The following is a 143,424-nucleotide window of genomic DNA, read 5'->3' on the forward strand; positions in this document are numbered from 1 at the left end:
AGGAAACGCAGCATTTTTTGTGCCAAGTCATTCAGTTAAAAAGGCAATGCCACCAAAATACTGTGGAAATATTTGAAAAGTCTGAAGATTAAATCTCATTCTGCCATTTGGGGAGGTAGAAATTTCTGTACCAACCAACGATCCAGATATTTACGGCTCTTGACCTAACACCAAGTATCGAATGGTTCTGAGTCGAGTGGACATGGTTTTCAGCATTTTTACTAATAAAAATCTAAGGAGTGTTGCATCCATTTCAGTTCAGCTTCCCTGAGTCAATACTTTCTGTCGCCAAATTTTTGTTGCACTAAGAATGTTTTTTTGATTTGTCTACCAGCACATCTAAAGACTGAGATATTTGCCTGTTGTAGTTTATACTGGCACTACATGCAGGCTTTCGTAAAGGTTTTGTCCTTTCTCGACGACTGCCTGCAGAATATTTCACTGAGAATTTCTATGACAGACCAACAAGTGGAAGAAAAATATTAAATTGGTGCTGATGTTCATTAAAACTAAACTGTTGCTGCAAATTATACTAAAACAAATAAAACTAGACTGTGGAGTATTTTGACCATGTGTTCTTTTCCTATCACTTGACAATGATATGCAACTATGTGTTGTTGTTGTAACCAATAGTGCAAAAAGTGGATATGCAGCAGTATATGCAACCCATAGGGGTGCTTTACTAGAGGGGGTGCCAAAATATGGCGTTAAAAATAATTTCTATTGGAGAGCTGTATAAGTGGATATCTGGAGCCGGTTCTTCTCTCATTTAAATTGGGTTGTGGTCTGATGACTGGGAGCTAAAGATGAAGAGGCAGAAAAGAATGTGGTCAGGGCAGAAAACAAAAAACAGAGGAGGAACAAGGATAAAGACGTTTTATGATGAGAAAAGCTTCTCAGAGTGGTTGTCAATAGTTATTTCAGTCTGTCAAGAAAACGTGTGTAAATATTGAAGTTAGCTTAAGTTGCTATAATGACAGGTCACTGTCGTCTTGTTGTCGTTACAGGTGTATAGTGATGTTATAACGCGTCCGCTCAAACCTCAGAAAGTAAATCTTCGCCCCTGGTTGTAATAAAATGATGACGTTCAATGACAATGGAGAGTTTCAAAAGGCCTGTGAAACAAATATGTCTATCCTTTTTGCTTAGTTGAAATTCTCGTGGAAACGCCGTTTTCTCGGACTCTGTGGGGTGGGACGGTTTTACTGTGTGTGCTTCAAGTTGAGGGAAAAGAAAAATTCTCCAACATTCTGTCATTTCCCGGCAGCAGAGCCCAAAGTGGCGGACTCTCTTGTCTCGCGCGTCCCGCCTGTCAGCCGCCTCGCGGATGTCTCTTGCTGTTATTCTCCCCTCTCTCATCCTGCTGCCGTTTCTTTGCTGCGTCATGAATAATTTGTGCCCGCGCCTTGTTGCTTGATGACAGCTGTGCAGTTGGTTTGCAGTCTGTTTTTCAGATCAGGTGAATAATGAATAAGGCCGCGCAACAAAAGAGCTGCTGTGTCCTATATGAGCGTCCCGGCTTCTCCTCTTGTGTCGCAGCTCGGTTGGCGTGTCAGTCAGTCAGTCAGTCAGTCAGTCAGTCAGTCAGCCAACTTGCAGGGTGGAGGGGGAGGAAGGATTGCTACAGGCAGGCAAACAGAAAAAAAAAAAAAAAAGTCTGTTTGATGCAGCAACTTTTTCCTACAGAAAACATAAACAAAGGCTGTAAAAACGGGTCGGTTGTGTATCTGCTGCCTCATCTGTCTTTCTGTGGTTAATCAGTGCTGCTGCTCTGCAGCCCGCTGCCAGTAATCCTGCACCTCTGTCGGGTTTATCTCAATCTGGAGCCTGTCAGACCTGTGTGAAATCTGCTGAACGGAGCATGAGCAGCAAATACGGCGTTATTATTACAGTACACACAGCAGGCGCGCTCACCCTCAGGGGAAATAATCCCATTTACTCTCTGTGTCTCCCCTCACAATAAGAACAACATCAATCACTAAGTGTTTTCTAGGTATTAACATCAACACTTGTCAGCTGCCTGGAAGTCATTCTTTTTCTTTCTTTTTTTCTTTTTTTTAAATCAAGGACGTATTTGTCCGTCATTATTTTTGCTCCACTGTGTAAATTTACGAGACAAAAAAAGTCGAACAGCAGCTTGTTTAAGGTGTTATTTTAAAGAAATACTTTTTATTTTTGAAGTTTTCAGTACTAAAAAAAAACATCATGTGAATGAAAACACAGTTGGGTTTTCAGGGGAATGACGTTTAAAAAAAAAAAAAAAAAGCGCACTGAAAAAAACAAAGAAAAACTTTTTAATTTTGTTTGGTTTGATTGATGACATCACTAGAGGCACAAGAATCAAGCTGGTGGTGGAGAACACCAGCTGCCAGAAGACTGTCTAAGGAGGAATTTTTCCTGGAACTGACCCAATTTCATGAATTTATTTATTGATCCACATCAGTATTTTTTCTTTTCATTTTATCCCCCACAGCATGCTAATTTTGAATACCCAGTAGGCTACTCAAAAAACAACAGAAATATGTACAAACACCAGATTTAGGAACTCCAGTAGGCTGCCTTATATGACGTCACCAGCGGAAGGTGCAAGTGAAAACTTGCATTTTTTTTTTTTTTTTGGCTCTAGTGGCCTTTATTTGAAAGTTTGACAGGAAGCAGGGTAATCAGAGAGGGGGAAGACATGCGGCAAACGTCGCCAGGCCGGGAATCGAACCTACGACCACCGCTACAAGGACTAAGGCCTCAACGTGGGTCATGCTTTGCCCCTGCGCCACCACAGCACCCCGAAAACTTGCATTATTGAAGGTTGGTGAGAGATATTGATAATTATGGAAGCCCATTGCTGCCATGAATTAAAAAAGATAAAAGGAGATAAAAGATAAAATTCACATTTTGCTGACCTTATTACGAGAATAAAAGTCATAATTTCGACTTTCAATCATAATCTTGAGATAAAAAGTCATATTGTTTTACTCAGAAGGCTTAGTGCAGCATCGCATGACTTCGAATTTCATAATTATGATATTCTATCTCAAAATTATGAAATATTTTCTCATAGTTACGACATAGGAAGTCAAAATTGTGACTTAGAAAATCAAAACTATGACCTTCTCACTCATAATTATTACTTTGAATACCTTAAATATGGCTTAGAAAGTTGAAATCATGACTTTTTATCTCAAAATTGACTGAATCCCATAATTAATACTTTCTACCTCAAAATTACGACTTTTTAGCTCATAATTATGATATAGAAAATCAAAACTATGACTTTCTAACTCTCAATTTTTATTTTGAATATCATAACAATAGTATAGAAAGATGTAACTCTTTCATCTTTCTGTAGTATGGCTTTTTAGCTCAAAATTGACTTTGTATTTCACAATTTTTACTTTGAATCTCATTTTTATGACTTTTTATTTCATAACTAGGACTTTGAACGTTGAAATGCTGACTTCCTGTTGTTTTTTTGTCTTCATTGTGGAAATGGGCGTCCACAGAAATGAAAGCAATAAAGCAAAAGTGGATGGATAAACCACTACGAAAGTGAGCTAAATGTATTTTCTAGAAAAGGCTTTAGGTACCATTTGTTTTAGTCTTTTTGCAACAGACTCACCCAATATAACCTGTAAAAATGTCCCTTTGTTTAACAAAGGGCTGAACTGAATCAAATTTATCAAATGAAACCTCCCCTCTATCATTCATGTTTCATTCCAGATTAATAATAGATCATCCAAAACCACCAGAACTCTGACCCTGATCTTTCTAATTGCAGTGCTGTGTCTGTCAGGAGAAGTTACTCCACTCACGTCTCTCCATGCTACATGTGTGATCCTGGACGATGCGACGCCTGTGTTTCTAGGTGTGCTTATCCGAACCCCTCAGACTCCACTGTTCTGATGACTCGGCCTCTCCCATCGATCCGGACGTCTCTATTCATATTTGATATGCCTTGAGGTGCAGGGTGAAGTGGTGGAGGGGGGGCATTAAAGAAGAAACCCCCCCACCGCCCCGTCTATGCCCTCGGAGGAAATCTGGTCAGCCTAATGGCTTGTTTAAGGAGTTTGTCTTGAAACGGTTTTTCTCTGAGATTTCACTGCAGGATCTCCATCCTCAGCGGGAGAAAGCAGAAACGGTCATAGCAACAGTGGTTAGGCAGAGTAATGAGAGGTACACATCTCAGCTGCTCTTCCTGCCTTTCGTCGATACATCATAGCTCACTTATTTAAAGCGTGTGTGGCCAGCCGGTGGCTTGCTAAAAGTACTAAACGGTGAACCTGGAAACTCCCTTTCAGAACTTCCTGGAGTCCGTCTGTCGTGTTTGTCTTTTCTTACAGCTGAGACTCAACGCTGAGCCGTTCTGTCTTATCCAGAGCTGATCGATGTGATGTGATGTCAGCAGCAGCGGCGTGCTCCGAGCTCCAGCAAACCCCGACACCGACTTCTGCCCATCCTCCTTCGGTCGGCTCGACTGCTGAAATATTCAGTATTTTCGCAGGCCTGAATCTTGTACGATTTAGGGTTGAGGAAGTGAGGCGTTAAAAAAAGAAATCCTTGTGAGTCACTGATTTCAATCAATGTCGAGGAAGGAAGACGTCGCCTCTCTCTTTGGTTTCTCTCTGCTTCATACAGTCCGAGGTGTTCGTCCACCAGTAACACACCACTAACTCACCATGCATTAGATTAGTTCTGTTTCCCGGGTGGAAAAACGTTTCATGTCTAAAAAACAAGACCTGGAAGCAAAAACGTTTGAGTTTGTCTCTGATTTTCTCTCTTCTGCTCTCTTTTCTGCTTACATGCTGACACAATTCTGGCTGGATTTTTATCTACTGCTCTTTCTGTCCGAAAAGCTGATTTTTAAAGTTTTTAAAGTAATGTTTGTGGTCGTTCTGGAGCCGGCCCACTTCATCCACGTTTAAGGAGCGTTTGTTTGTGTCAAACTTTCAGATGTCTAGTCGGCATTTTGAGGTCAAGTCAAAGAATCTGGGTGTAGTCTTCATTATTTCATCAACCTTTTGCATGGAAACACTGAGGCAAAGGAGTCCCTCATCATGATATAGCCACCACCATGCTTAACAGTTGGCAGAATGTAGGATTAAAAGTCTCAGCTTGACTCTTCTAGATGTTCTTGTCGTTGAGGTCAAACAGTTCCATTTTGTCTCATCTGACCATAAAACTTTTACCCAGAAGGCTTTTGGTTTGTTCACACCACCTAGAAGACGCCTGTGTTTCTTTTTGGTGTTGTAAAAACTCACTTTACTGCATTCCAGCATCTTCCTAGTCAACGATCAGGTCGGGGGGGGGTTGTTCTTAAACATCCTGGCATATTCCCTTTGACCTTAGGGTGACAGGTCAGATCAGACTGTTGAAACCTTGACAGTTTCCTCACAGAACGACGGTCCCAAATACACCAGAATGGTTCGTTTACCATCAGAAGCTTCAGGTGAATACTGCCCACCGGTCTCAGTCAGCCATGCAGGATGTTACTACTTCTTACTAAGTGTTTTAGCTCCAACAGACACATCATGGCAATCATTCTGTTTGTTTTGCTGTCTAATCTTTCAATTGTGCCAGATTAAATCTGGCGTGTTGCTTTGTGGAAACAATCCCACTGTCGCCAAGCCTCCCCACCCCCTGAAAGAAAGAAAGAAAGAAAAAAACCCAGTGATGAGGGTAAAAAGTATTTGGTTAACGGTTAGATCTGCTCAGGCTGTTGAAGGTGCAAACACAAGGCTGCAGTGGTCAAAACAAACAGGAACCTCTGGGCTTCAGTCCCAATCACAGCACTGAGACCCTTTCATCACACGGCACGTCAGGTCGCACTTTTGCTTTTCAGCTGGACTTCAGTAACTTATGGTCATAATAAATCTGGACCTTTAAAGATCTGCTGGTGTTGCATTAACCTTCCGGATCTCTCAGGTCTTCTGGTTCTGGTTCTGCCAGAACCAATCACGGAGAAGCAGCATTCAGCTTCTAAGCGCCACAGATCTGGAACAAACTTCCAGAAAACAGCAAAATCAGCCGAAACACCGAGTTCCTTCAAATCCAAACTAAAAACCCAGCTGGTTAGAACTGTTGACCCATAATAAATGGAACATTGACCAACATATTTCATGTGTAATGATGATTTTAACAAAATGTGTTTATGAGAATTTATTTTTTACTGCTGTAAATGTGCTGCACAAATAAACTGATTGATTGATTGAGTTGACAGAAGTCCAGTAATAAACTGGACGATGGGACTGAAGGACATGTGATCGGACTGACTGGATTATTTATTTCGTACGTGTTTTATGTCTCGTCGATTTCATTTATAGCGATAATAATCCTCAAGTAGAATTTTATCTATGTTTATTTTAACAATAAAATCATCATTTCTTCTGACAGAAAAGCAGAGCCGATCCCTGCAGCTGGCAGAGAGAGAGAGAAACAGAAAAAGAGAGAAAGAAAGAGAGAGAGTGTCTGTTTTGCCCTCATCTCTGCCAGATGAAAACAACAACACCTCCAGTCTTTGCAGAAAGAGCAGATCTTTATCAGGTGCGTTTATTGTCCGTTTAACAGAGTTATTTAAATCATGCTTTATCTGAACACATCTGCCATTTTTCTCTCTCATTTTTCCTCCACAGCTCACAGCTTATCTCTGGCTTTAAAAAAGAAATTAAAGGGGAGGAGATGAAGGGGTGGGGCAGAGGGGGATCTAAAAAGAAAAGGAGGAAGGATGCTGTCATTAGTGTTGCTCGTGTTTTTTTCACTGCACCTATAAATAATATATAATAAAAAAAATAAAAAACAAGTCGATGGGATCCAAATTGTCTTGAATTTTCAGTTCATTAAAAATGGAAGAAAGTATGTGTTGAGAAAAGGAAAAAAAAAAACAAACAAAAAAAACAAACAGTTGTTTTCCTCCTCCGGTGGCTCCAGCTCTGTCTCCTTCCCTCCCGGAGTGAAGGCCGGACCGCAGCTCGGTCTTCTGTCTCACTTCAGTCCGTGCTGTGTCTCTTTGTGCCTCCTCAGGTCCACCTTCCTCTGGAAGCCTTTCCCGCACAGGTCGCAGCCGAACGGTTTGTATCCGGTGTGTTTCCTGCTGTGCGTGATCAGGTTGGAGCTCTGGCTGAACGCTTTCCCGCAAACCTGGCATTTGTGCGGCTTCTCGCCTGGAGAGAGAGAGAGGAAGAGAGAGAGAAGCAAAATCAGTTGATTTATTTATTTATTTATTTATTTCAAATCAAGCCGGGTTGTAGGTGCAATTATTTTTGCCAGGGGTTGGGATGCCGGGAGGCTCCGACTGTCTCTGGATGGCGCAACAAAACTTAAATATGTAAGCAATGGTTTTAACAAATTACAAGTTGTGAGAAAAAAAAAGTAAGTAAGTAAGTAAATAAATATACTGGAACAATTAAACCTCCTACTGACCGACCTCAGCGGGTTGAACAGTATTGGCGCTAACCGGGCGTTTTGACGCACTTTGATGAAACTCACCCGTGTGGATGAATGTGTGTTTCTTCATGTCGGACTTCTGGTGGAACCTCTTCCCGCAGTACTGACACGGGTAGGGCCGCGTGTCCGAGTGGATGAGCAGATGCGTGGATAGCGTGGAGGAGCGCTTGAAGCTTTTGCCGCAAATTTTGCAGTCGAAGCTTCTCTCCTGAAAGGCGCGCAAGAAAACAAAAAACGAGATTGATGTGTTTTGTTTTTTCCTTCAGTGTGTGCATCCACCCTGACTGAGAAGAGAAGACGCTGCAGGATGTGGTTTCACCGGGGTTTTACCTGAGAGTGCACGGCTTTGTGCTGCTCCAGGCTCACGGCGTGGCCGAACGTTTTGCCGCAAATGTCGCACGCAAAAGGCCTCGTGCCGCTGTGCGATCTGCGGACGTGGACCTCCAGGCCGTGCGGGGTAGAGAACACCTGATCAACAGAGATGAAGATGAAGATGAAGAAGGCAGCAAAAGGAGACGATCGTGATTTACTCTGAATGCGCTTCAACAGGAGCCTCACCTTCCCGCACTTGACGCACTTGTACGCGCCGTTCAGAATGAGGCTGGAGCAGAGCAGGTCGGGCCGGGCCTTCCCATCGGCCGCCTTCCCGTGCAGGCCAACTTCAGGGAACAGCAGCGCGGCAGCCTGCCTCCGGTAGTCTCCGTAAGGCTCCTCCGCCAGGGCCCGCTCTGCAAACACGGCCGGGTGGCAGCTCCGGTCCGCGTAGAGCGCCATCACCGCCGGGCTGGCGTCCACCTCCAGGCCGGGATGGAGGCTCCGCTGCGCCACGGGCCGCCGCACCTCCAGCTCCGGCCCCGGGTAGCTGCTCCAGGCGTACGGCCGGAAAGGGACGGTGAAGGGCTGGGTTTCACCCACCAGGGGAGAAAGCGATTTTTCGGAGTCAACTGGAGGATGACAGAGGAAGTTTTAATGAAGCCAGTGGCGTGACTGTACGGGAGCCCAGCAGGGCCTCAGAGATAGAACCAACTGCTGCTGACAGCTCTGGGCATGAACTTTATATCAATAAGTAAAATTTATTATTATGCATTAACAGTCGATAAACCTACACACAATGTTTGATCGGATAAAAAAAAAACATCATATGGTGATTTTTAAAATGAAAAATAAAATGAAGACATTTTTGAAAGTTTCGCCGTTGACAGCAGTCGTGTTGGATCTTACGGTGTGTTTTAGGTGTCACTTGTTTTCTTTTGGAACAATAATAAGTTAAATAAATGTATGTGTGTGTACTTGTGAATTCATCCTTTTTAGGAGAATGTCTGGCATATTAAGGAACCTTCTGAACACTGATGGGCCTCATGGGGCCCAAACAAATGTGGTAGACCCCCTTGTTCAGGGTTGGGGTTAGAATTAAGGCATGAATAATGTTTTGGTTAGATGTAGACTGATAATGGTTAAGGTTAGGGGAAAATGTTAACCACAAAAATGAATGGAAGTCAATACAAAGTTTTAATATGGGTAGCAGTATAAGCGTGTGTGTGTGTGAGGGGGGGGGGGGGGGTGTTATGTCTGTACCAGGCGACGCGGATGGGGACGGAGGCCGCCAGAAGTCCTCATAGTCCGCGGAGCGAGCGCACAAACTGTCGGCGCAGCTCAGCGGAGACCTGGGGGAGAAGTCCGCAGCTTCGCCCGGGTGGGAGGCCGGAGACAGGCCGTAGCTGTCCGCCGAAAGGTCGGCGTCCTCCTCCGGGAGCTTATCGGTATCTGAGATGGGGGAGGCGAAGCGAAGCTTTTACCCAGTGAAGCTTAAAGCTGAAGCTTCAGATTACAATCTGGAAATGTCCTTTATAACCAGGAGGCACTTTTAACAAGAACTAGTCCTGTTCAGGTTATCAATGAAACATTTACTCTTTCAATAACATTGACTAAAATCGATTAAATCATATTTTACTTACATTTTAAAATCTTTTCAGAATGTTTGATTGTTTCACAAATTTTAAAAATTCAGCATGTCAAAGCCCTTTATGAAACAACTCAGATCCAATTAAAGGGAATATACATATCCACAAAATCCTTTACGCAGATCCTAATTTTAAAGCAAACTGTCCAATTTGACTGTAGCTACATTATGATCCAATAATCTGTCGTTTTCATTCAAATCCTACCTGAACAGATGTGCGCCAGTATCGTGTCCAGCCTGCTGTAATCATCCTCCAAAGTCCGCGGTCGGTGGTAGCTGTGCGCCTTCTTACTCTTCACCAGGAAGGAGCGAGGCATCTTTAGTGTATGTGTGTGTTGTGTGGTGTGTGCGCGCGCGTGTGTGTGTGTTTGCAGGGGTTGATGGGGAGGAAGAAGAGAGAGCGAGGGTTAATGACGGGGATCCAGCTGCTGAGCAGAAGGAGGAGACCTGGCGGCTGGCGTCCTGTTTACAGATTTGATCTGAGCCGCTGACATCCCGAGCGTTTTAAGAGACTTTCACATGACAACGGAGCATGCGCGCAGGCGTCCATCCCGTCCGCCAGGTGTCGGCTCGGACAGGTGTCACCGAGGCTGACCGCCCGCTGAGCGGCGGCAGGTAGACAGCAGAGAGCCGCAGCGGGGGGGCCCCCGCGTCTCTTCCGCTTGTTTTTCCACTCAACTCAGAGTTTTTAACTGAGCGTTTCACCTCCGTCCCGCTTTCGTGACGGAAAAAAACAGTCCCGAATGAGCAGAAGATGATGACTAGATTTAAAAGTTAGGACTTGTTTTTGCTTTCTTTTTTTCCTTTTTTTTTTTCCCAGGTTCATCCGAGTCGCCGCCGCGTCCTCATGGATCAGTCCATCAGAGCCGGAGGAGCGATGACGCTGCAGCCTCTCACTGACTCAATCAGAGAAGCAGGGGAGAGGTGGAGGCAGGGGCCAGAGGAAACGCGGAGGCGCACCCCGCGGTGTGGAGCTTCAATTAGAACATAAAGAGGTGGGGGGAAAAAAAAATCAAAAATCAAAATTTTCCTCCATGATAACTCATGTAAATTACACAGAGTGTGCGAGACGATTTGAGAAACCTTATCGGGGTGTGAAGAGCGCCATAGTGCCGCTCTGCTGATCAGCTGTCTGTTATATGACGCAGTTTCATGTGGCACTGCGGCTGTTAGCGCCGGACACAGATCATGACGCACAGATTAGCAAATCAGTGGTGAGCCAGACTGTCAGGCGCGGGGCTGCTGGAGGTGATGCTGGAAGAAGAAACGTTCTGCTTTTATGCGGATCAACACGGATTAAATCAGAATAAATTAGAAAAAAAATAAATAACAATATAAAGAAAGAGAGAAAGAAAGCAGGATTTCTTTCTTGCATCCCGTCAATCTGATCGCGTTTACGGTGATCGACTTCACCAACAAAACGAAGGACAGGAAATCGAACCGCACCGATTAGAGCAGCTGCCGCTGCAGGGCCCCGCTGGCTGGGGCCGATAGGAGGACGGTACCAACTTGTGCAAGTGAAGGTGCCAAGATGGGGACAGGACATGGAACACCAAATCAAATATTCAAAACAGAATATCAAAGTCTGCGCCGCTTCTTGGGTAAACGGCGCTCAGTTCTGCGCCAGGTCATTATTGTTTTCCGCACAAACGGAATAAAGCAGCGCGGCGTTTCGAACAGCCTGTGCTGCGTTTCCATCCCATCCAAAACAAACTGGAAAAACTCTACATGATTATTTTTTTAATGCGTTTTCATAAATACGATATTTTGTTAATAACAAACTTCAGAGACTCCATGTCAGCACGACCACTTCATTTGTTGAACATGTCCAGTGAAATTGTGAAACAATAAAATTCTGTTTAATCTGTTTTTACTGATTTTTTTTTTATTTTTAGAAAACATCTCTGCTGTTATTGCACATCTGTTTGTCTGCACTGATATTGTTAAATAATCAGATTTCTTTTTTAATGTTTCATACAGTTGCACATTATGTAACATTTGAAAAAAGTCATCGTACTCACATCCTTTGGATCGTGATATTGCTATTTCCAATACTTGGACAGAATTTTAAGTAATAGTTTTGTACAATATATTATTTTATTACTCTTATTTTTACCTTTGCTTTGTATGTTTTTTTTGTTTGGTTGGTTTTTACTCTTTTGGAACGTTGTTGTGTGAACCTGTTTATCTGATGCTGCTGTTGCACCTGAATTTCTCCTCTGAGGAACAATAAAGGTAATAATTACTGTTCTATTCTAAACCCGGTGGTAACTTCAGCCTATAGTGTTTTTATTCATTTTATGTATTTTTATATATTTTTTTTACAGTTCGTACTCCTGGGAGGAAACAATGCTGGAGCACAATGGGTTTTTTTTGTTTTTTTTTTTCTGGAGCTTGTGCCGCCCTCTGATTGAATAACGCCCTGAGTCGGAGCCATATTTGCCCATATGAATCTCCACAACTTTATTTCCTCTTTCAGCCCGGGGGGGGGATTTGCTGAAACTTGTTCTTGCTCGATTTACTTTCATCACGTGACTGTCTAACGGGATGGAGGGTCTCCCCTGCCACCTCCCCCTTAGAAAAACAAACCGTTCGGTTCAGAAAATGAGATAAAACTTATCTAATGCAATAAAATGTACATAAACACGCTAGTATGGATACGATAATTATTTTAAATGGCGCGAATTTCCACGTTCCGAATAATTTGCTTTCCCTGCTAAACCATTATGTCCGTTGTAATTTCTGTCCATCTTCAAATCTTTTCGTCATCCTTAAATTCAGCTTTCAAGCCACTTAAATGTGAAAAAGCACCAAATGATTCATCCCCTCCCACTCTGCGCAGTCTGCGATTTTAATGCGTTTCAGTAAACGTCAAGAATCAACCGCAAGAAAAACAATAATAAAAACGCATTCAGGAGACTGACTGATTTCCCTTTCATTTTTCAGCTCTAAATTAAAACGTGAATTCATGTCAAATTAATTGAACATGTCATAAACTGGAATCGCGCTCAAAGCCTCAACTTCGCGTTTCTCTCCATATTTTGAAATGATCAAACGAATCACCCTCCAAGCAAAAGGTATCATCAGAAAAGGGTTTAGAAAAAAGCAAACAAACAAACATTAGTAATAACCATACAGACCTGGGTTATGATTCGGTGCCTGAGGAGAGCTGCTCTTAAAATGTGGTTTTGTGCATGAAAAAACGAGAAGCCGAGGCTCGGCTTTTGGAAACCGCGACAAATCACTTCCTGAAAGAAGAGAATCTTAGCGAGAATCTTGAGAGGAAAAGACGCTTTTGAGTTTCAGAGAAAAAAAATGTGTGTGTGAGATCAGTCAGCTGAAGATTTAAATAAAAAAAATATATATATAAAGAAAAAATCTATTGCAACCATTAAAACACACACCAGAGCGCAGAGTTTATGAAACTTTTATTACGAAATCATTCCTTTCTCTCACCAGTACAACGATCTCAGAGTGCTTCATAGTGTTGCCATGTGTTCTTACACTGCAAAGTGCCACGATGTGCTCCTCTCCCGGTAACAATCAACCAATCAACGGGAGATTCTGCTGAAGCAGACCTAACGTTGGGATCCGATCGGACTCCCGGATGTGCGGCCTGAAGTTCGTGTCTGGTTCCCAAATCCAGCTGCTGGCTTTGGGCGGGCCTGGCAGCCCAACGCCTCCGGTCTGCGGGTCTCGCCTCGTCTCCGCTTCTGTGCAAACGTGTTAAATCATCACAGGCCAGATTTGACTCGAACGCAGATGCGCCTCGTGCAGTCAGGAGGAATACTCTGACCCCGGCGTCCTTCTCAGAACGTAACGATGCGTGATGACTGAATCACCCTCTGACAAGAATCCATCTTCCTTTTCCTCAAATCATATACATACAAAATATTATATATATATATATATATATATATATATATATATATATAGTCCCTTCTTTATTATTTGTACAACATATCTAAACATCAGATATGCAATATTAATACATGGTTTTCAAGTTCAAAACGAATAAGGAAAAAAAAAAAAAAACATTTACATATGTACATATGGTTTGCTGAGCGCCTGGTGCAGGATGTAAGCTAAAGGCCTTGATTGGATCAGTGTTGGTTGATAGAAGCAGCTTTGATACCAGGCTCTGACCAACACCATCCAAGCTATACACACACGCACACGCCCACACACACACACACACACACACAAGTAGAGTTCCGCCCCTGCATGATGGAAATAACGGTATCGACGGCTTCAACGGAAGTCGTTTATAAAATCCTTTAAAAGTATAAAACATGCTGGATGAAGTGTGGAGTTTGGGATAAATGTTCTATTGCACAGTCTGTCTTTCTGTGTTGTACCTACAGGAGGGCGACCCCCAGGCCCCCGGCCCCCCAACCCTCCACCTTGTAGAGTTTGATTCTGTTTGATTCTCTGCTGAGGTTCAGATTGACCCCGGCTTTGTCAGTGGTGCCCAGGAACAAACAAACAAAAATAATAATAAACAAAAAACAGTGGCATGATTCATAAGATATGAAATGACAGATTTGCTTTTTGAAATTCAGAACTCTGGATCCGGGCCCTGCGCTCACACCGTGGTGGACTTGATCTGAGCCACGGAGAGCCGCAGGGCGTCACCGTCTTCGCCGTCCTCCTCGTCGCTGTCTGTGTCCTCCAGCTTGGCCCGCAGCCTGATGCGCCCGCCACCCCTCGGCTGGAGGCTCTGCAGGTCGGGGTCCTTGGCTCCGTCGTCGTCAGAGGACTGGTAGGACTCCTCGACTCCCATGTAGTGATTGACGATGTGGATGCCATCAAAGCTGGGCTGGCTGACCAAGCCCTTCTGTCCTTTCAAGCAGCAAATCTGGTAGAAGATCAACAGACAAAGGTTAATGGGTTTAGAGACGCTAAGGACTGGATCAACATATACATAGAAGCAGAAATACTGACATGGTGACCTTCAACAACTTGATGGATGAAACACTTAAAGGGACAGTATTATTTATTTTACAGTGCTATTTTATAGCACAATTCAGTAACTGTTCATTTTAGTTGTTCTAAAAATGCTTTATACATCAAATATGACTTAAAAGAAAATTGACTTTTTAATGGAAACTGGGCCTCTGTCTCCTGCTCTTTCTGAAACTCCGCCCTCAGGAAGCCATCACAACATGGCTCCTCTATTAACCCTTTAAAGTTTTTACCAGCACTGAGAAGAAGCTCCTATAATGAGCTCAGCAGTTCCACCAGGTGTTGGCTAATTGTTGCCAGCTAGTTTGAAGGAGCTGCATGGGGGAGGTGCAGAGGAGGAGCTTCATCCTCAAAGGCGGAGCTAGGCTCACCTTGGTGTTTTGCACAGCTGAATGGTTGCCATGGAGATTAAAGGATTTCAAACATGTATGAAAGAAAGCAGTACTCCAGATTTTGATGAGGGAATAACATAAAGTAAATCTCAAAAAAGGATATTTTGCAATTTACATAATACTGGCCCTTTAAAAAAAAAAAGAAAAAGGATAACCTGAATCAGTTCTGTCTCCATGCCAACGGAACCGATTCAGACTGAGTTCAGATCTGACTTTATATGGAATCAGTACAGTGTGGGTCAGATGCTCACATTCGCTCTTTTGAATGAATGCAATATTAATTAATAAAGATAATTATTTTAGTCATTCTTCAGGCAGTGTTTTCTGATGACACAACAAATGACTTCAGTAATTCATAAAACCAAGAACAGGATGCTAAGGTTTGACTTTATTGTTGATTTTCCAACATCTACACAGTGAAAACACGCAAATATGGATCAACCACACACTGAATTCAATTATATTTAATCTATTATTGCATTATTTTAAACACAGAAACTAAACAATTAGTCATGCAAGACTTCTGCTTATTAAGTTCAGTTTTCTTGTTACAATTCAGCACAGCAATAAATTCTACTAAATAAACTTTGTGGACATTTTGTCTTTGTTCTGTTGGAAGCAATACCAGCATAAACAGTTTTTATTACTGTCATTTCAATGGAAATATTAAGAGTTATTAATTACTTTGAAAGGAGAGCTAATTAATTCTGATCACAACTGCATATAGACTTTTATTTTTTCCATCATTTTACTCAACAAATGTAAAATGTAATATGGATGCAAAACATAGAAACTCCTAAAACAAATCACAGTAACTGGGTGAACTCTGCCAGGAGACAGAACTTTATTAATGTGAGACAAATGGCTGAGGGAGATGGCCCATCATGCTTGGTTTTGGTTTGTAAGTTTAGAGAAGCAGCTCTAAACTATTATAAATAAATATAATGAAATATATTAAATGACATTCATGTGTTTTGTTCACACATAAAACACAGAAAGGAGCGTGTGCAGAATTCATCAGACTTCAGGGCTCCAGACACTCTGAGTTGCTGAAGCATTCTGGACCGTCTCCAACTCCCAACAATAAACAGCTTCACAGCGACTCGGGGAGATGAAGGTCAGCTGTGGGTCACATGACAAAGCCACTGAAACCACTCACCTCGGCCAGCCTGCCATGCAACAGACAGACATGTAGGAGAAAAGATGCGTTCAGAGCACTGCAGGCCAAAGGCAGCACAGAAAACGAGCCTACGTCAGCAGCAGCTGCTGTGGCGCGCAGAGGAAGTTGTGATGTGGTTGACTACAGTCAAAATTTCCAGAATTAAGATGCAGGTTTTTAATTAAATTAAAAAAAAAAAAAGAAAGAGAGGGGAGGAAGGTAGTGGGGCTTGTTTCTGACACGATGTACTTTCAGATTTGTTCAACGCAGATGTGAAAGTTGACGGGATTCCTAGTAGGTCGCTGCTAGGAAAGCAAGACGAGGGTGGGAGGGGAAATGACTCGCTTTTCTCAGCTCAGTCACCTCAGTCTAGAAGAAACACTAGACTGAGCAGAGAATACACACAGACTGCAGATGGACTGAGGAGAAAAGAAAGCATTTTCACTTTTTCACATGGAAGATGAATTCATCAGCAGTGACGTCTTATGCAAATTTACAATTCATGGTTATAACGTCTACAACTTTTCACTTTTGTTGAGTGCTGCAGCCACAAACCTCAGTGCGTTTCACAGAGATTTAACATAATGCCTTGGATACAGCAGTTCATGACGGCTGCATGGTTGTCAAAAAAGTTTCAAGAATAATAATCTGAACCAGTAAATAAAATCATCTGCCTTCAGAAAAACCACCTCATTCATAAATATCTAACCAAAACATGGCTGATTAATGACATTAATCAGAGAAGCAGCCAAGTCTTCCGGAGAAGTTGTTGAGATCTACAATACAAGTTTGAACGGCCTAGTCCAAGGACAGACCCGAAGCCAATTGAGGATAAGTGGGAAGACTTGAAAATGAATGTTGACAGATGTTCTCTAGGTGATATGACTGAACTTGAGCTGCTCTGTAAAGAAGACAGTGGCAAAATATTGACAGGGTTTAGAGTGGAGTTAGGCCCCGTTTCCACGGAGACGGATATCAGAGAAATCCAGCTGATCGTTTCCACGCCTACAGCGATCGGGATCTGCCACACCGGCACGTTTTGAAGCCAGGTCCCAAAACGTCGCAGGAGGCAGGATGTGATGTGTTCCACCGGTAGAAAAACACAACGTTGGATAACGTTGGATAACGTTGGATAACGTTGGTACTGTTGTTAGAGCTACTTAACGTGCTCAGTTTGAAAAGCTGAACTGTTATAAAAATATGTTTTTTACATATTTCTTGAAACTGTCACTATTGTGACAATATGGTATGAGACACATAACATTATATAAAAAATAAAAAAAATCAAGCTCCTCTCCCTTTTCCCTATGTTCCTGCTGTCGATCACCCTCGTGTATACACACCCTGCCCTTGCTCTCTGTTACTCTACAGGTTCTCCTTGTCAGCACAGCCTGCCATAAATGCTAAGGCTAGTTACCATGGTCACTGATGACGGCAGATAAACAGTTTCCTGGAACATTGAGATGTTTCTCTGCCATTAGCACTTTTAGCAGCGTGATAACAAGCATGACTGACAGCGCTGAGACCCTCTGGCTCTGATTGGTTGTTTTTGATTTCTACAGACAGCAATAGTAGCTCTGAGAGGAAGTCGATCTTTTCAGATCATCTGTCTCTCATCTCTCTCTGGCAGTTTGAACAAATATGTGATAAACATATTTTTGTAAAAGTTGTTTACTGCAGCTTTAACACAATTTCTGACAAGGAAAATATACATGTGTGTTACGTGAGCACTGGGCTGAGCCAGAAACATATTCATGTTTCCTAAATGAGGTGGAAGCTAAGCATGAAAAATACATGCACATTTCAACAATATGCTACAATCACAGCACCATCAAGCGGCCTGGCATGACAGCTACAGCTGACTGGTCTAAACATGAAATCTTTCCCAAATTAACATCTGAAAATACAGGCAGACATGGCTTTTGACGTGCCTCAAACCTTCCACTGTCAATAGAAAGACGCTTCTCAAACATTCTCACTAAAGGGGCTGAATTTGGAGTATTTTATATGTTGTTTTTAATTCCAATTCAGAATAATGCACCGTTTTTACTGCGTCTGTCACAAACATCTCAGTAACACACTTCAGGGCAAATGTGAATAAGGTCCAGAGGTATGAATACTTTTGCAAGGCATTATAAATGAGCATCAGAACCTTAACATTCTGGTAAGTGCTGCGTTCGTTCTAGTGCTTCAGAGTGAACGTGGAAACTTGCGGGGCAGGTCTGTGTCTGTCAGAGGTGCGCAGTGCGGATCCCGCACAGGAAGTCTCTGGGTGTTGTTAACACTTCTACTAATCTGTAAACCAGCTCACAGAAAAATGGAAAGAAACGTGAAGTGCTACATCAAAGGGCTGGCATCAACACCCCACCTGATCATTAACCCCAACCATGAACACAGCCTAGCTAAAAACCACTTGATGAGGGCTGCATGTGGTGCTTGTGAGAAGCAGCCTTACCTCTTGTTTCAGCTCAGATATCTGGTCTTTGAGGTCTCTGATGTACTGGCTGGAGTCCGTGTGGTTCAGCTGCCCTTGGACCTTCCCTTCTTCTTTCTGTTGCAAGAGGAGATGTTACACTAACGACAGATCAAAGTGAAGTATTCTGGGTAAAAACAACCACTTGAAGAAATGAAGAGTCTCTGCACAGGGCCTGACTGGCACAGAGGGAGATTCTACATCAGCCTGTGATGATAACACAAGTTGCTGGACAATAAATTGTCTCATCGGTAAACGATAATATTGTCGTTTTGTGACCATTTTCCAGTTGATAACAGGATAATAATGTGTGATACTGCAGTCAACTCCACTAACACAAATACTGCATCTGAAAAACATCCATTAAAACTTAAGTTTGCCCTCTCAAGGACGAACATTGTTTGTTGAAGGAGTATATGAATAAATGTGAAAACATGATTAAGTGCAGTTACTGTGTTCAGTTTAGTGATACAAATCACATAAATGTGACTGGTGTCCTAAAGAAGTGTATTATAAATGGATGTTTTTCAAATGTAGTATTTGTGTTTGTGGGGTTGACTGCTGTCATACAGTCACAGGCAGAGAGCTACATGAAAAATAAGAAATAGTTCATATTGTCACTGCTACCATTATCACAGTAGTACCACAAAATATTGTGATAAGACTATAAGTCCATATCGCCCACAGCGACTTAAAACTGGAACTGGAAGACACATTAAAACTCAACCACCTAAAACAATAAATAGAGATGAAATTAAAAGCACACAAAACTAAAACCAAACAAAAGTGCCCATTCAAAAAATATCAATCATCAGAATGGAAATGATTGAGCCGACTTGAATTTATCATGCAGTTAATTGCTTAATCTCTGATTGCGACAGGTTTAATTCTGCATGCTTGACTAACATTCTGAGGAATAAAGAAGTGCAGGCTTGTGTGGAGGGTAACCAAAGTCACAGATGTCTGGGGGAAAACGGTAAACGCTGCCATTTGAGCTTGATTTCCTCCCGAGGCCCTGGGGATGAGGCCGAGTGTCGGCCCCGACGGTTAAACAGAGCATGTGATGTTTACCTTCCTCACTAAGACACCTGCAGCCAACGGGGGCCAATCCGCTTCAAACCTCAACATTCAGTGCACTTTTAGTTTGAAAGCAAATTCAAATTCAAAAATACTTTATTGATCCCAAGGGAAATTAAATTTTGTTGCAACTCATAGTAATTCAAATTCTTCTAACAGTTATTGTAGATAGTGATGGCTGTTGGTAGGAAAGATCTCTTGTAGCAGCTCTGAGTTAAAATATTAAAGAGAGCTGGGGCGCTGAGGCCGGCCAACACCCCGAAATACAGACAGGATTCTCTGCTCCTGTGGTGACTTAGTGCTCAGGTCTGCAGGTCCCAGTAGGCTCTCTTTTGTCTAAACAAGTGAGTTTTGTTCCAAGATTCAGTTGTTTTTGAGGTTTAGTGGCTCCAAAACACTGCAACAAAAACGGCAGGCGGTTAATGAGACTTCCTCCTGTTCAGCTGTGTGCATCAGCAGGTGTGGGGCCGAGGCCGGGCGTCTCCAAAAACACTCTCCTCCCGTCCTCCCATTTCAAGACTCCAGCATAAACCGTGCGCCACGTCGCTTCTGAAATGAACTTCGTTTCGGCTGGCTTGCAGCCCTGGACTGAACTAAACATCCTGTCAACATCACATCCTGCGTGAAGACAGAAATATCTACCAAATAACTAAATCACAACTTAGAATTTCTTCTGAAATCCCGTCTAATTTCATTCGGGCGTTTCCTATCAGCTCGCTGTGGACGACGGGTGTTTAGGTTATTCTGAATGTGCACAAAAACATTTTAGAGGGAATGTGTGAAACTGCGCAGTGTGTGGGGCTGAAATGCATCGCTGTTTTTGTTTAGCTGAGAGTGAACTTTCCGTCCTCGATCCGCAGTCCAACTTAGAACAATAATAGCTGCAGGATCGGTGCAGATGCATTCGGCGCATCAGCAAAACATCTTAAGACATTGCTGCACAAATCTCTGAGCATGTCATAGAAACCTCAAAATAAACCATGCATGCCACCTTTGGTAGAGCCTCTGCTTCAAGATGAGAAACCACTTCCTATCAGACCAGAAGACAGTGAGGCTTGTGGCGTGCAGAGGCCATGGCTGACGGAGAGAAGGAGGTTGTTCGACTTTAAACTGAAATCAGGCATCCAAGTTTCATTGACCACCATCCACCATCTCTGTCTGTTTGGAGTTGTTCCTGCAGGACCGTTTGGACTGAACAAACCCTCCCTCTGATCATAACCCTTCACGTGAAAACCGAACCGTCACCAATGAGCAAAACCTTTCCTGATAAGGAAGCAAACTTCTTTTTTTTTTTTGTCTCAATTCCCTTTAGATTAAAACCATTATCGCTCCCCACAACTTAAAGAGCAGGTAACCAAACCACAGACCAAAAAGCCAAAAGTGCCACACTGATTTAAATCCCTGCTGAGTACAGAGGGGAAAAAAAACACTAAACCAACAAGTATCATCTGATTTCTAGTTTCTGTTTATAAAATAGAGAAGGACCGAGGTGTAAATAAAGTTAAAAGGCTTGTTCGTGTTATTGACACACTCCGCTAAGAGTTCATTACGTAGATTCTGCAAAGTATGAGGGCGGGAGTGAGTTTTCTGTGTTGGGTGTTTGTGCTCCATCACTTAGTAACCAAACCTCAGACCACACAGTGTGATTGTGTGTTCGCCTGAGGAGAAGATGAGGGGGAGGCTTTCTTTTGTCAAAGTCACACTTATAAATAGCTTGTATTTCTAGCTTAAAATATAAAAACAGCTAAGCACAAGCATGCATGCACACCTGGATTTTTTTTTTTTTTTTTAAAAAAAGCTCTTCTTCGTCAGTTGTTTTCATCTTATCACATAATCAAAGTGGTGTGAAACTCAATAGGTATTTTAAAAAGTACCACTAACTCTAGCCTCTAGCCGGAAAGATAGCCTGAAATAAATGCTAGGTAGCGCTAGCTGAAAGGCTCAAACGATTGGTGGACCAACCATTTGTAAAAGAACTTTTCAAAGACGTGAAAAACTGTCTGCAACCTTCTGTTTTTGCTTCAGTCACAGTTTTTGCCAAACAATTTCAAGAGTACACAAAAATAATCGAAGTGAATGCAAAATGCGGTTTTAAAAAGAGGACTCATTCAAATGTATTTATTTATAAGATTTATTTTAAGAAAAGCTAAGGTGCTGTGGCAGCGCAGGGGGTAGAGCATGACCCATATAAGGAGGCCTTAGTCCTCGATGCGGCCGTCGCAGAATCGATTCCTGGCCTGGTGACCGTTGCTGCATGTCTTCCCTCTCTCTCATTTCCCACTTTCCTGTCCAACTAATATTAAATAAAGGCTGCCTGAGCCAAAAAACAAGAGGGGGGGTGGGGGGAGGCTACCAATTGCCTGCCTAATAAGATCAGGAATTAATTGTGATCAATCACATTTCCTGAAACTCACATTTTGATGTAAAGTCACATCTAAATGCCATTACTGTCTCACATCTAAAATGAAGAAATTACTGAGACACTGCCTGACATACAGGCCTTTTTCTGGTTTGCTCTGCATCCCCGAAACCAGAACCAAACATGGAGAAGCAGCATTCTGTTTTTATGCTCCACTAATCTGGAACACACTTCCAGAAAACTGCAAAACAGCTGAAACACTGAGTTCCTTTAAATCAAGGCTAAAACCACACCTGTTTAGAGTTGACTTTGATTAAAAACAACCGAAACATTGATCAAAATAGTTTATGTACATTTGATTATTGATTTTGATGATGACATTTGACAAAATGTATACCGTTTCTTAAACAGGTATGTTGTGTTTTTATCATGTGAAGCACTTTGAACTGTCTTGTTGCTAAAATTGTGCTATGAATAAACCTGACTGACAACATAAAGTTGGATAAAGATCACCCTCACTACAGTTTAACACGGTGGTGGTTGTGTGATGGACCGGGTTTATTTGCTGCACTGTAGCAGAAAAAATCCTCCAAGATAAAGTCTGACCATCAGGTTATGTATGACCTTAAGCTAATGAACACTTGGGGTGTGCAACAAGGCAGGGATCTGAAGCACAAACAAATCTGATTCTGAATGGCTAAAGTAAAAAGTCCAAACTTTAATATGAATAAAATGAATGAAATTTGCCTTAAATAGGCCATTAATATTTGAAAATCCTCTAATTTGGCTGTATTGAAACATTTCTACACAGAAAAGGGCCTCAGCCTTTTCATAGCTTTGTAAAAGACTCATTGATAGATAATGTAAACATTGACGTTAAAGTTGGCAAAACCAGGTTTTTGTTTTGGGGTCACACTGGGTCAGGCTGGTTCAGCATTTCATTAAAAGCTGTTTGATGACCTTGAGAATTGAAATATTTATGAATAAGCAATGAAATGACTCCAACTACAAACATAATTCATTAAAGCGTGCCTATAGATAATAGGAAAACGTCACCAAAAACATTTCAACACAATTTCCACAAAAACATGACCAGCACATGTTGCCATGTAGAAACAGGAAGAATTATCTAGCAGCAGTGCTGCTGCAGTTCTCCTCAGTGCTGCGATGACGTAACAGGCTTTCAGAAAAACAACTTATCAGAAGCTTCACGCTTCTCAAAGAGCAAACTGGAGCAACAATTTAGAAGAAAGGAAGGTGATCGGATGAAGTTAATGTGGTCACAAAGAACAGAACTGAAACCAAAACTAGACTCATGTCTGCAACACAACACACTCCAAAGCTACCACTGACTGCCACACTGCAAACTTTTACAAAAGATGGGAAGTAAATAAAACAAACTGAAGCAATCTTAAATACCTCCATCAATAGATTAATCTCTTAAAAAAGTGAGAAAAACGCTCTAGTACGAGAAAATTGCACTAAAAGTGAAAGCTCATGAAGAAAAGGGAGCCGCCACTTAAAAGTTACTTACATTCAGACATGGTTATTCAGAAAGGTTTGATAAACCGCATAACCAAAGAGTTGAGTTCAAAAGCTGAATATTTATCAGCTATAAGGGAAGCCAAAAGGTTCAGATATGTGGAAGCACTCAAGAGATCATTTTCATTTAAATATTGATTTTCTGAAAAAACATGAAGCTATCTTCTCAGGACCAATTGCACATCTATCTCACATTCTTCACATTCGTCCGGCACACTTTATGTCAACTAAAAGGAAGTACTAGACTCCAACTGTGTGAAAGGACTTGCAACTTTAAAAAAAGTATTGTGTACTGCTGATCCCAAATACATAACTCAATATATTGCAGATGTTGCATTCAGATAGCAGAATACATAGGATTCATTCTAGAACAGTGTAACTCACTCATATTTATTTAGCATTTTAATTCTTCGTTTCTCCTCTCATAAACAGAAATTTCTATAAATATAGTTACTTTTTTAAAAATTTACCTCCAAACTGGGTCATAAGAGCTGATGCTAAGAGGGTGAACCCGGGTTTGGACCCAGGCCGGTCTGAGCTCTTCCATTGCAAAAAGGCATTTTGTTGGAAATCTGAGCCGAAGCCCAAATCACTGGTTGCATATGAATACCACCAGAACTTTCACAGGAAGCAGGAGTCAGTAAAATAATGAGAAAAGTTGTTCAAGTGCCAAAGGCCACAGAGAGATTTTCACAAAAACCTGAAAAAGGAAGGTAGAATATTTTTTTTTTCTACAAAAAAAAAACAAACAAAGCTCTAAGCACATTTACTGCGCAAGACTCCACTGTTGAAGGAAAAGTCTGATGAAGTGTTTTTATAAAAAATTACTGAATAACTTTGAACACTGGGAGAACATGCTATGGTGTGATTAAGCCAGAGCTGAACTCTTTGGATGTCAATGAAGACGCACCATGTTTGGAGAAAGAATGGTTCTGCACAAACAGCAGGACCGGACTGAAGTTTCCAGGTAGGAAAGTCATCGTGTGGGCTGACCGACGGATGGAGAAATGTTCTTGATAACACTCTGAAGACAAAGTGAATGTGCGTTTTCCAAACACACGAGGAAACTCTTGACTGATTCAAGAGAAAGAAAGTAAAACTCAGCTCTCACCTGGTTTTTATCCAACTGAAAATGAATGGAAAGAACTAAAGGTCAGAGTGCGCAAAAAAAAAAGAAAAAGAAATCCTCCATATTTGTAGGCGGTTTATATGGAAACACCTGAGCAGGGCATGTGACAAATGGCTTTCTTTATTATTATTAAATTAATTCCATAGTGTTTCATACTTATTTCTTATGCCTTTTTTATATTTACCAATAACTTCATTTGTAAAGTAATTTGCTTTAATTTCTTTGCAACTGTGGATTACATGTATTGTTAGGAATATGTGGTGTGTAATTTTATGTCAAAGACATTATTAGAAATATTTAAACTGACAAAAATGTACTTATGCACCCAGTGTACAGGTGAAAATATGAAACAGCATCAGCCTTATATTCAGGCAATCGGCCAGCAGCAGAAAATCCTGTAGTGGTTGACTTTTACTTTTAAGTCAGGAAATTGTGTTCTTTCAGCCAGCTGGTCGACAGTATGCAGCAACAGTAGTTGGATTATTAGGTCTTTGGATTTATTTTCTACCAGAAAACAGTGCTACCTAATGCTAACTAAGGTCACAAACATGCCTGTGATCAATACTAACTGGAAGAAAAGCACCACGTCTTCTGGAATTACATCTACTGTTTCTCAACAGAGATCATTTCCATTGATAAAAAATGTTGACTCAACAAGTTTAGCAAGTTGTCAAATTACTAAAATCCTTCATAATTTCAAGCACACAAGGAGGCTACATGTGGGCTAAATGCCAAGAAAAGCAGCGACAGACGCTTACTCATTTGTGACTAACCAAAAAGAACCTTCTGGTGAACTTGGGGAAAAATATTATGTATCCTTTCTGTTTGCAAAGAACTCCCAGTGAGGCCATGTCGCCTAAAATGCACACCGAACATTACAGAAAATCACAAACTATAAGAGTTTGAATCAAACTGTTGAAGTGAACCCGTGCAGATGTAATGCTGCAAGACTCGTGAGGATGCTCTATAGAGGTGAGCCTTTGAAGGCCTGACGGTGGAGAAGTCAGAGCAGAAAGCTGCGACAGAAATACACACAGCCCAGTGCATTTTAAGAACACAGAAAATAACCAACTTCCTCTCACTACAACTTGTTTACACATAATTTGCTGCCACGCTCCACAAACGTAACGCAACAAAATCGCTGTGGGTTGTAAAATGCTGAGTCCGCAAACACGTTGAAGCTTAATTAGATTTGAACTTTAGATCCCTGTATTTCTGTTCATGGCTTCTGGACGGAGTGGTGGTCACAACAGATGTGTGTTGACGTGTTTGTTATGGTCAGTCTTGTTGTTATGTAGCATCTCACACATGTTTGGGGATAAATACTGGGTCCTTCTCACCTGCCTTTTGACATTTGTTTATAAAGGACACAGTTTTAAGTGTGTTCACTTCAGTTAAATATAGTTTTATCTTGAGAATGATAGAGTTTTAACCCTAACCCTTACCCAGTAAAAGAATAGTGTAAAAATACGTTTTGGGACATATCTATGCACGCCCTTTATAAACTAACATTTTGACATGTTATAATCAAACTTCAATCTGTTTTATTAGGATTTTATGTGAGAGAAACCGAAGGATACGCCGATATGAAAATCTGAGCTCGTATCAATATCCTATATTAATTAGGGATGAGCTGATCCACTCTTTTCACTTCCGATACAGATATCTGAGGTTTAGTATCGGCCGATACCAAACAGCTGAATCAAATTAAAATGTTTCCTTTTTTAAACACAGACATAAATGTTCTGACTAACAAATTTATTTGATAACTTTGCACCAGCACATATATACATATATATATATATATACATATATATTTATATATGTATATACACACCAATGGATTCAGAATCTTAGCGAAGCATGGAAAAACAACATAAGTTGAATCTATTCAGTCAGTGTGTCTGATCCATAAGGTCAGATCTATTCAGTTTAATTCTATACTTTGTGCTCTGAGCACCATCATGCTTTATTATTTATTTTTCCTATTTAATTTTATTTTAGAGTTCCTTATTACACGTTCTGAACCATTTGAAAAGAAGGTTTGCTGCAGTTTATTTTTACATGGTTAACCAATGTAGTCAAACTACTGTTTTTATCAGTTTAAGTTTCTTTATAATTTACTTTACATTGGCTGTTATGCTCTAAATTGCTGTCACTGATACCTTTCAATATTGGTACTGATACAGATAATATCAGATTGGTGAATCTCTAATATGAATGCTGCTGTTATGGCTGAAAACTTATATTAACTGATATTATATATGTGATATTTGACTATTCTCTCGACATCTTGGGGGGAAAACAGACCACAATGACTTCACCACTGCTTCTCTGCTTCAGTTAAATTCCCCACAATCCTTTGCTGCGCCACCATCAGTCACATGACCAAACATGCTCCACCGTCCCTCCAGAAACAAACAGCAGCAAGATGGAAATAAATATCCGTTGTTAATATTTGCCCAGTTTTTTTTTTAATGGGACCGAGGTTAAAAAATGACGATACCGAAGTTGGTGCCAATATATCGTCCGTTTTTCAGATCTTTATTGTAAAATATTTATGAAGCCATGAATCTGTTCTTTCCACTATCCAATCAGATGCTAATTTATTTTAGTGTGTCAAAGAAATTTCATATAAACTACATTGAAGCTTTGTGGTTACTTCGTGACTCAAACTGAAAAACCTTCAAGGAGTGTGAAAACTTTTGTGACACTCTGTGTGGGACCCATTAGTTGGTAAAGTGTCCCCTGGACGTGTTTCGGCTGAAACTAGGTGAAAGCTTATCAGACGATGTGTTAACTGTGTATCTATGGTAACAAAGAACAAACGCCAGATCAGGTAAAAATTTCCAGACGAATATAAAATTCTAACACTTTTAACTCCCTCTCCCACCCCAATCAGATCTTTGTGTATTTCAAATCAAAGAATAAGTAAAAAAACCACAGCATCAAATATCTGTCATATTAAGAAATAGCTACGTGCTTACTTCACTTCCTCTTTTGAATTAAAATAAACTACAAATTTGCTTTGACGCCCATATATTTCACGATGAGAGAAATTTCCCTCTGTGGCTGAGAATGATGAGATATGTGTGATGTGGCTTGTGAGGGAGTTGAGGAAATCCAATGCTTGCTGCAGAGCTGGGACTTTACCTGAATCTCCAGCTCAGAGATCTGTTGCTGGAGCTCTGCCATGGCAGCGATGTTGTCAGCTTCTCTCAACCTCACAGCCATTACTTCTTCCTTACTCTGCAAAAAAAAATGAAAAAAAGACATCAGCTCTTCAGTTTAAACACTCCTTTTTTGACCAAGTTCACAAGTTGAAATTCACAGCTTGCACCACAACTGAGCTGTGGTGGCTCGTCCCTGCAGAGGTGGTGCTAAAACGCTACAGCAGGCTCTTTGTACCTTGCATTCAATCTCAGCTTGCCTCCGCTTGATCTCTTGTAGCTGCACATGCAGATCCTTGTTCTGGGTGGTCAGCGTCTGCACGCGCTCCTGCAGACAGCGGCTCTCCTGTTCGGCCCGTCGCAGCTGATTGCTGTGAATCTGATTCTGGAGAAGCAGCAGGAAAAAGTTTTTTATAGATAAATGTACGGCCTGTGGTTTTGGATCAAACAGGCAAAAATGCAGGTGAAGTAGAAAGCTGCTGCCCTCTTAAGGCGAAAGTATAGCATTACAACCTGTGGCTTTTGAAAATGTCCTGTAACACGGTTGCTTTTAGTTATTACACTTAGCTTAGATTATATGAAAAAAAGAGTAGAAAAGAAAGATAAAAAGCTTGATTACAGAACAATGTGAGCGCTGACCTGAGTCTCCATCTCCAGCAGCCTCTGTCGAGTTTCTCTCAGCTCTGCCTGGACCTCGGCTTCTCTCAGCCTCACGCTCATCAGCTCGTCCTGCAGCTCACTCAGCGTGTTCTTCTTGGGGCTGTCCTTCCAGCGACTCGCGGTGCGTGCCAGGTGGCGCTGAGGAGACGGCTCACAATCAGACTCTTTCAGCAACACCAAGGCAGGGTTCCTACACAAAATGAACTACTCCTCCAGACCTATGCTTCCGGAGTTCTTTGTTCATTTCTGTCCACATACTTTAAACAGGAAATAAGAGTAGGAAAGTGGGAGGCAAAAAGCGGCTGGAAAGTGGGTGGTGTTGGGAATAACATCTGGGAATTTTTTTTTTTCCCAAACAACATCATAATTATCCAGACCTGGAAAGGTGTTCAATCTCAGACTGTCCCAGAGTGCACAGGAACCCTTCCTTAAACTAAGCACATTTGCCTGTGGAACATAGCTTACATTTCCATCCATCAATCACTCACTTGATAAATTTGCAGCTTTTTGAATTTTGGACATTGTAAAGTCTCGGTGTGATTTATGCCCAGCTATCCTGCTGCTCACCTGCCAGTGTTCTTCCAGGTCTCTGACTTGCTGTCTCAGCTCCTTCAGTCCAGTCAGAGCCTCTGCTTCCCTCAGCTTCACCCCGATCAGCTCCTCTTGGAGTCGCGCCACGTTAGTGTCATCTGGTAGTGACGAGTTCCTCTGCAGAAAGGTTGTTCAACATACAGATGAAACTAGGGTTTGTGAGCCGTGTAATAAATAAGTTTGTGTGCACCTGCAGCAGCTGACCTTCTCCATATCGAGGATCTTGTCTTGCATTTCTTTGAGCGCACACTGGGACTCGGCCTCCTTCAGCCGGGCCTGGACCAGCTCCTTCTCCAGCTGCAGGACGGACTCCTCTGAAAACCGAGGCGGTCCCTTCTGCAACCGACACAGAATGACAGTCAGAACGCACAGGGACATTCATGCTCACACATGAAACATCATCATTCACTGCCCCCAAAAAGAAACAGTCTACTGAACAGTCAGTAATATCCATCTCCATACTCTCAAGGCCTCTTCAGTGTTTCTCCTCTCACATCACATCATTAATTCATGTCCATTCATTGTTAAACAAGGCAGCAAATTATGTAAAACAGTGTAGCGCGTCACATTACCATGTGGAATCCAAACATGAATAATTAACAAAGTTAGCCCACCAGATATGCACAGAGAGGAATCTGAGAGGGAGGGGCTACGTGTGAAATCACCCAGCTACACACACAGCTGCTTACACATTCATGAACACACACCGTAAACGGTGACAGATGTGTGTAGACCTGTGTGTAACCATTTTTGCAAGGCTTTCTGCATTGCAAAACAGGTCGTTATCTGGAACCAATGAGCATCGTGAGAAGAGCTAAACCCTGTGGGGGGATTTTCTGAGGCAGACCAACCCAAGACTTCAACGTTTGCAGTGATTTAAACTATTTTACAAATAAAAATCAACTGAGTCCATACTTTGACCAAATTGTATTCTACTGGGGGAAAAAAGGATCCCATAGCATAATGCCACCATCACCATGTTTCTCAGTGGGTTTATATTAAAAAGAAATGACCCACAGGAGGACTCTGCTTACTAGTTAGGCAAATTATGAAGGCAATTGACTACATTGAATTCTATTTAGGGATATCAGATTAAATACAAATGCACACCACACTTTTAAGATTTTTATATGCAAAAGAAAGAAAGAATGGAAGAAAACCATGTATTTTGCTTAGGTCATTTTGTCTTGGCGTGCCATATAAAATCCTCCCCAACATCTATTAAAGTTGTAATGTGACAAAATTGTGAAAAGGTTTGAATACTTTTATTCAGTATTATATGCTAAATTTGGTTAAAAATGTTTTTTAGGGGGTAAAGAGGCAACTCAAGCAGCCGAATCAAAGTTTCTGAATGAGTGTTAAGCGACTAGGTTTACTGTCATTTCTAAAAGCCGCCAAGTTATGGTTTTGAAAAATTGGATTGCTGTTATGATGCAGGACAACACAAGTTCAAGAACAAATTTTCCTCATGACTTTTCTTGGTAGGTTACTGTATTCTTCTTCTTAAGCAGCCGTGGTACTGAATAAGAATTTACCGGTATATATTTTATCAAAAGTTAAATATCTCATGTTACATCTGCGACCTTAAGACAGACAAAAAGATTTTTATTTTTTTTAAATTGTGAGAACAACGTCATATTGTTAGTAGAATGAAGACGCAGTCTTACCAGAAGAAAGTCGTAAAGTTACCAAAAAAAAAGTCATTTTACTGAGAGCAAAGCTTTGATAGTTATCAAGATGTGACAAGTTGTGAAGTCTGTGATTCATTCTTAAAAATAAACACTCATTCCAAAGTCCTGCTACTGGAAATCATTTGAATCTGATGTGTTAAAAGATAAAGTATTTCCTATTTGTACAATACTACATTATAACTTAACAAGATGCTCAACATTTCTGATTTGATTTTTTGTTATTTTTGTGTTAGTTATTATACAATTACTTCTTCATTATCCTAATATTAAGGTTTTTTTCTTGTATAGTTACAACTTTATTCTCGTGATATGACTTTTTTGTCGTGTGACTTCAATCTGATATTATTAGGACTTTTTTTCTTGTAGATTTATTTGATTTTTTTCTTAGCCTGGCTCTAATACTCCTTTGTACCAGCCTATACACATGTGCTTTTTTCCCCAAAGTCAGTGGGTATGGCGTACCTCCTAGTTATTCCGCCAAATATTGATTGCTGAACTCTTCCTGAGTTAAAACATTAGTATTGTTGTTTCTAAATGAATATGAACTTGTTTTCTTTGTATCATTTGAGGTCTGAAAGCATCTTTTTTGTTATTTTGACCATTTCTCATTTTCTGCAAATAAATACTAAATCTTTACTTGGAATTTCAGAGACATGTTGTCAGAAGTTCATAGAATAAAAGAACAATGTTCATTTTACTAAACATATACCTATGAAGAGTAAAATTAGAGGAACCAATCATTTTAAGTGGTCTCTTCATTTTTTTCCAGAGCTGAATATTCAGGTGTGTTCAATAGTCAGGAAATTATGGTAATAGACAAGTTACACTAAGAAACATTATCAGGAAGATAAACTCCGTGAACTAATAAATAATTTGTGTTTTTTACAGATCTTATGATGAATAATAAGTGTGTGCAGAACATGTATGAAGGTCTCTTCTCTAGACTTTTGGACATGACAAAATTTCTGTTATCTGAACCTCCAGTTGTTTCCAAACCACATTCATCTTTAAAAAAAAAAGGAAAAAAGGCAGTTATCTGAAAGCTTAAACCCAAACCTCACACCCAGATCTGAGCTGTACGCCGCCTCTAACGCTACGCGCAGCGTCCTGCCATGCGAGGTTTTTCCGTCCCCCTGCTTACCGCTTGTGGCTGCTGCTGAAGCTGCCTGATGGTTTTCCTGGCCTGCTCCAGCTGAGCAGTGGCCTCCTCGCTCTGCTGTTTGACCGTGGTCAGCTCCCGCTTGACCAGGTAGTTCTCCTCTGCCTCTTGGGCTCGAGTCACTTGTCCCTTTGGACATAAGCAACCGAGGAGGGGTGGGATGAGCACGACAGGAAGTGAAACGGAAAAAGCGGAATGGGTGGGCGAATCAGACAAGAGGTGGGAATGGGTTTTCATGCTCGTTTGAACGCTGGCAACTGTGATTTACATTAACCCTTAGCTGTGCTCAGCTGTGATCCTTTCATTTTGTCCAACATGCCATAATGTGGAGTTTCATGCACTGGATAAACAATGTTATCAGTTGCCATGTGATGTAGTTCTTTATTCATTAGAGTTCATCAGATTCTGATTGGTCTAGGATTTAGCTAAAGTAAGCATGCAGTGAAAAACAGAAAGAGGGAAAGATAAGGGAAGGGCTGAGATGGATAGAAAAATAAAGGAATATACCTGAATCAATCTATCTGCCAAGGAAGCACTTTCCTACAAAACAGAAATATCAACAGAGACAGAGGGAGAGAGACAATCCAAAGGACAGTTAAAGCACACAAAAGAACAACTGATTGCTTCAAAGAAGAAATGCAATGTTCATTTTCTCTCCATTGTTTAGTAGCTGAACCATCAGGTAGAAAAGGAACATTGCAGGTGCGGTGAAATGAAGTGGAGCTAAGCTGGTGACAAAGTGAGGAAATAAGTGGTTCTGCAAACAAAAAGCTTTGGACGTGGTTAAAGCTGACAGGGAAGAAAGCTACAAATACCTACAGTAAGCAGATACAGGTTGGTTTAAGTGAGCAGAAACATCTCATCCAAGTTTTTTTTTTTTCTTAAAGGCTTCGGTTAGTTACGAGTTTAAAAAGTCAAAATGCCTCGCCCGGAGCTCAGTGCTGAAGCAGCAGCCCAGCAGACGCTCCTGTTATCCACACCAGACCTCATGCATGGTGCAGCAGCAGAACTCAGTCTGACAGCATGCCGATTACCCAGCATGCAGTGCTTCCAGCCCTCGCCAACACCAAGCGTCGTCATTCACATTCCACATCTGCTACACGCAGTGTCTCCAGTCAGCAACATCCGGGGAGATGCTCACCGTTTTTTTCTTTTTCTTTTTTTTTTTGTGAGGAAAAAAAACTGCGCTTTAGAGACCGTTACCATGGTGACCTGGAGATGAAATTCAACGTCTTCTGACTTGATTTTATGGATCAGGAAATCCGCTTTTCAACTCAATAAGTTACCCTAAAAGCAGGCAGCTACCCGTATGTGTAAGACAGGCGAGTTAGTGCGAGAAATGGCTCCATTGTTAGGAGGGATGCATGACGTCTGGGAAAACCATGGATTAGAGTTGAACTGGTGTGAAAGGAGAAGTATGTGTTTCTGTGGTGAACTCACTTTTTCTAGTGTGTCTATCCTCTGTTTCAGGAGCCTATTCTCTGTCCGTAATCTCTGAAAAACAAAATATACACAAAGGATGAACTCATTAGCCACAGCAACAGACTTCTGACTTCTAACAGTGGCAGCAACATTTTGGTGGATAAATTAATTTTCTTGCATGATTTCCATGTCAGTAGTTCCAAAAGGCTGATAAACACAAATGTTCATCTTTGGTTTTGAGACATGACGATACAGCATCTAACAAATCTATTCACACCCCTCCATCATTACAATTCTATCACATCACAACCTAAATGTTTCAGTGTTGCTAAGCAGAAGACCAATAGCTCTGTTTCCATTGACCATATAATTTGAAAATAAAATTGCTTAATGGAAACTTGACACTTTTGGAAGAAAAAACAAACAAACTCCTTTTCCAATATAAAGTTTTGGTGCTAGGATGAGGTATTATTTTGACCGTATCAAAATTGGTTTATTTCGCACAACTGCAATGGAAACACTTTTCACGCGATCAATCAATCATTCAATCAAATTTTATTTGTATAGCACCTCTCAGCAACAAGGCATTTATGACTTTGTATAAAAATACAAAGTCATAGAACACACAAAAAAACACTTTAAAATGAAACTCCAAGTCAAGTGTTTTCTCGTAGTTTGCCGAGTTGACATTCCTGTGTGGGCTAATTTAGGCTCGCCAGCTGCTTCCATTATTCTCTGCAGTACGATAATAACATGCTTTTACAGGGGAAGATTGTTATTTTGGTCATTATATCTGTCTGGCGTCCTGGTATCACTGGCTTTCCATAACTGCTGAACAGAAGCCCGTATCTGTGTGTCAGGAGAAGTCCCATATGACTACAAATGCAACTTTTCTGATGTCTGGAAGTAAGGATGACTACTATTGGCTGCTTTGTGGCATGCACAAGGAAAGCAGAGAAAACAGGGGAAAGCATGTGACATCTGCACATGGAGCACACAGTAAATATGAACAACAAGTCCATATTCAAATTCAAAAATACTTGATTAATTCCAAAGGGAAATCAAATGTCAGAATTCAAGCATCTTCAATGAGGCAGGATCTCCAGTAGCAGTCAATCTGACTGTGAATCTGAAGAGGCCTCTGACCGAATGCATTGTTGCTGTGTGACAACAACAACATGAGGCTGTTACAGGATACTATCAGCTCAATGTAAAGTCGGTAGACGTGATATTTTACAGTAACATGTCCTGGATGTCACCATCAGTTGTTGGCAAGCACTGCTAATCCAACTCATTTGCTTTTGTCGCTCCTCTTTACTCTCTCTCTAGTTTCTAGTTGATTCTAGAAATTCAAGAAAATCCTAAAGATTACAGCATTTTTTGTGCTAATGCATCATTGTGAGTTTATTGCAAACTTTTCACAAACAACGCTCAAAACTATTGGGCTTAACTGATGCTAACTCACACCAGCAGGTGGCAATATTTCTTATTTCTACTCCACTGCTGCCTCCGTCTCACTTGATGTCAAGTAACAAAAATCCAGCAGCATCAGGGATTGTTACCCAATGACGTTTTACACAAGCCTGTTCAGAGAAAAACTGCAGCAGTCACGCATGTGAAAAAACAAAACTGTATTCAGATGCATTTCTGATTAGAGGTTCCTCAGTGCATTAAAAGTACACACACACCTTTATCTCCACCTGTTCTTCCATCTCTTTTGTTTTGATTGTAGTGTATTCCTTCTCTAACCTGGAAAAGAAAAGACAAAATATATTATCAAGTGGACTGGTCTATTAAGACAATACAGCACTGGATATTTGGAAATAAATAAAGAGCTTTTTATATTCTAATCTAACTGGATTATAAAAAAAGATGAGTTCAGTTTAAAAGAAGGCAGCAGGGCTTACTTCTTCATTTTCTTGGCATTGTATTTAACTTGATAGGCAGCCTGGATGACCTTATCTGGTCCGCTTTCAAACTGATGTGGGATGACCTTTTGGAAGTGCTGAAATGGGAAGAAAAGTAAGAGAAGCAGATTAACTGTGCAACCTGCTGTTTGGTAAACTGCTGTCTAACTTCCCAGAGTTCCACCCACAGCTGCCATATCCACATAGGACACATGTATCAATTAACTGGGTGTGGCGGAGCTTCCTTCCAGGAAACAAAGTGCAAATTGCAATGAAACCTGAGCCAGCTGAGTAAAGAGTGACGGTGTATACCTGTAACATTCCCTCCATGTCGAGCTGGATCAGCTCAGCCTGGTTCATCTGCAGGATGGCCAGCCCCACACGGAAAACGATCTCCAAACCCTGAGGACAGATCAGCTGGAATCAGAGCGGGAAGCTCAGTCTGCTGAGAACCAGTAACGCACGGATCCGCTTTATTTCACTTCCGATACCGATATCTGAGGTTTGGCATCGGCCGATACGATCCGATACAGATAAACAGCCGAATTAATTTAAAATGTTTATTTTCTTTTTTCATAACTCTGTACCAGTACAGCACACATAAATACACCAATAGATTCACAAGATTGGTCAAACATGTAAAAACAGCACAACTTTCATTTGTTCAGTCAGAGCTATTTATTTTACAGCCAATGTAAAATAAATAACAGAATCTGAAACTGATAAAAAAAAAACAATAGGTTGACTACCTTTGTCAAACATTTCAAACTGTTCAGAAAGAAAAATGCAAATTCTAAATATAATATAAAATAAATATTGAAGTATGACGTCGCTCAGAGCACAAAGCATAGAATTAGACTAGAATTATTTTTCCAATATCTGAACCGATACAGATGTTAATATTGTTTTAAAAGAACTTAATCAGAACACACTGTCTTTGCAAGTCCAGCAGGTGGCACTAACGTGTTACTTTTCTTTTCATATTAACCTTATTTAACATGCTTTTTCAGTGAAGCTGTTTTGAAAGTTGCGTTAGTCTTAAGTCTAATGCAAAAAAAGTTTTGCGAAAATTACTTTCTCAAGAATAAAAGAAAGTCAGTAAACTGACTGACATCAATAAATAGCATTTCTTATTGAAAGTGGGTAGCTGCTCCTTTTAACTAACCTCACACATGAAGATATCGAAAATCCTGGTGGCTACAGGTAAGGGGTAGGAGGTGAGGAAGATGGTGAGGAACCAGGAGGAGGCGTACATGGAGGTGTGGAAGCTCTGAGCCTGGAAATGCATGTGCAGCTCCGGGAGCTGCTCCTGGAAATCCACAAAAATCATTCAATCCATACAGCAGATTTCTCCAGAGCATTCTCTCTCTGTAACTCCAGATGAAGTGCCTACCTGGATCATGCTCTCAAACTGATACATGCACAGTCCCAGCTCGGCCATGCTAGGCTTGAAGAGCTCGCGCAGCCTGTAGTCCTGCATGAGCTTCACAAACACACAGAAGGCCTCCTCCTCTGGCATCTGGAACAAAATAAGACTAAATGAAGTAACACCTGCGGGAATCTTCGCTGACTGCAAAGGTATTTTACGGATATGTTTTTCAGTAGCGTCATTACCTGCATGAGCAGCAAACCCACAATGAACGCACTTCCTTGACAGTAGCCAACCTCGCGATCCACCAGAGAATAGGCCTAATTGACCAAAAAGTCAGTAGATATTCTCTGAATAGTTTTTTTATGTTTCAGATTGCTGTTGGAGTGAGAAGCAGCTGTACCTTCATGACATTGAAGAGCACTTCCTGGCCCAGGCTGTCTTTCTCTTTGAAGAACTCGTGTTCAGGATAGGTGCGAGCGATGTCTCTGCGTATGAGCTTCTCGCACGGCGACGTCATCTTTAGAAGTTCTGAGTACTGATCTTTGATGGGCATGTTCTGGGCGTTACACAACAGCTGCCACACTATTGCCCGGAAGTGGTGGGGAATGCCTTTTCTTACGAGATCCTGCAGGAAGACAACAACAACAACAAAAAAAAAGATTTTTTTTTATGTTGAGGCTATTGGACAGTAAAGTATCCGTATCTAAACCTACAAACTAATCCCAAGCACTCATCAGTGTGGACGATGCTAGTGAAGGAAGAAGACATAAAGCTACTTTTAATATCAGCACATATGTTCAAAATAAAGTCAGAGGAAGCACAAGAACAAGAAATTCCATGATCTACGACTTCGAGACATGTCTAAGGTTTCACTCAACATGTAAAAGTGACATTTTCAGCAGACAACAGGAAGGGTGAATAGAGTGTGGCAGGTTTCCCCACTACTCCGGACATTTTGTCACATTAGGAGCTCTTTTAGGACCAAGGAGTTTGGGAATAGCTTTTTTTTTATCCTACAGAGGTAAAATTCCAATAAAAATCTTAGGACTCCAGAAATTCTACAAATTTGCCTAAAATGTCGTCATTTAGGAGTCTTAGGATTCTTTGAAAACATGAGCACAGAACTATAAGGGCAAGAATCTACATGCTCTGAAATATACATGGATATTGCTGTTAGACCGGCCAAGGTAATCCTGAGCCATTCCTGTAGCCATGAAGTTAAAGGTTTAGGCTGCTGGACGACAAAATTACCACTTTTCTTCACTTTCTTCTTTTACTCTTTTTTTAAACTACTTTGAATAATTAATTGAGCTTTATTGCACAGTTTGATGATAAATTTTATAATTTATGCATGATTGAATTGAAATAATCTTTTTATAAAGTGTCTCAAGATAACATTTGTTGTGAGTTGGTGCCACGTTAGAATTAAAGTGAATTGCTGTTTTAGCAAAGCTAGTCTCGCTAGCGGTGTGTAAAACCCTGGGTTTTTTTTCAGCCATGGTGCTAGAAAAAAAAGTTTGAATGTTGTACCCATCTTAGTGAATATACACTGTATGTGAAGGTTAAAGCTTAAAAAAAAGGTTGACTGAAAATCAGGCACAAATGTTTGATCTCTGCAGCTCTACAGCAGTTATTTTGTGATTTTCACTACGACTGTTGTATTACTAAAAATCACAAATATTCCATGTAGAAACATAGAACAATTCACTGAAATAAATGGACTGCTTCTGAACAAAGAGAGCCGAGTCCATTTCTCTGAAGAAGCGGCTCCCTTCAGAGGAATCTAAGTGACCCCACACCTGCAGTGGGCGCTCTGAACCCTGACAAGGTTTCGTTTCCCTGCTGCACTGTTTATTATTCTGACTGTAGTAATAAAGAGAGCCGAGGACTCGGTTCATTTGGCTGAGGCGTGCACTTTTCAAATCTTTCCATCAGGAAACCCATGAGTCGTGTAAAAGCTGTTGTTAGTTTAGCTTCATTTTAAATACATTAAATATCTTCATTTTAAATGCATATTTGGGAGCCATATTTTCACATGTGAATGCAGATAAGGGGAACTGTAGGAGAGTAATTTAATGTAAGATAATGGAGAAAGAAAGCTGACGTTTCTCATAACAGCAATAAGCCAAGAGTTTGCTTATATGATTTAGGTTTTTGTCTGTATCCCATAGTAACCGTGTATCCACTACCAAACCCAATCTTTCCAATGAAGCGCTCTAAAGTAATTTGTTTTTGTATATTACTACTGATACAAGTTGATGAAGCAATTTCCTGTGCTGACAGGGAGCGCTGCTCTTTTCTGCAGTGATGACAACACATAATGGTCAAGTGGGTGTGTGTGTGTGTGTGTGTGGGGGTGTGTGTGTGTGTGCATCTGGTGAGCCCAGGGCACATCTGGAGCAGAGGTCTGTCCACCCCCCTCCTCCACCCCGGCGTTCAGCAGGGGGGTTCCCTCTCCCCTTGAGACAATCTGTGCTTTGTTCTGTGATGGAATAAGGGGCGTCTTCATGTCGACTGTTCAACAAAAGCTGCTTTCTGTCCGCTCTTCACACTAAATAATAAGCAGCACTCAAATACAATCAATATTTTAAAACCTGAACTTACGAGAGTACAATAAAACAATCTGACCTAATTGCTTTTATTTAAAACATAAAAGTAACAATTAATTGCAAAATAATGTAATATTATTAGAGGTGTACTAATACTACCTTTGACATATCTTGCTTGGGTTCAACTGATACAGTCAAACTAGTTTATATTAGCTGGTTTATTATTTTAGATATGTCCAAATATGTCTTCACTGTGGAGAGTATTGTAGCATTCCTTAAGCTAGCTGATAGGCAGTGTGCAGTAACAGTTGGGGTAAGGGTGGAGGCGCATCCCATGCAGTTTTCTAATCTTTAAAAAGCTTGACCTGTCAATTCCTATTGTGACTGATACCGTTTATTTTTTTGTCTGAAAAGTCAGAAAATGTAACGACAAAGTAGCTAAGTTGGCAAAAGTGGAGTGACTGTTGTTAACCTCTCACATGCCGACGTGACCTAGTGGGGATCCGTCTGGGTTTTCTCCCATTGACATGGATTCCTCTGGTAGGATTTCTACCAGGCCAATCAGCTAACAGTAGAAATTGCGGACGATGACATCAATTTTTTGCTCTGTTTTAAAATGATAGTCTGCCTGTAGTTTTAGCAAAGGAAGTGAACGAAGCCTTGTTCAGTTCCAAACCTCTACTTCTGCAGTGGAGGATGGATGATTCCTGATTGGGCAATTTCCAGTAAGTTTTTTAGCTTTTACCAGGTAAGGGGCGGCAACGCTTTAATCTATGCTCTGCCAAACAGAAAATAACTCTGGTAACTCTAGAACTTTCTCTGGCATTATAAGAACTTTAACCTGCATGTTAAAATATTTTTTTGCAGTTTGGAGACTGTATCTGCTTCAAACCTTGCAATTCCTCAATACCTTTAACCAGCTCATGCCTACTCAACAGGCTTCCGTTTAAACAGCAGTAGATTTAATGTAAATGTTAAAAAAGTTACTAACAGTACCACAGTTAAGATTTTGCTGACAAGTTCAGAATAACCAAAGTTCCTTCCTTCACACAACAACCGCTGAATTTTTCTGGAAGCCAAGAGGAAGAAAGCTGCAGTTCTGAGGAGGAATCAGCCTGTCTGAATAATATCCCTGCCTTATTTCAGTTTATTGATTGCTTCATCTACTGGATTGCATAACAACACAATTAGTGGAAGGACAAAGTAGTTCCACTAACTACTTTGTTAGTGGAATATTTTGTGTTGCTTCAATATTTATATGCAGAATGACAAAAACAAGAAATACCTGCTCCTACAGCGGCTGTAAGCATCTCTCCTGCTATGCTAAATCTGTGACCAGATAAAACATTCTTGGTCAACATTTACACTGAAGACCACTTTGGGCCTGGGGTTTAAATCAAAGCACTACCGACAGTCACATGGAACATAATTATCACAGGGCTGCAGAGAGTTACTGTAAAAACAAGCACGCTAAAATTAGCATCAAAATGTCAGGAACTGAAATAACAAGTTCAGGGGCAACGCTGCAGGGTCAGCCGGGACGGAGATAGCCTGACAAATTATCTCTGACTGTAGTAAACACTGCAACAGTCTGAGCTTTTGTGGTGTCTGGCACAGGGCGAGATGGTAAATGTCAGCAAAAATCCATGTGCATCACAAGAGAGACCACACAGCTGAGATGTGGACGGTGTTGTGGAGTTTAGAGCAACAGCAAACATCAGGAGATTCTTTTCCTTTCTTTATAGCATATTGGGGAAGAGTATATTGTTTTAAATCAAAAATGGTGCTTTGCAACAGTATTTTTGTGTATTAGCTAATTTTATAACCACTCTATTCTTAATGCATTAGCTTTTGGACCTGGGTCTTTAAGGTATTAACTTGAATCAGCAAAGGTATTTAAGCCTAAAATAGCATCTCAATGCTACCCATGTAGCAGCAGAGACGCTAATGTCGGCGTCCACAGTCCACATGAATGATTAGGGCTTCCTGAAACACTGCAAATGACCCCATTTAAATTAGTTGAGACAAGAACATCCATCTAAGCTAACCACAGATTAGAAGAGCACTGATCACAGAAACGGCCAATAGGCGCATGGTAACTGTAGGAGCTGCAGAGATCCAGAACTCAGGTGAGAAAATCTATGTCTTGTTCCATTAATGGAAGAGTGAGGAGAAGAATTTTGGCAGCATATTACAGCTGCGGCACTGTGCTGACATAGTGATGCACAGCAGGTGCCCTGTTTCAGCTTCAATGCAAGGCTTACAGTTAGTAGTAGATACACTAGCAACAGCTTCCAAATAAATTCTAGTTTCAAAGCTAAATCACCACCAACCTTCATTTCCATAAAGTTTCACATCAATAACTGCGTTTTCACACCTTAGAAGCAGTGAGAATTGTCATCCTCCGTGTTGCTGGATTGTCCATCAAACACACAGGATCTCTCCTTTGTGGTTGTGTGCCAGACAGGATGGCAGCTGCTTAGTTGCTTTGACAAGGAGCAACTAAGCAATCCTGGAACGCTGTACAGGATTTCTGTTTACACACACTCTTACGTGAGCTGTTTTGTATGTGTATTTATAAGTTAGAGCGACAGGGAAACTCGTTCGGAGCCTCAGAGAGAGAAATTAGAGGCAGCAGAACACAGCAGTGGCGTTTCCATTACAAATATGCACAAATCTTTGTCTATATGCTCCTGCTGTAAACCCCCCACCCCCCAAAAAAACTGTTTTGCAAGGTGGTGTTTCCATTAAATAAGAAATTAAATTAAAACCACACGTCAATAAGATTGTTCATGTGAAAGTCATTAAAAATTGTGGAAGCGACGGATGTAAACAGTGATATGAGAAATCCAGAATTCAGCCATGGTGAAAGAGCTCATCATCTATAAGCCAATCAGAGGAGAGGTCAGTGTCTTATTCAGGGTTGGAGCAACAAGCCCCGCCTACTTGGGAGCGACTACGTATGCGGCATTTTGGGGACATTTTAGTCGCCAATTTTACAGAGGAGCTATGGATTCAACACACCAAAATGACACACAACTTCCTATGAACTGTGTGATGATGTGAGAGCTCTGGTGGAGCCAGCGGCACATTGTTAGAAAAAAACAACAGTAAACCATCATCCTTCTACTACGTTGTCGTCCTTGTGGTTTTTGACAGTAGTAACATTTTTATGTGTTTACTTATTTTTTAATGGTGCAAAAATACTATCAAAGTAACTTAATTTTTTTTCCATGTGACTCATGTGAAGTAAAAAGTGTTTCCATTGCCGTTTTGGGAAATACAATTTTATTCTACTTTGTTATAGCTGAACAACCATGTCATCTTAGCGCAAAAACTTTATAGCAAAAAAAATGACTTATTTCAAAATTGTCTTCTTTCTATTATCCAAGTTTATTTTTGCTATTTATACTGGTGCAATTTTATGGTCACATCTACTCCCTTGGTGGTGACAGTAGCTGTGTGTTCCACCTCACACACACTTGTACATGCTCCACCCGTTGTCATGGCTTGTAGTTTGGATGAAAGGACACCTTGGCGAGGCGTTCTGCAGGCGTGTCTCAGTAAGCGCTCTTCAGCACCAACGCATCAGCCTCACCTTCAGCTGCTTCTCCTTCTTCTTGCGCACCTCCTCCCACTCATTGACAATCCGTCCCCACAGGATCCAGGTGTCCTCCTCCAGGTGGGACAGGTTGGAGGAGGCCGAGGAGCTGGACACCAGGGAGGAGCCACTGTTTCTCCGGGAGCCGTTCATGGAGCGCAGAGACTTGCTGTCCGTCTCCAGAAGTCTAGAATTAAAAATATGGAGATGTATGTTATCAATTAGGGCTGAAACTAAGCATTATTTATTATTATTATCTATACTGTTGCAGTGTTTGACAAATACGATCAGGTGGAATCCATAAATGATTGAACTGAAGTGACTTTTTTGTAAGGTGCCTTGAGACGACGTTTGTTGTGAATTGGCGCTACATAAATAAACTGATCTGAATTTAATATTTTAGTTGGTTATTTTGATGATTAAATGGATAAAAAGAATCTGCATACTTTTCATTTAACAGCTTAAGCTTATTTTATACAATATTAGTAGTATACAAAACTACAATTCCAATTTATTTCATGAACAAGAAAATAAACATTTTCTAAAACATGTATAAATATTTCTACCATCAACATTTGAAAAGCCAAGCTCTTTCTGCTCGACTTAACATCAACACAATGTTGGACTAATTTGGTGATTATTTTTTTATTTAACCAACTAATAGCAAAAGATGCTCAATTATTTTTCCCTTTTTTTTTGTTTTACAGAATGTGAAGCGGGTGAAGCTAAAACTTTCACTTGAGGACTTCTGGGTAGAACATATAGACAAAAGAGGTTCATTTTTTTGTCTTAAAAGCAAAATGTATATATTGTTTGTACACTTTTGGATTAATTACTGCTCTTACTGTATTATTCTTTTCAGAAAATGTCCTTTCCTGAGGCTGTATATGCCAGTTCACGATTAATTAATTACTTAATTAGTTGACGTTTATTTTGATAATAAAGGATCACAATTACTCCGATTAAGTGTTTTGATCATTCAAAAGCTGTCTAAAACAAGGACATATTTGGAATGTGAGCATTTATACTTTTACATATTTTAGCTTAGAGAAATATCTTCAAGGTACATCAGCAGTAAGAGCAACAAGTGACTTGTTGACATGCCACTGGAAAATCAAGGAACTAATATGGCAAATGGAAATATCTTTGTATATGCTTAGGGTATTATAAGCCTGGTCGGCCACCAGGCTTTACTTGTGCCCCTACCAAGCTAAGCATTGCTTATTTCTTTCAGTCTTTTTTAAATGTTTGCAACCTTTTAAGACTTTATAGTTGGTATTCAGGTATTAGTCCGCCAATATTTTGATAACACGAAATTATCAAATGATATTTTCAAATTTCTTGTCAACTTTAAACATTTTTCAACTCAAAATCACGACAGGCTGCTGGATGAATGACTGCCCTAGCACCCAACCACCAGGCTTAGCAAGTTTTCTGGGGGAAACCTTGCTTAGTGAACAGAAATTTACTTGAGCAAGAGGTTTTATTGTGATAAAAATAAAGTATAAAGCTACTTTGCGATTCTCCACCCTACCAAGTAAAACCAGACACTGCAGGGAAGCAGCAATAAACCTGACGTTTCTAAAATTAGTCTCAGGTAACTTGCAAAGCGAAAGGAAGACAACGCAAACTGGATCTTGTGTTCACATCAACGATGGAAACATTTTTAGGTCAGAACTGTTTATTTACAAGCCACTGAGTGTTCAGCAGGGCAGCTCTGCAGGTTTAAAATAACTCACTGTGTCAAAGTTGGATGAGCTGCAAACACATCAGCCAATTAGTAATTAGTGAAGAAATTCAAGAGATGCCCAGATAGGATTCAGTGGGAACACAGTCCAACAGCCAGGCAGCATGTAATCATAAGTAGAGGTTGACCACATGCTTGATTCATACGAACTACTCTTCTTACTTAATGTAAACAACAATCAGATTCAGATTCAAGGTTCAATACTTCCCAGTACTGAACCTGTAGTTGAGCTCATATGTCAGTAAAGAAGGAAAGAGGTTGCAAGTTTTTTTGAAGACAAGAGTTTGATCTGCGTCTTCAGAAATTGACTGAATGCCTCATGTTTACTGCAGCAGTTACTGATCTAGGAACAGCATGTGGAGAACAGGAGACCCAACTTCAAACCATGACATAGAAACAAACACTCTGACACCTGATCTTGGAAAAAAGAAAAAAAAACAAAAGTCTGAGGTCTTTCCAGTGCAGCCTGTGAGTGCTGTCCCAGAAAGGCTGGGGGTTCCAGACAAATTCAGGTCATGTAGGAGAACGAACTGAGCAGAAAATACTACATTACGGACAGAGTGAGACAGAATACCTAAGTCAGAGACTGGAGGAGTTTACACTTTGTAGAAAAATTCATAAACTGCGTTTTATAGTTGAACCTGAACCTCCTACGAGCTCTGCTAATAATTCACCACAAGTCAAATAGTCAGAAGATGAAATAAGTATTGTGGACTAATAATGATCAAGCAAGAGATACAGCAAATAAACACCAATTTTTAATTACACTTCTACCCACATGATAAATAAGATACTTTAACCTTTAATTTAATCTCCACTCCCATTTTCTGCATTTTAAATCAGTATAACATGAAGTAAGACCACCTTACCAAGATAAACTCATAATTTTCTCCTCATTGCTTTGGGATTTCTTCAAAGCTGACACATCTGGACTTAGACAGCGCAGTAATGAGTGCTGGATTCTGTTGTTCTTGTGGCAGGACAGGACGAAGCTCAATACCCTTTATCTGTTCTGCCAGGTCCAAAGGCCTCACCAAGCACACAAACCTGCGGTAAGTAGCTGCAGTATCTCTGACTTGAACACCAATACCAAAGTCCTCACTGTAGTTGCTGCAGCTGGTTCCAAAGTTCCTTGATGACGAAAAGATTTTACTGTTAGCATGTGGCTATAGCTTAGCTCAGTTAGCTGGATGCAGGAACAAACAAGCTATAATTAAGCTTTATCGAGTTAATTTCGATTAAGTAATTAATTAGATTTTAATGCGTTAAAATGTTTTTACCACAATTAATAGCTATTTTTTTCTTTTTTCAACATATGAAAATTACAGCAGGAACTTTTGCATTCATTCATGTGTTGCTGGTACTCCCGTAAATGTGACACACAAGCAATATTCGCAAACAACGATGGACAATGAAGCTGCTTTTCCTGGGACTTAATTTTTGCCACAGAAATTGATCTGACTGGACACTGGACAAGTCTATTGTTGTGTTCTAGTTTTGCTGAAAGGAGTTAGCCTATCAGGGAAGCTATTCAAGCCTAAAATAGCATCTCAATGCAAAGCATGTAGCAGCAGCATGCTAATGTCAGCGTCCATAGTCCACATTTCTACAGACGTTCCATGAATGATCAGGAGTTCCTAAAACTCTGGAAAGATGAATGTTTAGTATTGCACTTTGCATCAGTGTGGTGGTTGAATAACCTAAGCAACAAATTAAAACAACAAATACCTTTATTGTTGAGCTCATATGTCTGTTTATTCAATAATTTAGCTGATTTTTTTTTAAAATTGAAAATATTGGTCATTTTCTCAATACTATATAATTAATAAATTACAGACCCTGCATTTAACTGTGTCCCACTACTAGCTAAAATGCTAATTTTTCACTTAAAAGCATGCTACTCTGAAGGAATCATACAGGCAATAATCTGTCCACCCAAAAGAGGAAACGTATCCAAGAAAAACTTATTTGGCTGGACAAGCATTGTGATGGATTTTACAGTGAGCAAGCGAACAAACCCTCAACAATAAGAGTGAGTGACACACTTGTGCCGAAATAGATGCTTCTACTCTCACACACACATTGCTCAGCCATGGATGAAAGGTTCAACGGAGAAAGAATTCCCAGAGCTGGCAACAGAAGGCTGTTGCGTCATCCTCTAACAGTCTATTAATTCAATGTGAACAATGACCGAATCAGCAGGCTACAACAATGTTCTCAATTTACCACACACACCCTTGGTGATACCATGAATACACCACTTAGCATGCTGTGATGTGGCCTTTGGGAGTGTGCAACAAGTTATTGGTCTTCCTACAAAAACCAACAGTTCAGCAACAAGACAGGACATTGTTGTAGAAGTGATAATCGGCATTGACATTTGATTTGATCTCATCTACAAGCTCTCACTGCAGAGTAAATCAGTGTAAAGCCAGTTGAACAACAGCTATCAGATGAGACAAACTGAGGAGAACTATTTAGTCGATGAGCTCGGAATATTTTCCTTACTGAAGGCCAGATTCAAATCAAAAGCGCTGTAATGCTACAAAGCAAAAAAAGAGAGAGGCTAACCTGATAACAAAAAAAAAAGAAAACGTAGTGTAAAGTTCCCAGAGTTAGTCTCCAGTTAGCAAGTCACAACCTGCTAGATGTCATTCAGGTGTGTGTGCAGATAAGAGGGGGATGGTAAAGACTTCTACAGTGACTGTGTCAGGTATTCTGAGCACAAAGCCAACAAGACAGCACAGCAAGATGTATCCAATATTTGAATATTCACTTTAAAATGTCAAGAAATTGAATGTTTTAATGTAGTATAAATACATAAACCTTGCCAAATTAACAAGTCACCTGAAATGATGCTGATAAATACTGAGAGGAGACAGAGGCAAAAGGAGAGCTCAGATTTTCATTAAATCCTGATGCACCCATACAAAAACTAGTGCTGATGTCGATATCCGCTATTAATTTTGCCTCCATGGTCGATATCCAGTATGTGACAATATTGCATCATATGTATTTCTGTTATTTCAATATTGTGAAAGAAAAATGACCACACTGCTGACATTTCTTCTCTGTTTCAGTTAAACATCCTGCAGTCCTGCACAATGTCACATGACCAAACCAAACCCCATGACCAGCCTCCTCCAGAAACACAAAGGACAATTTAACCTGCAATATTTCCTTTGTTAATATTGGCCCAGTTTTACTTACTGGACCGATACCAACATGTTAAAAAAATGACTAAAATTACCCGATACCATTGTTAGTGCTGATAAATCCTGTATCCCCACAATAATGACCATTTAATAGCAGTTATGATGTGAAACTGAATTCAGATCAGTTTTATCTATTAAGTTTGTCATAAATCACAGACCTTTGAGGATTACAGAAGAATGACCACACATCCTGCAGCGTGGCTGCTCCAGTCAGTGTTAGTAACACTGCGTTGCAAAAAAATATTTTTCGGAAGTTGTCTGTGTTTTTTTTCTAATTTGAACCACGGAATCCAAAAATGATATCCATTTTTCTCAATCAGGTCAGGTTCTTATTCTAGTCTGATCTAGAGTAATTAAATCTTCTGACTAAATTGATTATATTTTTGTGACATTATCAGTTCATTTCCGTTAATATTTCTCATCCAAAAAAAGTTTTAGGAGAAAACAAAATTGTTTTCCAACAAAGTAAATTAATTATATGTTACAAACTTAGATTCTTGTAAACTGAATAATAAACATTGATAAGGGTAAGTACATGTAAATTGAACATTATATCTCCGTCTCTTTCCTGTCCTGATGGAATCTCTCCTCCTGCTCATCACTCATTCATCCAGATTCTCAGGAAACCGATCCAGAAATGAGAACAAGTCCTGCATTTTGATGCTCATGTTGCTCCATAGTTCAGAAAGTTGACCTGATTGAGCAAAACCAATGTGATTTTTGGATTCATCTCATCAACGTGACCTTAAAACAGTTGAAAAACTCCAGACAATTCTTTGGATGTTGACCAGTGTAATCAATGAATGATCAATAATCCTGGGGAGTTGTGATAGTTACATATTCTAACATAAAGGTTATATCCCTTCAAAAGACTGATGAGAATACTACATTAGTAATAGTTTTCTTATGTTCAGTAATGTAATTAACTTAATAATTAAGGACATAATGCTTGATTATTATTATTTTTTTATTATTATATTATTTTTTTTCTTTCATATCAACAAAAACCCACTACATGCTGCGAATACCTGAAGGACTACACTAGACTTTGTTTTGTGTCTGTGTATATTCACTTAAAAATATAAAAAGTATGATGAGACAATTATACTCACTCTCTTGGCGGTTTTAAGCATTATATTTGAATTCCTACTATAAAAACTGTAATAGTGTGTCTGGGTTTCTCTGATGAGTCATGTTACCCAAACTTCACCTGCAGTTTAATTCTGATTCATTTCTGACTGAACAACAGGAACACTGACTCGAAACCTTTGCACAGAGGAAGCTTTCTTTGCCAATTATTGACATAGCAGAAGTTTATGTCTTCTTTATGATGGGCTACCGTAACAAAACAATAATTATGTACTTTAAAAATAAAAAAAGGGAAAAAGACTCAACTTTTGTGAAGGATGAGAAGAGAAATTCTGTTTGAAAAAAAAAAAAGAAAAGAAAAAATTCCATCTTGCATCATCATGCAGAGGTAACTGAAGAAGCTGCATCAGCCAAATTACTGACCTGTTCTGCTCCTCCAGCTTGGCCAGTAGCTCCACATCGTCGGGGCTGAGCTGCGCCGGGGAGGACGGCGAGAGGGCTGGTGAGGACAGCGATGTGGAGGAGGAAGTGGCGGGGGTCTGTAGAGATGTGGGCGTGGCCACCTGGCTAGCCATCTGACTGACGGTGTGGGAGACCGAGTTCTTCACCCATGAGAGAGTAGAACTCAGCTTTCCAGCAACCTTGTCTGTCGCCACCTGTGGGGAAAGACCACAGCAGTCTTTTTATTATGTAATCACTTTCCGACCTCACCGGGCTCGGTCTCACAATAAGTCACCGTCTAAACTTAGATCCATGCCAACCAGACGTCGTCCAGTCAGAGCGGGACGGATCGATGTGGCTGCTTAGCTTTCGCTCTGCTTTAGCCAATGTTCTGATTTCCCGATCAATACCTCAAACTGCTTGCTTGTGCTGCAGCAAACGTTTGATGAGTCAGGACTGAATCGTGACAGTCAGCAGTGGATGTTGGATTGGTTTCATTTTAAGGCTACTTTAACAACACATTCTAACCACTTTTCTTCCCCCCCCCCCAACAGATTAACAACTACAAGTCCTGCTTTTGCTAAAGAGATTTTTTTTTTTTACACAGCAGAGCAATGATTAACATTATTATTCCCTCTCATGGAGAAAAACGGCAACAAAGGTGTGAATCCTGACGTGTAATCTGACCGACCCTCAGAACTGGACAGACATACATAACATGAGAATTATAAAAGAAACTGTTTACATCTGTTTCCTTTTCAGAACCACCACTGAAAAATACACACAAACCCTGACCAAAAGCGTATAAAGAGGTGACAGCAGGAAAGTTTCCTACCTGCTTTTCCCTCCCAAAAATCCAACCTTTTCAGCCGCTTTCCATGACAAAGCCGTTTTTCAAATCTCCATATCCATCAAAAGAAGGATTTTGGACGCTTGTTAAACCGCACACTCACTCGCTCAGTCTTCTAAACATTCAGCCGACTTAACAGTCTTGCAGTCATATGCTGATCATACTTGCAGGACGGGTCAAAGTGCTACAGTCAAGATAGTCATTCCACACAGCTGTACTTCGCAAAAAAGAAAAGGAAAAACAAAAGCCTGGCTGTCATAATACAGGAAACAAACCTAGAATAGAAACTGAGTAAAAAGCAGCAGCAGTAATGATCTTTTACAGTTTTTAATGCAGTAATGTTCATGCACACTTTGTATATACTTTCTGATACTCAGTTACACATTTCTTTTAATCTGAGTATGCTAGTTTTAATAACTGTACATTTAAATTTTTTTGCTGCAAATTTCCCCTTTAGTCTTCAGTCTCTTTATTTTTATCTCTGTGTGAATCTGCATCTGCCAGTCGCTTTGCTGCTGTTTTACCTCAACTTCCCCACCAAGGGTCAATATAAGATGTTTCTATTATTCTTAAGAGTCAATAAGAATCAAAGAAGAATTGTAAATGTCTTTCAACATTTTTGACAAATAAAATGTAAAAGTGGTTCAAGCATCTGAATCTTTGTATGTAATTTAGTCCCAGTATTGCAGAGGGTTAGAAGAATATCCTGAGGTTTAAAACACCTAAAAGAGCACAATTAAGTGCATCAGCTGAAAATGGAAAGGGTGTTGCATAACTACAAACTGCCATGCATTCAAACTAACAGGACAAGCAGGGGTGGTATTAATCAGAGGATCATGAAGAAGCTGCAGAAAACCACAACTCCAGATATCCACCCTTTATGCAACAAAAGAAAGCCAGAGGAAATTGTCTATTCAACGGCAAAACTACAAACTTCTACACACGTACAAATTTATGAAAATAAATAACTCATCCGACATAGTTTTAAAAAAAATAGTGTCTCACACACGTGATCGTTTTCAGAAAACTTTTTATCCAAATGAACTCACACAAATATGTCATTTGTGTTGTTTTAAAAATGCCAAATGCACAGGGGACAATGTAGCGCAAAGCTAAAACCTTTGTTAGCCAATCAGCTGATGGCATTGTATTTACTGCAAGCAGTAATGTAACGGAACCCTAAATCTCTGTTTACCCATAAGCACACAAAAACACAAATAAGGAGCTTTGTGTGGATGAAAAGCTGAAACACATTAAAATGTATTGGTTTTTCCAGATATCCAGAGGAAAACAGTCCCTAACAACATTTACATCTTGTCATAAGGTGTAAAAATCCGTGAAAGTTCAAGCGACATGAATTCTTTGACAGACTTTTTAATGAACTCAAAGGCACAAGGACTTCCACATTTTTTTTATCTGACGTATAAGTAAGTTCAATCCTTCCTATCAACAAGTACTAAATAAATAGCATATAGATGAACTGAGGAAGGCATCTTTTGTGCAACGTCAAATCATAAACTCTTCTAGAATGATTGGAGGATTATGCTAACACTAATTCTGTAGTGGTGTAAGTGTTTGTCTGTAATTTTACATTTGTTTTCATTGTACATTATATTTATACTGTTGTGTTCTTTTTTAATCTGTGAGTATTGATTTAAGTCTGTTAATAAACGTTGAAGGTATAAGATGTTTTAGTTGATTAATTATGTGAAAAAAATCTTAGACTGTCTCTAATGTCACATCTGCTTCCACTTACAGCAGAAACTGGGTAGAGCAGATGAGAAGCAAAGAACATTCCGGTTTTAAGTAATTTAAGTGTGTTTTTTTTTCACCAGGTGTATTGAAGCATTCAGCAGATTGCCTCTTTTCTTGTTTAGATGACAAATGGCTACGTGGTTTAGCCCAAATGTTTATTTGCATGCAGAGCAAATAACTGAGATCTAATCACAAGTGTTCAACTCAGGATGCAACTCAGACTGACACGTATTCAGAGCCAAATTCATCTAAAAATGGTTAAATAGTTACAGCTTATAAGGACATAAAAAGTGAAACAGTGAGCAACTCTGTTTATAAGGAATAATAGCTTATTGTAAAAACCCTTAAATTTGTGTCTATTTTCTCCCCACCCAAAGCTTTGTGGTGCTCTGAGTCAGACTAGAATTGTCTGTGGACCTTTTCCTTGAAAGCAAAATAAAAGAAAGTCGGGCCACGTGGCTTCTTATGGCGCTGATGACCAACAACGTCAGTGAGTCAGATTTCACCTTAACGAACAGCTCTACATGGGCTCTTTCAGATCTGATATCTAGAAAGTTGAAAGCAGCTTCCTATGTATTTAAGGGTGTTTTCACACCTGATAGTCTGGTAGACTGGGCTCAGGTAAGGACCAAAATGTGCTACATTTTCAGCTGGTGTCATTCTCTTTCACACTGCAATGTGACAAACCAACCAAAGCCTTTGAAAAACCTGTTCATCTGTGGCAGAACCAAGAACCACGGAAGCAAATAACTCAAAAACTACTTTAGAAGACACTGAGATCAACTTCCTTCTTCACAAAATGTAGACCAAAACAGAATGGTGTCAAGATTTTAGCGGTTGTAAGATTTCTCCTTTGTCTCCATTTCTCCCATTAACGCTTGACTTAGGCGTTTGTTTTGGTTAGATTTATCCAGAATGCCCTGAACCACAGCCCACTTTCTGCTTTTGGAGCGGTCTTCAGTCTGCCTGGTGTTCGCATATGCATTCAAATCACGCCCAAGTTCACTTTAACCCAACCGAGACCCAGGTTAGTAGGTGGACCAGAGTTTGATTACACATTCACACCTCCCCAAAAGAACTGGACTTTCTGGGCAAACCAACTAGAGTCGGATTAAAATGGACTAAACAAGGCTGGTGTGAATGTATCCTAGGTGTAGATGGATTTGAAAAGATTTCAAATTACCTGGCAGCAACTTTAAATTTAGACTCTGGTACTACTATGTAAGATGTCAGCATCAAGGTTGGCCTTGAAAGATATTGTGTCCAGTGAACCGAGCCGATGAAAGCAGGAATTCCCCATAAATCCTGGATACGGGGTTTGTTGCTGCTTTTGTTCGACAAAGAACTGAAAGAACCCAGAAATGCTGGGAGCATAGCTAATGAAGCTACAGAGGGTCCGAGCAATGGAACATCAGGGCAATTGGGGAAGTGAAAAAGACCAGAGGAAGAAGTCAGAAGTGTTTCCCTTATCATAACTGAACAGATGCATCACACTAGCTGAAAAACAAACCAGGTAAATGGCTAGAAATTATATCTACATGTATAAATAAAAAAACTTCTAAGCTACACTCACTCCTATCTTCGTATTGTATTTCTCTTCCTGAATAACCTTCTCAGGCTCTGCAATGGACACCATGGTGTGAGAGCACTGAAACCCAGGCTTGGCTCACAATAACACACTCAAAGTGAGGTGGAAAGGCCTTTCTCTTCACACGCACAGGGAAGCTCATACTTTCCAAATGTACAATCAACATTTCAATGGTCGGGCTGAAGGCTACTCCTCAACAAGCACTGCTAGCCTTTTAGTGGGGTAGAAAATGAAATGTCTAGACTTTGGCTTATGATTTTAGAAATTCAAACCGAATGCATAGCCATCTTAGTTTGTTACGGTAAAAAAATGGAGTCAAAGTTTAAACTTTAAGAATTATATTACTTTCAGATTCAACAATCCTTCTACTCATTTATTTCCTCAATCACAAGAGCTAGAAATAGGGCCAAAAAAGTGTTCTGAGTGACCAGAATAATGATAGCATAAATCTTTTGCATAAGTAAATAATGGTGTCAATTAAGTTGCTGAAAATGTGTAAAAGTTGATTGGTTACACCTAATAAAACCAGGCGACAAGCTTTCCTAAAATTTGTTCCACTATGCAGTAGTTTATCTGCTTTAAGTTTTAGCTAAAATGAATTCCTGCCTTTAAAAAAAGCACATACTTTTTTTTTTTTTTTACACAAATTCCCTTTCAAAGTATTTGCACTTCTAGAACCTTTGAACTTTTAGTCATGTTACAACAAATTAGCTTCAGTGTATTTTTTTAAAAAGTGTGGTAAGAATTTGGAAACAGAACATGGCAGAGGCAGTGTCATGCTGTGGGAGCGTTGTTCTTTAGCAGGAAAAAGAGAAGTTGGTGTGAGTTAAAAGGAAGATGGATTGAGCCAGATACAGGCTAATCTGGATGAAACCATATTTAACCAAATGCTTACAATCAAACTAAGCTTGAGGTACTTTTGGGGTATTTTGTTCATCTCATAATTATCCACTATTCCACATTATAGCAATTAAATTGAAGTCTGTGGCTGCTACTTGACAAAATATGGAAAGGCTAAAGGATTATAAGCACTTTTGGTGCAACAACACCGTTCATGTGATACTTTTCCTCCTTAAAATAAAGTAAGACCATAGTACTTTGAATATGTTGTCTAAAGGAAAGCTCAGCTAACAAATGAGATTGAATTAACCCTAAATATTATGCCTAATAAAGTATACACAACTAATTTATTCCTATAGATAAAGCTGTTGCAATAAAGCACTAAAATCAATTCATTGCATGATAAATTAAAACAAACTCGATCATTTCCATTTCCATAATTAGTTGTTTTTCTGGTTTGTTGATCTAAACTAGCCCCTTTTTTGAATGTTGTTTAAAGAAACTTCGGTATTCATTTGATTTGTTGTTTCTGTTGTTTTGTTTATTTATTTTGCATATTTAAAATGTCTTCCAGCTCCAGTGTTAAATGTTTAGGTTAGAAATGAAAGGTTTATTAATATTTCAGATTATAATAAAGCCATTGCCATTATATTACTTGAAAATTGTTTCAAAGCAACATTATAATTAATTGCAATAACTACTAGCACAAATATTGTCCAGCAATAAATTGTCCCAGGCCTAAATTATGAATAAATTAAATAAGTAGGCCTATTTAATACTTATGACTAAACCTTTGTAGATCAGAATAGGCTATGGTGTCAAAAAGTGTAAACAAACAAAATCCTAACATCATGTGGATTGATAGTCTAGTGCCCCAAAATAAAATCAGACTAGGCAGCAACACTTGTGGTCTAATGAACAGTGTTACCCCACCCACCAGCTCACATGTACTGCATCTACCAGAACAACACCAGAGGAGGATTACAGAGGATCTGTGATGTACAGCTACTAAGAATTTACACTTGTTTTGATAGCAAAAAGTGTATGTTGGTTTTTAAAAAAATGCTATTTTCATCCTGTTTGTTATAAAATAAACTCAAAAGTAAGATGTGTTATTACTACTTTTTATCTCAACACATTATTAGCCCAACCAATTGGTGCGGAACAGTTAGCAGGAGAGCAAACCCTCCGCAGCTTCACGTCACAGAAGATTTAAAGCTGATCTTTAATGCGCACCCCCCCACCCCCCATCCTTCCCCTGAAGCCCAATGCCACAGCCAAACTAACTCTCACAGAAAAAGTACTGAAGTTCTGCAGCAAGCATAAGAACCATTTGGGCCTGAGCAGCCAAGAAACAGAGAAGGAACTCACTCAAGTGTTTAATAGCAACTAGTTCAGGCACCGTGACTGAATTCAAAGAACAGAAACTATTTACTCACCAGCTGCTGGGACTGAAACTTCACATTCGAAATACAGATGGACTAGATCTTCACACGAGTGTTGCTACTGGGGGAAATGTAATACTTGAACTATTGTATAATAAAATACAAAATGGCAATTCTTGGACATTAGTTTAGGTGTGATACAGGCCCCAGGCTTCAATGTGCTGCTAAATAATACTAGATCTTCAATTAGCTTTAGCTTATGGAGAGTAATGACTTCCGGTCACCAACAGGTGCATTCACGGATAACTGATATCATCGGCACCAGGGAATCTCTCTCCTTCAGCTTTATTCACACTTTTTACTGAAACAAAATTCAAAAGTGCTTCACAAACACAAAACATGTCCCATCCAGGATTTGTTTGTCCCTGGTAGAATTTATGGAGGATTTCCAGATACAGAAATAAAACGACCATGTATAACAGGGCTTCACCCAGTGCATTATAAGCCTGGTGGGCCACCAGGCTTTAGTTATGCCCCCACCAGGCTAAGCATAGTTTTTATTTTGTATTTACTATAGAGTTTTTTATATACTTGTAACAGTGATAATAGCAAAGACTGGCCAAAGAGTCTCTTTGGTGAAACGGTTGGAAGCACAATGGCAACACAGTATGGTCAGTATGTGAACACATTTTGAGGTCAGACGACTTTACCGTTCAACACGCTAACAAGTTCAGAGAATGAAATGACAAGTCACAGATAAAAGACACTTTAATTAGGATGATCAACTAAAGTGCGAAAAAAATATTTTTAGCATAACTGTTATTTTTATGCTTCCCTTTTTGAAGACTATAGTTGTTTTTTAGGTATTGTTAATAATGTTTTCCAATAAAACATTATTATCTAGCGATATTTTCAAATTTCCTGCCAACTTTAAACATTTTTTTAAATCAATAACTGCCTTTACCACTGGGTTTAGGAGGTTTTCTGAGGGTAGTCCTGCATAGGACATGCTTGAAAACGCACATTGCTTTGTGTAACTCATCAGCACTCGGCATTATCAGTTCTACAGGACATCACAGATATTTTGCAAGCAAAAACAGCTTTTGAAACTCATCTTCCTCCTTTTCACAATGTGTTAATGCAGAGCAGCTTGTTGAATTGCTATACTAACACCAACACTTTTTTCTTGCATATGACTTGTTGTGGCTTGTGAAATATTTTTAATGCCTTTCAGGTTAATAATGTAAATGAAAAAAAAAATACAGCTCTTAAACACAAACATGGCATTTTTTAAGTTATCTCTCAGCTGCTCTCTGACCTTAATGAAGTTTCTCATTCGCTCTGCATTCTTACTACTTTCACCCGTTTTTATGCAGTGGTGCAATATTTAGAACTCTGCTGCGTTAAAGATTGTAATCTGAGGTGGGTTTATCTCCCACAACATCCTTGTTTACTGGATTTTTTCCCCCCTGTCTACAGTCTGAGTTTGAGACACAGTCAACACCGCAGCAGCAGCAGCAGCACAGCTGAGCGGTTTAAATCCTCTGCTTGTTCCACATATCATGTTTCCCTCTCTGTAAAACATGCTCATCTCCAAACAGGAAACAGAGGAGCGGAGCGTTAGCCTCTGCTGCCCAGGTTCCTTTTATGGCTCGATGGTGCTGAGCGCTGAAATGGGGATCTAGCATCAAATTCAACAGTAGTCTCTCTTCCAGAAAGCGCCACAAGTTACACGGCATTACCGAGAAGAGAATCTGCTTAAGCTAAACGAAGACGTCGTTTTTTTTTTTTTTACCTTTTGCAGCTAAAATGGCGACTTCTACTTTATTTTATTTTATTTTATGGGTTTTTTAACAAACATCCACAGTCTTAAGAAGTCTCCAGCTGCAAAAACGCGTCAAACACTATCGACACCACTGACAAGCCGCAGTTCGAAGTAATACTGCGACAAACCGAGTGGAAGAGTTAAGTAATAACCATTTGTATTACTTGAGCGCAATGTCACAGTATTGCCTTTAAAAACAATGGAATAACTTTGAGTCTGTTAGTGAGTAGAAGTCAACTTCCAGTAAATAGACCGAGCCCGGGGGAGAAAAAAGCAAAGACATCCTTTACCTTGAAGCGTTTTCAGCCAGCAGCAGTAAATGTCTCCTGTTTCCCATGCACGAAGATAAAGCTCCACTAGTCAGAGAAAAAGTTCCGCTCGGAAACGCTTTACGTCCGTACATAGAAAATTAGGACAAGCCAGTGCGGCTAGGTTTCTTCTTGAAATGCTAGCCAGCATTAAGTTAGCCCGTTCCCATTGACTCCTCGGTCCAGCCCATGCAGCCGTAATACGTGTACACAAATGTCCCCGACCCACAGACACGGCCTCGACTGTTTACATCCTAACAGAGCATGCGCAAACCTGATGTAATACTGTCACCAAGTGGTCAACGTGAGGAACTGCAATCCAGGGTCTTGATGATGTTGTACTCTGATTTAACTACAGTTTTAATGGCTCTAATGTTTTTTTGTGGGTGGACCACAACGACGCCATTAAAACTCACAATAGCATACCAAACTTTATCGTTAACAAGTTAGAGTGAGAAATACAATTTCCACAGACTTTTCAATAGTAACCACATTATCCCATTTTTCTACTAAAACAAGATTCACTTTTTTGGTGAATCCTTTGGTTTTCCTTACCCTCTTTAGTCTGTTTATGGCAACGTGTCTAATGCAGATAAATATCTTTGTTTTATTTTTGTAAAATTTTCACTTACAAATAAAATCTTTTTATTTATAAGTGAATAAAAAGGCTTACAAATAAGTATTTTGTAAGTGAAGTATTAGTGTTGTTAGTACTACTACTACTAACAGCAGCAACAACAACAACAATAATAATAATAATAAACTTTAAATATTTCTCTTTTATTAATCACATTTCTGCTTTTATCTTAAACAAACAAAAAATCCCTTCATCTCCCATTCATTAAACTTTGCTACATACAGAAGCACTGACCTATGATCCTAAAATCTCACCTGCCCACACATGGAAAAAAATCAACTCAAATGTTTTCAAATTATATGTCTGTCTTTTAATAAGGGACCCTTTTTATATTTTGGATCTAATTACTCATCTGCAAAATTTAGACTACACTGTTTCATTAAAAATGTAATATTTAATATGTATCTGAGCAGGTCAAAATAAAAAATTCTAAAGAATTTATGTTTTTATTTTTGTTTGTTTTTTGTGGCCCTAAAGTGCTTTCAGCTTGATGATTTTGGCCCTTGTGGTAAAATGGTTTAAGACAAGAGTGTCAAACTCCCCTGTCTTCAAGGGCCACTGTCCTGCAGTTTCTACATGTGCCACAGGTACAAAACAGTGGAATGAAATCCACTTCTTCTTGTGTAGATCAGTTCTCCAGAGTCCTGCTAATGACCTAATTATTCTATTCAGGTGTGGTGCAGCAGAGGCAGCTCTAAAGGTTGCAGGGCAGTGGCCCTTGAGGACTGGAGTTTGACACCTGTGGTTTAAGACCGTTCTCTGTCTAAGCAGTGACTGGGTCAGAGGCAGGGTGTAGGCTGAACATAACGCTAAAAACAATGTGACACTCTCCAAAAAAACATCTCAGGGTCACTTATTAATTTACATGCATGTTTTTGAAATGTGAGAGGAAAATGGAGTACCTGAAAAAACCTCACACATGAAAATGAAGAACCTTTTGCCACCCTGTCCTTATACAACTGCTGATAGGAAGGTTCTTCTACAAAACCAAGATAGCCTAAAGCAAATCAGAAGTCTCAACAACTTGTTTACCCTCTCATTATCTATCACAAACACACAGGATATGAATGACTCAAAGGCGAATGAATTGTGTCAGAACAGCTCTCTCAGGGCAGCTATGGGAACATTGTGATTTCATGTTTTTGACCAAAATAGTCTGAGGTGACTTCAAACTTAAAAGTTCAAGCGACATGAAAACTTTCACAGAACACTAAGTGTAAAGAAGAGATGTGAGCTTTTTCCTCAAGGGTCTCAGGATTTAACACTGTTAGGTTAAAGAAATTCTAGATTTCCCAAAATGTGGTCCACATTTACTGAATTTGGATAAATTCAGTAAATGTTTACATTTTAGCCAGTGTAAACATGTGCAGTCGTATTTGATAAATTAGGATATGCTTTCTGATGATTTGTTGGATAAAAAGTACCTTTTGAAAATAACAAAGGGCACTTTGGTACTTTGGTATTAAGCAGACTTTGTAGTAAACCCCACATTTCAGTGTTAAGAAAGTTTTTTTTTCCATCAGTCTAATCTAATATTCTAATTTTAAATATCATGTTTTCTTTAGCTGTAAGTAGAAAATCATCATAGTTACACAGAATAAAGGCATTCAAACATCCATCTGTGTGTAGTTAATCTATACAATGTGTTTCACTAAAAGTTCCTCAAGTAAATAGACTTTTGAATAAAATTTGTTGAACGGGTCAGCAGGTTGTCTCATCAAGTGCTATTTTATGTCCTTATGTTTATGCTTTATTTTCTTTTTTGTTTCCTCTGATGCCCCGTAAAGTACTTTGGTTGATTGCGTATGAATGGTGCTCCATAAATAAACTCGCCTTGCTATTAAAAGCACAAATCCCAACTTGAGCTTATGATCAAATATTATCTCAGTTTGTACTTTAGTTTTAAAATTATTTGGAAAGAATGATAAGGACTTATGTAATGTGTAACCAATCAGTGAACACATTAAATTATCTTACCTGAAGTTCATTGCTGCCAGGAAAGAAAAACGTCACTTCTGTTGGAGCAGCGTGGAGTTTCAGGTTGTTTGATATCTCTGACTGATCTTTCATTGAACCCTCACTCTAAAAGCAGCAAATGCTAGTAATAAGTGACAAAAAAACCCTACTAAAAATCCATTCTTAACCTAATCAGAATTCACTAACAGTGACTTCACAGCAGCCACAATTAGACCGGCTTCACTCAGCGTCTCACAATGTGAACAGAAACTCCGAGTGAAGGAAACCTGGTGAGGAATAAAGGAACTCTGGGGAAAATGCGTCTGTGTGACTGCCAAGGTTCACATACCGAACAGTCCCCAAACCTACTTTTCAGGTTTTAGGTGAGAGCAGGCATGACGCATGTCTTTTGTTGGCTGCTTGGACACTCCTCTGGCTCAGGAAGGAGCTGACGTTGTGGAGACACATCAGGACCGAGCGCGGCCCCATCGATCTGATACGTCATTCTATCTGTCGCGTCTCATCACACTGATAACGTTACGTAACCACAAACATAAACACACAAGTGTTCGAGGTGAAGAAGGCTGAAGAAGTTGAGTCATGGAGAGAATAAACTAAAACTGAGGGTAACAACATGAGCGTAGGCATGTTTAGCCTGATTTTTCATTGCCTCCCTCTGTTGTCTTCTTACTATATTCCTTTTTAATGGCAAAACACTTTCTTTTTTTTTACAGTGCCTATAAAGTACTCACCACTTTAACTGCTTTTGCAAATCAATCATTTTCAAGAAAATTTGACTTTTTTGACCAAAAATATAAATATACAATTTAACCCTTCAATGTGGAAGTGAAAACTGATTTCTACTAATTAATGACAATTAAATAAATCATTTTATGTAAGATAAGTGCATAAACATTCATCTGCTGATAGATAAAATAGCTTTTCTGACCAAAAAAATGTAAAACAAATAAACAAACAAACAAAAAAACTGTTTGTTTTTGTTTGAATAAAAACAAAAATATTTATTTACATTTAATAAAAATAAATATTTTTATTTTCTGGTTTATACATTTAATAAAAATAAAAATATTTCACTCAAAATAAGCGACATTCTTCCTGTTGAACTGTGCTGAGCTGTGAATAGACCAGGTCCCCCCACATATTCTCCATCGGATTAAGGTCTGGGTTTTGACTAGACCCTTCCAAAACATCCAGCTTTTTGTCCTCAAACCATGTCTGTGTAGCTTTAACTGGATGCTTCGGCCCGTTGCCTTGCTGGAACAGAAATGTTCTCTGTAGCCGTAATTCTCTTGCAAGTGTCTGTCTGTCTTATTTTTTGTCAAAAAAGTCACATTTTGTTGGTCCTGATTAATTTATAAAAGCAGTAAAAAGCGTAGAAGATCCAACGGGGTGAATACTTTATACAGTGCTGGTAACATTTCAGAGTTAACAATCAAAGATTAGTCCTCAGGAGGGATGTCAAGTCAAGAAGCTGGTTTAATTTGTAGTTCAGTACATTCTCTGTTGCCTCCACCAGAACAAAATGCTGATATAATGGAACAGCATGTTCCCCATTCTAAAATGTTGCTTAATCAGATCAGCTGAAACATTTCTATATCTTTGTTCCTGATTTAGATTGAATCTATCAGATAGATACAGTAGGTGTGTGGATTATTCACAATAAACAAAATGCTATTGTACATGCTGGTCAGCTGCTTCCACACACTAACCATGGCCACCAATGTTGCAGTTATTTTGTTTTTTTTTATTATTTATTTTTTTAAATTAATGATAGTGCAATGGTAAGACCTCAGTAATGTGTTTTTGTGGACATGTAATTCAGAATGTATTCTGGATTCTGTATCCTTTTTGGTAACAAGCTTCATTGTTCTGATGATATTTTCTATCGCTTGAGCCACTTAGAGGCCAAGAAGCCAAAGTAAACACTATATCATCACTAAATATAGTGATGATATAGTATAGTAGCTATTAGTATTCATTTCATTCGTTATACATATAGAAAAACTTATTTGGAAAATTATTTTTTAAAATAATTTGTTATTTTTTAACTGTGCCATTTATTTATTTATTTATGTATTTATTTCATTTTACTTTTTAAAATACGAAAACGTACACATAGCTTTCCAAATTTCTCTGTTGGATGACATAGTTTCTAAATATTAATAATTAATATCAGATTTTCTGACTCAGTACTAAAACAGTCTTTTTGTGTCATTTCTTTGACGGTTGCTTTTTCCGTTTAATTGGGTAAAAATATGTTAAAGCAGTGCTAATCTTACTTGTGTACAATCTTCAGACACTCCAGCCACCCTTGCTCATTATGATGAGCTGTTGTGCTTGACCTTTAAATGTTTCTTCTTGTCGTCAAGGCCAAATAAATCATTTTTTTATTCTTGTCTAAGTACAAAAATTTTCCTCCAGAAGGATTTTAGGTCATCCATGTGGGTATCTCCAAACTTTCTAAGTTTTTTGTTTTATTTCCTGGTTGTCACGTAGTAATGACTGGATTCTCTGTGGACTTTGACACTTGTGTTTTGCCACCTTTCATCCAGTCTTAACTGAACTTAAGTTATTAGAAAAATATATAGGCAAAGAAGATTGTACCCACTCAAATTATTGTGATGTATCGCCCCGGTTCGACAGGGGGCAGTAGTGTGAAAATATAGCCTGGCGTTTGGTTCTTTCTAGGCCAGTGACGCAGTATTTAGCAAGCATGCGCACGACGGTCTTTCTTTTCCCAGTGCAGCGGAGTCCCAGCCCCAGTCTTTGGCTCCGGGCTCCTTCATAAGGAGACTAAAAGACTCCAAAATGGTTTGTAGTTCGGCCTCATATGAGTTCACATGCATCCCCTAAACGTCCAGGCGTTGTGTTCTGTCGTCAGATGGTTCAAAACATATTTGTTATGTTCAGATGATGATGGATTTATTCCGGCTAATGCCTGACCGGTGCTGCTCAAACGTGGCCTACCCGTTCTTCTCTTCAGTTTCTGCTTCCTGTTGTTTAGAAATGACCTTTCTGCTGGCACTTCTTTGGGGAACACTGCTTATTTTTCATAATTGTGTCCCCTTATTTTTGAGTGCTAATTCATTTAATTAGCGCTGCGTTAGCAGACGTGTTAACTTAGCTGTTCTGGCTGCAGGCTAGCTAATGTTAGCTTGGTGTAACACTGCTTTCTGACACTGACAGCCATGTTAATGTTCAAGCACCCGTTCTACAGACATTATCACACTCTGTCACTGCTTTCCTTTGGCATGCTAACCGTTTGCTTCTGTGTTTGCAGGGTTTTGTTAAAGTGGTGAAGAACAAGGCCTACTTCAAGAGATACCAGGTCAAATTCAGGAGGAGGAGAGGTAAAACCTCCTCATAATATTCCCACACAAACATGACCACAGCTGCCATTGTGCAACTAATCCACCTTTCTTCCGTCCAGAGGGAAAGACTGACTTTTTCGCTCGTAAGCGTCTCGTCGTCCAAGATAAGAACAAGTACAACACGCCGAAGTACCGCATGATCGTCCGCTTCACTAACAGGGACATCATCTGCCAGGTTAGCATCTGAAGTCCTGATGTCAATGTGAAAAAGAGGAACAAATAAGTGCTCACAATTTCTGTAAAAATGTTGTTGCAGATCGCCTATGCAAAGATCGAGGGGGACATGATCGTGTGTGCTGCCTACTCGCACGAACTGCCAAAGTACGGGGTCACCGTGGGCTTGACGAACTACGCAGCAGCCTACTGCACTGGCCTGCTGCTGGCCCGCAGAGTGAGTACTCACTCTCATTTTGGGGAAAGTTTTGGGGAAAAACCCCAACACTTTTAAATGGCTCATAATGTTTCACAACATTAAAACTGCGCCTTACTTCCCAGCTTCTGAACAAGTTCGGCCTGGATAAGGTGTACGAGGGCCAGGTGGAGGTGACCGGAGACGAGTTCAACGTGGAGAGCATCGACGGTCAGCCGGGAGCTTTCACCTGCTACCTGGACGCCGGGCTCGCCAGGACCACCACGGGCAACAAGGTGTTCGGCGCTCTGAAAGGGGCCGTGGACGGGGGCCTGTCCATCCCACACAGGTACGTCCTGGACGGCGTTCAGACCAGCTGCTGCCCAGCACTGTAACGCAGGGCGTTAGCATAGCTGCTCGAATACCTCCAACCAAACACTGAATGAAAACTTCACTCAAGTTTGAAGTAAAACGTGCAAAAAGAGACTCAATAGGTCATGTGGACTTTAACAATATTTTAGCAAATTTAATAATATATATATTTTTTGGGTTTCATAATTCAAAACCGTTTAGATCACATATAATAATGATGGCTCAGCATGATGTAGTAACCAGCTCAGAATAATTTGGTGTAGTGCTGGGCGTTCTGCAGCCTCTACAGATCAGCAAAATAAAAACCCTTTAGAGCCACTAGTGTTTCATGGTGCTTTGAAAAACGGTAACTTATCATTTTTGATATCTGCTGTGGGAAACTTGACATTTTTAAACAAAGCAAAAAGAGGATGGAAGTCGTTTGTGGCACACGTTCCAAAACGAATAATCAATTAATCGCACGACAAGTTGAAACAAACTCAATAATTTCCATGTGCATGACTTATCGCTTTCCTCTTTTGTTTCTTTGTTTCAAAAGTCTCCAGTGTGGTGTTTTGGTCTCAGCCAGCCCGTTGCTTATTTTGAGGGACAATTTTATTTAACAATTTTGTAATGTTTTTTTGTTTTGTTTATTTATTTGGGATATTTATAAAGTCGTCCAGTTCCAGTGTTAAATGATTATTGAACTTTGAGAATGTGTTCTTGCGTTATTATGCCATTGTACGACTTGAAAATGATCTCAAAACAATATTATGGTTGAGCGCGATAACTGCTGGGACAATTTATCGTCCAGTAATCATGCCAGGCCTAATAAAGCCTTCAGTTTCCAACCCTGATGACATAAAAACCAGATCTAAAATCTTATTGGTACTTTCAGTGCGATTCGGTTGTGCAAATTTAACAGTTATTCCCTGAAAAATGTCTACAACCATCATTTGTTGCTGTATCCATGTTTATGTTTTAGCCAGAGCTAAGAGACGTTGTGGGCTGTCTGAAGAGCTCCCTGCTCCTGTTATCAGTAGTTTTCTATTGGATCCTCTCTCAGGTGGTTTTAGTGGCGATGTAGCTGCAACATCGTTTGTTCTTGATTTCACAAATAAAGATTCTACAGATTACATTCAAAATATGTGCTCGGGTTCTGGAAAGATGACAAATCTATGAAATTCCAGATGATTGGAATAAATGTTCAAATTGACAAAAAAAACCCAAACTTCCTTTCTGAGCTTTAATTTTTGTTCCATGATCGGCAATTAAAAATGACTATTTTTGAAAAATGTAAAAGTTTCATAAATGAGATGCTTTTCCACTGCAGGAAGTTTTTAAGGAATCTGGATGTTTTTCCCAGTTTGATGTTTTTTTCCCTGCAGAACCAGGATGTTTCGAGAGTTTTTAACTGAAAGCGAAGCTTTGTAGTGGAGGAACACTGATTCTAATTTCCAGCCGGATGCATTTCTGACTCTTGAAATGCTGACACTGGGAGACCGTCTGTGGTTCGATTTTCACCACTCCAACACTGAAATATTGATTTCTACCTGATTTTCTAGATAGTCCAGGTTTTGATTGTCCTGCTCGGTCTGCTGTCACTGCCAAGGACTGTTTGGACGTGACGTGCGATTGGAAACAAGATCAGAAATTCACACTGTTGGTGAATATTAATTGGCTGCTGTAAGCTGGTTTGGAGTGACCGATGAATATACTCATACAAAAAGGAGCTATTTGAGTTTTTCTGCCTGCAGATTGTCTCGGATGAGGGGTTTTAACTGGACCTGTGTAAAAAAATAGATTTGTTTATGTGTGGTAATATACTGCTGCTTACATTTCAGTTTGACCCATTTCTGCTTCTGTAGAGGGAGAACGAAGCTCTCAGTAGATTTTAGCTTATTTCTCTGCAGTTAAACTCCAGACCACTGTAAATTAAGAGCTTGTCTGTTTCTTCAGTAGACAAGTGGCTCTTGTCAACATGTGTGTTTTTTATTGTGAGAACAGATCACTAAATAATTTTTCTCCATTGCTGTTTTATCCAGAACTTCATGGTTCGGTAGGATAGCTTGTTGATGTAGCTGCTGGGTCGGTCACTGGAGCAAGACGGTCAACCTGAACAATGAGTGGCAAATTTGTCGAGTTTATTGTTATTGTACAGTCAGTGTGAGCAAAATTAATATTGCACAGATTTGCTTAGATTGGGATGAATATAAAGTATTCATGTAGATGCCATGACAGTCAGGATTTGGGATGGAAATAAAACTAAGAGGCCGATATTTTATTCCAATCAACATTAAACCATTTTGTTAGACAATAAAAATATTTACAAGGAATATTTTTCCTCCAACTCTTTCCAAAAATCTACATACAGAAGAAAAGAGTTAAGAAAAAAATTACAAGCAGTAAAATTACACACAAACATTTTTATTCTTGGATCATAATTTGACATCAAGTAAGGTTGAGGAAGAAGTAAAAAATACTGCCACCTGCTGGTGGGAGTTGGCATCCTGTAAACCCTTATGGAAAATTTGCAATAAACTCATAATAGTTGATTAGTGTGAAATGTGGAAGATCTGTTTTTGGTGTGAATTTGTGTTCCATCTGCACATTGTTGCCGTATCTGGAAAAACACAAATCCTTGTTTTTATTCCTGCCTTTCCATCATTAGGAGACTGGAGTTCTTTATTATGAGTTATGCGTAGCTAAGCTTAAAGTATTTTTTTTTCTTTTTTTTTTTTTAATTGCAGAAGTTTAAAAGTTCCTTTCCTTCCCCAGTACCAAGCGTTTCCCTGGTTACGACGCAGAGAGCAAGGAGTTCAACGCTGAGGTTCACCGTAAGCACATCATGGGCCTGAACGTGTCTGAGTACATGAGCTACCTGATGGAGGAGGACGAGGATGCGTACAAGAGGCAGTTCTCCCGCTTCATCAAGAACGGAGTCGCCCCAGAATCGGCAAGTTGTCCAAGTCAACCATTGCTTTGCTTTGCTAATTTGCCTTGGGTGTGTTTTTTGTTTGTTTTTGTTTTTTTGTAATGTAAATCTGGGACGTTTATGCAGAAAAGGAGTCGTATTAAAGATTATCTGTTAGAATTCAGTTTAAACTTTCTAAAATGTAGATTAGACTTTGTCATTGCACAGACATGATGATGAATTTGGCAACGAAATTCATCATTGGTTTTGGTAAACAGAAAAAATATTAATGTATATAATTTATATATATATCAGTACATGTGTAAATGTGTTACTGGTGCAAATAATAAAAAAATAAATTAAAAGAAATCAGGGGCTCCTAAGTCCCATATTTGCAACAGTGATGTTTGTTGCCAAGCAGAAATCAAATGGAAGAACTGAGGTGATGTGATCTGGTTCCCAGTCTGTCGATCGGGGGACAAAACGTCACCGATTGTAACATTCGCAAAACAATCTTGTGTTTTTTTTTGGGGTTTTTTCCTGACTTCCAGTTTTTCCATATCAACTAAAAGTATGTAATTATGGTGTGAATGACGCATAAAAATTTAACCATTAAATACCTTGAGGTTCACATTTACAGTTTTCACAAATTAACTACTGTGGATTCAACAGAATATTAGTTTTACTGTCTATCACTAGAGAACAGAACAGGTTTAACCGGTTCCATTAAACTACCTGACCCTGATGTTTGCACTAAGCTTCGAGTTTTTTCTTGTTTTGGGGAAGACGTTTGTGTTCACCAGTGTTTGACCAGGAAGCTGCAGCAGCCAAGACACTACAGAAGCTATTTCATATCCTGCCTTTGTCGGAGCTGGAAACGTCTAATACATTTTTACCTTAATGGACGTTCTAAGGATCTGTAGGAATTGTGAGGTTAAATGTTGAGTCTGACTTTGTGTTAATGCTTCTTTCAGATTGAGGAGATGTACAAAAAGGCTCATGCTGGTATTCGTGCAAACCCTGTTCATGAAAAGAAGCCTCCCAAGGAGGTCAAGAAGAAGAGGTGAGAAGTGATTTGTGTGAAAGCTGTTAAAAAAGCACCACCACCTAACTGAACGGAAACATTAATTTTGTAGACCCTGGATGCTTTTCTGTACCGATTTTCTTTTAAATTTTAGTGCCAACAGAAGCAATTGTTAATCCTTTTTTTTTTCTTTGGGTCAAAGGTGGAACCGTGCCAAGCTTTCTCTGGCCCAGAGGAAGGACCGCGTCGCCCAGAAGAAGGCCAGCTTCCTCCGGGCTCAGGAACAGGAGGAGGCAGACTGAGGCGTCGGTCTGCTCCGTTCCAAGCGCAGAAATTTGTTCTAATAAATATGGAAAAGACGTCAGTTTTCCAGTCTGCTTTGTTTTCTTCACTTCAGTTCATTCACAGCTCTGATGTAGAAGCATGAGTAGTATGGCAAAGTTTTTCTGGACTTGTGTGGTGAAGTTGTCAGTTGTGGTGTTGACGTTTAAAAGGACTGCAAATGAAGATGGAGGTTCTTTTCTCCAGGAAAAAAAACAAACAAAAAAACCCCCTCAATTTTACCCAGAAGACATGGAATTCTTTTAGTAATTCCAATTGCCCAAAAATCTCAAACTATGATTTAATTCATGTTATTCAAAGCTAAAAAGTAGCTATTACTGTTCCTGTTTCCAAAATGCATCAGAAAATGATGTCCAGTTTGACATGAAGTAATTAAATGGACAAAAATATAAATATTAGCATTATTAAAAGGGTGTTTTTGACCTTTTTCTTTCAAATTCTTCACCCCATGGAGTATCATAAGCTGCCATTAGGTGGTGCTCTGGTAAAGTTTTATCAACTTTACCTTAGACATGAGTCAGTTATAGCTTCAAAGCCATAACTATCAGAATTTCATGACTGCAGGGGGAAATGATGTGAGAGGGGCTACCTACTTTGCTCTGTACAGATTAGAACAAATGAACATGTCTGTCTTAAAATAGTACAGCTGAAACTAAGGGTTTCAAACTAACTTTTTAAATACTATCTGCTGTTACACAATTGAGGTGTTATTTCAGTAACTTGAATAAAAAGTGAAGCTTGTATAATAGTTATACACAGACATATCAAGTTTTTATGTTAAAGATTATTTCACAGCTAATCAAAACTCCAACTTCTCTATAGATCTGATACAGAGTATGTTGCATCTCAGAGGGAAGACTTGACATGAGAGTGGTGATTTAGACGGACAACTTGAATGGGACGGTAAAGCAGCACTGTTATTTCTGTACAGACTGCTGTATCAAAGTATTTTCATAAAGTTGAGTGGATGGAAAAAGGTTCAAAAGCTACAGGTATAACTGGAGCTTTAAGCTTGTAAAGGAAAACCCGTTCAAAGATCAAGGACACACTTGCAAAGTATGAACTGCCAGCTAAAAAAGTCACACATGGATCAGACGAGACCTGTGACAACTTGGGCTATGGAGAAAAATGAGTAATGGTCAAGTGGTCTAAAGTCCTCTTTTAAGATGAAAATCAAAGTAGTGTTTCACTTGGGAGTGAAGGCACACAATCCAAACTATCAGACCAGTATAAAGTTTTCACAGTCACTGACGATTTGAGGTACTACGTCATCAACTAGTGTTGGTCCATTAGCTTTTAAGGTTAGTACAGAAAAATTTAGACCACTTCATGCTTCCTGATGTTGACAAATGTAATGGGAGATGCTGATTTTATTTTCCAGCTGGACTTGGCAGCTGCCCACACTGCTAAAGTACCTGCTTTAATGGCCATGTTATCATAGTACTGACAAACTGGCCTGACTCAACAGAAAATCGATGGAGTGCAAGGAAGATAAAAGGCCACATGGGCTGAAGACTAATAAAGCCAAAACACACCTTAGCAGAACAACAGGCTGATCACCTCCATCCCACGTTGTTGCAGTGATGCAGAAATTTATGCGAAACAGAGCCTGCCCAAAAACTAAGTGAATATTGTGTAGAGATGAACATACTTTTCATCAGGCCCATATTACTGTAATAAAGTTTTTTTTGATTTTGGAATCTAACATTCTGAGAAACTACTTTTTGGATTTTAATGCTAATTAAAATAACATAATCATCAAAATGAAAAAGTAAAAGCTTTAAGGATAATCATCGGCCTCTTTATTGGGTACATTGGCTGAATTGATTAACAGAATTGCTAAATCATCTAATCCAGGGCTCTCCAGCCCTACTCCTCAAGATCTACAGTTGTAGATCCAACCTGTTCCAACTCGCCTGAATCACATGAATAGTTTCTTATCAGGCCTTTGCCAAACTTGATGGCACACTGAAGAAGTAATTCAATCATTTCATTCTGCTGTGTTGGAGCACCGACGCATCTAACAGCTGTAGAACCATAGATCTCAAGGAGTAGGGTTGGAAACCCCTAATCTAATCATATAGCAGAAACTCCAAACATTTAGGCATCAAGACGTGGTGAAGATGAGATGTTCCATCCGAGCTGCAGAAAAGGGTTAGTTTGATTGTGGCACAGACAGAGGCTGGTACCAGACAGGCTGGTTTGAGTATTTCAGAAATTGCCGATTAAGATGTTGGGGTTGGAATTTGTTGTAGACAACAATAAAACATGGATTGAAATACGCAACCGTCTCTCAAGTTTACAGAGAATGGTCCAAAAAAGATAACTTATACAGCTAATAGCAGTGTATGGAAATACCTCATAGATGTCGATGAATGGATAGACTGGCTCAAGATGATCGACAGGCAACAGTAGCTCAAATAAGCACTTGTAACAAGCAAAGAATGTAGAATACTGTTTCTGATCATGGAACATACTAGACCCTGGAGCAGAATGGATGCAGCAGCAGAAGTACATATAAAAAAAACCCACATCTATCACAATCAGACAACTCCAGAGTGGAAAGACGTTGCCTGGTCTGACGAATCCTGATTCTTGCTTCATTGTTCATATGCTAGGGTCAGAATTTGGTGTAACAACATAAAGCATCAGTGGTTCAGGCTTGTGGTGGTATAATGGTTTGGCAACTACACCTTGGGATACTTTGTGCCTCTTGAGACCATATGACACCTACCTGAGTATTGTTGCTGACTGTGTCTGTCCTTTCATGACCACAGCAGACCCATTTGTTATGTGAAAAAGCCCCAAACATCTCAAACTGAACTCATGTTACCAGTCTGAGATGCTGCCACAGTGAACTGTATAGAGTAAGTCAAACTATTTGAACTGAATTACTGAAGCAGATCACTTTTTCTAAGCTAGTCTATTGTAATGAGATATAACTTGATACCGGTAACCGTCCGATGTTTACTCTGTAGAATAAATAGTACATGAGGTGATATTGAAATGACTGAACAGACAGCTTTATAATTAAATCATGTATATAGGTAATACTAAATATAAGTGGAATGCTTCCACTACGAAACTGATTGTCCGTTTTAAAGAAGCAAGAATGCCCAGGCGTCTTGATTAGGAGTCCTTTGTATGGGAGATTTTCTTCCACAGTAGAGTCTTAAGATTGTTCAGAATGAGGGAGTGCTCAATCTCCATCTGTTCTGCCGAACCTTTCAGTGCCATACAAGCATAGAGCTGTTTCTCAAGCTCATCGCTTAGGTCAGACGGTGCTCCTCTTAGGATGTAATTCTTAAGGGTGTCACAGACTTTTGCCAAGTTTGGCCTGGTGACCTCAGGTGTGCAGCGATGCTTGGTGAGGTCGCAGCTAGTGAGGCAGTCGGTCCCATACAGACAGTCCTCGTCTACGTCGCAACGCTGCTGTCTGATTCTTTCCTGGAAGGTGGCTTCAGGGATGATGTATCGGGCGTCAACGACCTTAAAGTCATACCGCTCGTTGTAGCCGAAGGTGGTAGTCCTCACATCACACATGAGGAAGCTTCCGTAGGTGCCGTGGAAAATGTCCTCGACTAGTTCTAGCAGGCCAATGGAGATCTTGGCCTTGTGGGGCCACGAGGGGGTGAACCACTGCTCCATGCTGCGCCGCAGACCTGCAGGAATCCACAGCTCAACGATCCAAGGCAGGCTGATGCCGTACAGGGGAGAGTACGGAACCTTCTCCATCATGTACAGATCTCCACAGAAGCCGAGCAGCTTGGGTGTGTGATCTCGTTCCTGCAGGACGAGCGCCAACAGGAACTCGTTGAGCTGCAGCAGGGCCCAGGTGGAGCGAGCCTCTGGCAGCGAGATATGACCGTCTTTATTGGAATCTGTAAAGGACAATACCTGGGTTGCCAGGTCTGCGAGATTGGCTTGATCCCCGACTTTTGCCTGTGGAGAAATGAATAAGCTTTAGAACATACCCAGGCTTTGAATCTAGACTTGAACAAAGCCTTCCTGACCTTCAGATGGCTGATTATCATCTCTCTGAACTTTTCCACTGAGGTTCCCTTTGTGGGTTTGTTGAAAGCAACGGGAGCAGCCTCTTTTCTAGGCTCCATCTCGCCTCCAAGATCATAATGGGGTGCCTCCTCCATCTGGCACTTAATGACTCCTTGTAAATCTCCCCAGTTTCCTGAGTAAACCTGAAAAGAACAACATGGTGCTTATAGGAGCAGTTGGTTATATAACAAGCAGACAGCAGAAAAAGGCATCGATTCCCCTCCAACCTGGTTGTTAGGTTTGGCAGTGAAGCACTTCTCCAGGTAAAGTGTTTCCTTCTCACACAGGCTGCTGCAGGCTGTGCCATCGATGACTCCTTTCCTGTATTTGTCACACTGATGAATACGAATAGAGCCACATCTTAATAGACACATCACTTTGATCGCTTGGATTGGTGCATGAAGGGAATGAAAGTACTCACGATGGAATTTTTGCAGTCATGCCCTCGACAGAGCTCTGTATAGGACGAGTACCGCACGTACACGATCCAGCTTCCTACGAACACAGCCAGCCAGGAGAAGAACAGGTACTTCATGTGTAGGTAGGAGAATCTGGCCTGTTGGAGACAAGTTTCAAAGATTTAAACCGCTGTTACTTTGATTATTAGCTTCAAAATCTATTGTAGTTAAATGGGTTAAATGTACATAATTACTACTGGTACTAGAGCACATTCATACAGCGATTGATAGGCAACCCAGAGGCACATCAGGATGAGGTAGGGAGGAAAACTGGAGCCTAATCACTAACTTTTGGATTGCAAGACAACTACTCTTCCCACTTAGCCTGGTTGTTGCCTTCCTAAACAATTCTGTTTGATTCTCATCAGATCTTTAAAATGAAGATAGGTTACATGTGTTATTAACTGTTATTATTAACTGTTATTAACTGTAACTGAATATTACATGTGTTATCAAGTGTTGTTAACTCCTCTACAGCAGTCGGTATTTTACCAGTTTGCGTTGGTGGAGCATACAGGGTGTGTGTTAACGCAATGTCAAACTAGGAGGATATCAAAACAATCTGGAGATTGACATCTTCTCACAGAGAAAGATTATTTACAAATGGGAAAATATTTTGAACTGTTACTGGTTTCCAAGGAGCAGAATGTCCCAGCAAATTAAAAAAAACAAAAAACATTTGCAGTCACTGAGCTAACCATGAACCAATGCATTGAAATGTGAGGCCATCTGTCAGACAGCTAACGCTGGCTGGGTGTAAGCTGGGTCATCAACAGGCCAGTCATCCCAAACACATCCGCAAATCTACAGCAGATGTCCCTAAACCTGCTGAATTATTTTCTTATCTTACTGGTAAGAAATCAGGCAACGTCGGCAATTTGATAAACCCATCAGGAGGGAGGAGACATGGGTCGGTTTCTAAGCTAGCTATTTCAGGCTTTCGTAAATACCGCCGTCTATGAGCCCCAACCCTGAATTAAGTTCACAGACAAATTAGCTTGACTCTAACAAGTAGAAGCTATGAATAAACTGGCGAAAACAATTTCCAGTCGCTCTGTTCAATACTCCCGTCCCTCACTTCCGACGTCCGTCATGGCGCCTCGAATGACGAAGTGACGCACCGTAGATGCAAAGGGTCGATTGCTTTTTTATATATATAACTGATATAATACACGTTGTTGTTCATCTGAAGTTTTTGTTACCTAATGTGGAAGCCGGAAATACCTTAAATATACTGTATATCGCCTGCTGATGCAAAAAATGATCATGGAGGTGTTAGTCTTCCTGACCGCTTAAAGAAAGGAGGATGTGATGATTGAATGAATTATACTTATGCCCACTAGGTGGCGATCATGAGTTCATGTGAATGCATAAATGTAAAGAATAGAACAACAGAGTGAGAGAGTCTTGGGTGACACACCTGTAAGAAACCTGTGTGAGCAGACGCCTGATAAGAGACTTTAATAAAAGTGTCTGAGCAATACAAGATGCCTGGTCATTATCAAACACGAATATAACATGGTGTCAGGAGTGAACTGAGAGGCCGACCATGGAGCTGAAACCACCGGAGAGCTTGAAGCTGACGGGAAACGTGGATGAGCATTGGCGTGCCTTCAAACAACGCTTTCAACTATAAGTCGCCGCATTGGGTTTGGAGACAAAGCCGGAGCCAAGAAAGGTAGCGATGTTGCTGACCATAGCGGGAGCGCAGGCTTTGGAAGTCTACAACACATTTATATTCGTGTTTGATGAACCAGACGACAAAGGAAAGTTGGATGTTGTGCTAAATAAATTTGATGATCATTGTTCACCTAAGAAGAATGAATGCTATGAGAGATACGTGTTTCGTTCCCGAATGCAGACTCAGCATGAACCATTCGATAACTTTCTGACAGATCTGAAAGTAGAAGCTCAGTCATGCAATTTTGGCCTGCTGAAGGACTCGATGATCAGAGATCAGATCGTCTTTGGTGTACGTGATAGGAAGCTCAGAGAAAGACTGCTGAGAGAAGTGGAACTGACCCTGGAAACAGCTGTAAAGATGTGTCGGGCGAGCGAACTGTGTCTGCAGCAAGTGAGGACATTTTCTGAACTTTCAACAGGAACTACTTCACAGTTCAGTGACGGAGCAGCGGCAGTAGGAGTGGTGTCCTGCCAGAAAAAACGCAATGCACTGAGGAGGCAGCTGCCAGAGGAAGCCGTTATCAACTGTAAGCGCTGTGGATCACGGCATAAAGTGAGACAATGTCCTGCTTATGGTAAGCAGTGTTTAAATTGCCATGGAAAGAATCATTTTGCAAAGCAATGCTTTATGAAGAGGAAAGAAGAAAAAAAGAGGAATCGTGTAAACTTAGTAGAGGAAACTGACCTAAGTGACACATTCTTTATTGGTGTTGTGAATTGTGAAAATGAGTCAGAAAAAGTGCAGTGTGTTGACAGAGATGATAAATGGACAATTCCTTTGTTAATAAATGGAACCACAGTTAAGTTCAGATTGGACACAGGTGCTAAGGCGAATCTCATTAGCATGTCTGATATAAAAGAAATGCAAGTAAAACCTCATATAAAAGAAATAAAGTCGGGTCTAAGAGACTATAATGGACAATCAATTGAGTGCATTGGCACATGTCAGCTGAATGTGACAGTTAAAGGAACAAAACATCTTGTGTTCTTCTCAGTTGTAAAAGAAGATCATGAGTCACTTTTAGGTGATAAATCATGTGAAGAACTTGGACTGGTGAAAAGAGTGTATCACATAAACACTGAATTGAATGAATCTAATAACCCTGTTGATGCAATGCTTCAGGATTATGAGGATGTTTTTCAAGGATTAGGTGCTGTACCCTGCACATACAAGATTCAGCTGAGAGAGGGCGCTCAACCTGTTGTGCATGCTACACGTCGCATTCCAGCACCACTGCGAGAGGAGTTGAAAAATGAGTTGGACAGAATGACCAGGTTGGGAGTCATTCAGAAAGTGGAAGAGCCCACCGATTGGGTTAATTCCATAGTGATTACCAAGAAGAAGAATGGAGAATTGAGAATATGCATGGAGCCAAAAGATCTAAATGAGAACATCAGGAGAGAACATTATCAAATACCCACTCGAGAGGAAATAATCAGTGAGATGGCTGGAGCAAGATATTTCACCAAGTTGGATGCAGCACAAGGGTTCTGGCAAGTAAAGCTGGATGAAAGCAGTACCAAGTATTGTACCTTTAACACGCCTTTTGGAAGATACTGTTTTCTAAGACTTCCTTTTGGAATAAAGTCGGCACCAGAAATATTCCACAGAGCGATGGAGCGGATCATAGAAAGCTTGGAAGGAGTGAGAGTCTACATTGATGACATCATTATCTGGGGATCAACAGCTCAAGAACACAATGACAGATTGAGACGCGTCATGGAGCGCATACAGAAAAATGGACTGAAGCTCAATAAAAATAAATGTGAGTTTGGCGTCAAAGAAATTATGTTTCTCGGAGACAAACTATCTGCCCAGGGTGTTCAACCAGATGAAGATAAAATAAAGGCTATCTTGAAAATGCCACCGCCTGTCGACAAAACGGGTGTCCTACGCATCATGGGGATGATTAATTTTATAGGAAAATTCATTCCCAATTTGAGTGCAAAGATGACAAACATTCGCAGACTCCTGTACAACGATAGTCAATTCCAGTGGACAGAAGTTCATGAACAAGAGTGGAAGGAATTAAAAAAATATCTGACTACGGAACCGGTGCTCATCTTCTACGATCCAACTAAAAAAATAAAACTATCTACAGATGCCTCAAAAGATGGGCTTGGAGCAGTTCTTCTTCAGGCTGAGAATGAACAATGGAAGCCAGTGGCTTATGCGTCCAGAGCCATGACCAAAGCTGAATGCAGATATGCTCAAATAGAAAAAGAATGCTTGGGGCTGGCTTATGGACTAGAACGGTTTCATAACTATATGTATGGTCTGCCATCTTTTGTAGTTGAAACAGATCACCGACCCTTGGTTGCCATCATAAAAAAACATCTAAACAAGATGTCACCAAGGATTCAGAGGCTTATGATGAAGATGCAGAGGTATGAATTTACATTGATCTACACTCCAGGGAAACATCTGATTCTTGCTGATGCTCTGTCTAGAGCCCCTACAGACACTAGTGTGAGTTCAACTGAAGAGGATATTCAGTGTCATGTGAATTTGGTGTCCACTGTGTTGCCTGTGTCAGATGGAAAGCTACAGCAAATAGTTGAGGCAACAGCTAAAGACACAGAGTTGCAGTTAGTCATACAGAATATGGATGAAGGATGGCCAATAGGCTCATGTTCACAGTTTTTCAATGTTAAAGCTGATTTAAGTGTTGTGAATGGACTATTACTGAAAAACAACAGGATTGTAATTCCACAAGAGTTACGACAGGACATTCTACAGCGGATTCATGAGGGTCATCTAGGCATTGAAAAATGTAAAAGAAGAGCTAGGGATTCAGTTTTCTGGCCTGGACTAAATAAGGACATTGAGGTGCTAATAAGCAAATGTGAAACATGTCAGACATTTAGAAACAAACAGAGCAAAGAACCTATGATAATAACTGACATTCCTACATCACCATGGCTGAAAGTGGGAATGGATTTGTTTCATTTTAAGGGTAAAGACTATTTAGTGATCATTGATTACTATTCAAATTATCCAGAGATGGCTCTATTAGCTAATATGTCATCAAATTGTGTCATAACACATGCTAAATCAATCTTTGCAAGGCATGGCATTCCACATATTGTGGTGAGTGGCAATGGACCATGTTTTAGTAGCAGAGAATGGCAAAAGTTTACAGAACAGTATGATTTTAAGCATGTAACATCAAGTCCACATTATGCACAGTCGAATGGAAAAGCGGAGAAAGGTGTTCATATTCTTAAGCAACTTCTGAAGAAAGCTGCAGATAGTAACTCTGATCCGTATTTAGCTTTATTAAGCTACAGATCATCGCCGTTGCAATGTGGGTTTTCACCTGCTGAACTTTTGATGAATCGGAAGATTCGTACAACTCTGCCAAGTTATGACAGTAATGAACAAGGTGCAAAGAAATCGTCAAAGTTGGAGTACAGGTTACGAAAGCAGAAAGTAAAACAAAAGTCATATTATGACAGATCAGCTAAGATTCTACCCACATTGTCATACAAGGACCCAGTAAGGATTCAGGATGATGAGGGATGGAATACTAAGGCAACTATTCTGCAGGAAGTAGCTCCACGTTCATTTGAAGTGAAAACTGAAGATGGACAAGTTTTGAGACGAAATCGTCGCAGTTTGTTGAAAATTCCATTAGAGCCTGTTGATGAGTCGAATGAAGATTCTAAGGACTCTCAGATTATTCCTATAACTGAAACACATTGCAACATGGACAGTATTAGGGATGATCCACCTGTGTTAAGAAGATCTACCAGAGTGGTGAAAAAACCTGATAGACTGAACTTGTAAAAAAAAAAAAAAAAAAATGGGGAACAGTTGAAATGTCTAAGTTGAAATGTCTGTATTTTGTAATTCAGTGTTATATCTGTCTCATACAATGTATGTTATTCTTTGAACTTTCTTTTGTAACATTCTTACTTTAATAAGTAAAGCAAAGAAAAAAGTAGCAGCTGAACAGAAACTAAAGAGGATCGATCAGAAAAACAGAAAAATAACTGCGGAGACTGCTAATGTTCAAAACAAAATATCTCACAGTTCCATTTCCTGTTTCATTGTTAGCTCAAAGAGCGCATTATGGATTTCAATAAATTATAATTAGCTTGCTTAATTGATTTTCCTAAGTCAGTGTTGTAATCATGAACTACTTATTCATTTGTTTCCTATGAAGCCTGTTACTGGTTTTAAATCTAAACATTTTACAATAGGGTCAGTGGTATTCATGCTATTGGCCAAAGAAGCAATGACCTTTGACATTAGCTTGAAGATTATAAGATGTGCACAACTCATAACCAGGACATAGAATTCTGTATCTGCAGCAGTTTTCAAATAAACGGCACAATCTCAATGTTAACGTAAAGATTTCAGTTTCTTTTGGCTTGGAGTTTATTGTCACTTTACCTAACAAACAGGAGCACACAGTTCAGAATTTATATTTATTAAATTGATAAAAAATATTCTCTGCTTCTCCATCATAATGTTGACTTCTAAGAACCTCTAAGTAAAATGGCAGTAACATATAGTCTTTTTTTTCTCTCAGCCACTTGATGGCAGTAGAAAATTTCTGAACCAACATCTCCTTACACTCTGTGTACAATAATATAATGCATGTACTTATCATTGATACGGATTTCAATAATTTTGGGGTTGAAATGTTTAACAATTTTTTTTCCCTACAGTGGATTGATTATAGAACATAGAGATTCAGTCATAAATCATCTTTGTTTGCCAAATTTTTGCACACAAACAAGAAATTTGACTTCAGTTCCACTTTGTTTAATTACGTGACTTTCTTTTTTTATTCCTTTGGAACATGTCTGAATATTTGGAGTTGCTGCTTCCTTTCGGATTCCTGTCAATGTTGTTAGTTCTTCTGTAAATAGAGTCATAAAGTCAAACAGAACAAATGTGTGAGTAAATCAGAACTGGGATTTTAAGGCATGTCATGGTTCTCCAAAGGAAGTGATTCATTTCACAATACAGTAACAATCAAATAGTAGATGAAAACAATCTGCAGAGTTTTGTATCCAAACAGCTTAATATTAATAGAAACACCCACCGAGCTGCACTGAGACACAGTTCATTAACATTTATGCCAAAGTCGATAACAGGTGACAAAACGTGGACAAGTTCAGGGAATATGAATGTTTTTTCAAGGGACTGCTTGTGCAAGAGGTACAAGTTGATAAAAGTGTGTGAGGACATGATTGGGTGAAGGCTGGAAGAGCTGAATCAGAGTGTATTCATCCCAGTGGATGTTTAATAATTCACTGTAAGTTGTGTTTACATGTGGGACACTCCAGAGTCATTATCTTGTCTTTTGGTTCTCTTTCTGACTCCAGTCTGGCCGTGTCCACAGCGGCATTCCTCCAAATGGAGAGCATTAGAGGAAATCAACGCTGCCTCTCCATCTGTTGACAAGTCCTGCAGTCACTGCATGACAGTGATGGATCCCCCCCCATCTACAGTCCACAGATTTCACTTCCACTTCATATCTGACACGTCGTCCGTCTCTTCATTCTGCTCTCCTTTCTCTAATATGCAGTTTTTGTCTTTTAAGCCAAGTTCCATTTTCCTATTTGTCCTTTCAAAGATTTTAGACAGTTTAGTAGAAGAAAGAGCAAAAAAAACCAAAAACAAATTGATCATTTTCAACACTAGAACAACAGATTAAATTATTCTGTTATATGAGTCTCTTTCCAAATGGAACCTGCATCCATTTTCTGCTGTTAACACTACAGATAATGAAGAAATCTGCTTTCAAGCAGTCTCTGTAAGTCACTTGCTAATCCAATTTCTCTCTGTGAAGTGGCCTCTAATCACTGTACTCTTCTGTGATCATCCAGTTTTAAGGAAAAGGTTTGGTACAGTCATGGCACTGAAACCCATAGCAGCCTATTCAGCTGGATTTACCGTCGGTCTGGACTTTGACAGGACCGTTCTGGCATGAATTACTTTGATCTAAACCATTTTCTTGTGACTTTGGCTATTGGGTCATTATCCGGCTAATAACAGAACCTCCAACAGAATCTCAAGTCTTTTGTACCTTCAACCAAGACTTCCACTCAGGTCTTGTGGTTCTGGGGATGCAGAGCAGAACCAGAACCAGAATCAAACACGGAAAAGCAGCATTCAGTTTCATTCAAAACTGCCGAAACACTGAGTTCCTTTAAATCAAGGTTAGAAAACAACCTGTTTGAGTTGCTTTTCATTAGTAGTAAGTGGAATATTGATCAACATATTTGATGTATATTTGCTTGATAATTTTGATGATGGCATTTGATCTTGTCTAAAAATCTAATGTTTATTGCTTGTTTGATAATTGGTGATTTCATGACGTTACCAGGCTTTCTACAGAAATCTGTTGTTTACATATTAGTTAAAACTGTCACCATGACCGTAAAGTACGAGACAGATAATCTGTGAAAGAAGACTGTTGTCTGAAGAAATGTGCCGCTCCTGGTCAAAAACAACCAATCATTGCCAGGAGGAGGGTCTTAATGCTGTCAATCATGCTTGTATAGGTGCTGCTAAAACGCTAATAGTGGCAAAACAATGTAATGTACTAGGAAAACCGTTGCCATCAGTCGCTATGCTAACTGGCATGAGCATTCATGACAGGCTCTGTTGTAGTGTAGCGTGTCTCAACTCTGATTGGTTGTTTCTGACCAGGAGCGGTGCTCTTCTTCAGATGGAAGAGCTTGCCTTTTTTTCACAGATTATTTGTCTCATAACATGCACAACACTTTGCACTCTGATGCATAGTGATAGTTTTAACAAATATGTAAAAAAAACAACAAAAAAACAACAACATATAATCAGTTGAATAACAACTTTATTCATTATTCTATATTTCCATTTGGTTATCAGAAGTAATTTTCTTTGTATTCTTCAGTGACTCTCATCTCCGGTTCGTGGGTGATTACACTTCAACTGATAATAAACTAAATTCTTTTTTTTAAATACGTTGTTTAAACGGTTCCTGGGATTGCAACAACATTCATGTAATATTGATACACATTCATTTTCCACACGTTCTACCCAATTAAACAGTAAATTCCATCATTAATTGCAGCTGGTGTAAAAACAAGCATCTTTTAACTTATGGTGTGATCTAGATGAAGGTAAGAATCCGGTGTTATCGCTTTGTTTTTGAAGCTTCTCCATCACACTCCCCCTGCTATTTTATTTATTTATTTTTGTATCGATTGGCTTATTTACTAATCTGACCGTGACCACCCGCTGGATATTTAACTGCCCTGGCCACATGAGTGGGCGCTGCCCGAACCCCGCGTCAGTTTTTCCGTAGGTGGGAAACCAAAAAGCCTGACGGAAATATCCCTCAGTGGGGGAAACAAACACACAGCTCGGCTTCCTCTAATTGATACTTTGCGGCTTTCATTTCAGCTCTCTCTGATGCATTTCCATCCATGGGATTCTGTATTGACCCTTTGCGAGAGAAGAGACTTACACAAACATGGCTAATGAGGTAATATTGATTGTGGCCTCTGTGACAGCTATTAATTAGCGACTGACTGTGACCATATGCTGAGATGGGTGAAGGGAGAGAAAAAGAAAAGCTGCTTGTCTTTATCTGGATGATCTCCCTCCTCCACACCAACGCACAGCACCTTGTCGGAGAGCTTCTTTTTATTATTATTTTTTTTACTAGCCCTGAAGCTTCAGATAAACTGCATGCAAAAAATGGAGGACATGCTGTACCTGATGCTGAACTACTGAGCCAGAGAGGAGATTAAAGCTGATCACGAGCCACATATTACTGTCCTAACGCTTGGTTTTTTTTGGGGTTTTTTTGCAGCTTGCCCACCATTCATCCATTATGTATGATTATAAAGCTTTCCCTCAGAGGTTGCTGTTTAATGGGCAGCTGTGCAGATGAGAGGAGGCTCGGAAACAAAAGACGGAGAGGCTTCGAGGAGACATTTTGTCAAATATTACCGACAGATTAGACAACCGTCGTAAATTATGCAACAAGAAGCGTGAGCCAGGTGAAACGTCTGGGAAAGGACCGCCTTTCTCTGCTCCTCCCCTCACACTCTGATGGGGAAACTGTTCTTTATAACACAAACCCTGCTGACGGGACACTTCCTCAGCTCTGACCACAAAGATCCAGGCTTGATAGGTAACTTTAAATGTATATATTTTCAGTTATGTGTGGCCTCACAGGAGATTTGCTGCAAAGAATTTTTGTCTAGAACAAACATCTTACCACACTTGAAAAAAGACAAAACTAACATATAAGTAACTTTTCAATAAGATATAGGAGCTTCTTTATTAAGTCACTAATTTCTTAATATTGATTTTTTTAAAGCACTAGTTCTACAGGAAGACTTTCTTCACTTATAACAAGACGCTTTTCCCATAAGTGAAAAATCAGCCAGTGGAACTGGTCATTTTTTCAACAATCCTAAAGAATTATTGGCTTAAAACAAACTCCTATGTCATGCTGAATAGTATGATATAAAACAAAACTTACTTGTCAGTTAGTTTTGTTTTATTTTCAGTGTACTAAAGTATTCGCACTAGAGTAAATACCTGGTAATATTTTGTGTTTTTGCATTTTTGCTGGAACTGATGAAAAACTTTGGATTTTTGGACGGAATGCGTTGGAAAATGTCTGTTTATGGAGCTTATTTTACAGATCTTTAGTGAACTGCTGTCATCATCTTGGGATTCAGTTAAAAGATTGACACGATGAAGGAATCTGAGTAAATCAGAGAAAAACTCCTCCCTTTTAAAGAAAAGAACACAAAGCTCATCACTACACACAGACACACTCCCCCTCACGCCCACACACACACACGGTTAGTGTGTTTTTTTGGCATGTGATAGGCCAACACAAAGTAGTCCATACTGTGATATGGGAAAAAAACATGCTTTTCCATGTCTGTACCAGATTTGAATATCAACTAACGTTGAAATAGTGAATTAAAAATAATCATGATGAATCAATTATTGAAATAATCCTCAACTATTTTAGTAATACCTTCACCTGTTTCAAATTCGGCAAACAAAATCTCTCAAAGCTTCATGATGACGTTTGTTCACTCATGTTCTGACGCTAAAACGAATCAGAATCTTTTTTCGGTTTTTATTTTTGACACCACCACTTTCCCAGAAGCTGCGTTTGAAGCATCTCCTTACTGCGAGGAAAAGGTTCAATTACATGATCTAAATCACAGTATGATTTAAATCAGAGTGTTTAATCTAAAGATGGAGCAGGAGTAACGTTGCAGTCAGTTTTTGTATTTTTGGTGGAAATCGTTTCCCTTCAGAGGGTCCCTGGACGACACCTCCTGAGCTGTCACTGGAAGGCTGCGGTGGCCTAGAAAACGGAGCGGCGCTCGGAGCGGTCCCTGGAGAGCGCCTCTCTCTTCCTTCTTTTAACTGGTCCTGACACTTTTTTGTCTCTAACATTCGTGTGTGTGTGTGTGGGTGGGGGTGTGTGTGTGAGTGTGCGTGCGTGCAGACAAGAGGTGAGATGAATCTGCCTAAATTAGGGAAAAAACAAGTGGCTTCAGCTGAACGTATTTAACCAGGAAAAAAGAAAAGAAGAAAATAAGCAAACCAGTTACAGTAGGCTGAATCTGAATATCGGTATCCTTCTCTGAGCTTTTACGTTGGATTTAAATGCTGCATTTGAGTGGCTAACTCCTCTGAATGTCCTCAAGATGCTTTCCAAGCAGTTTAACACTCATGGTGGACGCCTCTGTTTGGACCGGTTCTGATTCTACATGAATCACTCTGGCTTTGGGTGGATCTGAATGAAAATGTTCAGCATGGTTTCAATTCACAGATTACTGGAATCCCAGGAAAAGATGTCTGAAAATGGATGGAAGAAATGCACCACGCCGGGTCAAAAACAACCAATCAGAGCCAGGAGGAGGGGCTTAGCGCTGTCACTCAACTTCGTTCACTCGCTGCCAAACACACTAATGGTGGAGAAACAACTTACTGTTACAGGAAAAACCGTTTATCTGCCGTCATCAGTGACCGGCTCTGCTAGCTGCAGCTTGCTCTCTGTATGATTGACAGCGCTAAGACCCGCCTCCAGGCTCTGATTGGTTGTTTCTAGATAGCCCTGGGAGATGGCAGAGGAGATCAGTTTTTCTTTATAGATTGTCTGTCTCATGCCAAACTGTCACAACATAGTGACAGTTTAAACAAATATGTATATAAAAAAAAATCTTTATAAAAGTTGCACAGTGCAGCTTTATGAGGTAATATTTTTAAACAAAATCACTGATGGACCAGTTTTTAGTTCTCCAAAATAAATTCAAACAAATTAAAATTCAAAAATGCCGTTTTTATGCCATAGGGAATTTAAATATTGCTGTAACTTGTATCATCCAAGTGCCTTCAAAAAGTTATCATGGATGGCAATGCTGTGAGCAGAAAGTATCTCCAGTTAGTCTTGTCTCTACTAACCTACCCTTTGATCCCAGACATGTCAGGAGCAACAAATGAGTCCTTTAAGCACATGCTATGTATTTTACTGACTGGGCTGCATCGGCACATGGTTCTTACAGTATGTTGGGTCATATTTTTTGTATGGATGAAGATGTTCCTAAAAGTGAAAACGATGACCTTTCGACTCTCTTGAATGGACAAAGGCAGAGATTTCAAAAGAAAAACAAAATATGGACAAAGCTTAAAAACCTGCAACTCTATCTAACTTCCCTTAAAAAAATAAAATAAAAAATTGTCCCACTTTTAGAAAACCTGCACAGACCGCAGAGAAAAGAACATAAAGCAGGAGAGTACCCCCCCAAAATTATACTCGAGTAATAGTACGAAATCTGGTTAAAAGAAACTGAGAAACTGATCAGAACATCTTATTTCATATTTAAAAATGACAAAAATGCAAGCGTATGTCCTGATATTTTAAAATGCAAATAAACAACACAAATACAAAATATCTTCCAAATTATAAAAAGGTTTTGTTTTTCTAATAAAATCTTACTTCAACTGAAACTGTAAGTGTGTCTGTATCTCGTGCATCTTTTATGTTGTCTTCATTCAGTGAAGTTACTCACAGCGGGTAGAATATTGAGAATTTTCACTCCTGTAAGAGCAGCGGGATACATCGCGATATATCGCGATATATCGCGCATTTCCATACGCGCGTGTGTGCGTGCGCGCAGACAAGAGGTGAGATGAATCTGCCTAAATTAGGGGAAAAAACAAGTGGCTTCAGCTGAACGTATTTAACCAGGAAAAAAAAAAAAGAAAATAAGCAAACCAGTTACAGTAGGCTGAATCTGAATATCGGTATCCTTCTCTGAGCTTTTACGTTGGATTTAAATGCTGCATTTGAGTGGCTAACTCCTCTGAATGTCCTCAAGATGCTTTCCAAGCAGTTTAACACTCATGTTGGACGCCTCAGTTTGACGTCCAACAAAAAAAATAAATAAAAAAATCAGAGTGCGGTTATGCTGCCGCCATAAATCATGTAATTTCTTGGACGATACTGTACTCATCTCTCGGCCAGGTTTGGCAACAGATGCGTGTAAAGAGCTTGACCTGTATTGTGATTTTAAAACTTTTGCTGCCTTCAGAGCAGCCCGGTTTGAACGTGTGATGTACCAGCTGCACCATGGAAGTGGTTGCTACGGCAACCGCGGGCTCAGGAAGACGGCTGATCCCTGCCGAGCATCAAGTGAGTCATTCGGAGAAAACCTTCAGATGATTCTGTAGATTCGCAACGATTCAGAATCAAAATGTGACGGGCGAACACGCCACGCGTGAACCCGCGATCAGCCGCATCCTCATGTCTTTTCTCTACATGTTAACAGCCCGGCTGAGCGCGCGCACTGCTGTTCATGCAGCGAGCGGAATCAGAACAGAGAGAGAGAGAGGTGTGTGTGTGTGTGTGTGTGTGTGTGTGGTAAGGGGATGGGGGGGGGGGGGGGACCCCGAGAGCTTACCTGGACATACAGAGGCTTTCTGAGGACCCCCCATGGAAACGGACCTTTGGCCATGGCGAAGGCAAGAGCATCTCACATCTGCTGCGGTCTGAATCAGTTTGCCACACACTCATGCATCCGCATCAGGCGGCATCGTGCGGGCCAGCCGTGGAAAACATCCCGAGATAAAGCATGATCGATCCTGGCGGCAGCGCCGGGGATGCGAGCCGGGACGCGGCGAGGAGGAGGCAGTCTGAGCCGCGCCGCCGACTGCAGCTCAGGCTCCCTCATGTGGGGCCATGATCTCTGCTGGGGGTAGAGGAAGGGGGGCTGTAGGGGGGCGTTTTAGACCAATTACAGAGCGAGGACAGCTACCTGTTAGAAAGCTGGTGGTTTGCTGCTGTATGGTTTTCATCTCTGTCAGATTTATATGATTGTTTTCAAGACACTTAGATGAAATGGAGAAGTACAATTTTTAGTGAGACACTTTTTGCCAAATATCAGAAGGTATCAGACCTTTCTGGTCTGGTTATTAGTGTTTGGCAGTGGCGGTCCTTGCATGAATGGTGCCCAGGGCGAGTCTCTTTTTTTGGCCACCATCTAAACACAGGGCCACACCGTCCAAAAAAAATCAGCAATGTGAACATTTACGGTTACATTCATCTAGCAGATAAATGCAGCCCACATCCGACTTTTTAGTAGAAACCTAAGCAGCCAAATTCAGATCTTTTTAAATTCTTTCCGTCACCCCAAAAATCGACTTGTGTCACTTCCATATATGATGCTAAATCTGATACGTATCCTGTTGTTTTCAAGTTTTCAAAGCGTCTGCGGTCACAACGGTCACGTCGCACTTTATCTGACTTTTATGTCATCGATGTGAGACATTTGTTCTAATTCCGCACCAGAAGAAGCCAGACACATTAAATCCAGACGTAAACTTTGACTGAAGAAAGTTGTGCTGAAACGCTTTCATTTAATTGGTAGAATGAACCAAACATACAAAAAAATCGGATTTCAGCAAAAAGAAAAATCGGAATTGAGCATCAAGACCTCCTGTGTGGTGAGTTTTAACTAGAGATCCTCCAACGGATAAAGATTCTTTAAAAAGTGAACTACCTCCTTAAATTTGTGCTGAATCATGAACTATAGGTAACCTACGCATCAACATCCACCTGTGCTATGAATGTTTTCCTACACTGCCTATAATGCTCTGATGTGCACCACACAGTGGGACCCACACCACATGAATGGACATGCAAACAAAACAAAGCAAGAAACGGTTCTCCTGGTGTCCTCCAGACCAGATGCCCTGGTCACTAACCCATACTCTTACACATGACAATGGCAGAGACATCTATGTATTTTCCACAGGTGGTAGGACTAGGACTTGTTCTGGATGTTCAAAGTGAAAAAGAACGGTGAAAGAACAGTTCCCTGTGGTTCTCCTGTGCTGCCTGGTTAGACAGAACCATTTGATCTCAGATGACACTTAATCCAGGCGATTGTTGAGGCCTCCAGCTGAGTCTTTTTGGAGTTTCGGACAAAGCAAATCAGGCCGAATGGTGCTAAATGTTCTGGAGAAAACAAAGAACATGGATCCTCACTGTGCTGCCTGCTTTGTATGATGAGGTCTTCAACTGCAGCTCCATGACAGCCAAGCAGCAGTAGGTGCTGACAGGTCAGGTGGGCCAGGAGGCCGATAGTTTTCCAGTCAGGCTAAGGCAGAAGAGGTGCTTCAGAACCCCCAGTAGCGGGTCTGTAACAGTTCTTCAGGACCCTGAAACTGACACCATCTGGACCCGCAGCCCGGTTCTGGTTCAGTCACACCAGCTGCTTCTTCATCTGACTGCAGAGGTAAAGAATGAGCGAGGCAGATGGCTAAAAAAAAAAAAAAATCAGCTGATCAATCGATGACAGAAGAAAATCTGTAGCGTCAACTTTTTAGTTTAACAGAACTTAGATTATTTTTTTGAATGAAATAGTATGAAACTGATCACTCATTTCCCCATTTTGTCAAGGTACAATCACAAATTTAAATGTATTTTATTGCAATTATTTTTCTGATGGACCGACACAAAGTGGTCCATATGTGTAAAGAAACCAACACACCATCTTTAAAAAATCTTTTATTTTGACATTTTTCCATAAAAATCAGTCGTTGAACAGAATTATTTATCTGGTATCTTATAAATCAACATTTATATGTACAGTAAGACTCCATCTGAAGCCACTGGACCAATGAAATGTGTTATACAATCCTTTATCTAATCGGCACTGTTCTTATCATTCATCACAACAGAGCAATTTGTTTTCACTAATTGGAGACGGCGGTTAATTGCACACAGAAAAAGAATTTATGCAGAATAACAGAGCTGGAGGATTCCTTACAGTGACAGCAGAAAAAAGGATTTAAACAAATCCGGTGTCATTGTCAAGAAAAACGGATTTAATAAGAGAGCCATTTAGAGTCTGCAGAGCATTTACAGGATGCTGTAGCGCTGAGTACCCTGAAGCTGTGAGTGGGTAGATGAAAAATGTTTCATAAGAGAACTAGCAACCAGCAAAGGTTCAGTGCAGAGGAAACACTGAGAATGACAGGCTGTATTGTTTGATTTGATGTCAGCTGTGATTAAATCATTTAATCAAATCTAATACAATATAAAAAAGATTTCCAACGCTTGCGGTACAATTCTCTGTCTGGAAAACATCAACAGCTTCTTCTCCTAAATTTGATTGATTAGGTAAGAGGATTTCTGTTTCACAGCATCAGTATTGGTAATAAAACACATATTTTGAGCTGTAAAAGCACTCACTTTATTATTTTTATTATTACTGAAATATTTCACATATTTCACACACACACACACACACCCACCCCCACACACACACACACCCACACACACACACGCATACACACCCACACACACACCCACATATACATATATATATATAAAAAAATATGACTTACAAGAAATTTGACTTCCAGAAAATTGGGCCGCTGTCTCTTTAAAAACTCCTCCATTAACCTTTTAGCTCCTGTCCTGAGCTCAGCAGTTCCACCAGGTGTTTGCTAGTTGCTGCTGGTTGGTCTGGGCTGGTCTGTGAGGTGGAAGCCCAGAAGAGGAGCTACGTTTCAAAGGCGGGGATAGGTCCATCCAGGCGTTTTGCACAACTGAATGGCTGCCATGGGAGATTAAAGGATTTCTCAAACATGCATGAAAGAATCAAGGCAACACTCCAGGTTTGTTTCTGATGAGGGAATAACATTATAACATGATTTATAGCTCAAAAAAGTCAATTTTACATAATTCTCCCCTTTTAATTGAGTCAGCAGCACAAGTTTGAATTTATTGTGGAATATCTGTGATCCACACGGGATTAAAATTGCTCCATCTTTGCTGCAGAGAACTGTGAATTTAAATTGCTGTGTACCTCAGCCACCACAAGGTGGCAGGCTATAGCCTAAGCAGGAGCCTGTTAGTGTCTGAACGGCCTGAGATGAATTAGCTCATTATTGGAACATGTTGATCTAATCTGTTTGAGTGATTTCAATGGAGAAGTACAGTACAAACCAGTAGAGTCTACTGGTACTGGTACTACTGGTTTACTCGTGTCACTTCTTCCAGATGGAGAATCCCCTGATGTGTCTCCCTCAGAGAATCTCTCACATCCCGCACAGTGAAGCACTTCTACTTTGCAGCGTCTCGGAAAACACGCAGCCCAGGCTTAAAACTGCATCCCAGATGGCGCGATAGCATGACTTTGAGCGTACTTTATGTAAATGTGATGACTAATGTTTTCTCTGTCAGCCTGCAGAGTTAAATATCATCAAGAACGACCCACTCATATCTCTGGTCTCCTACTGTGGAGCGTTTCGCAGATGAAGACCTGTAATAAACAGAAGGACTTAGAGAACAGAACCGGATGCTGGAACGTTCTACAAAACACTTTTCTTCTTTCCTTCAGTTTCAGCTGTTCTCTTCCGCAATGCTGCATTATATCAAATCTGTTCAGAAAATAAACTCCTCTCTTACCCCCATTTCAAAATCACTCCATTTCAAAACGATCTGATTTTTGTTTTGGTCTTTTTTTCCCCCACCGTCATTATTCTTTGCATGTGATCAGCATTTGGGACAAAGGTGGCTGTAGAGAAAGAACAAGTCACACAGCAGAAGAAGAAAGAAGCCACAAATAGCCTGGGAGGCAACAGGGACGTGTGGCGAAGCAATCATAATAATAGCACAGGCCGATTAAAACTACGATCAAATCAGGTTCTGATCAACTGGAATCAAAGGAGCAGTCTGTGTCCCAGTAGAGAAGCTTGAAATACGCAGAAGAAGCTCATTCTACGCTGTGCTGATTATTTGGTGATGTAACGGCGTTGGGGTGTAAAACGGAGCATTTTGCAGAGCTTTTAATCCTGCAAGGCAAAATATGGCTTGAATCTCTCCATGTATTTATTAATTTAGTCAAAATCTGACCAAAAAAAAGGTACGCTTTGCAAACCCGAGGTGTCCGAACCCTCTGGGTCAAAGTAGTCAGAGCTTTTTTTTTTTTACCCCTCCAGGGGGTCTTTTTTTTTTTGTGGGCTCTAGAGTCCCTTTTTACAAAGTAGGCTGACAGGAAAGGGGGAAGGAGAGGAGGGAAGACATGCGGTAAACGTCGCCGGGTCCGGGAGTCGAACCCACGACAGCCGCGTCGAGGACTTGAGGCCTCCAAATGTGGGTCGCGCTAACCACTACGCCACGTCAGAGTTTTTTTTAATTTTTTTTATTTTACGGAAAGTGATGTTGATCAAAAACTTATAAAGGATTTTGTACATTTGCTGAATTAAAAAAAATTCAAATTGGTTTGGGCTTCATTTAACAAATTCATTCTCAGTTCCAACAATAAGATCTGGGTCACTTTTCTTTCAAAACGCTTGCTATATGTAGCCAAATTTAACCCTTTCATGCATGAATTAGGATCATTTGTGTCAGGATTTTTTTTCCAATTTTTTTTTTGATTTTCTTAGGGCATAAAAAAAGGTAGGAGAAAAAGTTTGTAAGAAACTTTTTATTTTATTTAATTTTTTTAGGTGATCAATTACAATTTCCTCCAGATACAAAGTTGTTATTTGAAAAATACATCAGTAGTATTGTTCTTTAGGGGTTATCTGATGTCACAATATTTTTAAACCGTCTGCTTTGTTCTTTGCAGCCTCTGACTGACTGAGAAAATGACCCGTTTCTTCAGGGCTGTGCAGTAACAGTCTTATGACTGGCTAATTGTAATGTTTTGTACTAAGAGAGGCTGTGTTCAGATAACCTGCAGGCATATGCTGAGGTTACGGCCTATTAAAAGCCGAATACCAGCAGCAGAGCAGCTGAACTGAAAGACAAACCAGCGTTTCATGTGAAAGGGAGGACCGAGCTGCTCAGAGCCTTCAAGTTCAGATGCTGAAAACTTACCGTCCAAGTATCATCCTTCTGTCTGGGGTTTTAGAGGAGGTTTGGCACACCGGTTGTTGACGTGTCGATTTTTCAGGACTGGAAATGAGTAAGTTCCCAGGCGAGCTGACCCAGAGGGAGCAGGGGCTGCTGAGGATCCGGCGGGACAGCGACACCAAGGCCGCCGAGCTCGCCAAGATGGAGAAGATGCTGCAGCAAACCAAGAACATGATGGAGAAGAAGACAGATTCCGGTCCGGAGAGCAAGAGCTACCAGGAGAACATGGGTCTGTAACTTCACATCTGTTAAATCTTGGTGTGTGTGTGTGTTTTTTTCTGGTGTCACACTGTACCTTCCGCCGTCGCCTGCAGTGGAGGACCTGGAGGAGAAGGTGCGCTCCACCAGGCGCTACAGGAGGAACTCCCTCCACCACACGCAGATGCTGGAGAGCCAGATGAAGACGGTGAAGGGAGAGCTGGTGGGAACGCTGGACCACCTCCAGGAGCTGAGGAACGTCCTCCGGCGCTCCCAGCAGAAGGCGGAGGAGCGCAAGGCGGCCATGGAGAAGCTGGCCGCCGGCCTCAGGTGAACCGCCTTCCTCCAGAGTCGACCTGTCGGCCATTTTCTCGTTCCAGATCCTCCGTCGTCACGCAAGGCCGTGCAGAAAGCCTGTTTATTCACACCCCAACCGAGTAAACTGAAGAAGACCAGACTAAAGCTGCTTTCACTGTTTTCTCCCAATATATGCAAAGTAATAACTCCTGTGTAGTTCCATACATGTGATAAAAAAAGAGCTCAATGTGTTGAAAATGTCTTGTGTTTCTGGACTTGTTCCCCTGAAGACAAAGAGGTGTGTTGTGGCAGAGATGTGATCAGAAGTCGTTTCACACTGCGTCACATGCTGTGAAGAGAAGAGAGTTCATTCGCAAACTGAATGTTTTCTGCTCATGATGGACTCATCCGCCCTGAGTTGTTGCTTCTACATGATCAGAACAACAACAACAAAAAAACCCACTGTCCTATGAGAGACTGGAGGTTGTTACATTGTGAGGTCTGCACTTGTACATTTAGCTGAAAATGTCAAGTGATACAGATTTATTATCCTTTTTTTTTCTTTTGGAACAAACAAGATGATGATATTGTGAAATAAAGCGACAGAAATCAACTTTGCATTTCTTGACTTATTATTTGAAATGAATAAAAGACAGCTGGTGAAAAAGAGGCTGCTTTTCGAGCGAGTTTGAGGAGGCTTGTCGATGGTGGATGTTCACACTCGATTTCCCCACAGAGGGCGCTAGAGACCTCAAAAATCAGCTTGCGACAGAAAAGCAGAGGATCAGAGCATCAGTGTTCCTGATGAACCTACATATAAAGACAGTATGTTTAGAAGAATGAATTTGTTTGCAGACTTTTAGAAGAAAACCTTTTTTCATTTATCATCTTTAATTGTGAAACTAGAAAACAAAAACTGTACAGTGCCATTTGCATTTTACTATGTGACCAAAACAAAACAGAGCAGTGAATAATTTTGATCTGAAAGGAAAATTATATATATATATTTTTTTACATTTATTTGTTAATAATGCATTTTGTTAGGAATTCGTGATATATCGCTACTAACATTGGTATCGACTGATTTTATTCATTTTTTAACGTATCGACATCGTTCCGATAAATAACACTGGGCCAATATTAACAACTGATATTTATTTCCATCTTGTTGCTGTTTGTTTCAGGATGTGAGAGGAGGAGGTTGATTATGTGGTGTTTGTTAGGTAATGTGACAGAGATAGTGATGCAGCAAAGGATTGTGGGGAGTTTAACTGAAGTAGAGAAGCAGGGGTGAAGTTCACACTGTGGTCAATTCTTTCTTCAGATATGAAACAGGTAATGGTATATATATATATATATATATATATATATATATATATATATATATATATATATATATATATATATATATATATGCCATATATATACGGTTTCCACAGTAAAGTCATGTTAGCTGCTTGCTACTTAATGTTAGAGGCTGGAGTTTTTGTAGAGAGCTGTTTTGTCCACCAGGGGGAGCCATAAGGAGGCTTCTGGAGGAGGATGGTCGCCGCGCACCTGTGCGTTATCATCGTCATCAACACTAGCATAAGAGGAGCGGGTGGCCAGTTCGCCGGCGCCGGAGTGTTATACCTGTTTTGGTACCCTGAGCCCCTCTGAGCGTAGTTCTCTGAGAATTTATTCGTGTACTCAGCTAATCTGAGCCTTTTTTCCTCTGACCTTCTCACAGGATTCCTCCCGTGGTCCCTCGGTCGACTACGGTCCGACTACCTGCCCGCCCTCCGACGTGCCTCCCTTCGGCTACTCCCAGCCATCGGAACCCCTCTCTTGTGCAAGAACCCGGACTCCAGCCTCTCTACGACCTACCTCCCTGGCGAATCCTCTTCATCTCTCCCAGTAAGCCCGCTCCATTCCTCCTTCCCCATAATTCCTACAACCCACTTACCTGTCATCTCTCCAGTCCTCAGATCACTGACGCCCCGGATCCAGTGGGGTCTCGAAATTACTCACATTTCACTACTGTTGATCTGTTCATCAATAAATTGTATTTATCTGATTCCTCCATCTCCTGTTTGTGTTCTGCATATGGGTTAAGCGAATAGCGTCCAACATGACACTTAATCTGCCTCTGATCTGTGTGGTCTGACTCTGTGCTTGTAGGATCAGTCGACAACACTCCAAGACCCCAGCGCTGTGGGGAGACCCCGGGCCGGGCTCCTCCTGTGTCTCACCAGGTTTTTGCGCCTGTGCGTCGTGTTACTCCTGGTCCCATTAAACACTTCATCTTCACTTGGTGGATTTTCGGGCCATGCATGTTCTTACAGACTTAAGACATGAACACTGCTTGCTCGAAATTGGTTGTCATCCAGTTGTCCTTTCACAACAGTGAAAGCCAGGCAAGTGACAATGAATTCACTGATACATCTGGATGCGTCCTCATTGATGTTCCTGGAATTGTTGAATGTTTCGGGTCTTTCTACATCATACCCTCTCTCCCTGGTGACCCAGCAGGGATGATCAGTCTCCAGCTTGTGTCCATATTGCTAACTGGCTACATTGACTCCACATTCTTCCTCTCTTAAGCCACAACCATCTCCATCCAGCTTCTTCAACGAGGGGCGAGTAGCTGGATACACCCTGGACAGGTCATACTTAAAAATTTCTGATTAAAAAATATATTTTTTGTGTGGTTTCTTTCATCTTTTCGGCTTTTTCATTATAGTTGTAACTGCAATGAAAATCATGTACTATTTTAAGTTGGATAGCCAGGTATATTCCCTCTAAATCTGTTGAAGTCTGACGTTTTCACATAATGAAATTTAAAAAGTTGCAAGCTACAGTCCACAGGACATAAGGAGTTAAGGCGTTCCCCATCAGATGAGCAGAATCAGTCTTCAGGAAGACTAAGCCCGTTATACAGATATGTTTTGGCAAATGACTGTCAGCTGGATTCTCACACAGCTGAAAATGTGAAGCGATGCAGTACTGCTAAAGGGCGGCCGTTAATACCTGACATGACTGCTAATCAAAGAAAACCTAAGCTAAACAAGTTTGACAGGGTGATCAAGAAAGTTTGCTTGAAGGAAAAAGGATGCATTGACCCTGCTTTAGTAAATGATCATCAACTTGTAGTAAGACGTCGTTAGACGGATGGTGCAAAAGTGGCGATGTTTGACTGCAGCACAGAAGTTTCCAAAAACAGCAAAGCAGAACAAACATTGAAGCACGGTGGTGGTTGGGTGATGATTTGGGCTCGTTTTCCTGCATTTGTGTACCTGGCAGTCGTGGATTTGACCATGAACTCCTCTGTTTATTAATCAGATCAGAGGTGATCTGTCCAACTGCATAAAATGTAACAAACTACTGTTCTCTGACAAAGCAATTGTTCTCTTACTGATTTGTTTTGTTTTCTTTTTTCATCTCACTTGAACATTTCAGATCATGAAATGAATTTTAACATCAGGACGTAAAAAATACAAAACGCAGTTGTCAAGTAATGTTTCGTTTCAGTGATGACCCAATCTCTTTTGCAGTGTTGTTTTTGTTGAGCCACATTGGATGATTTTGGATACACTGATGCAGAAATTTGGGTCGATATCAATTTCCGATATTCGTATTGCTGTTATGGCCGATAACGATATGTACCGCTATAATATATGTTCCATTACTATTTCTACACTGATAAAAAAAGTGATCACCTGGCAGACATTGCCTCTCTGCTTCAGTTAAGCAGCCCACAATCCGGTGCTGCAGCACTATAGCTGTCACATGTCCAGACAAGAACCCTGTCACCGTTCCACTCCGCTCCCAAAACACCCTCACAAAGAAGCCACAAGATGGAAACGCTGGTTGTTAATGTTGACCCAGTCGTACTGATCAATCTGATTCCCAATATTTTCAAAAATAACTATTGACTTAAACAGACGTAAATGTCGGTATATATAGTACATCTCTAATTTTGGTTCCATCAATTACAGAAAGCCGTCAAGGTTCTAAAGCGTCAAAATAATCATAGACCGTCACATTACCTTCTCATTTTTCATTATTTTATTCATTGTTAGTATGATTTTCTTTTCATGTAAGTTTTACATCAGACATAATGGGACACACACATTCCAAAAAATTCCGCCTAAGGCTCATCATTCCAAAGAATATTTTTCTATAGGTCTTGGGAAAAATCAAGGAAATGTGTTTTGGCCTTGGGATTCTCATTGACACCACTCTCTCTGTTCCTTGTGTTTGAATCAGGATCTGTGAACTGAACTGAGGCAAGTTAGGCCTGCAGTACTTTAGATGCTCTGGGTTCTTTAATGACCTCTTGAATGCCTCATTGATGATCTCTTTGAGTAACTTTGGTAAGCAGGCCACCCCACTGTTCCATGATTCTGGATAATTGCTCTCACTGTGGTCCTCAGAGTAACAGGGTAACAAAGTGTCTCTTGTTACCCTTTCCCCAAGCCTGCTGTATGGACATTACCGGCATTTTCGGATGTTGACTGGGATAGTTTGACATTTAGACGGCACTGCGTCACTATTTAGACGAGATCACCACAACGTCTGCATCCACTGTAGTTGTCATGCCACGGCACTAGATGGTGACAAAGCGGATGTCGTCAAAACGCACATCCACTTTGACCCTTGACCTCCACCTCATTTATCTCCAGTGAACTAAGTGCACATGCAACACATATATATTCCAACATATCAGAAGATGTGTTAAACTGAATAGGTTTAGTAGCACACACAGCACAATGACTTAGTCCTGCATTCATAGAACTAATCCTGAATTACATTTTCACTTGGAGTCCAGTTGGTTTTGATGACCAATTTCTCTTTATAAATGAAATATCCATTTGGAAACTACTTTTTGTATTCACTCAGGTTATCACTAGCTGCGTCTCCATTACAAATGTGCACAAAACGTAATATTCCACTAATGTTGAAAAACAAAAACTGTTTCGAAGTTGCAGTGTTTCCATTAAATAAGAAACAATTAAAATCGCACGGGAGTAAATTGTGCACGCGATGAGTCAAAAATCATGCCATGTCATGACCCTCCAACTCCTTCCTGTCGTCTTCCTCTTTGTGGTTTGTGCCAGTGCCAACAGCCGGTTGTTGATCATGTCACTCGTATGATGCAAAAAAAAAGTGCTTCCATTGCAGTTTTGCTGAATAAATCCATTTTGATGCAACTCCAAAGATCCGCCTCATCCTAGACCCGACAACGTTTTACTGAAAAATACATTTTTATTTTTACCCCTCCAGGGGGTCTTTTGTGGGCTCTAGTGTCCCTTATATGATAGTAGGCTGACAGGAAACGGGGAAGGAGAAGGGGGAAGTCAAATGTCGTCGGGTCCGGGAGTCAAACCCGCGACGGTCGCGTCGAGGACTCAAGGCACACCTGTTGAGCACACCCAGAAGAACTCAGTTAACAATACGGGTTGCGCTAACCACTACGCCACCACGGCACGCCCCTGAAAAAGAAATTTTTCTATTAAGCAATAGATAAATAGAAAAATGTGAGATTTTTCTCCAAATCTCAAATTGTGCTATTATATGGTCAGTGGAAATGGAGCTTTTGTCTTCTATTAAAATATCTTTGATGAGCTGAAACACTGATGTGGATTTTAAACAAAGCAGCAAATCAAGCAAAAAATAGCAGGAAATACTTCAGGGTGGTCCATGGGTCCAATCAAAGTTTAGTCAAAGTTTAAACCTCAGACTATATCTGAAGTACTAGCGTGGGAAAGCTGTGTCGAAACAAATCCTCAAACCGCAATGAAAGAAGAGCTACAGAGAGAAAGAAAACTGGTTCCTCTGCATGTCGACTAAATTCTTGATTGAGATTTTGGAGTGCTAACACGCACCGCTCGCATGTGTTGAGCACACCCAGAAGAACTCAGTTACCCTCAACACACATCACTCTGCTGCTGTTGCCACATTCTCCCCCTCTCCTTCCCCGTTTCCTGTCAGCCACAATCTGCAAAAAAAAATCTGTTTTTATTTGCAGATTTTGTGTCCAGCAGCCAGTGTATGGTTGGCCAAGGACTGCCAGGACAACAACACTGGGTTTGATAAATGGTTTGAAAATTGCGTGTTTGCTGATGTTAAGTATAATGTAAGTAGGGGCAACAACATCTTGAAAGATGTCCTTGTTTTGACAGCCACAACCAGAGGCATCCTAACAATGATTGTGGTGATCACAGCCACATTTATAACAATTATCACACACACTTATGAAATCAGTTGAGATTTGCATTGAATATCTGAAACAAATTTTTAAAAAATTCTTGTAAACTCCTTGAGGTGTTTGTAATTTTAGCATTGGAACAAAAATATTCTATATGGCCAAGTCAGGATTTTTAAAAACAACTCAGTTGAAATATCATTTTAACAGGAGTGATGTGAGCTCTTCTGTTTATTCAAGTCGAGGATCTTCTTGCAGAGTTTTTGATCAGCTGACGCCGACTAAGGGCTTTTTTGGGCGTGTGGTTTCCAAAGTGGTTTACATGACCAAAATAACATAATTTCCTGAAGTCCGGTTTGACAGTCAGTAGTCTGATCAAAGGTAACATGCTCTCTCTTAGCAGTGATCAGACACTCTAACTTCTCCAAGTTCAGTTGAGAGAAGTTGTTGAACCAGTTTTTTATTCCTCTGATGCCATCCATAGTGTGAAGAAATCACAAGTTTTGAAAGAGCAGTTCATCTGAATGTAATCTGCATAAAGGTTAAAGGAGTTTTTTGAAATGTGTTAATGATCAGTCCAAAGGGGTGTATATATTAGCAACAAAAAAATTGGGCCCAAACAGAGCCTGGAGGTACACCACATATTAGATGAGTACAAGCTGACATGATGTGGTTTATTTCTTAAACAGGGTCTGAGATCACCACCAAACTATGGAGTCTGACCGCGAAGAGTGTTGGTCGACCAAGTAGGACTGAAACATCTGACAACAAACAAAAGCCACTTAATACACATTTCTACAAAGCGGCTTTTTTAGAAATTTGTTGCATTTTAGAAAATAATAAATGACTTTTACTCAGACCAGGGAATCTGTGCCTAGCCTAAAATATAATTCTGAATCATTTCCAGATGGCTTCCACCAGCTCACTGTCCGTAGCCGGTTCTGTTTAGCTCAGTGGACCTTTGGTTTCCTCTGTTTAGCACTAATTGACATTTGGCTTTAAAGCCTGGAAATCTTGTTTCCTTCAGCTGGTTTCCTGTCATTTGCTCACAGTGACTCATGTTGGTGTCCTTTTGTTTACCCTGTTTGTTATTTTTGAACTTTAGATATTCATCTCAGTTTCCTGTCTTGATGCTTTATAATTAGCTTTTTCTTCCCAGCATTTTTGTCTGTTTGACCCGGAGAACAGCTAGCCCGTGTTTTAAACAAAACCATTCCCTTCCATTCCTTCAAGCAGCAGTCCTTTTATTAGGGCCAGGTTTCCCTTTCTGTCAGCCAGATGCAGAGACGAGACTCAGACTGTTGGGTTCTGCAGGGGAATGGTTTCTCTACATTTGCAGGGTGGAAGGCTGATGGGATCCAGCTACTCATCATCACCAATCAGCAAGGGCCTTAAATAGGAGAGGCTTCCCTGAGGCAGACGCCGGTAAGTTTTGTAAATGACAGAATTAAGAATATGTATAAATCCTTTACAATTATATATGCAGATGGTTCAAAAGACTTAGTTTCAAATAAAACAGGATTTGCTTATGCTATCCCTGAACTAGGTGTATTTATGAAACAAAGAACGTCTGACCATTCAGCTGCGTATGCAGTGGAAATGTTAGCGATACTGATGGCCTTACAGTGGGTAGAGCAAAATAAAATGGAAAAAGTTCTTATATGCTCAGATTCATTATCATCACTAATGTCTATTTTAAATGTCTCATCTGAAAGTCGTATGGAGTTGGTATATGAAATTTATGAAGTGATATTTAGAATGACACAAACTCAAATAAAGATTAGGTTTATGTGGATACCTGCTCATACAGATATAGAAGGGAACAATATGGCAGATCATTTAGCTAAGGTGCCTTTAAAACAAAGTAGAATTATGGAAATAGCATATTGTAAATCTGAAATAAAATTAATTAAGAGCAAAATTAAATCTGAATGGCAACAATTGTGGGAGGAAGAAACTAAAGGTCGTCATTTATTTTATATACAAAAGAAAGTAGGGAATATGGAAATAAGAGGAGAAAATTGAAAAGAACATGTAGTAATGACAAGATTGCTGCTCGGACAAACTGGATTAAATAAAACTTTACATTTGATAGGTAAACATCCAACAGGTAGTTGTGAGTGTGGTATAGATATGGAAACAGTAGAACATGTAATAATTCATTGTTAAAAATATACAGTATGTAGAGAGAAGCTAAAACAAGAAATTAGGAAATATGATATAGAGACATTAAGATATTAATTAAACATAAAATAAATAAAGCAGCTGTTACATTTTTGAAGGACACAGGATCATATATAAGAATTTAGATTAAAGGAAGATACTCTGGTCCACACTCCAGCATAGTAGATGGTGATAATACATCTTAACGTTAGATGTCACCCGCCAGTAAAAATCAGAAAGAAGAAGAGGCAGATGGTTCCGCTACAACAGTGGTACACTCCAGCTCTCAGTGCTGCATTAACAGTGTTTAACTTGTTTCCGATTCCTCTCCCATCTATTCTTTCCTCATAGAAGCAGCTCTGACCACTCCCTGGTGCTCATAAACACCTGAATTACCTGATCCTCACTGCTCCGCTAGGCCTCGCCCCTGGATACCTTCACAACCACCACTCAGCTGCAGCCTGTCCACCCTCAGTCTCCTGCTGGAATTCATCCACCTGGAAACCCCACACTGCACCAACTGCTGGGAAACCCATGTACCCACCTCTGCTCATCTCAGCCCTCAGACCGTAAGCCATCACCAGGTTGCACCATCATTCCCTTCATTAACTTCCCTGTTTAACAGCTCACCTTTCCTCAGTTCCTCCTCTGGCCCGGTCTCTCCCTGCTGCCGCAGATCAACGCCTCTCCATTCTCTCTCCATTGCACTTGACTAATTCAATAAATCTGTTAAACTGCGTTGGGTGTCCGCAGTTGTTGCTTGCCTTCGAGTCCTGGTTACCTCTCACCCTGACAGATTTTATTTATACTTATTTTAAACTTTGCCAACTGTTCCTTGCTGATGCATCCATACCTGTCAAATCTACTCTTAGCTTCTCACTTAAACCCTCAGGTTTCAAAGCAATGTATTTGATTTCATGTGATATACCAATGAAAAATTGTGAAGTGGAAGGAAAAAGATACATGGTTTTTATTATTTTTTTTTTTTTGCAGTAACAAAACTGAAAAATGAAGCAGGAATTTGTGTTCAGGATTGTCTTGTGTTTTTGCTCCATCCATCTTCCCATAAACACTAACCCACTTCCCTGTCCCGTCTGAGGAAAACATCCCATATCATGAAGCTAACACCCGTCCTGGCTGGCTGCTCAGGAAGAACATGCACTAGATTTTATATGGAGTTATCAGAGTAAAGGGGACTGAATTCACTGCAATCCACTTTTTGTAGATTTTATTTCTTTTTTTTTTGTTTCCCTTCACAACTATTCTTGATTTGCTCCTGGTCTATTGCAAATGAATACTGCTAGCTGTAAAAAGAAAAATTAGAGGTAAGTCCTCACACAGTTCACAAATACACTCAGAAATACATCTTTACATTTACTACGTGGCACGAGAGAAATGTCCAGCTGTAGTCTTGACCCTGACCTGCTGATGAGCTGCAAACTCAAATCCTTTTCTCCCCTGCAGCATTACGCCATGTTCACTTCAGGTTATTGTCCTCCCCCCGTGTATCCACTCAAAAATCCCTGGTACATCTAAAGTAAACCTTGTAAAATGAAAGGCAGGGTGTTAGAGGAAGGGTTAGGCGGATTGCTGATGATCCAAGAATATTGCCTTGCAAAATTCATCTACGTATAAGAGAAAAAAACATAAAATGACCGTCCTGTTTTATTTCTTTTTCAAATCTTTCTGGATCTGAAGTTCAGCGACCGTATCTTCAGAGAATGTGGTTAGGAAAGAAATTAAATATTTGTGGATATTGATTTTGAGCAAATCTTTTGTGAAATGCAGAGGTGGATTTATTCATAATGGAACCAAAATCTTTTCAAAAGCTATACAGTTTTGATTTATTGATCTGCATTATGCAGATAAATCGTCATGGAAATGCTCAAATCTAAATAAGTTAATTAAACATATAATCTGAGACTTTGTATTTCAACCTATTTACAATTATTTTGGTTCTGATCCCCATTTAGTCCAAGTTGATTCTTATAAAATATGACAAATTGTGACATGAAGCATTAAACATCGTTAGCTAACTTGCTACTGTTAGCAATCATATTAAAATTAGGCTAACATTAGCATTTTACCACATTTTAGCTTTTACAATGATTTTTGCATGCTGATTGTCAACATGCTAGTGATAACCTTTGTGCATTATTAGAAAAAAACTACAAAAGTATAAGATGGGAAATGTGCCAAACATCCAGTAGAAAGAGATCTTTTAGATCCGCATTTGTAATTTCAAACTATGTTAGCGCATTTTTAACTGCACATTTAGAACATCTAACAGCACTAAGAAAAGAAAACGCTTTTCTAAGTTTATTGTATTTCAGTAGGGCCAAGGTGAGATAGCGCTCCAGGCTGGACAGACAGTTGACTCCTCCTAAGTGACACGTTAAGGTGGAAACCACTTCATACTGCATTCCTACAGCTGATGAGAATGGTTTTGGTGAGAAAGCGGAGTAGAGACTTTTTTTTTTAACGAATAATTAAACTGAAACGTACATCAGCATCAGTTCTGGTCTACTACCAGCTGCAAATGATCTTCCACATGAGCGGAGCTGCTGCAGCAGGAAATTAAAACCGAGAGGAAGCCGCAGGCAACCGGGGCCGCCAGATCCCTGCTCCTATCCGCCTCTCATGCTCAGTCATAAAGAATCCCTGTTATATCGCTGCGCCATATGCTTCACCAGAATGCAGCTACTCGCAATCTGTGTGTTTGTGGGAAACTCCATGGTCAGGACAGCAGAAGTATTACCCCCAAGAGTTATGCAACTTGTAACTCAGAGAGGTTTCGGCCCTCGCAAGTTAGAACCGGCCTGTGTGCGTGTGTGTGGCCGTCGTTATCCGCTCAGGCAGAGTGTTGCATCTGTTTGGTCTCGTGATTGCTGGAGTTGGCATGTGTGAGACGGGGACAGAGATGTGTGTATTCTGCACAATGAGGCAGAATGTGCTGACGCAGCTCTGCCAGTGGGAGTCGACGGAGCCAGCCCTGACCTGAGGCGACTGCTGGAGCTCACAGAGGAGATCTGGGCCTCCGCTTTCTGTCACGCTGCCACATGGGGGTCAGCGGGGCCACAGTCTTAGGGGCCGCTGGCCGGGCAAAAGCCACGCGATCGAGAAACACGCGGGCTAAAGCAACAAATATGTAATTGCCAAATCAACTGTGGTGGCAGCACAGAGGGGCGTTTATCACAACTTCGAAGAGTCGGCCTGTTAGAGCTGCTGCAAGAAGCTCAGGAAACAGATGAGTCAACGTTCTATATTTGGAGCTGTTTTTCTGCTGGAGAGAAATTATGAGTCATAATTTTGTGTTAGACATGCTCATAAAATGTGTACGTAGAGCAGTTTAACTGTCTGGCTTTTGAATTCATCTGCATTTTGGAAGTTCCTTCATCAATGCTTCACCTCTATTCACCTCTGAATTGAATGGTGCAGCTAAAATTCCCTGGCTGCCACGTAAAGTGCCTGCACAGACAGACTGAATGCATTACGCTGTAAGGGAAGAAGTACTTAGACCACCATATTTCATTTCAGTGAGGCGTCCTGCTTTACAAATCGATAAAAAAAAAACAGAGACAAAACAAACAGACTGAAAACTGGAAAACTGTCCATGTTCACCAGAGGTTGCATTACCACCCTGACAAAACTGAAACTTGAGTAACGGATGCGCTTACAGTTCACGGGGCAGGAAATGTCTGCAACTGGCACGTCTACTTCCTGTTTTCTACTTGAAAATAGGAAGCAGACAGGTAGCAACAAACAAACCACATTCTAATACATCTCATACAACTAGATCTGGCTTCTTGTTTCAGATGTAAACACAGAAAAACAAGCCGCTGCCTAAACAGAGGTCACCTAACAACGAGCCAAAACACCAGGTAAAACAGAATCTACCTAGTAGAGAACATATTTATGTAATGCTATTGCGAAGTTGAAGTTTTAACTCAGAAACACAAACACACTCACGGGAATTATGATATATGATGTATTAAATGAATCATTTACTGAGTTAAATTAACATTGATTCACTGTTTTTTGTTTAAATCTAGCATTCAGTTTGTGTACAGTAGAATCTCAAGAGACAATTATTTAGGAATCTATAAAAAAAAAATCCACTTACTCAATTTTGCTGATGTCTGCAGTCAGATCAATAATAAGTGGATGAGGATGTAAGTTTAGACAAGGCTGGGAAAAGTTTTTTTCTGTTCTAAACACCTAGAAATGCCAGCTTTCTAAATGCTACTGTAACTTTAGCAAAAGATTAATATGTAGAAAAAAAAGTACAGTGGAGGGTCTGTAATGCTGTGGGACGTTGTTAGAATGCAAAGCTTCATGAAATATTTGAAATGTCTGGAAATTTAAATTAAACTTCTGATGGATTCCATCAGATCAATATGATCCACTCTGCTTCCATCAGTCCCAGATCAAACTCCTATGGAAAAGCTAATGGAAAATATATTTTAAAAAAAGAAGCAAAAACTCTTTCATGGTTGCAGTCATAGGGGGGTTCATGCGCTGCCCTGTGAAGCTGCAGGAGTCGGCGAGGATAAAGGCTCAGAATCATGTGAGCTTTAGGAGGTTCAGATTTCTCCTTAATGGGGTTTCTGAGGAGCCCAGACATATAAACCTCTAGATTATTATAAATACTTTTGAACGTTAAGCTAAGCACTAGCTTAATGGAAAAATATTCTAGCTGAAAGTTGTGCAGGTGTTACATTTGTGTTTCTGTTGAACTCTGTCCTTATAAAGGAGTAAAAACATCACATGCAGAGTAAACGTTAAAGCTGCTTACGTCTCATTCAGATTTCACTTCCTGTTTTTTTTCTGTACACGTTCAAATATAGATGATCTGCAGTAAATTAAATGGGACACAATTAAAATCCCCACAATTAAAATTGAAGTTATGTAAGACTGGGAACCAGGAGGTGCGTGTGTTGTGTGTGCGCGCGGCTGTGTGTGTTTGGTTCTGCAGCCTGGGCCGGGCCTGGATGTGGCTGAACACGCCTCTCCATCTGAGGGCGGATGTCCCGTCTGCTTATATAGCGCCCGGCGGCTCAAACTGGCTCCGCGGACGATTGGAAGAGCAGCAGTGCAGCTTCTCCACAACCAGCATCTGATTCTCTCCTCACCCAGGTAAAGGAAAACCTCTTGGATCTGTAAATCTTTCCTGTCATGTCACTGTTTATGCAATAGAAACAGTTCCTGCAAGACTGTTCACGCTTCTGCATGAACTCTGTCTGCATTATGCATCTACTGAAACAAACTTTTAACACAAGCTGCATGCCAGTAAAGCCAAGTATGACTAAATAATGCACATTATGACCTGGGGTTATGGAAGCAAAGTATTTTTTAACATGATTGTATGTTGGATATTTGGGTGTGGACCGGTTTGTCCACACCCAGCATAATTATACTTTCAACAATTAACTAGATGCATTTTCTCAGCGAGTGGTTGCTCGTTTTTTTTAAAACGCCCCACAGACGACTTGCAGTGTAGCTCAGTAGAAGGCTGGCCAGACACACCCTGCTGTGTCCAATACATTCTGCTTCAAGAGCAGCTGAGTTAATAAATAAAAGTGCCTGTATTACAGGTTCAGCAGGGAAATGTTCCTGGAACCCTGCAGGAGTTTGTTGGAAACAAAACAAAGAACTCTAATGTGCAGATGGTGATGTGGTTCAATGTTTGAGTTCATGAATGACACTTTAATCCTAAAAGCTAGTGGTGGTTTTGAATCTGTCTCGGAGCATAGCTGTGGGTACATGTTTGAGTCACGGGAAGAAGAAGAAGAAAAAAAAAAAAGTCAGAAAGCTCAAAGGGCTACATTACTGAAGATGATAAGCTTCTTCCGTGCAAGAAACTCATCAGATAGTTTTCTGCAGCACGGCCAAGTCATTAATGAAAACGTGTCTCCTCTAAGGCCTTCAGCACCATGGCACAGCAGGCGTTCCAGACAGCGGGGAAGAAGCCCGGCCTGGAGATATGGCGGGTGGAGAAGATGGATCTGGCTCCGGTTCCAAAGCAGCTCTACGGAGACTTCTTCACCGGGGACGCCTACGTCATCCTCCACACCACTGCGGCTCCTTCTTACAACGTGCACTCATGGATCGGTATGTCCGACCTACAAACCACTGTCTTGTTTTTCCTGCCACTTTTTGAATTCCTGTCCCGTTTGCAGGTGAGGAAGCCACCAAAGACGAGGCTGGAGCTGCTGCTATTCTGATCACTCAGCTGGACGATCACCTTGGTGGCGGTCCGGTCCAATTCAACGAGTTCCAAAACGAAGAGTCGCTCACCTTTCAGGGTTACTTCAAGTCTGGCATCAAGTACAAGGTGAAATACTCCTGTTCTCATTATACATATCAGTAACACTTTAGCTGAAGAGGTGAGCATAAGACTGATATGAAACTGTCCTAAACATGACATAACTCCTGTTATGAACAGAAAGAGTCTTCATGAATGTTTATGACTGTTGTCATGAAGTCTCATAAGCAATGACGCATTTAATGCAGTTAATGACATTTTAAATTTTAATGCAAGTTTCAATGCAACGTTGCATTAAAAATGTCATTATTTTCCCAATAATGCAAAGTTGACACTTTAATGAGCTTTTAATGCAACTTTTAGTTCAACTTTGCATTGTTTGTATTGACAAGTGTCATTATTTACTGAATGACACTTCAGGACAACAGTCATAAACATTCATGAAGACTCCTTCATGTTTAGAACAGGTGTTCTGTCAGTCTTATGAACACCCCTTCACATAAATGTTACCTAGATATCTTTTGTTTTATGTGATTTTTTTCTTCGTGTATAAAAGTAATGGAACTTTTTAAGCAGAGCAGTTGAATTTGTGGGGTTATTTTTGGGCTCTGTGGTAGCCTGCTCCTCCTGGTTTCCATAGAGGGTTTCCATGGAGAGTTTGAACTGCCAAACAGAGACGTGCTCTGACAATGCCAAAATACCAGACTGCTGCAGATGCCATTAACTTCTACACTCAAATAATATTCTTTTCTTGAATCTGAAAGATTCTGAAAGAAAAACCCCCAAAAAACAAAACACAAAAAACAGGAGTATCAGACAGGATCTCGTTTTTGGAAACATTCCTCTGAGATTCTGCTCCATGATGCCATGAGTCACCACATTCCAACTGTTTTGTTGGCTGAAACTTTCGCACAGACTTGCTTCCATTTCACCCTGTCCTGAAGATGGTCCGATTCAGATTTCCTGCCTCAGAACGCCTGGAGAATCCACTGGATTCATTGTGACTGCAATCAAACCAATCTTAAGATTTATTTACATGATAATATGCCAAACTTCTAAGCTTCTGATCCATGAAATAACACTGGAAAATACCTCTTAGTGAATCCCTGGCGTTACTTGTAAATAAATGAACCAAGACCACAATCGCAACTTGAACATTTTCATCGACCAACATTTTTGCTTTTGTCCATAGTATAACCATCCTTTTTAGCAAGATCATTTCTTATTTTCTTAATGGGAATCGCTGGACTGTAATGGAGCTTTTTCTTTGTACTCAGATTTTCTGAATTTCCAGTTGGAAGCACAACAAAACTTATTCTTCAGTTCAATGGACCAAAATGAATTTGATCCGACTTAGAAGGCTGTAATTTGTTAAGTGTAGACATAATAAGGTGTTAGACAGACTGAAAGCATAAATAGTTGAGGCTTTAAAATCGTTTGTGGCTGATAGGAGTGTAATTCCTGGCACTGCAGCTTGCTACCTGTAAGCCTGTCAAAATTCACTTGTTCCAAGAAAGAGTGGATGGACAGATCACAAAGGGATCATGTCAGGTCTAAATACCTATTAAAGACAATTTAAAACACAGAAAAGACAAGAGAGTTAGATTCTTTTATACTCGCGAGGAGAACGGACAGAGATGTGCTTTCAGTTACAAATCTCCTACCGCTCTGAAACACATCTGTCCGCTCCTCTCTTTTTATTACTCTCAGAAAACCCTCATACATTGAGCGCTTGCAACTTCTAAAAGGGAGGGGCAAAACAATTTATCACATGGTTGCAGCGCTAAATGACATTTACTATTTAAACACATGTTATCTACAATCTAAATCCTTCTTGCTCCAGTTGAATACCAGACACGGCCAGTAAAACAAGTTGTATATCACACAGGAGAGCAGAGTTTATTGCTGGGCAATAAACTCTGCTAGAAGAGTTGTATCCGCTATCTTCCAGGCTTTGCTGATGGCATCTCAAGGGAGTCACAGGAAGGAATCAAAGTTATTTAAACACACAGAAACATTACTTAAAATAGTAGAAAAAGAGAAAAGCATATAATTAAACATTATCTAAATGTAACTATAAGGCTACATGATACAACGAATATTTGATAATTACTAAAAATACAATTTATCCAACAGATCATGTGTTAGGTGTTCATTTGTCTTTGCTTTGGTTGTTGAGAGCTGAACAAACAGGGCGGTGTGTGCTTTAGAAAGAAGCATGTCTCTGTCCTTTCAGAATGAAAAGAACAAAGTTCATAGCAGGATGATGACGTCTAACATGTTCATTGTTTTCATCACTGCGGATCTGTTCTGGATGGGACAACAGAGGTATAAATGACTTGTAATCCACAGAAAGGTGGAGTAAACTCAGGCTTCAAGCATGTCGTGACCAATGACATGAATGTGAAGCGCCTGCTGCACCTCAAAGGCCGGCGTACAGTCAGAGCCACCGAGGTGGCCTTGTCCTGGGACAGCTTCAACAAAGGAGACTGCTTCATCATCGACCTGGGAAAGGCAAGACAAAGTCTGAGCTAAAGAAAACCAATGCTTAATTAGAAAAATGTTGCAGTAACTAAGACTCCTCCCTTTGATTCCTTCTCTTCCGCTCGGTGCAACAACAGGTGATCTACCAGTGGTCTGGCAGTGAGAGCAATCGCTATGAGCGTCTCAAGGCCACTCAGATGGCCAAAGATATCCGTGACAATGAGAGACATGGCCGTGCTGAGGTGAACATGATTGATGAGGGCAGTGAACCCGAGGCTGTCATCAAGGTGAGCTGTTTTCTTCTTTGACTCTTCACCAAAGCACACAAAATATTTGTCGCTGGTTGTGTTTTCATGAGGTCTATGAACAATAATCTCTACTCGTTAACAGGAACTTGGTCCAAAGCCGAATCTCCCTTCAGGAGACTGTGATGTGGCTTATGAGACGCCCAAGAAGAATAAGGCATCTCTGTACCAGGTAGATATACCACTGGTAAACATACCTCAATGAAATGTTTGTAACTTTTTATCTCAAACGTTTACAGAAACCTCAAAGAGGTTTGAATGTCACTGAATTCTTCTTCAGTGACACTTTCATTTCATACAGATTAAAAAATAAAGTCAAACAAAAATGGTTTTTGTATCTAGTCTGGGGAAGTAATGCATTCTTCTGGATGACTCCTTTGTCAGCAGTGTCTTTTTCTTTGTGTTTGGTCTCCCTGGTGATTAAATGTTGTACTGGCCAAAAAAAGGGAAATGTCACAAATAACAAAAAACATCAGGAAGTACAAAACACTGCAAGCTCGCACCACAAAACAAAAATGCTCCAGACCACTATGGTTAGTGTAGGTATTATCTCTGTAAATATGCTGTTGTTCTATGTCATTGTAAAAGACTGTGTTTTTGAACAAGACTCCAACTTACTACTGGACATCCCATCTTTACTGAGGGTCTGGTCTTATATGGTTTGGTGGTTGACTCCCCCTAGTGGTCTGGAGTACTTCCGTTTTGTGGAGCAAAAGCGTTTGTACTTACTGTTGCGTTTGAATTAGAGGTGAGTGGATTGATCCAAAATATGGATAAAACTGATACCAAGTCGGTTTCAGGATCTGATCAATACAAGTGTGGTAAAATCAATCATTTACTTTCAGATTGCCTCTTGCACATTCATTTGAATTTTGTATTATAGTTTCTCAACTCTGCCTCAAAAAAGATTTTGTTTAATCTTTAATCTGTTGCTGGTATCTAATAGATTTCAGTGATACGTTGAAAAGTCTAAGTCGGATCTTTTATTGGTAGGTTTCTGATGCTTCTGGAGACATGTCAACAACCCTGGTGGCCGGTTCAAACCCATTCAAACAAGACATCCTCTCTCCCAGTGAATGCTACGTCCTGGATAATGGAGACGACGGGAACATATTTGTTTGGAAAGGTATCAGGCTTTTGATTTCTGTTTATTTTTCCCCAAAACTTTTCTGTATTTTGTACATTTGTTGATGAACAGTTTGTGTTTATAGCACCTGCTAGTATTCTGCTACTTCTCCATTGAAGAACAGACTAAATTTGTTCAGCTCTGACCTTTGTACCACATCCCACATTGCAGGACCAAAGGCAAACACAACTGAACGCAAAGAAGCGTGGACCATCGCCCAAAAGTTCATCAAAGAAAAGAATTACTCTCCAAGAACAAAGGTAATGCAGTCAGTGTCTGTCACGGGGTCTCCATTAGACGGTGTGATGAAAACGCATTCATTGCTTGGTCTGTTTCTCCCAATAAAAGGTCCAGGTCATTCCTGCTGGGAGTGAGACCACTCTGTTCAAGCAGTTCTTTTTCAAATGGCTGGAGGGAGCGGCCACAGGTCAGACCTACACTGTGGGTCGCATCGCTAAAGTGGAGAAGATTCCCTTCGATGCCTCAAAACTCCATGGCAACAACGCCATGGCCGCCCAGCACGGCATGGTGGATGACGGCTCTGGGAAAGTCCAGGTGAGGTTATGGGCTCTGCCACAATAACGAAGCATGTATCATTTATTATTATTATTATTACTAATAGTAGTAGTAGTAGTGTTTACATATGACACTATTGGGTGTTTGTAGATCTGGCGTGTGGAAGGACGTGACAAGGCCCCTGTGGACCCGTCCAGCTATGGGCATTTCTATGGAGGAGACTGTTATCTGGTGCTGTATTCCTACAACGATGGAGGCAGGCAGAAGCACATCATCTACACCTGGTGGGTGCAGCTTTGCACCATCTGTAAGATGGCCTCAGACAAACTGGTCCCTGTCTGTGTTCTGTACATCTCTTCCAGCCTTCTAACGAGTTGAACTATCTGCAGAAGTTGAAATGACCAAATTTCCTGTTGTTCACAACATTAACAGAGATTTAGCATTCCTATGTATCTATCCTTTAAACAAATGATGCATATTAGCTAATGGACTGAATGCAGCAAATTTCTTTCCTGCTTCTTTTGCTCAAAGCTGAAACAAGCATTCTCAGCACTGAACCTGGTGTTGCTTTGCTGCAGGCAAGGCCAGAAGTGCAGTCAGGATGAACTGGCTGCTTCAGCTTTCCTCACAGTCAAACTGGACGATTCGATGGGAGGAGTGGCCACCCAGGTGTGTTATCTCCATCTTGTATTTTTACTGAATACAACAAACATTCATTCAATTTTACAGATAAAACATCAGTTCAAGTTTTATTGGTTATAGTGACAGGCAACAAAATTATGTTCTCACGCGTAGTGGGTCACATAATGGCAGTTGGTAGCACTGTGGTCCTGTGTTTGAATCCCAGGTTTGGTTCCTCTGCATTTTCTCCCAGTGCATAAACGGGTTCTCTCCAGGTACTCTGATTGTCTATTTCATTATGGTGTCAGCACCACTTTCTGTGTTTCGCTGTAATTCTTTCATTTTTAAGCCAAGAGCTTATTAGACTCTACACAGCCTCCCTGGTTCCAACAGAGATCTCCAACCAAGGACTTTCTTACCAAAAGTAAACCAAGAAGCTCTAAAGTGTCTGAACATCTCCAAGCAGCACTACCACTGTGATTACCCAGGACTAAAGAAAATTGCTCATTGGTAGCAAACCAAAGTATAACCAGTTGACCTTATGGAATCATTTTGTTCAGATTAGTGTTTTTGATAAGGAACAAGAAGAAACTCCACTCCAGTAGATTTCAGATAGACCAACTGTGAGAGGACCCACCTTTCAGTTAGAATGCTGAGCTTGCATGCTTTCTCTACATCTTCATACTATACATCATCTGTGTCTCTACAGGTCCGGGTCACTCAGAACCGAGAGCCTCCTCACCTGGTGAGCCTGTTTAAGAACAAGCCTTTAATCATCTACCTGGGTGGGACGTCCCGCAAGGGTGGAGACAGCAAACCCGCCAGCACTCGTCTCTTCCATATCCGCCAGAGCTCCACCAAAGCATTGCGGGCTGTTGAGGTCGGCCTTGGTTCTTGAGAAAAGTTGATGTGGAAGTGATGCTTTTTTGTGCTGAACTGTGGAAATCTCCAATCTCTTTTACCCAGGTGGAAGCCACGGCCTCCAGTCTGAACACCAACGACGTGTTTGTGCTCAAATCGGCAAATTCCCTGTTCGTGTGGAAGGGGAAGGGAGCAAGTCCGGATGAGATGACTGCAGCCAAGTACGTTGCCAGCCTGCTGGGTGGAACTGCCACAGAGGTGGAGGAATCCAAGGAACCAGGTAACGGGCAAAAGTAGACGCATAATCACTGCAACATGGCAATGCAATGGGTGCTTTGTTGTGTTAATCAGATATTATCCTTTTGGCAGCTGGTTTCTGGGCAGCACTGGGAGGGAAGAAAGATTACCAGACCTCCAAGACCCTCCAGAATGTAGTCAGACCACCAAGACTGTTTGGCTGTTCCAATAAGACCGGTCGGCTCATTGTGAGTGTTCCAAGTTTCACATTTTGTCTTGTTTACTGCTACAGATAGGTTGTTTATGTGATAGACCAACACGAAGTAGCAAATAATTAGAAAATGGAGGAAAAAGAATAAATAGCTAAATGACTCAATTGGATAAGATGGAGAGAATCTGTGAAGACCAGTCTTCCATTGAATCAAATTGTTCAATCAAATTTAGGGCTGGTCTTTGTGAATCGGTGCATCCCTAATCGAAACTGGGTTTTATTTAGGCGTTTGATTTCAAGGGGGACACAAATGCACACCACACTTTTCAGATTTTTACCAGTGAAGAAATGTTATAATTTTCTTTCCAGTTCCCTATTATTTGCTATTCTGTCTTGCTCTGTCACATAAATCCCAAGTTTGTGAATATAATGTTTAAAAGTTTAAAGGATGAAAATACCTTTTGCGCAGCACCACATATTTACATAAGCATGTGTTTGACGACGTGCAGGCAGAAGAGGTGCCAGGCGACTTCTCACAGATTGATTTGGCAACCGATGACGTCATGGTTCTGGACACGTGGGATCAGGTCCGCTAACGTTGACACGGTTCTGTGGTAAATGTGTTTTCATGTGATTTCCTGCGTTTAAGCTCACTGAGACTTTTCTGCTCTCAGGTCTTCGTTTGGATTGGAAAAGAAGCGAATGACACGGAGACGACTGGAGCGCCTCAAATCGGTACAACCTCCTGCTCCTCAACCCACCACCGACTGTTAAGAATGTTTCCAGAACACACCTGACTTTGAGGTTTTTAATTTCTCCTTATCTTCCTCTCAGCCCAGGACTACGTGAATTCAGACCCCTCTGGTCGCCGCGGCATCCCCATCACCACCATCAAGCAGGGGCAGGAGCCGCCCTCCTTCTCCGGCTGGTTCCATGGTTGGGACCCCAAGATGTGGAACTAAGATCCTTTGGAACCCATAGTTGCCTTCAGAAAAGAAAAAAAAAAGAAAAACTTTAGTGGGGAAAACAAATACTTTAAGGCTATGCAACCCAGTGTTTGAAATATGTTCGCCAAAACCTCCTGCCTTTTTCCTTTGCTGTTATTCATTTGCTTTCACCAGTAAACCAGCTGGTTTTTGCAACTCATTAAGAAAAAAGACAACATGATGCAGTCTTGTTTTCCGAGCTTTATGGCCTCAAAAACTGAGATAAAAAAATGAATAAAAAATAAATCTACACTGCAAAAACACAAAACTGTACCAAGTATTTCTAATCTTCTTTATAGTGCAAATATTTTAGTACACTTGAAATACGACAACTAACTTACAAGAAACTTTTCAACAAGCTATAACAGATTGTTTTAAATGAAAAGTTCCTTGATATTGATGAAAATCTAGTAATTCCATTCTCAGATTATTTCACTTGTAATAAGACATGTTTCCCTTGTTACAAGTGAAATAATCTGCCAATGGAAATAGTACTTTTTTGTTAATATTAAGGAATTATTTACTTAAAACAAGCTCCTATATCCTGCTGACAAGTTACTGGTATGTTTTGTCATATTTTAAGTGCACTAAGATATTTGCACTATATAAAAAGGTTAGAAATACTTGGTACAATTTTGTGTTTTTGCAGTGTAGAGTTTTAAATTTGACATTACATTTAGCATATTTTGGCCCAGATTGTAAAGATAAATGTTTTACCTAAAATTGAATCAAAAAATAAAACTCTTTTCTCACCCCATGCTCCGTCTGGCAAGCCTTTGATTTGTTCCACACCTGGGTTTCCCTGTGACAATAGCCATGTTATCATTAACCTAAATCCTCCTGTGCAGCTGCACCATGTGCTGGCCACGCTTGTTGGTAATCTTCGGGCCCTGCGCACAAGGCTTCTGCTGAGTTGCAGGCCTGTGGATTAAGGAGTGGGCTTTAAGAGCGCCCCAAACATCGCCTCGCTCCTTTTGTTCTCCATTCTGCGAGACAAACGCGAACAAAGCGGGCACAATGAACCAGAAGGTGGTACTCATCACGGGCTGCTCCTCGGGGATCGGCCTGGCTCTGGCAGCCCGGATTGCCAAAGACGAGAAGAAGAGGTTCATGGGTAAATGTTTCGATTCGCTGCTTCTCCTCAAAGCTTGGATGTGTTGGGTTAAATTTGAAAATGGTCAGATGTGGTTTAGAGGTTTTTAGGTCGCACCTAAAAAAAGAAAGAACACAGAGAAGGAAAAATATTCCGGTTCATTAGTTTAAAGGGAATTTAGGAGATTATTTCTATTATTTCTCTTTCAACTTTGTCTTGAGTTGTTCACTGCAAAAACACACATTATAACCGAGTATTTTTGGTCTAGTTTCTAGTGCAAATAGGTTAGAACGCTTGCAATAAGACAAAACAAACGTAACTTTTCAGCTTTTTTAAAGCTAATACTTCTTTAATATTGGTGAAAAAAGTATTAGTTTCATTGGCAGATTATGTCACTCATACGACCTGGGAAAATGTCTTATAAGTGAAAAGAAAAGAAAAAAGCATGTACAACCACAACTGTGAATCATCAGAATGGAAATGGTTGAGCTCATTTTAATTCATCGTGCCATTAATTGATTATTTGATTATTGTGACAGGCTTACATACCTTCCAGTTTCAGGAATTTGGTTCCTTGTTTAATGCAAGAAATAAATGAGAGAGCACAAAAAAACTCAGTGGTGAAAAACATTTTATGATTCTAACTAATCAAGATCGTGGAGTCATGCGTTTATTAATTGTGTTGTTTACCATAATATCCCAGTGAACAGTTTTCATACAGTATTCTCTTTAAAGAAAAGTCACTGAGGTCTGGGGATTATCCTGAGTAAATGGGATGAATAATGTCTCATCGCATGATCCAGAACAAGGCAGATGAAGTTGATCTGAACAGCTGCCAATTTTCCACTGCGTTGATCACACAGTTTATCCATTTGAATTATTGCTGGTCAGCAAAGTAGGAGCCTGATTAGAGAATAAACCCATAGTATGTCTGATCATAAATATGCAACAGGATGTTATCCTACATATCACGTAGACCTGCATGAAACGTAGCTGTGTTCTGCTGTCAGAGGACTATTTCTTTGTGTGCTGTAGTCTATGCCACCATGAGAAACCTGGGTAAGGCAGAGCCGCTGGTTGAGGCAGCCGACCGGACTCTGGGCAGGACCCTGGAGCTCAAGCAGCTGGACGTGTGCAGCGAGGAATCCATCAAAGCCTGCGTGGACAGCCTGCCAGAACGCAGGGTGGACATCCTCAGTAAGCCTGCACACACACCTGAACACACACCAGCTGCAAAAGACACCCACACTGGGTGTGAAGCTTTGACGTTCAAAGCTCATTTTGTGCACACATTTTTTACTGTAGAAACACTAAAACACAGTTCTTGCACAATGCGTGCCAAGATTTTGAATAGTGCGTCCCACAGTGAGGCAATACAGTTTTCTTGTTCTGCATGTGTAAAGGTGATTGTGGTGTACATGCCAGAGGGGGGGTGTTTCAATAAAAAAATATCAATAATATTGATTCCAAGTGGGCCTCAGTATTGGATCAATACTTTAGTTTCAGATTTCCTCTTGAAATTTATTTCATTTTTCTATTGTAATTTCTCAACTCTAGCTCAAAGCTTTGATGTGCATTCAAATGATGGCTTTTTTTGTACTTTACATTAGAAAAAATGCACAGAAATTTGTTCTGCTTTCCTATTGTTTCTGTTTTTCATGTATTTTTTAGACACCTATAAACTTTGTCCAAGTTTTTTCCCAGGTTTTGATAAAAAATAATTCAAAAGAAAAACAAAAACCTAAAAGTCTAAAGTTTTATTTTATGTCAAACTTAAATAATAAAAAGTATCGGTATCAGTATAGTTATCGGATCAATACCAAATATATATGTGCAAATAATATCTATTTTCACATTGGCTTCTTCTCTGGACTCTGCAGTGCTGCTTCATACACTGCCATCTACTGGGAACTCAATGGAAGTTTAGGAAAATTACACAACCCTACGCAATTAGTGGTCAGCCAGAGACACAAAGCACATTGCAAATATCTTGCCAGTCCTTACATAGATATGGTATTTGAAAGTTGCACAATGCAGTTGGGAGGAAACTGCACTGTGCCTGTATGTCAATCAGAGAAGCCATTTGATACTGGCTGACATTTAGTTTATTACCAATGACTATATTCTGCCTGGCTGGCATATATTAGATGTAGGGACAACTACATCTAACAGGATGTTGAGGGGGCTAAGGGTGTGGAAAAAGTGAAGAATCCACATGACGGGGCAGAAACTAGAAAGAAAATAAAACATAAGACATTTAGAAGTTCAGAAAGAGTCTGTTTCAGTCTAGTGAATTCAACCCTAAAGTTCACTGAAAACACACAAGAAATCCTAATTGAGGTTATTGTATTTCATCCTTCCGTCAAATCCTCTGTCTTCACCTTCATCCTGGACTGATCAATTTGGGAACAAAGAGACACACATCCCTGAATTCAGACAATCAAACACAACAGAACAGCAGTTTAGTGACGTGTTAGCCTAGCAGTCGTGTTTTTGGACTGTCAGAGGAAGCCAGAGTACCTGGAGAAAACACACTCATACACATGGAGGTCATGAAAACTCCCCGTAGAAAGACTCCAGGCCACAAATTGAACCAAGGACCTTCTTGCTGCAAGGCAACATTGCTAAAAACTGTGTGACAATGCAGACAGTAATATAAAGGTTAATATTACTGCCCACTTGTCTCAGTCAGTAATGCAGGGATGGGACTGATTGGACCCATCGAGTGCCAGTCTATCGATGAGATGAAGACGGTCATGGACACCAACTTCTTCGGGCTTGTGCGACTGCTGAAGGAGATCCTGCCTGATATGAAAAAGAGGAAGAAAGGTCATATCGTGGTCATCAGCAGCGTCATGGGTATTCAAGGTGAGGAGGGGCTGACCTGCTTATCTTCAGTCCCAATGTTGTTTGAAACATTTCCCTTACAGTTTCTCTCTTTGTCTCTGTTTTAGGAATATTGTTCAACGATGTCTATGCAGCGTCTAAGTTTGCAGTGGAAGGCTTTTGTGAAAGCTTGGCAGTTCAAGCCCTGAGGTTCAGTCTGAAGTAAGTTCAAAGTACATCGTCAACATGATGAGACTTGCAAACAATACTGAGGTTTGAATGGAGCGTGTGTGCAGACATGCTGCACAACAACCAAAGGCAGAATTATGAGAGCTGCGCTATGTCATGGCAGGTTCTAACAGAGCCAATCCGTTTCTCAATGCGTGATTAGATTACTGGTAGTGACGAGTTAAGTATTTCTTCATATCACCTTTTTCACTCTACTTTTGTTCAACTTCTTTGCCAGCATCAGCCTGATAGAACCAGGTCCGGTGATCACAGAGTTTGAGCATAAGGTTTACGAAGAGGGCCTGAAGACGGACCTCAGCAAAGCTGATAAAGTGACTGCAGACATGTTCACAAACATCTACCTGAAGAACTACAACCAGATCTTCGAAACCCTTGGTCAGACAGCAGAGGATGTAGCAGAGGTATTAGATCTTTATGTTGGTTCAACTGGAAGATGTTGTTTCTATAGATGCACAGATTGCAGTTTTCTGGCTATGCACCTTTCCTCTAAAAGCTAATTGTGATTTTACAAATTACACCATCTGAGGTAATACTCCAACAGAAAGTATTGCATAATTGTGAATTAGAGAGAAAATGATGGAAGGCTTCCAACTTTGATTTTTTATTTTTATATATATATATGTATGTATATATATATATATATATATATATATATATATATATATATATATATATATATATAGTGTGTGTATTTGTATTTACTGAGCACTTTTCAAACCATCACCCATAAAAGAAAGATTATATCACCACACTTACCAAGAGACATTAAAATGAATGTTCAACAATACTCTCTAGTCTGTCTAAAATCGAGATATTTTGCAAAAAAAGATGGGAAAAATGCCATTCTCTGGTTAAGACATTCAAACACCTGCAGCTCAAAGTCTTATAATTCATTTTGGGCTTTTTTCAGTTATTTTCTGTTTTGAGCACTTCTTTATTGTTGGCTTCTATTTCTTGGTACAGTTCAGTTATCCTCATTCTCTTTTGGATTTGTTTCATTTGATTAGTATGTATTTCTGGTTACTGTTCAGGCTTCCTTTCCCCTTTTTATACTCTTTATTTGTTTTTCCATCTCTTCCTCAACCTACCACTTTCCTTCCCATCCCAGCTGTTAATTATTTCCTCGTCTTCTTGTACCTTCTCCCTTCCCCAGCTGCACCCACTCACCTGTAACTAGCCCTTCTTGTCATTTCCAGCATCCATCCCTCCATTTTCTGTACACCCTTGTCCCTAGTGGGTTCGGTAGGGGTGCTGGTGCCTATCTCCAGCTAACGTTCCGGGTGAGTGGCGGGGTTCACCCTGGACAGGTCGCCAGTCTGTCGCAGGGCAACACAGAGACAGACAGGACAAACAACCATGCACACACACACTCACACCTAGGGAGAATTTAGAGAGACCAATTAAAATAACAGTCATGTTTTTGGACTGTGGGAGGACACTGGAGTACCCAGAGAGAACCCACCATGCACAGGGAGAACATGCAAACTTAGTGCAGAAAAGCACGGGCATCAACTCAGGACCTTCTTGTTGTAAGGCATCAGTTCTACCAACTGCACCACTGTGCAGCCCTTCATTTCCAGAACTCCCTTTGTAATTTAGCTCCTCTCTCCTCTTCCACATTTGTCGGATTTTCCTGGTATCAGTTTGTTTATGCTCTTCTGTCCTTGCTTCCTGTGCCATTCATCGTTGTAGGTTTTCTGGGGTTTTTTCTGTTCAATAAAAAGACCATTTTCATAGCAAAATTGCTGGAAATGGTCCCAGTTCTGGTCTTACATTTTGACCCATCCTCTCACTCCCCATATTTAACACAAACTCTCAATTTCCAACTTAGAAAGCATTTTCAGAATCACATATTCTTTCCTTCCACTTTCCAACTATGCACCATTCTGTGCTGGTTTGCCACATAAAAGCCCAATAAAAACACATTTGTTATTTGAGGTTGACAATGTGTAAACAAGTTTGAAGGAGTGAATACTTCTGCAAATTATAAGTTCTTAGTGCCTGTAGGTTGAACTTCCTGCTGTGTGTGTTTTGTTTCCAGCACACCCACAGGATTATCACCATGGACGATCCTCCTTTCCGCCATCAGACAAACACTCTTTACACACCCATGACCACACTGAAATATGCCGATCCCAACGGAGACCTTCCCATCGAAACGTTTTACAAAATGGTGTTTGAACACGACAAAGTCTTCAACGCCAGCCTGAACTTCCTCAAGCTGCTGCGCTGGAGGAGTCGCAAGAGTTTTACCTTGGAAAAAGATAAGAGTACCTGAGAGGATTAGTAACGACACGTCAGATGTCTTTCTGTGTGTGCGGGTCTATATGTGTGTGTGAGAAATATAACCAACCAAAGCTGTCCACAGGTTTAGCTCTATTTCTGCTGTAGTGAAACGACATTTCAAATGGAACAGTCAACTAAAATATCATAAATTTTTAAAGCAATAAAATAATTTCTGAAAAAGTATGTCTCTGGAGTTTTCTACACAATGGAACACAATATACAGAACATAATATATAAGAATCATTGAGCAGTATGCTGGCCTAACTGTTTACACGACTTTTGACGCACAGTCATGTTAAATTAAGTTAGTTTTACAGTAGTCTTTATGCCATTGAGTGAAAATATTTCAAGGTCTAAACAGAGCTTTTACACATAAATACTGTGTTTGATAGAGATAATCTTTATTGATATGAATCTAGCAGAACATTTTTGTTCCACTGTTTTTTCAGTAAATGAATGGGCTTTAATAATGCAGTTAATATCATAACATTAAGGTATGGCTGAATAGCTCTTGAAGCTCTGACTCCAATCACAGCTGATGTCTTGTGAATCTCCCCCAAATTCTTGAATAATATTTGCTTCAGCTGTGATTATTCCTGTTACTTGTGCATCCTACATTCTGCCGCAGCTTTTACTTCTACTAAACTTTCCATTCATATTCTTGAATACAGCTGTCTGTGAGTAGCCATCTGCTTTAGCCATGAGTTTTTGTGACTTTCCTATGGCAGGTATGTTGACTGCTGGTCTTCTCAAGAATTTTGTAGGTCAATAAATAACAGAACATTTAAACATCAGAACAGAAACAAGCACTGTAATGGATCTAAAATACAGACGTTTCAGTTTTTCAAATGAATTATTGAAAAAAAATGCACTTCTTGATGAAATTCTAATTTACAGAGATAATTTGTGTAGATTGTGTACTTTGCACGCCTACTACATCAGTAGATTATGGCTTTTCTTCGCATTCACTGCCACCCTCTGTCCACCTAGCGTTACTGCACCTGAATTTTCTCAACCACGATCATGTATATTTTGAAAAGCAGTTTCCTGAGAGTAGATTTCAAGTTTAAACAAGACTATAGACTTTACTTCTATATATTCAAGTGTCGCTTAAATTCTGCTTAAAAACCTGATTATTGTTAATTTAGTTCATATAAAACTTATTATATTTTGCAACTATTCAGGTTTATGATTAGAATTTCGTTATTGACATTGTACAAGAAAGCACAACGGAAATTGAATTAATTTAACACCATGTTTCAGTTGATTAAACTTAAATATAGTCATATTTTATTACATCCAGTCTTGGATGTGTTTCCTTGCAAAAAAACCCCCAAAAAACATTCATGACATTTATGAAAAATGTGTTATATCTGAGTCACAAAACGCACAAGAATAGGCATTTATATTAAATTTCTTTTGCAAAATGTCACTGCATGCATAACCATCATACATAATATTGAAATGAATTTCTGTCATGTTATATTGGAGCTTCTCTATCATTCATTAAAGTAGTAAATAAAAAAATTATGTTATCTTCCATATGCCCGGAAGGTGGCAGTATGCAACAGCTGTCCTACTTCAAAAACCATGACAGGAACGCTGTACTTCCGGTATTGTATTTGACGTTGTATCCGGACAAAATTAGTCTAATGTTACCCAGAATACACTATCCTAAATAAATGTTTAGAACCTTTAATCCTATTTATATTGCTCGGTTATTTTGACGATGCAAAGCAACTTGCTGTGCTGTGAGGAATTTGTTCCTGTCGTCATTCTCGTAAGGGCTGCTTACAAAGCCGCCTCCGCTCGGAGCTCATTGTTAGCCTAGTTTTAGCCATGCTCTGTGCCGCTTTCATTTCTGTTCCGCGTTGGGACCACCGCTGCTAGCTAGCCTAGTAGCTGGCTAGTTAAGCTTTTTTTCTGTAGTGCTGTCGTTTCGTTGTGTATGTCGGGGGGTGTCGCTTAATATACCCTTGTTTTATTTTATGCAAGTTAACAGAGCCGGTCCGCTGTTTTAAAGCGCTCAAACCAGGCGGGGGACGTGTGTTTGGATAGCTAACTTAGAGGAAACGTCTCGCCTCTTCATGACGTGTGTGTTCTTACTGACGTACAGTCAACCTGCTCGGGTTCATTTGACTCAAGAGGGAAATTAGTTGGGCAAAATCTAGCCCGCGCTGTCAAGAAGAGGAGTTTATTTTTGCAATTTTTTAAAATTTCATATTTGGGAGGAAAACAAATATCTGGGCCACGATGGCTTCCTCCTCTGGCAACGACGACGACCTCACAATCCCCAGAGCGGCAATCAACAAGATGATCAAAGAGACTCTTCCTAACGTAAGAGTGGCCAATGACGCTCGCGAGCTGGTGGTGAACTGCTGCACGGAGTTCATCCACCTCATCTCCTCCGAAGCCAACGAAATATGCAACAAGTCAGACAAGAAGACCATCTCTCCAGAACATGTCATCAACGGTGAGAGCTCTCCTAGATTCACGCATTACGGATTAGCGTCTGTGAGGGGGCGTGGATCCCTCTGTTCGAGGTTTAAACCACTGAAAGTAATCGCTGCACTTTCTCCTCTCGTTTTCGCACCGCAGCGCTAGAGAGCCTCGGTTTCGCATCGTACATAACGGAGGTAAAAGACGTTCTGCAGGAGTGCAAAACTGTGGCTCTGAAAAGGAGGAAGGCTAGCTCCCGATTGGAGAACCTGGGCATCCCCGAGGAAGAGCTGCTTAGGCAGCAGCAGGAGTTATTTGCAAAGGTAAAAAGAAAAAAAAAAAAGCGTTTCATACCCCTGGTTGTGTGGGTTATTTGCATAAGTTCGTGTTGTGGAAAGCAGGATGATCGCCCTGTTTAACAATGAAGTCTAGTGGAGAAGTCTACCTGAGTTTGCATCACAGCCAGGAAGTGATGTTATTCTTAGAGCATGTAGATATTATGTTTTAATCCTGTGACAGCCTTTTTTATTTTGAAGATGCTGCCTGTTCCCTTTTGTTTATCCTCACACATCCATGTTCTGATAAGAACACACACGCTCCAAAAGACAGACATAAGCTTAGTCAGATTTGCTCAGAAACATACTTATTCACACAGCAAGCGAATGCGGCACAAATCATACTTATAAAAAACCAATTTTGATAATTCGTATCATATCGTATCCAGCTTTATCACAGCGGTCTGAACGGCCCAATTCTGATCTTTTCACCTTTCAAAAAAATTCTTTATGCCACTTCCCTGAGTGGTATTAATTGGGATATGTATCTGATGGTTTTCATACTCTGAGAGGTCGTGGCGCTTTTAATCAGGTTTTTACGTCATTTACATGAGACATGTCATCATACTTCTGCACCAGAAGAAACCACCTGCCGTAAATCCGGAGGCAATCAGTGGCTCAAAATTATAGTTCTGAAATTACAAAAGACGTCTGTCAGTGAAGCGCATCACATCTGAATCCCACCATTCTTATTTCTGACCACACACCCAAACAGATTTCTCTACTGAAGCTGCAGTCAAGCTGTGCTTTCTTTTCATCAGCTTCCTTCATGTTCCAATTTTTGACAATATTGTCGTCTCCTGTTGCTGAGTAGCTTTAAATGGATGGTGGCGTCCATTTTTGCTTCCATAAAAACAGCACTGCTGCGTGACGGCCACGTTTCTTTTTTCTGCATGCGGCTCGCTTTGATGTCATAAACTGTTCACACAAGGGTGTGATTTTGGTCATATTTAATTATTTGTATGAACAGCCACGCAACAATTCATATTTGAGCTTAAAGACCTGCTGTGTGAACGTAGCCTTCCTTTAGCAGCGTGCCTCCTCTGCTGCAGTGTCTTTCTGGTTTTCTTACGGTCTCTCCTACCACTTTCAGTTTTGATCAAGTCGGATGTTTTGTTTTGTCCTTAAAGGACTGCAAGACCTTAAAGAAAAAGTGTGATGCAGGTTATGTGAGATTTTGAATCCTAAAGAAAATGAAGGCATTACAAAGTTGTCTGCTTTTATGCAACAAAGAGCAACTCGAATCTTCACTGAGCATGTTTTGTTGCTGTTTCTGTTGACATGGCAAAAATGGCAGAATTTCCTAATTTTTGTGTGTTAAAACACACATTTCTCTATTCATTAATATGAACAGAAAACAAAATCCAAATTTGATCTGCTGAACAAGGAATATTCAGGATATGTTGCTATGGAATCAGGCTGTAAAAAGTCATGGAATGATCTGAGGAGATCAATTATTAAAATTTCACGAGATAAATTTTCGTCCTCGAGGCTCCAATAAACTGTTTTACTATTCAGGGCGTTGCGTTCCGGCCGAATGGCTATTCTGTGTTTAGCAACGCTCTCACTTCAGCCAATGAGCTGTTGACCAAATGCTAAGCGCTAGTAGCAGCTATGGAGGAGACGATTGAGGAACGGAAAGAAGGGGGGGAAAAAAGATCCAAGTTGTCTTTTACAAGCATTTTCTCTTTCATATATTTATTTTATTAGCTTATGTAGCTATTCAATTACTGATAAGAATAGTCAATATATTACCAAAATAATCGTCTACAACAGTCCTACTGTGTAATATCACTCAGAAATGGATCGGTTAGCATGTCATGACAGTCATGAGAAATACAGCAACAGTCTTCAGTCAGAGGCCTCTTTGGATTTGTTGTGAGACTGACTGCTACTGGTGATCCTTCCTGCTCACACCATCGACATCCACAGCGACCTTTTGAAGAAACTTAGATGATATGAGTTATGACAACATTTAATTTCCACTTTGGGATAAATGCAATTTTTAACTAAATTATCAAGTGGTTTTTCTGCCTTCAGATGAACTCTGTCCCCGTGTCGCCCCCTGCAGGCTCGGCAGCAGCAGGCAGAGCTGGCCCAGCAGGAGTGGCTGCAGATGCAGCAGGCCGCTCAGCAGGCGCAGATGGCCGCGGCGTCTGCCAGCGTGGCGCAGCAGGCCAGTTCGTCCCAGGATGAAGACGACGAGGACGACATGTGATCCCAGGTCACAGGCTTTTCGACCTGTCCAGGTTCTGTCCCGGGACGGCGTGGAGGACACACACGGCTCCCAGAGCACTCGTCGACGGAGACGCAGGACTTCTTTGAGCACTGGAAAACTCACATTGGGAACGAACAGGAACAGATGAAAGCGGGGATTTAAAGACAGACCCCCTCTCCAGACACCAGTACCTAAAAACCAATAGAAAGAACTGTTAATGTTTATGAAAATGACTTTAAACCCACCCCTCCCGGTTTTAGTTGCTTCGGTTTAAACGATCTTTAATTTTCTTGTTTTGTAGGTTTGTGGATGTGCTGAACACGCTGAATACACACACTGCTGAGGGTCTCTCCGTGGTTAGTTTGACGCCCTCTGGTGCTGCACCAGATGACTTGTGACTCAGTGACATTTGGTGGTTTAGGGAAACTACTTGTGAATGATTCCAGCATCTTCTTCCTCTTTATTAAATATTTGATGGTAATTTTTTTCCAACCAGGAATTTTTTTCCCCCCCTCTTTGGTATATTTGTTCAACAGAGGATTGTTTGAGGGGTTGTGAATATAAATTTATTCTGTTATGTAAAGAAATAAATGGAAGTTTTGTTTAATTTTTAGCTCCTTTTTTCTCTTGAAAACTTTGTGTCATTTTTGTTCTTCCTTGAACCACCACAGTATTGCTAATTAGCTACACCTTTGAGAGAGAATATTTTTGTCACCTAGAACCAAAGTCTAAGAAGCCCAGAGTTTGTTTTTAAAGGTGCAGGCGCGACTGGGATTCCCTTTGCTGACTCCAGATCAGTGTAAACGATGTCGAGGAATATTAACATCTAACTTTGCAAGATGCTTTCATATCCAGGCTGAATTTTGTTACTTCTCTTTGGGTGCAGTATCTAGCATTGTGACTTTGGTCAATTCTAACTGTAAAGACAAGAAAACAATGTTGTGATACACATTCACTTGAGTTTATTACAAAGTTGTATTCTTTCAGCAATAAAGGCATCGTTTTTTTTACTCACTGCTGTTCTCTCTTTCCTTTAATGACAGATGTGGCGAATCTGATACTAGAACCAAGAAATGGGAGACGATGTTCTCCCAGCCCCCAAGTAAAAAGACGAGCCTTTTATTTAAGCAGGTTGTTAAAATGTGTGTTTTGTTCCTGCTGTGGTTGTTGTTCCCACTCTGAATGTACTGAAAAGGATTAGGGCCAATGAAAATAAAACTTTTTCATTGGCCCTAATCCTTTTCTGTACATTCAGAAAAAATACTTCTTTCTCAGAATACAGTTTTTTTTTGTTTGTTTCCCAGAAGTCTACATTGTCATAGCAAACTTGATAAAAGGAAGTGAAGCACAATTGTAATTTATGCATAGTAAAGATAATAAAGATTTCTTTGAACAAAAATTTGAAACAGTATCTTGAAGATCAAGGAACAAAGAGAGGCAGTCCAGAGGCCCATGGTAACTATAGTAATTACAGAAAGATAGCTATATTTAAAAAAATCCTGTTTACAGTCATGTATGATAATTAGAATATATTGTCCTATGAGGCTCATTTTCCCACATTAAAGAAAACAATTTTTTGGAAACATTTAAGAAAAATATTACCTATCTTTTTTTTGAAGATGCATTTCTGTGATAAAACTTTTTTTATTGATCTGATCAATATTCTAATCTTGAATGAATGAGTGATTACTGTTAGCTGTTAGCTGAAAATCATAATGACCAGAAATAAAAGTCGGAATACAGTCTGTGCAGAATCAGTCTATATGCAGTGATACGTTTCAATAGTGATGAAGTTTATGAAGTAAATAAAAAATGGTGATGCATTCAGAGTTCATGTTACAATGTATGGAGGTAAAACCAGGGGAACCGTAAAAAGATCCTGGGATAATCTATGTAATTAAATGTTACCTGTAATATTTAATAAGAACAATTAAGAGAAGATGCCCATAATCGTCCTTAAATTTCTAACAATGAAGACACTGCTTTCATGTCATTGAAAATGGCCTACTTCCACTTTATAAAGTTTATAGATTAGACGCCCTGCGACAGACTGGCGACCTGTCCAGGGTGACCCCGCCTCTCGTCCGGAACGTTAGCTGGAGATAGACACCAGCACCTCCCGACCCACTAGGGACAAGGGTGTAAGACAATGGATGGACGGATTAGACGCTTTGATCCTGTTTGGTTCCTTCTCAATCGGACGGAGCTACCAGCAGGGGGCAGTGTTGTACGCTCCGGACAGCGTGCAGCCCAGCCCACAGCTCAGCAGCAGCGGCCAGCGGCTGAAGCCCGTCTGCGCCCACCGTCTGTCTGCTTCGCTCCGACACCAACTGAATGTGTTTTAATCACAGGGAAAGTTTTCAGGCGGACGGGAAGGAGACCACCTCGGAATATTTCATGGTTGGAGTTTAAAAATCCCTAAACTTCGCATCAAAACAGACCACAGGTGAGTATCAGCAGCACAAAGAATAATAATGTTTTTTGTTTTTTTTCCCCTAACCCAGCGAAGGCAGACATTCTGTTATTAAGAGGCAGAACGGTGCCTTGGGAGTTAAAGGTTTTTTTTTTAATGGATTAACAAGCGAAGTATTAAAATATTATGTAGATGTGTTTGATTAGAAGTCAGTAGCTTTACAGCTCGTTAGGGTGGACAACGGTATCAAACCTTAAGCATATTTACAAAAGCTATGTAATAACTGGAAGGTTAGAGCCAAAGAGGCGTGTTTTGTGCTGTTGCTCCAAATACCAATAAGATATTTAAGAATAAATGCAGTACGGTGACTGTTGTTGTTCAGTTTAGAGTATCTTGGTGCAAAGACTCCGAAATATTGACCTGTTAAAGCCCATTCTTCCTCCTGACTGTTTTGCCTTCACTACTCAGAGTGACATTCACTTTGGACTCTATCAGTGGCTCTGTGCTTAAATGACAAGACAAATCTAGAAACTTCAGGAAATATGACATCATCATAACTGTAGGGAAGACAGTCCTGTAGTGAACCTCGTTTTTTTTCTTTCTTTTTTTTTTGCAACTGTAGTTGCTTTCCTTGTTTTCGCACCAGATTCACAAAGCAGATACCATTAAATGCATGCAGGCTCATCCAGGGTTGTAAAGTCCAGCAGATGGGAGGATTTTGCACCAATTTTTGTGTCTCCTCTCTTCTTCTAAACACAGATTCAGTGAATTGATTGGAGAAGATCAGATGGGAAAACATCCCATTAGAATGGCCTTTCTCTATAAACAGGAGACGATTCTTCTCCCTGAAACATTTGGAAATAAAAGTAACTGAGTAAAATGAAACATTTAGAGGATGATAAAAGTGATTACAAGTGTTCCATAATTCAGTTCAAATCAGTTTATTCACATATCACAATTTCACGGTAAATGCTACTTCCAAAGCCCCCAGTTTGACCCCTTGGTCTGACTTTTTGGGATGTTTTTCTAGTTTTATGTTCCCATTTCTACTGTTTCTTTCTTTGTGCTCTGCAGTTCTATCTTTTCCTTTCTGAATCACAATGACATACACTGTCAACAATTTGCAGTAAAAATGTGAACATGAATCTTGTCCAGTCTCTTGCCATTGAACTCCCATAATTACAATTTACAACACTTGTCATCCACCATAACTCCATATATAGTTTACGTCAGAACACTCCTTCAAAGTACACCGCGGTATTGACAACGTGACTAATTGGTTCGACTGTCTTTTCCGTACAAAATGAAACGTTGACTTTGCGAGATGAACTAAGAACTTTGGGAAAGAGACTGGCTTTTTGCAGGTAAACAGTGCTGATGTTTTGCTGTTTGTACAAATTGCTTTGAGAAATGCCCCAAAGCAATTGAGAAAAACTGCAACAGCTATTACTTGATTTGTCCAAATGTATTATAGTTCTAATTTTATTATTCTACACAGGGAGGAGTGGATGGAGGAGTGCTGCCATTTAGGTTTGCAGTGTTACTGTATCGTCTGTCATTTATCGTGATAAATTTCTCATCATGAGAACAATTTTTAATTTATCACCTTTACTCTAAATTCCAATGAATGTTTAAAATCGTCCCAAAAATAATAAACCTCCATATTGTCGGGATTATTAGTTTTCCTACTTTCGCCACCGTTTATTCAATGAGAGTATCAAATATCAGTACATTTGAAAATATGATTCAGAGCAGCTACTGTTGTGCAAATCACACAATCAATTAATCAATCAAGTTTATTTGTATAGCACACAAGGCAGTTCAAAGTGCTTTACATTGTAAAAACATAAAAATGCAAAGTCAGAAACACACAGTGAACAATTGAAACATTACATTTTGTCAAGTGCCATCGTTACATATCACAATATTAATCCATGTTTTCTTTGTTATGGTTCAAAATCAATTCTTTTTTTTTGTGGGCTCCAGTGTCCCTTTATACACAAGTAGGCTGACAGGAAGGGGGAAGGAAGACATGCGGCAAATGTCGCAGGGTCCGGGAGTCGAACTCGCGCCGGCCGCGTCGAGGAACCTAGGCCTCCAAATATGGGTGGCGCTGTCCCCTACGCCACCACGGCACGTCCCAAAATCAATTCTAAAGAAGCTCGTTACAAATGGGAAGGTTTTCCACAAGCACTACTTGTGTTTGAGGGGCCATGATGCAGTCAAAGTTACCCGAAAAAGAAAAAAAAAAGTTTTTATCATCCCTTTTATTGTTTTTACCCCAAAATATTGTGATAAAACTCCAAGTTCATGTCGCACAACCCTGACTGCCATCCCAGAAACACAAACATGGCCCAAGAATGTGCGGTCATCATGAGCAAACTTTGCGGCGCGTAGGCCTGGTTGTTGACTGCCAGACTCCACAGGTATTACGTTATCAGTTTGTTTCCCAGCAGAATCTCCAGGATCAGCTTACAGAGCGGAGAGCAGCCGTTCCCACAGCATCGTGTCAGAGTGTAATCCTGTTTTCCCCCCAACAAGCAGCTCTGATGTTTACTGCAAACAACAAAAGGGAGGGTTGTTTAGACACACTGAGACCGAGTTATGTGGGAGGGGCTGTTGGTCAGCAGGATTACTCGGTGGGTGTGTTTTCTGTAAACGGGCAGGCGTGTGTGTGCGTGCGTGTGTGTGTGCGCCTGTGACTGTGACTGAGAACTCTCTTAAGTTTGGGTCTGATGTTTTTCACCAGGGATCTGTTTTCTGGCAGTCTGGTGCGACTGGGCTGTTGGTGTTGAAGTGGATTCGTCCATGTTGCCTGGGTTACCACTGGTGCAGACCGTAGCATGGTTTAACTCAGCCACCAGGCCCCCTCCTTCTGTCTGTCCCTCGACTCAAATTCCTCACTCGACCTCTGGGGAGCTCCTCCGTGCGTCACTGCTCTGGTCACAAAGACCTTCAGAGAATGTTTCTAGTCAGCCTCTCCACCTCTGCAGGTACGGAGTATTATTAAAAAAAAAAAAGCAACAACAAAGAAACGGCTCCCCTCCCCTTGCCTTGATGCACATGTGAATCTCCTCACATAACTCATATGGCAGGGATGAAGGTGTTGCAACCTCTCTGTGAAGAGAATGTGTCATATGTGAGAAGGCTGGTGAGTGCAGAACACATTAACTGCTTAGCAACCAGCGAGGGGAGCGTTCACAGTGGGCTCTGTTCTCTTCCCTTCACTGATCCTTTAATATTTCAACTGAAACTCTATTGTGTACCATGCAACTACGGTGCCAATCTTTTTGTTTATTAGATTTCAGCCAAGTAAAACATATCAATTGTAATTATTTAAGTATTCTGAAAAATCCCGAACTGACAGTTTTTTTTCCAAGTGTAAGATCTTAAATCAGTGGTGTCTAAAGTGCGGCTTAGGGACCATTTGTGGTCCACTGAATGATTTTCTGTGGCCTTCTGATTGCAATTTTAGATTGGAGCAAATCAACATTAAAATAAAAATAATATTATGTACAACTCAAATTTTTTCTCATTTATTGCATTCATCTGAAATTTGTATTATAAGGAACCACAACCATCCAACAACTATTACTCAGGCTTGACCTACAAACCCCCTTAGCTTGAGGCTAAAATAAAAATATTCTGCCCCAAAAAGGACAACAGTCACTTTTAACATTTTTTAGAGACTGTAGACCTTGTTATAATAACTCAGTCAACCCAGACCTTTTTATGTTTGGGATCTACATTGATTTAAAGACCCATTAAAAAAATAATTAATTCTTAACAAAATCCTGTGTGCTTAGTTTTTTGAAAAATAAAATCTAAAAATTGAAAAAGGCACAACGTAGTTATTTGTACATTTTTATTTGACAAAAGCAATTGTTCCAGGCCCCAGGAGATTGGACCATTCTAACTCTCTTGGTTTGGACACTACTGTCTTAAACAAAGGCCTTTCCAGCCTTGATGCAGTAATTCACAAGGTTTTTGGTGTGTCTCATCTTTTTCGTTCCAGAATGTTTTTCCCTTAAAAATTTATTTTCCAGAAAGTTCTTTTTTACTGCAGCTATTAGTTGTGTGTGTTTCTACTGTGGGCTCCTAATCCAGGCTGTTCATGTAAATGAATGGCTGATGTTGTACAAGTATCACTGTGCTGGAAACATGATAAAACTAGGAAGTGAAATACAGGTTTTATATCATGATATTTCTGGTCTTTATTTATTTATTTATTTAATTTTTTGCCAATGCAACTTTCATTCCTGCAGCTTCACCGATCCGTGTTGAGCAAAAAGCGCCCGCAGCAACAGAATCCAGAATGCGATTCAAAAAGCTGTGAAATCAGACAGATGCTGCCTTTGATCCCAGTTCTTTTCAGTGATTACAATTTAACAGCTATAAGGAAAGCCACTGAAAACTTTCTTTGTACTTGATATGCATTTTAAAGTGAACATATCACGCAGTGAAATCCTGCCTTTTCACATTTAAACCATTCCGCTGTGGTCTGTGTGAAGTGGAACTGCAATGCTTTGGTCTGAATTCTTCATATTTGTGGCCCCACAGGCCCGACTTTTACCTCTGTTCTGCATCTGAGAGCAACTCGTTTTGGTGCTGTCTCTTTAAATTCAACTCCGGGTTGCAGAATGTTCCACTCCACCTTAAGCCATATTTGTAGTTTGATAACTAGCAGTGCAGAAAGATTGTATTCGTAAAATTGATTAAAAGACGTCAACAACTTAAGACTTTTTACAAGTACAAGCCAGAAAAATGAACATAATATTGTATATAATATGAATGAAGACATGTTGTAAACAAGGCCTCAACACAGTTGACGAGTTAGCTCACGCTAAAGCTAAGAATGTCACTGAGTGCATTTGGATCATGTGCTCTCCCCATGACAAAACCAGCAAAAACAAAGCCAATTTTTTAAGTAATAATACTATTCAAAATACGGAGTATGGTTACGTCCTCAAGGAGCTAATAGCTAGCGCACAGTGCTAACACAAGCAGAAGGGACCTAGCAAAACAATAGTCAAGACGTCATGTCAGCACATTTATGTCTAAAATAAAGTTTGTTGTCATTTTAGCAGCGTTATTAGCAGCTTACTGCTTTGCTGTGTCCGTCGTTTCCTTAGTAGGAGCTGACGCCTCAGTCAGACAAAGTCTTTTGGCAAATCCCTCTTGATACTGGTGGAGGTTGCTAAAGCATTCATCTTTAAAGTGCTTTAAAGAAACAAAGTGGACTGACCCCACTGGAAATAACATTTATACAGGCACTTCAAAGAGGTTCTGATTCTGGAGAACTTTGTAATGAACTATGTGGGTTAATACATCCAACAGCCGAGGATTTTTACTTATCCACTTGTAGCTTCCACATCCTTGAACTTGGACTACAAACCTACTGTGAAAAATACAGTAGGTTGTGAAAAGTATTTGTGTGCAATACTGAAAAAATAAAATGCATGTTCCATTTAAATATACATTATTAAAGTCAGTATGTGTTATTGTCGAGATGCCTTTGTTACAGGTGTTGCCTTTGTTACACGAGTGGATTCGTAAAATTGGTTAGCTGAATGCTATTGACTTTGTCTAGTGACATTATAGTTCAAAAAGCGTAAAAGAGAATAGAGAAAACTGAACAGATGGAAAAATGTGTCCCAAACAGAATTTAAACATTTACAAGGCAATGGAAGAGACTAAATTCAACGTTTCTGCACTCCTAGAGACTTCTACACAACAAATGTTTTTAAAGGCTAAAAAAGTGTTTGAATGATATGTCCCCTTAAAAGGAAACATCAAAAAACAACAGACTTGGATTATCAGCAATACAACTATAACCAATAACTTTGTTACTGTGATTATACCTTATGGATTAAAGAATGTGATGTAACTGTAACAGACTTTAAGACAAACGTCAGTGACGCACGCAGTCACACATCTTCAGGCGATTCACCAGTGTTGTATAAAGTACTGAAATCTCAGAGTCAAGTAAAAGTACAAGTACCTCTCCAAAATATGACTTTGGTAAAAGTCGAAGTCACTGACTGAAATGTTACTTGAGTAAAAGTCTTAAAGTATTTGAAACTTCTTGTACTTAAGTATGGAAATTACTGTAAAAATGGATGTACTCAAGTAATGTAATGAAAAGTACAAGTAAAAAGTAAAACAAAGCAAATGCAGTTTGAATGACATTTTTTATATTTTGGTAAACTTGTCAAATACACTTAAAATAATGTACCCAACCAAGTGCAGGCAAAATTAAACCTGCTAATAGATATACCTGCAGGCATCATTTAGTTAAGAAAATTAGGTGCTTTACCTATAGCACAAGGTTAACTTAACCTGCTTTACAACTGAACCAGCTTCTTAGTATACCCTCCAGGACAGAAAATACAAAGTTTTTGTAAGCCTTAAGTTTTCCCTTCAAGTAAGGTCAGTGCTGAAAATGAGAAAAATAAATAGTACAGAAAATGCGGCCAACATGAAGAAAAAGAGCTGTTACGATTACTCTACTTCACAAATCAGTGAATCAGTCAATGCTACAGTCAGTAGGTGGTGCACACAACTGGTCATTATGCAAAAGAAAAAAAGAATTGGGAGGGAAATGCAGCTTATTGGCATCTGTAAACCTGGTTTTGAACTTGCATGCCTTTCCTATATTCGTTAAATTTAGTCTAAATTGCTATTGCTATGGCTTCTGTCCCCCCTTGAACAGAGGAGTCTAGGTAGCCTGCTACAGTCAACATTAGGCCTAAGCTAAATACACCACGTGTGGAACTGAAACAATGCCAAACAAAGTTCATTTATGGCCAAGATTTCACAATACAGTAGTGCCTAGTGACCAAGCTATAGTTACTGAAACAGGAGGATTATAACCATTTCATAAGAAGTTACCTCGATGTGTTTCTTCAAGTTGGACGGGGAGTTTTTGTAAGATAGAATTTCCATGTGACTGCTACTGATTGCGAGACTTGCTTTGTGTTTAATGGGAGAAGCGAAACAGGTGTATCCTAATTAAAAGTAAAGAAATCAAGAAATGGCAAAAAATGTGGAATGAAGATAAGAAAGGAAGAAGATTATATGAAGTACAAAAGTCAGTTTGAATTCGAAGCATTAATGAACGAAACAGAAGAGAAGAAATAATAATTAGTAGATTAGGAGTAGGTCATACCTACTTAAATGACATGCTTTATAAAATAGGGAGGAAAAATAATGATAAATGTGAGAGATGTGGAGAGAAAGAAAATGTAGAACACATATTGATGAACTGTAAGTCAAATGAACTCGAAAGGGAAGAATTAAAGAGAATAGTTAGAAATATGGGGCATGAATGGAATCTTAAAGGTATATTAGGAAATGAAGGAAACATAACAGATATTCACAAATTAAGGAAAGCATTGTTTATTTATCTTAAGAATACAAAATTAAAAAGTAGAATTTAATAGATATGAAGTAATGCTTCTACACACTCATGTACAGTAGGTGGCGGTATGCACCTTAAAGTTGCTTGTGATCCGCCATAATAGAAAAGAAGAAGAAGAAGAAGTATCCTATTGGTGGTGATGAACAAGCCCAGGCAAGCAGGCTACGGACTTTGTTCGGTAGCCTACTTGCTACTTGCTAATCAGTAGGTGGGATCAAAACACTTGCGTTTCTCTCTCTCGCTTTTTTGTAACGAGTAACTAAACCACACATTGAAAATGTATCGGAGTAAAAGTACGCAATTAAGTTCGGAAATATAGTGAAGTAAAAGTGAAAGTCATCAAAAATTTTCATACTCCAGGAAAGTATGAAGTACTCCAAAATATACTTAAGTAAAGTAGTGAAGTATTTTTACTTCGTTACTATACAACACTGCGATTCACAGCAGAAGAGACGAGGACGAGCCACAACTTATGATTACGATTTTTTTTTGTACAGTATTTATAGTCCAAAACAGGTTTGAAATCACTTTAAATTCAAAGGATGATTGTCACATTCACAGGCTCTCAATAGCCAAACCCTGCATGGTGTGTCCTGAAGGAGCTCTGAGCACACATGCAGAAGTAGCAGCTGGGTGCCTCATTTCTCTCCTACTTAAGATTTTTTTTGTTTGATGATGATGATGATGATTAAAACGTCCTTTCACTCTTATATGAGTGTTGCCATGGCGTCATAGAAGGACCATAGATGAAAGTAGGTCTCTTAATGTTTGTTACTTGGTTAACAGTCTCCCACACACTCCCATCTTCTCATGCCTTACAGGCATTTAAAATATATATATATATATATACTGTATATATATCATGACAAATAATTTACATTCGCAATGAATGTGGGACAAATTGGGTATTACCTTTTAGGTACCATTGATATTATTGCTATGTATTATTTTTAGTATGAGACGCTGATAGTTTGTGACAGTAGCCGGGTCGCCGTTTGACTCATAATCTGTCTGTGCTCAGTGGCATTGTGGGAGTTGTCACATACAGTAGCATCTGCAGGATATTTATAGCCGTGTGCATCTGTGGAACATCTCTTGGTAAAGCTGTTACTGTAAATTGAATTACCTTCACATGTCCTTTCTTTGACATATTCCATGGCTCAGAGATCTTCCTTTTAGCTGCTCTGTGGGTTGTTATTAAGCTAAGTGTGTTTTGTCAGCTTCGAAAAAATAAAAATGGACGACTTAATGTTATTGCATGCAGAGGAACAGGAATAGTCTTTTTTAACGGCTTGTGTTTAAAACAGTTTAGTTGTGCTTGGTTCAGAGTCACAAAGACTACGGCTTCAAACGCCCCATCCTATTTTTTGAAGAAATACGATGGGGAATTTCAAGAAATGGCCCAGTTTAAATTTTAACCTCTCAAAAGCCTAGAAAGAAAATCCGCTCTGTATCACTTCCATATGTTGTACTAAACTGGATACATGTCTGATAGTTTTCAAAGCACCTGCAGTCTGAATGTTGCATTTAATCTGACGTTTATGTCATTAATATGAGACATGTGTAACATTTCTGCACCAACAGAAGCCAGATGCAGTAAATCTGGTTATAAACAGCGGCTGAAAATAACAACTGTTATAATTACACATCGCAACCCCACCATTCCTGCTTCCAGCTGTGTGTCCAAATAGACTTCTCTACAGACGTTGCAGTTAATGCTCCGCAGAAGATTATTACTTGTGTTATTTATTTATTTATTTTTTGCTTCCTTCAACTTAATATTGGGACGATGCTGTTGGCTCTTATTAGTGTTTAAATAATTCCTTAGACGGCGGCGTCTATTTTTACCTCTGTAACCATAGCGCTGCTGTGTGACATCAACATTCCTCTTCTGCTTATGCAGGCCGCTTTAGAGTCTTAAACCGTTGCTGCTTTAATTGCAACTATGTCAACAACTATAACCATCAGACCTGTAGCACCTGCTTTATTCCCACACAATGTGACGTTCAGTTCATGCAGATCTCAGCATGTTGCAGCACTTCTGCTGCTATTGATGAACCTACTACTGCTACTGTGTTTATACTCTCCTTTTCATCCCAGAGTTTGTATTACTTGTTTATCTGTTTCTCTCCTTAATGAAGGACTGGAGTTGTTCCTTTCCACTGTGCCCCCATGCTTGCTCAGGGCAAATAATTGCTGCCATTATTTCTTTGATAGACTTCTTTCTTCCAGTTGCCATTCTAAGGTGAATTTGAAAACATTGTGTGACAGCGACTGAACTTGAATCAAACTATGTGAATATGAATTCAATGTGTCTTGTAAAGGGCGTTGAGATGCGAAAAATATGTTTGTTTTAAGTACAGAAACTGAAATGGTGTTATCTGGATTTCCCCAGGGAGTGTTAGCTGGAGATAAATGGTGGCTGTGTGGCGTTAAATGTGCTGCACACGGCCATAAACGCTCAACTCTCACGGCCCCTTGTGTTGTTACTGAGGTAAATATTAAACCAGAGGAGGAAAGGAGCTGTCGCTTAGCAAGGACAAGAGGCAGCAGGTAATACAGCGTAAACCATTGACACAATTCTAAACCTTATTAAATGTTCTATGTGTTCTTTGTGATTATATAGAAGGCATATGGCATGTGAATGGCAACTTAAAGTTTTAAATATACATGGAGTAACGTTCTGCTGTGCATGTGCATTAAATAACAATAAACCAAAAAAAAAGTAAACACAAAATAAATTAATTCCGTGTTAAGCGACTTTGATTAAATTGATTACAAATTACATTTTGCAATTGTACCTTGATATTTACCTGCGGGAAGCTTTGTAAACATTGCTTGAGTCAGATAATGTGACGTAATGTGAGAAACTGAGAAACAACCTGATCCTGTGATAAACTCTCAGACTAGTCTGTTGCTTAGGGTTGTTTCTTTAAAGCTAATCTTATGCAGATGAAGAAAAGATAATAGGGTCATTAGAAAGTTTTTAAAAATGTATTTACTCTTTTTATTTCACATTATAGGTTTAGATATAGGACTATATGTTAGAAGTTGTTTTTTTTTTTAATAATTGTGTCAGTTAAATTTTAGGGTTACGGTTAGACCTTTTAGTTCACATGTTAGCTGCCTCCACTCAGCACACAGACCACAGTCTGACCACAGGACTGACTGGTCACCCAACTGGTTTTGCTGGAATGGAGAAATAGAAGCAAGTGGAGCACAGAGCAGATTTTTTCCCACCCACTGCAGTTTTCAGTGGTTGACAGATGGCGATGAAGTAAATAGTGTCACCTCATGTACTGACGGCCTTGTTTACTCTCTGCTGGACTGTTTGCTTCTGTTCTCTGCTTCTCTTGTCTCACAATTTACCTAGCAGGATGAGGTTATTAACCTTTTCTTTGTGTTTTTTTCCCCCAGATGTTTGCTGACCAAACGCTCAGGAACACTTTTGGTACATTCTCCATCCAAACTACTTCCTTAAAGGTAAGTACGTGTCTTTGCCTGCAGGCTCTGGGGAAGCCAGGCATCCTGGGCTTTTTGTATATTTGTGAGGCTGCTCCGGTTGCAAACACACTTTATCTATAATTAAGCAGGCCCTGTCCCCACCAGTATTTCATATACCAGGTCAGACTTTGAAGACCGTCTGTAATCTGCTGCCCTCTTGAGAGCGCGGTGAAGTTTACAGTCCTATTTTAAAAGTCTCAGGCTACAGAATCAGCTGGAACAAATCTGCAGCCATGCCAGTGATATCAGTGTGCCACGCAATTTTGGTTAAGACATGAAGTATTTGGGAATCCAACTTAGCCAAAATTTGGAGGATATTACTAATTCTGAACTTTGGGATAAAATACAATTTACTCTCTGAAAGAGTAAAAGCGCAATGCTCTTCTCTCAAAGCCTGAATGGTTGTACGCTTTCACTAAAGTTTAGTAATACTTCGGCTACATTCACAGAGATGTTCAGTTTTCAACAAGAGAATGCAAGTTATTATTTACTAGAGTTGCAGAATCTTTTGGGAGTTTGGAGTCTGCTGATGTGGTTGGTTGGTGTTTCTGATCAGGGCACTTCCCTTTGGAGGTTTTGGGGTAGCAGGGAACTCCAGGGCAGATCCCAATTTTTGTATACATCCCTTCAGGTCCTGGAGTACTGTGAGATCCCCAAGAAGGAACTGGAGTTTGAAACTGGGGGAGCAGGATGTCCAGATTTTCCTCTTGGACGTATTACCTCGGCAACCCAATCTCTGATAAGCAAAAGATAAGAATAACCTAAATATAAATTGTCAGCCATCTTTAATTCTCTAATTTTACGGTGTGTCTCACAACATAAGATGTGCTGCTGAACTGAAACACCAAATTTTGTTGTGAGTAAAAGAGGTCAACGCCAAAACAATGAGATGATCACTGCTAGTTAGCATTGATTAACTTTAATAACCATACCAAGCCTTCAGCTGAGTGACCACTGAAATTGTCAAATCAAAATAGCCGCAGGGCAAAAAATACAGAAATGAACTAAGCATTCACTATGTTTGAACCATTCAACATAAAAAATAGTCAGACTGATTGTAGCAAAGGGAAGTGTTACTCATTGTAACATATTTTCCACATGTTCCTGTCCTGTACTGATTCCCAGGTATTTTTGCCACGACAGCTGAACACTTGTGAATTTGCCACTAGTCGGCAGTTTGGTTCATTTCTAAAAACAGGAAGTCATGCTTTGTTCTTGTGGTAGCTTCAAGTGATCTGAGACAGGGTTTTCTGAGGCGAAGATTTCACACTTTCTGATTTGTAAATATTTCCAGAAGTGTTGTTTACCCTCCTATTTCTATTCACTCCTTTTTTCTTCATATGATTTAAATGGTCCTATGGTAGATGAACCACTTGATTTCCATTCTTCCAATATATTGGTCTTTTTCCAGTGCAAATGGCAGAGAGCAACCACTGGGGGGCGTACTTCTCTGGATGGTGTGATAATTTCATGTACTTTGGTCCAAACACACAGTGCATGAGGGCTGGACTGGTGGTGTCATCCCTTTCAGACAGTTTCTCCTTTGAACTAATTGATAAACATAACTCACTGTCAATATCCAACAATTCTGATCCTTTATTGGAACATTTCCGCTATTCAGCCAGCTTAGTGATTGCAGAAGATAATCTACACCACCTCGGATCTGATGAGCTGAGTCCTCATTTTTTCTTAGTGGACCAAAGTTTACTCAGTTAGATTTTTGCTTTTTTCCCCCCTTGCCAAAAAACAGTTATATAAAATGTTGTTTAAAGATTGTGATTATAATTGGTAGAATGATCAACAAATAGTTACATTTAGGTGCCACTATCATTTTAATAATATTAATCTCCCCTAATAGAGTAAATTGTATTTTGTCCCACTTTTGTTTCATTTTTTTTGTAAGGCTGGTCTAAAATACAGGATTAGCAATTTCCTCCAAATACTTCATGTCTTTAGGTGCCTGCAGCCTGATGCGTTTAAAATGTGACTCAATAGTATCCATCAAGTGAGGCAAGGATGTGTCAGGGTTTGGTACGACAACCAAGATATCATCTGCATAGTAAAAACGAGGAGGGCACCAATAAATTAGCTCAGATTTTCTTGATTTTAGAAGGTCTTACACATGGTTAATTATAGTGACCCAACTGTTGCCAACATAAGTTTTCAAATGTAAATCAGTATCCACAAAAATCAGAATAGGCAGGTCAGGCTTTTCAAAGATTGGTGAATGGCCTTATTTTCCTCCCCCCACTTTGTAATTCCTGGATTCCTTTATTCTCCCTGATTTCATGTAACTCAGTGTGAATCCAAAGCCTGTTGGGTACAGTAGTTATTGGTCCAATTCCAGCTCTTCCTCTGTCAAATGGTGCCTTACACGTACTGTCTGATAACCTACTGATTGATGTAAAGTGTAAAGTCCTTTCTAGCTTTTGCACATAACTGAAAAGGTTTCTCATTAAGATAAAAGCGTTGGATTGGCAAATTCTTTTGAAAAATGTACTTTATTCTCTGCAATCAGAGTAAAAGTCATTGGTTAGATGTGGTTTTATCTACTATAAAATTAAAGAGCATGAAAAAAACAGACTTTGTTTTGTACCTAACAATTTCCATTATATGACAATTTAAATACTTTAAGAATAATTTTGCCTAAATTAAAAATAAAAAAAAGTCTCCATTTGCATTAACAGCCTGTTCATGAGGGGGATTAGTTTGTATCATTCTTGAATTTCAGATGCCACACAAAATCAGTCCAGGGGCTGCAAATGGCCCCCGGGCTCCACTTTGGGCACCCCTGCCTCTAAAGTTAGAGAAAAATGAAGAAAAAAAAAATTCTACTGTTAATAAACTCACAGTTCATTTTAAAAAGTCACCACATGGTGTCAGTATTGGTCAGTCTATTAGTTTGTAACTGGGCCTCACTTTGAGGGCCAGTATTGTGAACGCCTTTCAGACATTCATAGTTTGGGAGTCACCTGGTCACCAGTATCTGGATGTACGTGTGCAGTTATTTTCTAGTGCTGTCGGTGTTTTCAAGTGCAAATAGCTCTTATGTGTGGTGTTGGAGTGACCTTAGAGTTATTCTAGCGACTGGTACGTTTTCACATCCCGATAGCGCAGAAAGGTCAGGGCTCAAATGCATCTCAAAAGAGCTAAATAAATACCACGAGCAAACCAGCAACAAAGACATGTTTTACTGTGAGCAGCCAGCGTTTAACTGGCTGAGAGTAAATCAGTGACACTGGTGCAGGTGTTGAACAAAGGCCCTTTTTTTGCTTTTGTCCAGGTGTGTTGCTAGCTGGTTGCTGGGCTGCTATTTATTGTGCAAACCTGGCAGAAACAGAAAGTCTCCGGCCGGCCGGTCAGCCGGCCTCCGAGGGAAATCATTAATTTGACCATAACTTCTGAATTTCCCACAGCTGCTGAAGGGGTTTCGGGTGACGCGTCTGATGAAAGCCAGAAAGGTTCGTGTCAGAATTATGTCAGGTTTGGGGTTTGGTAGGATCCTGAGCAGCAGGGTGTGTGTATGTGTGTGTGTTTGCTCACTCAGGAGGAGGTTTGAATATTACCCCCCTTGTTACACCCCAGGGAGATCCCAGTGCTGGAATAGATGACTCTTTCCCGTTTCGTAGGCATCTGGACATATATGGACGTCCTCTTTCCTCTTGCTTGCTTGCACCATGTCCGCTTCCTGAACAACCCCCCGCCCCCTTCCACCCACACACACACACCCTTCCACAAAAAAATGCCTCAACTTTTCTCACACGCACACACACACATACATGTGCAATCTCAAACTCCTACTCACTGCATTCAGTTCTGGGAGTGGCTTTCCCCCTAAGCAGGAACTCATGTGGTTAATACTCACTCCATGGCTCGCTTCCACGGCCAGCGGGACGGCTCTCATTCTGCCCGTTGCGTTTCGGAACCACGTGTTTGCAGTGTTTACAGTAATT

At 40.2% G+C, this 143,424-nt stretch overlaps 7 protein-coding genes across 14 annotated transcripts; 4 read left to right on the forward strand and 3 right to left on the reverse strand.

Moving 5' to 3' along the window:
- Positions 1-6,334: 6,334 nt before the first annotated feature.
- Positions 6,335-12,690, reverse strand: gfi1ab (growth factor independent 1A transcription repressor b). Of its 2 annotated transcripts, none has more exons than XM_032571811.1 (7): positions 12,538-12,690; positions 9,603-10,651; positions 9,013-9,201; positions 7,996-8,381; positions 7,768-7,905; positions 7,480-7,645; positions 6,335-7,154 (listed from the first exon to the last, which is right to left on the reverse strand). In XM_032571811.1, exons 2-7 carry the CDS (start codon positions 9,712-9,714, stop codon positions 6,976-6,978), a joined length of 1,170 nt encoding a protein of 389 aa, XP_032427702.1. In that variant the 5' UTR covers positions 9,715-10,651; positions 12,538-12,690; the 3' UTR covers positions 6,335-6,975. The 2 variants fall into 2 exon arrangements, with proteins under 2 accessions (XP_032427702.1, XP_032427701.1); XM_032571810.1 differs by lacking the exon at positions 12,538-12,690 and having other exon boundaries at positions 9,603-10,371; positions 10,481-12,489.
- Positions 12,691-12,808: 118 nt separating this feature from the next.
- evi5b (ecotropic viral integration site 5b) lies at positions 12,809-60,549 on the reverse strand. Of its 7 annotated transcripts, XM_032571808.1 has the most exons (21): positions 60,273-60,549; positions 49,090-49,322; positions 42,613-42,802; positions 36,866-37,090; positions 36,708-36,782; positions 36,487-36,612; positions 36,259-36,402; positions 35,406-35,495; positions 35,094-35,191; positions 34,875-34,935; positions 33,205-33,258; positions 32,272-32,304; positions 31,747-31,893; positions 29,119-29,250; positions 28,891-29,031; positions 28,303-28,461; positions 27,902-28,048; positions 27,647-27,742; positions 18,369-18,464; positions 15,914-15,923; positions 14,073-14,255 (listed from the first exon to the last, which is right to left on the reverse strand). In XM_032571808.1, the coding sequence occupies exons 1-21, from the start codon at positions 60,363-60,365 to the stop codon at positions 14,206-14,208; spliced, it is 2,400 nt and encodes a 799-aa protein (XP_032427699.1). In that variant the 5' UTR covers positions 60,366-60,549; the 3' UTR covers positions 14,073-14,205. The 7 variants fall into 7 exon arrangements, with proteins under 7 accessions (XP_032427694.1, XP_032427696.1, XP_032427697.1 ...); XM_032571803.1 differs by lacking the exon at positions 15,914-15,923 and having other exon boundaries at positions 12,809-14,255; XM_032571805.1 differs by lacking the exons at positions 15,914-15,923; positions 60,273-60,549 and adding an exon at positions 57,641-57,862 and having other exon boundaries at positions 12,809-14,255.
- A 336-nt stretch (positions 60,550-60,885) lies between these two features.
- On the forward strand, positions 60,886-68,645 carry LOC116725902 (60S ribosomal protein L5). The gene is made up of 9 exons (XM_032572307.1): positions 60,886-60,891; positions 62,961-63,083; positions 63,553-63,622; positions 63,703-63,818; positions 63,900-64,034; positions 64,139-64,341; positions 67,122-67,299; positions 68,232-68,320; positions 68,484-68,645. The coding sequence occupies exons 1-9, from the start codon at positions 60,886-60,888 to the stop codon at positions 68,581-68,583; spliced, it is 1,020 nt and encodes a 339-aa protein (XP_032428198.1). The 3' UTR covers positions 68,584-68,645.
- A 2,515-nt stretch (positions 68,646-71,160) lies between these two features.
- On the reverse strand, positions 71,161-87,062 carry LOC116725898 (divergent protein kinase domain 1A-like). Its single transcript, XM_032572302.1, has 5 exons — positions 86,764-87,062; positions 73,098-73,232; positions 72,904-73,011; positions 72,637-72,819; positions 71,161-72,565 (listed from the first exon to the last, which is right to left on the reverse strand). The coding sequence occupies exons 1-5, from the start codon at positions 86,815-86,817 to the stop codon at positions 71,753-71,755; spliced, it is 1,293 nt and encodes a 430-aa protein (XP_032428193.1). The 5' UTR covers positions 86,818-87,062; the 3' UTR covers positions 71,161-71,752.
- Positions 87,063-106,081: 19,019 nt separating this feature from the next.
- On the forward strand, positions 106,082-114,919 carry LOC116725569 (gelsolin-like). The gene is made up of 17 exons (XM_032571704.1): positions 106,082-106,212; positions 106,998-107,187; positions 107,256-107,410; positions 109,694-109,855; positions 109,963-110,112; positions 110,216-110,302; positions 111,124-111,256; positions 111,428-111,516; positions 111,605-111,811; positions 111,923-112,056; positions 112,351-112,441; positions 113,103-113,273; positions 113,360-113,534; positions 113,624-113,739; positions 114,212-114,289; positions 114,377-114,437; positions 114,537-114,919. Exons 2-17 carry the CDS (start codon positions 107,010-107,012, stop codon positions 114,662-114,664), a joined length of 2,115 nt encoding a protein of 704 aa, XP_032427595.1. The 5' UTR covers positions 106,082-106,212; positions 106,998-107,009; the 3' UTR covers positions 114,665-114,919.
- Positions 114,920-115,130: 211 nt separating this feature from the next.
- On the forward strand, positions 115,131-121,311 carry LOC116725571 (retinol dehydrogenase 8-like). The gene is made up of 6 exons (XM_032571707.1): positions 115,131-115,802; positions 116,817-116,978; positions 118,470-118,649; positions 118,736-118,829; positions 119,074-119,257; positions 120,898-121,311. Exons 1-6 carry the CDS (start codon positions 115,706-115,708, stop codon positions 121,132-121,134), a joined length of 954 nt encoding a protein of 317 aa, XP_032427598.1. The 5' UTR covers positions 115,131-115,705; the 3' UTR covers positions 121,135-121,311.
- A 1,435-nt stretch (positions 121,312-122,746) lies between these two features.
- On the forward strand, positions 122,747-127,148 carry LOC116725570 (protein Dr1). The gene is made up of 3 exons (XM_032571705.1): positions 122,747-123,615; positions 123,741-123,904; positions 125,988-127,148. The coding sequence occupies exons 1-3, from the start codon at positions 123,396-123,398 to the stop codon at positions 126,132-126,134; spliced, it is 531 nt and encodes a 176-aa protein (XP_032427596.1). The 5' UTR covers positions 122,747-123,395; the 3' UTR covers positions 126,135-127,148.
- The last annotated feature ends 16,276 nt before the right edge of the window (positions 127,149-143,424 follow it).

The sequence above is a fragment of the Xiphophorus hellerii genome, chromosome 9 (genome assembly GCF_003331165.1).
Source record: "Xiphophorus hellerii strain 12219 chromosome 9, Xiphophorus_hellerii-4.1, whole genome shotgun sequence".
Lineage (NCBI taxonomy): Eukaryota > Metazoa > Chordata > Actinopteri > Cyprinodontiformes > Poeciliidae > Xiphophorus > Xiphophorus hellerii.

Excerpts from the sequence above, each read along its gene's own strand:
- LOC116725902 (XM_032572307.1), top strand. Across the intron at positions 63,084-63,552 it reads GACTAAAAGACTCCAAAATG|GGTTTTGTTAAAGTGGTGAA; the intron begins GTTTGTAGTTCG and ends CTGTGTTTGCAG. Across the intron at positions 63,819-63,899 it reads ACAGGGACATCATCTGCCAG|ATCGCCTATGCAAAGATCGA; the intron begins GTTAGCATCTGA and ends ATGTTGTTGCAG.
- LOC116725571 (XM_032571707.1), top strand. The coding sequence starts at position 115,706 with ATGAACCAGAAGGTGGTACTCATCACGGGCTGCTCCTCGGGGATCGGC. Across the intron at positions 116,979-118,469 it reads ACGCAGGGTGGACATCCTCA|TCAGTAATGCAGGGATGGGA; the intron begins GTAAGCCTGCAC and ends CACTTGTCTCAG. Across the intron at positions 118,830-119,073 it reads GCCCTGAGGTTCAGTCTGAA|CATCAGCCTGATAGAACCAG; the intron begins GTAAGTTCAAAG and ends CTTCTTTGCCAG.
- LOC116725569 (XM_032571704.1), top strand. The coding sequence starts at position 107,010 with ATGGCACAGCAGGCGTTCCAGACAGCGGGGAAGAAGCCCGGCCTGGAG. Across the intron at positions 111,257-111,427 it reads GAACATATTTGTTTGGAAAG|GACCAAAGGCAAACACAACT; the intron begins GTATCAGGCTTT and ends CCCACATTGCAG. Across the intron at positions 114,438-114,536 it reads GACTGGAGCGCCTCAAATCG|CCCAGGACTACGTGAATTCA; the intron begins GTACAACCTCCT and ends TCTTCCTCTCAG.
- gfi1ab (XM_032571811.1), bottom strand. The coding sequence starts at position 9,714 with ATGCCTCGCTCCTTCCTGGTGAAGAGTAAGAAGGCGCACAGCTACCAC. Across the intron at positions 8,382-9,012 it reads GTCCCCATCCGCGTCGCCTG|TTGACTCCGAAAAATCGCTT; the intron begins GTACAGACATAA and ends GTCATCCTCCAG. Across the intron at positions 7,646-7,767 it reads ACAAAGCCGTGCACTCTCAG|GAGAGAAGCTTCGACTGCAA; the intron begins GTAAAACCCCGG and ends CGCGCCTTTCAG.
- LOC116725570 (XM_032571705.1), top strand. The coding sequence starts at position 123,396 with ATGGCTTCCTCCTCTGGCAACGACGACGACCTCACAATCCCCAGAGCG. Across the intron at positions 123,616-123,740 it reads TCCAGAACATGTCATCAACG|CGCTAGAGAGCCTCGGTTTC; the intron begins GTGAGAGCTCTC and ends TTCGCACCGCAG. Across the intron at positions 123,905-125,987 it reads AGCAGGAGTTATTTGCAAAG|GCTCGGCAGCAGCAGGCAGA; the intron begins GTAAAAAGAAAA and ends CGCCCCCTGCAG.
- evi5b (XM_032571803.1), bottom strand. The coding sequence starts at position 60,365 with ATGAAAGATCAGTCAGAGATATCAAACAACCTGAAACTCCACGCTGCT. Across the intron at positions 33,259-34,874 it reads AAGAACAGGTGGAGATAAAG|AGATTACGGACAGAGAATAG; the intron begins GTGTGTGTGTAC and ends TTTGTTTTTCAG. Across the intron at positions 18,465-27,646 it reads TCTCTGAGCTGGAGATTCAG|AAAGAAGAAGGGAAGGTCCA; the intron begins GTAAAGTCCCAG and ends CTCTTGCAACAG.
- LOC116725898 (XM_032572302.1), bottom strand. The coding sequence starts at position 86,817 with ATGGCCAAAGGTCCGTTTCCATGGGGGGTCCTCAGAAAGCCTCTGTAT. Across the intron at positions 73,012-73,097 it reads ATGACTGCAAAAATTCCATC|TGTGACAAATACAGGAAAGG; the intron begins GTGAGTACTTTC and ends CGTATTCATCAG. Across the intron at positions 72,566-72,636 it reads TGATAATCAGCCATCTGAAG|GCAAAAGTCGGGGATCAAGC; the intron begins GTCAGGAAGGCT and ends ATTTCTCCACAG.